This window comes from Hemitrygon akajei, unplaced genomic scaffold, assembly GCF_048418815.1.
Source record: "Hemitrygon akajei unplaced genomic scaffold, sHemAka1.3 Scf000078, whole genome shotgun sequence".
In the NCBI taxonomy this organism is placed as follows: Eukaryota; Metazoa; Chordata; class Chondrichthyes; order Myliobatiformes; family Dasyatidae; genus Hemitrygon; species Hemitrygon akajei.
Window position 1 is genome coordinate 427,855 of NW_027331964.1, and position 144,179 is coordinate 572,033.

General features: G+C 45.8%; 1 protein-coding gene and 2 long non-coding RNA genes across 3 annotated transcripts; 2 read left to right on the forward strand and 1 right to left on the reverse strand.

Moving 5' to 3' along the window:
* Nucleotides 1-2,562: 2,562 nt before the first annotated feature.
* On the reverse strand, nucleotides 2,563-98,126 carry LOC140722479 (uncharacterized). Its single transcript, XR_012097628.1, has 5 exons — nucleotides 97,928-98,126; nucleotides 92,336-92,478; nucleotides 70,678-70,730; nucleotides 2,716-2,840; nucleotides 2,563-2,639 (listed from the first exon to the last, which is right to left on the reverse strand). It is a non-coding gene; the product is annotated as an uncharacterized lncRNA (long non-coding RNA).
* LOC140722487 (NACHT, LRR and PYD domains-containing protein 12-like) lies at nucleotides 72,909-90,391 on the forward strand. Its single transcript, XM_073037211.1, has 3 exons — nucleotides 72,909-74,653; nucleotides 89,930-90,016; nucleotides 90,172-90,391. The coding sequence occupies exons 1-3, from the start codon at nucleotides 72,909-72,911 to the stop codon at nucleotides 90,281-90,283; spliced, it is 1,944 nt and encodes a 647-aa protein (XP_072893312.1). The 3' UTR covers nucleotides 90,284-90,391.
* LOC140722480 (uncharacterized) lies at nucleotides 92,586-96,613 on the forward strand. The gene is made up of 3 exons (XR_012097629.1): nucleotides 92,586-92,750; nucleotides 95,534-95,701; nucleotides 95,866-96,613. It is a non-coding gene; the product is annotated as an uncharacterized lncRNA (long non-coding RNA).
* Nucleotides 98,127-144,179: the final 46,053 nt, after the last annotated feature.

Consider the following 144,179-nt stretch of genomic DNA (forward strand, 5'->3'; position numbering starts at 1 on the left):
AGATTAAATTGCATAATGTTAAAAACACGAAATGCTGGCAGAACTCAGCAGGCCAGACAGCATCTATGGGAGGAGGTAGTGACGACGTTTCGGGCCAAAACCCTTCCATGTTACTTCACTCCTGATAAAGGTTTCGGACCGGAACCTCGTCACTACCTCCTCCCATAGACACTGTCTGGCCTGCTGAGTTCTGCCGGCATTTTGTATTTTTATTTATTTCCAGCATCTTCAGATTCACTCGTGTGCCTTTGCATAATGTTGTTCATTTTGATAGCTCGTCAGGTTTTCTGACGGGTAAGGCCACGGATAACCATTTCTTTCACAATATAAAAGCAGAAAGAATTTGATCTCTAAAACACCTATTAAAAATCCATTCACGAAATGTTAGAAATTGACTTAAGTATTAATATTCACTATAAATCTTTGGCTTTATTCTTTAATGTTTTCCTTGGCCAGTAAATATAAATTTTGTGAAGCCCTACCTGCTGAGCAAAAGCCAGACTATTATGAATCAGATTTTTGCAATGAGGAGTAACAGATATTATCTTTGTCCCGGTAGAACCTAAAACTCATACATGGGGAAAATAAAAACACTACTTCATGAGGGAAATACTGTATTTAAGGTTTATATAGCGGAAATAAAGAGAGTAGTGAATCAGACATTTAAAGTTGAGTCTGCTGGAAAGTTCCTTGTAACATGTTCATTTGTGCATTAAATATTTATTCCTAAATCATGTCAAAAACATGAATTTTGGTCTTCATTAGTGACCTTATGAGATATCTGTGCAAAATGTCAGGCAGAAAGCTGATCGTGAGAGATCATATGCTTACAACTCATCTTGGAAAATTTCCTTTTGATCAATTTAAGTATAGAAAAATAGACAAATTCTAACAGGTGTGAATTTACCTGTTATATTGTCCTTTCATTGTAATACTGTAATAATACTTAAAGGCCAGGCAGTTGACTCCTTAATGAATCCATTGCAGATCTTTTTCTTATTTCATTGAATCATTGGAAGCTAACATGAAAGATACCTGTCCTTGTGTTAATTTTGTCAATTGTCATCTAATGCCTAGGTGTCTGCATCCCTCAAATACTTTCTAAGCAATTGTCACATAAATTTCAAAATGGCCATTTACTTTTCTCCTGAAAACCACCCATCCAAAGGCTGAAACTATAGGCCATCTGGGTGCTGTGACAGCTACCTCACATTTCCGGTGGCCCAGGTTGAACCCTGAAGTCCAGTGCTGTCTGGAGTTTGCATGATTTGCAACTGCTTGACGATTAGCCCGGAATCCATAGCGCTTTGAGCCTCTTGGATGACTCGATGACAGTCGTTGGGTTTCTTAATCACAATTCAAGTTCGAGGAATAAAGCTGTTGAAATAGCAACTTGCTGTCCTTTACAAACTGTAGGATACCAGTTTCCAGTAGAAAACACTAAAGCATGAGCGATATAACTTAACAATTAGTTACATCAGGTGTTGAGCTAACCAGTACTCACAAAAGAAATAGCTTGAGGCTCCTTTTCAGAAAATAAACAAAAGATACTTATTTTGAAGGTTCAGTTTGTATGTTGGAGATCAGATACCTATTCACAAAGGAACCTGGTATGCAAATTGCTATTTTTGTTTACCTCTGTTGCAGAGTTCTGGAAATGAAGTGTATTAACTTTTTCAATAGCCATTACTAGATAGTATGCAGGACCCAGGGATGGGATAAATTAACTTGAGTGCAAAGAAGGATTCTGTGAACAAATAAATGATTATGAGCTTCATCTCCATTCAAAAGGCTGAAGTAAATGCAGAACAACCTATATGTAGGTAGTTGAGCCAAAATGTTGCATTGACACCTAAGTAACTTTTGGTCTGGAAATTGACCATGCATTCAGAGTAGTTTTCTACATTCATCCACCCATTAAAGCAAATAGATTCAGTAAATAAACACAAGTAGAGCTGATATAGATCAGCAACCATAATTTATTTTAATATTTAAACAATACAATTATGAGAAGAGTATTCCTTCTTGTTTGAAGATCGTTGTGGATTATATGGTCTGTGGCTTCTTCTGGTTGACTGGGGTTGTACACTGGAGACTTCATTTACATTTGACCATTTCTCTACATTTGTATGAATGATCATTGGACATCATTGGATCAATAGTCTGTGAGCATTGGACCAATAACAAGGTGTTGGCTTGTTGCTAAAAATCAGTCATGATCAAATGGCAGAGCACACTCGATGGGCTGAATGGCCTAATTCTGCTCCTATGTCTTGTGGTTTTATGGAAAGGCCTGAGCAGCTTTAATCAAATGTGAAGAGCGGGGAGACAATTGATTTCTTAGTTTGCAGGGATTAGGGTAGACTGCTGTTTCACAATGAGTGGGTGGAGAGCAACGTGTGACAACATGGGCACCTAGAATCTTGTGGTGGAACTTAGGATTCCAGTAATGCATCACATCTGAATTTTCATCACTTCACTAAATCATGTGTGACTTCTTCTGGTGCAACCTGCACATCAGAACTAATTTCTAGCAGATATCTGGAATCAGTTTAGTCTCTGCAGACTTGTCATAACCTGGATTAAAGGTCTGATATTGCATTTTTACATTGCCGTCTTGCCTCGAAGCACTGCACCTGCTGAATAATAGATTTGGACTGAGATGGGTTCAGTTCACTCTGGTTTTTCAAACACCACAAAGTTCAGTGCTCTTACCAATGCTCTTTAAAGGACGTGTACTCAAGCTGCTGATGAAATTGCTCAAACTTATCCCGATGAATAGGCTAGCCCTGGTACTGCAGATCAACACCTTCACTTCCATCATCCACCTTGAATGCGAACTGAAATAACACAGAGGAATATTACTGGAAATGAAGACACTGAAAGAGGAACAGTCACTACCACCTTGATAATAGGAATTGAAGACTATTACAACACTTAGGGAGTTTTAAGTGACATCTGGATAGGCAACATGAATGAGCAGAAAATGGAAGGATATGGACATTATGTAGGCAGAAGAGTTTAGTTTATTTATTTAATTACTAATTTAATTGGTTATGCATATCATTGCAGGCCGAAGGGCTTGTTCCTATGCTGTACTGTTCTGCGTTGTATATTCTATGACCCTCTTTAAGCCCTGACGGAATGACGTTTCACTGCATGCAAATTTTCAATGACCACTTGAAGGAAGGTTCCTGGGTCCAGAAACCAGAAAACTCAGGCTGTGAAGTAATCACATCAGTGCTACAGATATCTGCGTTGTCTCTCGTGTACTGCAAAGCCAAGTACTAAACCAGAAATAATCACTCACTACCTATTTGACTTCATAAACTGATGAGCATTTTATTTTAACAGGCTTATTAGGGCATCTTTTGTTCACTTGAAACATGAGATAATGAAAGTGCGCAGAATAACTTATTGCAGTTTGTTTAAGAAGGTTACTCAGTGATATAGCAGTGACTGGAGCAAGGCTTAGGAGGGCCACCAGAGAGGTGGCTGAAGAGGCAGAAAAGTGAGGCTTTTGGCTGTGGCTGAGGAGGAAGGACAGAAATTTGGGGATATTCTAACCCCTTTGAAAGGAGAGGGGGGTGGTAGGGAGATGTAGCTGCCAATGCTCCGCCACCAGGTGATACACCAGGGCTAGGAGAGTGAAGCATCGATGAATGGTGGTCTCCAGCTGATTACCCTGCAGCAGATTTAAGGGCACTGCTGGAGGTGTGGCGGGAAACAACGTCTTATTCAGTTGCTCCTCAGTCACTCCAGCCCAGTTGGAGTCGCAGAAATGCAAGAATCTAAATTATTCCTGCTGTTTTACAGGCAACCAGTATATCAGGATTAGAGCTAAATCACAGGTGGGGGAAATACTCTCTTACTTCAGCATTGCAAATGTGAAAACTAGCAACTATTGAGCAACAATGCCACTGTAACAGAATTTAATCATCTTCTAATTTATGTATGATTAGTTGACAATTTGTTGATGGAAATCACAGGATGAAGGAGTCTGCCTATAATCACAGCAATTATACTTGAAGAAACATTCACAACAAGGAAGTCAAAACAATAGGTTTCATAAATTGGAAAACTCTTCTTATTGGATATGCTGATAAAATTAATTGAGCTGCTATTATTACAGCTATGAAGATGTATGAAGATGCTATGAAGATGCTTCTAGCTAACCAATGGTACTCAAGGAGATTGCTTCATTTTTCACATGGTCCTTTGGTAAAGGGATAATTTCCTAAGAAACAGATTTTCAACACCATGAACTGCTCTCCCGTCAGTCTTGGAAGACAGGATTACTGCGAGGAAAAATAAATTCCCATTTAGCGTTTTCATTTGGAAAAATACCATCTCTAAATTTTCAATAATGTAGTGTTAATTTAGTAAATGATTTATATTTTCAAATAATATGTGTGGTTATAATAAGTAAATAATACTTAACTATTCAATTTTCTTTCCACACTGTTTTAACATTAAGGCAATTATATCAGAGGAATTTGCTGTTGATCACATAAATTAAAATGTTCAGTTTTATAGGCCAAGCATTACTTTTGTCTTTGAACTTTGTGAACTCACAGGATGATCCTGGGCAAGACTCCTTTTAGTTCTCCTCCATACCTCTGATCTTCCCTGGGAGTAGAGTAGGTAATAAAAGAATGAAATTTGATATGCTCTTCTATTTACTTTGAAACAGTTTATTGAATCAGTTCATTTGTAGCTTTTGACCACATCATTTTCTTTCCTCTTTTGCCTCTTGGTAAGAATTATACAAAATGTTGAATGAGTTTGCTTCATTTGCTTTCTTAACCTTATGAAATGCAATTTTCTGTACTTGAATTTGTGTACATTTTAAACATTTAATCAGCTTGTCTTAATAAAACATTCCATTTATTTATTTAACAAAATTATGTGTGGGTTTAACCCTGGCTGTACAGATGACACTAACCTATCTATCTAGTTGTCTTTGGTTTATTTATATTGAAAGAGGAACTGACTTTTTTTCCCCTTAAAATAAAGGATATCAAAGGTTTTTTTTGTCTTCTGAATGAGAAACATTACAATTTTGATCAATATGGCTCAGGAAAAGAGTGGACTGGTCTAACACATGTCGTAAAATTACATCATTTCTTTCCTAGTAAATGATGAGTCTTTGGCTCCTCACCCGACTTCCAAGTGGTTCTCTTCTTACCCCTCTCACGAAAGCACTGATGTTTTCTGAGGACAGCCATCCAATATGCTTCAGACCAGTTTTCTTCTGTGAGCCATGCCAGTGAAAATTGTCAGCTTATTCATTCATGAAGTCTGACCCAATTTATCCTTCTCCTGCTGTGTGCATACACAAACAATTTGACCCACATGGTACAAGTCTAATAGTGATGCAGGAACAGTAAAGTCTGAGGATGTATGTACAGCAATCATTGGAGAAGACTGGACATTTTAAGAAAGCTCTTTAGATAATGGTAATTAAGATCCTTGGTTTTATCAGTAGAATAAAAGTAATAAAGAATGTGCTAAGTTTATAAGCAGGTTGTAGTCTAACCAGTGAGGAAAAAAGCAGCCTTGATTCTAATGTCTATTTTAGTCTAACAATATAAATTCCTGAAATAGTTTTGAAAAATGTTCCCTCAGATTTTAAGAGCAATTTCTTTAAATTTTGTTAACTGATACTTATTCATTTAAGATCACCCTATGTTTTATTAAGATTGTTAAAGTTAATAAAATGAGATAAATGTTGACAAGTAGTTAGAAAAATGTGACCAAATGGCTTCATACTGCTGCCAGTGCAGTTCTTGGCCTTGAATAAATTCACTTCTCATTAATGTTCTATAAATATTTTCCTCTCTGGCTGTGCTGTGCCTGCGAATGCTGTTTTTGACATTACCCATGCCCTGGTCCCCAAAATATTTGTGTATGAGCTATTCATGATTAAATTTAATAACTTTTCAACGGATTGGATAGAAATCCTACGTAGAAAAGATACTTATGAGATTGGCATACTCATAAATTTTTGATTCAAAACGATCTGTAAGTACCCTCACTAAAACTATATTTTACGTTGTTAAATGATACTAAATTTTCTTAATAGTGTGAAACATACTCTATACTATCTATTGTGAATAACCTAATGCTGTATTTTATTTTCAAATCAGGACACAAAAGACTACCAGTTAAAAGCTAACAACATAGTTTAAAATACACCAACAATATTTCTGGAAGAGCTACAAATTAATTATTACGATCAAGGCAGAATGGCACAGATTAGAGAGGGAAAGCGAATGTCAACATAAAGCAGAAGCCTAGCGAGACATGTTACAACAGGAAGTCCTGGAATACCGGGAAAGAGCTGACGCCGTGCGAGAGAGGTTACAACAGGAAGTCCTGGAATACCGGCAAAGAGCTGACGCCGAGCGAGAGAAGTTACAACAGGAAGTCCTAGAATACCGGCAAAGAGCTGACGCCGAGCGAGAGAGGTTACAACAGGAAGTCCTGGAATATCGGCAAAGAGCTGACGCCGAGCGAGAGAGGTTACAACAGGAAGTCCTGGAATACCGGCAAAGAGCTGACGCCGAGCGAGAGAGGTTACAACAGGAAGTCCTGGAATACCGGCAAAGAGCTGACGCCGAGCGAGAGAGGTTACAAAAGGAAGTCCTGGAATACCGGCAAAGAGCTGACGCCGAGCGAGAGAGGTTACAACAGGAAGTCCTGGAATATCGGCAAAGAGCTGACGCCGAGCGAGAGAGGTTACAACAGGAAGTCCTGGAACATCGGCAAAGAGCTGACGCCGAGCGAGAGAGGTTACAACAGGAAGTCCTGGAATATCGGCAAAGAGCTGACGCCGAGCGAGAGAGGTGAGGAGGAGAACACAAACGGCCCCAAAAGGACCAGAAAGCTTCAGAGAAAGAGTTACTGAGTTACAGGGTCAGAGAGGTCCGGGCTTGATGCATATCAACCAGTTTCAGTGAAAGTGAGAGAAATTACTTAAAGAGAAAACAATAACTAATCTGGAGGTCAGTGATGCGCCACCAGCTGACGTGATCGTTCTGTTCACTTTATGTTGACGTGGTGGGTCACTTTGAAGGAGGAAGGCCTGCCAGTGATTTCAGTCATGTTCCAGAAATGCAATAAAATTAATTGTTCATCCTCTCGCTCGATGGTGAAAGTTTGCTTTCGTTCGTGAAATACCCGAATCTATAGAATATTGTTTGCGTGAAGTCGTGGTAACCTGTGCAGTTCAGGAAACTGTCAATATGATCCATTGCAGATGAAGGGAATTCCCTGGCTGACGTCATTAAGATTAAAGTGAAGGGTTTTTTTCCCAACATAACCTGGATATAGAAACGCTGGTGGGAAGTGCTGGTACTGCAGGGGGACGATACGTGCAATCTAAACGTAGAGTAGAAGTTCTAAACGTAGAGAGAGGACACAAAAATAATACTTCCCGTCAATATTCGTCAGGAAAGCGGTCTTTACAGTTGCAGTGTTCACTGCAGGGAAGGGGAAATTCTGCCGCTGTTCTTCATAAATAATGTGGATATTCTCATGTCCGTAAATAAGAACAAATCCCCAGGGCGGACTGAGATCTTATCCCATGGTGTTGTATGGTAGGCTGGGTGGAAGTTTCCAAAGACATGGAGAAACACAGCACAGGAACAGGCCACTCGGCCCGTGTAGTCATGCTGAACTATTCTACCGAGTCCCATCGACTTGCACCATGACCATAGCCCTGCACTCCACTCCCGTCCGAGTACTTATCCAAACTTCTCTGAAATGTTATAATCCATCCTGCGCTCGTCACTTCCACAGACACCCTGTTCCACTCTCACCAAACTCATGTTCCCCTTCATCATTTCACCTTGCACCCTTAACCTATGACCATCAGTCCCACCCAACCTCAGTGGGAAAGATCTGATTGAAACATATAAGATTATTAAGGGTTTGGACACGCTAGAGGCAAGAAACATGTTCCCGATGTCGGGGGAGCCCAGAACCAGAGGCCACAGTTTAAGAATAAGGGGTAGGCCATTTAGAACAGAGTTGAGGAAAACCTTGTTCACCCAGAGAGTGGTGGATATGTGGAATGCACTGCCTCACAAGGCAGTGGAGCCCAGTTCTCTGGATGCTTTCAAGAAAGAGTTAGATGGAGCTCTTAAAAATAGCGGAGTCAAGGAATATGGGGAGAAAGCAGGAACGGGGTAATGATTATGGATGATCAGCCATGATCACACTGAATGGCAGTGCTTGCTCGAAGGGCCGAACGGCCTATCCCTGCACCTATTGCCTATTGTCAATAAAACTGCACCGTCTGGCACCGACAAACATTCCATTCCCAAAATCACTGAGATCACATTTCATCTCCATGGTGATGTTTGTCTGGAGACAGAACGTACCTTGTGCTAAGGAACAGGGCGCGGAGAGAACCGCAGGTAACGCTGTGGGTTTAGTTAATGATTATCACCAGGAGCTGACTGAACATTAACCAGGGTGTGTTCATTATTTACAGAACCCGTAACACAGCCTTACCGGGACAGGGTGGTAACAGAACCTGGAGCCGTTGTGCACGGTAAGAAGCTCTATATACTGAAATATAAACATCATAAAGATAATTAGCCCTGTTATGAGCACTTGGATGGGATTGATAACGTATTGTGTTGATCGACATTAGAACTGTAGCGAATCGCTTTTGAAAGAATTAATAATTCCCTTCAGCTAATTGAACGCATCGACTTCCTGTGCAGGTCCCGCGGGAAACCGAGGCCGTCGATAGTGTTATTGGCATCGCCGCACTTTCAACCCAGCTCCGAATCATCAGCAAAGGCTCGGGAGGTGCGAGCTTCCCGCATCTCGGAACTGTCCCCGGGCTACCGCTTGCAACAGCGGGAAGCCGATCCGTCCACACTCGGGGCTTTACCGATCCCCGACCGAGGGAACTGAGGATTGGCTTTGCTTATTCCTTCACTGGCGGGATCGACACTATCTCTCCATCCTAGACGTCATTGCGGTTCGTGATCAAATGTATGGAACCACCCATACTGGAGATTACAGCCGGGGCGGGGGGTGGTCGTGGGGGAAGGCGGTGTAAGGAGTTGATGGTTCCATTATACAGTCGGTTGGCGAGACCTGTTATGGATCACCGTCTGCAGTGCTGTTTCTCTTCTGTCAGATGCGAGTGGGCAGGTGGGAAATCAAAAGAAGGTTTACCAGACAGATATCTACCCCCGTGAGTTTTTCTATGAGGATTCTGTTGTGATCTTGACTTGTGGTGTGACTTAAAACAGGGGAGACATTACATTTTTTTAAATTAACAATGTACTTGACTGTATCCGCGGAAATTTGGTAAAACGAGTGGGAACTTCGATGAGACATAAAGTATACACGGAGTTTGATAGGGACGTGGACAAAATAGTTCCTGTTGTGTGAGGACCTGAAACCAGGCTCCGTCTGGAGCCCAGAACCAAAGGCCAAAGTTTAAGAATAAGCGGGAGGCCATTTAGAACAGAGTTGAAGAAAAACTTTTTCACCCAGAGAGTAGTGGATCTATGGAACGCTCTGCCTCAGAAGGCAGTGGAGGCCAGTTTCTGGATGCTTTCAAGAAAGAGTTAGATAGAGTTCTTAAAAATAGCGGAGTCAAGGAATATGGGGAGAAAGCAGGAACGGGGTAATGATTGTGAATGATCAGCCATGATCACATTGAATGGCGGTGCCGGCTCGAGGGGCGGAACGGCCTACTCCTGCACCTATTGTCAATTGCCTAGAAAACTGCACCGTCTGGCACCGACAAACATTCCACTCCTAAAATCACTGGGATCACATTTCACCTCCATGGTGATGTTTGTTTGGAGACAGAACGTACCCTGTGCTAAGGAATAGGACACGGAGAGAACCGCTGATAACGCTGTGGGTTTAGTTAATGATTATCACCAGGAGCTGACTGAACATTAACCAGGGTGTGTTCATTACTTACAGAACCCGTAACACAGCCTCACTGGGACAGGGTGGTAACAGAATCTGGAGCCGCGGTACAAGGTAAGAAGCTTTTTTTTACTGAAATATAAACATCACAAAGGCAGTTAGCCACTTAAATGAGACTGAGAACTTATTCAGTTGTTCAACAATTGAACTGCAGCGAATCGCTTTTGAAAGGATTAATAATTCCCTTCAGCTAATTGAATGCATCGACTTCCTGTGCATGTCCCGCGGGAAACCGGTGTAGTTGGAGGTGTTATCGGAAACGCCGCTCTTTCAGCCCAGCTCCGAATCATCAGCAAAGGCTCCGGAGGTGCGAGCTTCCCGCATCTCGGAACTGTCCCCGGGCTACCGCTTGCAACAGCGGGAAGCCGATCCGTCCACACTCGGGGCTTTACCGATCCCCGACCGAGGGAACTGAGGATTTGCTTTGTTCATTCCATCGCAGGCGGGATCGACACTATCTGTCTACCCTTTACGACATTTCGGTAGGTAGCTACTGAGAGAGAGCGAAATTATGAGAACTGCTCACACTGCAGTTTATGGGGGGCGGGGTGGGAGCGGGGAGGTGTGTAAAGATGTGATGGTTCCATTATAGAATCGGTTGCTGAGACTTGTTGTGGATCACCGCCTGCAGTGTTGATACCCTTCTGTCAGAAGTGTGTGGGTAGGTGGGAGATCAAAAGAAGGTTTAACAGAGAGACATCCGCACCGTGTGAGTTGTCCTGTGAGGAAATGTCTGTGATCTTGGCTTTTTTTCAGTGACTGAGAAGAATTCGATATGACCTGAGTTTACAGGGTGGTGTATACATTGCAGTTTTTTTTTAAAATAACAATGTACTTGATTGTATCCGTAGTAGTTTGGTGAAACCAGTGGGATATTTGATGAGAAGTAAAGTATCCTACAGCATCCTGATAGGGACGTCGGCAAATTCTCTCTCTCTCTCTCTCTCCCTGTCCCTCTCCCTCCCTCCCTCCCTTACCATCATCAAGTTCTCTCTTATTGGTTCCTTCACCTGTTACGTACCCCATAACTGGGTGTCTGACCAGCAAAGATAGAAGAATCCGTTGGAGTCTGGTGGTACTATTTTCAAACAGTGTTTATTAGTAAAATATACAAATCAACATCAACAATGCAAATATATAGATAATACACGTTAGCAATTCTAAACCTAAAATTGTGGGTATAATAATAATCAATAATAAACAAGCTCTATCGATATCCAGGGGATAATGAATTGTCATATGCGAATATAAAGTTCAGTTCAGTTCATACGTGCTGAGGTAGTGAGGTAGTTGTTGGTGGTTTTGTTGTAATTGTTAGCAAGGGAGAGAGAGAGAGAGAGAGAGAGAGAGAGAGAGAGAGAGAGAGAGAGAGAGAGAGAGAGAGAGAGAGAGAGAGAGAGTGAGAGAGAGCGAACAGTGACAGCTACAGTGAGTCAAACCTTCCTTTACGATCTTGATCCGTCGATGTGTTGTTGTGGCCTTTCAGGTATGACCCCTCTGTCCTTCAGCTAGACCGTTCTTCTGTGGTGGATTCGTCACTCAGGCAAGGGCGGACACATACACAAGCCCCCACCGGCCCTGTTATAAACACTGTTAAACTGACCGATCCTTTGTTCGGTCTCCGATGCCCCACACCTTCTCGTGGGTTCCAACACTCAAGCAGTGCTCACTAGTGTGTCTCCTGGTGTGTCTGAGGGGTGTCAGACCTCACTTTTATCCCTACTCAGGGGGTCTCAGGTGTCAATCAGTTTTGAATGGCTTAGTCCATCAAACCAGCCCACTCCGGCCTCCACTGAGGAATTTTAATGAACAGAATGGTACCAAGTAAACAGCCCTCTCCGGAGCCGTAAGTCTTACAGGAGTCATAATATGGTGGAACAACAAGTCTCTGTCTCCCGGTGTTATCTCTCCCTTATCTGAAGCAAATGTTCTAGTCCCAGTATGTTTTCCCTTTGTCTCTCTTTCTCTCTCATTAGCACCGTGGTAACAGTAACAGTTAGTGATTCTCCCGGGAGGGGGGGGGGGGCGGAACATGGGCAACTCTGTACCCTTCTGCCCATCAGAGTTGTTCATCCTTCATAGCACCCCCATCCTTCTAGGAATTTTCACCAAAGGGGAAAATTAAATAATACAGCGTCTTACAGAATTACGGAAACTAACAAAATACAGAAATGTTTTAACTGCAAAGCAATACAGATATTCCTTCAACTTAGCATCTAGATAAACAATCAGCGATTAGATTGTCACTTCCTTTAATATGTTGTATCTGAATATCAAACACTTGTAGCATCAGACTCCAATTTAAAGGGTTATGATCTTAGCTTAAGTGTATATTACAAAATGTGAACCAATACATGTGTAATTATATTGTGGTACATTACAGAAGTTTGTGCAAATACCAATCTCTATTTTACTTTTAACCTTAACAGTCAATCTTCCATGGTGTTTTTATCTTTCAAATGCTTTGTCAAATTCCCTCAAAACCAGATCCTGTTATTCAAAGTGGCATTTTGTTAACCTTTGCCCCTTTTCCACTTAACTCTCACGTGGTTAGCTTGCTCACCAGTGTGGAATAGGCTTTCACATACTCCGTTCATAGGAGTTATCTTATCACCAATGTTTTCCAAACTTAGCCCATTTTCTGAACTTCCACACAATTCTTTATTTTTCAGCAAGTCATTAATTTTATCTTCAGGACCCTTCATTCTATTAGTTTTCAGTTTAACATCTGCAAGTGATCCCTCTTTGTCAAAACAACACTTTCGGTTCTGTCGCTCCAAATCACATCTTTGAATAACATCAGCGAATTGTTTACCTTTAAATTCCAAAACAAACTGTAATTGATTCACAGGCATCTTGTTAACAAACCATTATTTCTTCAGCCTGGTTACTGCTTCTAAAACCAATCCAGACTTTAAATTTTCTTTATTCAATAGTCCAGGAACAATACTTTTCCCTTCAATAATATTCACATCACCAGCTTTCATCTCCTCACTAACCTTTAACACACCTTCTAACACAAACAACTGAGAATTTTCACTTTTCACTGGTACCTAGGTTAACCCTTTCTTCACTGAACCAAGTCCATCTGACCCAAAAGTACTGCATTCCTTTTCAACTAAATCAGATAGCTCATCCTTTTCCTGAGTTTCAATACTAGGTTCAGTACCCTGTGCATCCACATCCTGAACACAAGCAAACGGGACATCTGCCTCTTCTAGGCTTCCAAAACCAGTCCCTTTTTCAAATTCTAAGTTCCCCTGATCCTCCCAGTTACTCTCTGGGCAACTCCTATCTCGAGTAAACTCAACCCTGCAGGTTAAAACAACTTCATCTGCTAACCCAGCAGACTCCTTCAAGGTAGCAGCATCCTTTTCATCTAAGACTGCCTTTATATCATCGGGAACACATTGAAATTCTTCAGCTGAAAACAGCTCTGTCAAACCAGACAGATCATCCGTGTCCAACCCTGGATCTTCTAACTGCCTTATTTGTTTCTCATCTTCACTCTGTGCCTTTATAATTTCCTTCCTTGCTAAGGGTAGGTCTTCCTCCTCTCCTTTATTCTCTTTCACCTCCCTATTCTCCGCTTTACCATCCCCTAACCCCTCTTGGTACAGGGTCGGTAAAAACGTCTCAGCCAAATCAACACTGGACTCATTTAAACTGTCCTCTTTCTCAGCCGCTTTTCTCGACATGCTGCGAGTGATCGCGCATGCGGGATAGATCTTAGAGTCTATGGGCGGGTCCTCAGCACTCACAGGCTTACTTGTCAGCTTCACTGCTGAACACACGTCACCACCTGCTACGTCGTTACCAAGAAGGACGTCCACGCCGTCTCTCTGTAATTCTGACCGCACCCCTACTTCGACCGGGCCAGATAACAGGTCACATTTTAAAATGATCTTGTGCAAAGGTACAGCTTCTGTCCCTTTTCCTATACCTCTTAATAACACCTCTCCAGTTTCGGGACCGAAATCTAGCACCTTACTTAGGATCACTGACTGGTCAGCCCCAGTATCCCTCCAGATTCTCACAGGAACTGGGGTTTTTCCTTCTTTCACAGACACTGTCCCTTCCGAAATAAATTTCTCACGGCCCTCTTGTACTCTGTCTTCACTTGCCTCCCTCATCGATCAGCTAATGCAACCTCTCGTGATTGCTGTTTTCCCTTTTCCTGTCTCCTTCTTCGGAGCAAAGCACTTAGATGCAATATGATCAACCTTTCCACAATTATAACAGGTCAAGCCAGGAACCTTCCTGCCAGCCTGCTTGTCCTCCTCCTTATCTTTACCACTAGCTCCCGGCTTATTCTCTACATTAGCCGGTGGACTTTCTCTACGGTCCCTACTGCCTTTCTGGTAACTCTTATTTGGGGTAAACTTTGTCTTGTGGGTTAGGGCATATTCATCTGCGAACCTGGCAAATTCCGATATAGACTTATTCGTCTCGTTCAGATATATCCGGATATTAACCGAAACATAAGCTTTAAATTTCTCAATCAGAATTAACTCTCTGAAACGATGGAACTCCTCCTCCACCCTTTCTGCAGCGCACCAGCGATCCAAGAGCACACCCTTTTCATAGGCAAACTCTGCATACGTCTGATTCCACAGTTTATTTAAATCTCTGAACTTTTGTGTATACGCTTCAGGTACCAACTCTTAGGCCCGAAGGATAGCCTGTTTTACTTCCTCATAATCCTCAGACTCCCCCCCGGACAACGCCGCATATGCCTGTTGAGCTTTCCCTTTTAATACACTTTGTAATAACGCCACCCACTGATCTCTGGGCCACTTCTGATTCACTGCCACCTTTTCAAAATGCAAGAAGTAACTATCAACGTCTGTCTCATCGAACAGAGGTACTAACCTAAACTCTACTAACATTAAACTTCTCAATTGAGCCTTCCCCTCGCTCTTTTCCCTGTTGCTTTAATCTCTCCATGTCCAGCGCATGCTGCCTATCTCTCTCCCTTTCCCTTTCCTCCAACTCCCTTTCGCTGGAGCTCATACTCCCTTTTCTTCTGTTCCGTGTCCAACCTTAATTTGTCTGGTTACTTCTCAGGGAACAGATCCAATACCCCAGCCGAAAACACCTCCACCGATATATAGTGCTGGGCTATGGCCCTCTGTATCTCCCACTTTTTCATTGACGACTTCACCTCTGGGAGATTTAATCGTTTTGCAATAGTCACCAAGTCTGCATTTGTGGCCTCCTCAAGCGCCTTCAAAGTCGGGCTTTCTATAAATTTGTCTATATCCATCAGTGCAGAATTCCCGTCTGGTTACCCACGCAACCAGATCAAATGATGGACTTGTAGCCCGATTCAGTTGCCCCACCCATTTTGTATACAAATCCCGGGCGAGCCCCCAATTTGTTACGTACCCCGTAACTGGGTGTCTTACCAGCAAAGATAGAAGAATCCGTTGGAGTCTGGTGGTACTATTTTCAAACAGTGTTTATTATTAAAATATACAAATAAATATCAACAATTCAAATATGTAGATAATACACGCTAGCAATACTAAGCCTAAAAGTGTGGGTATAATAATAATCAATAATAAACAAGCTCTTTCGATGTCCAGGGGATAATGAACTGTCATATGTGAATATAAACTTCAGTTCAGTTCATACGTTCTGAGTTAGTTGTTGGTGGTTTGGTTGTAATTGTTGGGGGGGGGAGAGAGAGAGAGAGAGAGAGAGAGAGAGAGAGAGAGAGAGAGAGAGAGAGAGAGAGAGAGAGAGAGAGAGAGAGAGAGAGAGAGAGAGAGAGAGAGAGAGAGAGAGAACAGTGACAGCTACAGTGAGTCAAACCTTCCTTTACGATCTTGATCCGTCGATGTGTTGTTGTGGCCTTTCAGGTATGACCCCTCTGTCCTTCAGCTAGACCGTTCTTCTGTGGTGGATTCGTCACCCAGGCAAGGGCGGACACACACACAAGCCCCCACCGGCCCTCCTATAAACACTAAGTTAAACTGACCGATCCTTTGTTCGGTCCCCGATGCCCCACACCTTCTCGTGGGTTCCTACACTCAAGCAGTGCACACTAGTGTGTCTCCTGGTGTGTCTGAGGGGTGTCTCCACAGACCTCTCTTTTATCCCTACTCACGAGGTCTCAGGTGTCAATCAGTTTTGAATGGCTTAGCCCATCAAACCAGCCCACTCCAGCTGTCCACTGAGGAATTTTAATGAACAGAATAGTACCAAGTAAATAGTCCTCTCCGGAGCCATAAGTCTTTCAGGAGTCATAATATGGTGGAACAACAAGTCTCTGTCTCCCGGTGTTATCTCTCCCTTATCTGAAGCAAATGTTCCAGTCCCAGTATGTTTTCCCTTTTTCTCTCTTTCTTCTCATTAGCAGCGTGGTAACAGTAACAATTTGTGATTCTCCCGGGGGGGGGGGGGTGGAACATGGGCAACTCTGTACCCTTCTGCCCAGCAGAGTTGTTCACCCTTCATAACACACCCTATAATTCATTATCTTCCTCACCGGGACAACGTTATCCCTAACATCCCTCAAGAGATCCTTCAACATCGACCGCATCTCCATAGTGCATTTCCCTGCAAAAACATAATCCCAATTCACACCCACAGTTCTAGCCTGATAGACTCATAATTTGCCCATCCCCAATTAATTTTTTTCCTGTCCTCTCTGATTCTATCCTTTTCCATCATAATGCTAAAGGCAGGGAGCGGTGATCACTGTCCCCCAGATGCTCAGCCGCTGAGAGATCTGTGACCTGACCCGGTTCGATACCTAATGCTAGATCTAGTATGGCATTCTCCCTAGTCGGACTGTCAACATACTGCGACATGAATCCGTCCTGGACACACTTAACAAACTCTGACCCATCTAAACCCTTGGAACTAATCAGGTGCCAATCAATATTAGGGGAGTTAAAGTCACCCATGATAACAACCCTATTATTTTTGAACCTTTCCAAAATCTGCCTCCCAATCTGCTGCTCGGTATCTCTGCTGCTACCAGGAGGCCTAAGGAATAACCGCAATAGAGTAACTGCTTCCTTCCTGTTCCTGACATCCATCCGTACTGACTCAAAAGAGGATCCTGCTAGATTACCCACCCTCTCTGTAGCTGTAATCTTATCCCTGACCAGTAATGCTACCCCCCTCCTCCCCTCCCCCACCCCTGTCTATCCCTTTTAAAGCTCTGAAATCCAGGAATATTGAGAATCCATTCCTGTCCTGGTGCCAACCAAATCTCTGTAATGGACACTACATCATAATTCCATGTATGTCTCCCAGCTCTCAGTTAATCACGTTTGTTCCTGATGCTTCTTGCATTGAAGTACAAACAGTTTAGCCCTTCTACTTTACTACCTTTACACCCTTTATTCTGATTCTCTTTCCTGAAAGCCTCTCTATACGTTAGATCTGGCTTTACTCCAAGCACTTCTTCACTGCTCTATCGCTCCGGGCTCCATCACCCCTTGCAATTTAGTTTAAACCCTCCCGAACCATGCTTGCAAACCTACCTGCAAGGATATTGCTCCCCCTTGAGTTCCGGTGCAACCCATCCAATCTGTACAGGTCCCGCTTTCCCCAGAAGAGATCCCAGTGATCCAAAAATCTAAAACCCTGCCCCCTGCACCAACTCCTCAGCCACGCATTCAACTCATCCAATTCTTACCATCACCATCACGTAGCATTGGCAGCAATCCTGAGAACGCCACCCTTGAGGTCCTGTTCTTCAGCCTTCTGCCTAGTTCCCGAAACTCACACTTCAGGACCTCATCCCTCTTCCTGCCTATATCTTTGGTACCAACATGTATCATGACGTGACAGACAGACAGACAGACATACTTTATTGATCTCGAGGGAAATTGGGTTTTGTTACAGTCGCACCAACCAAGAACAGTGTAGAAATATGGCAATATATAACCATAAATAATTAAATAATGATAGTAATTATGCCAAGTGGAAATAATTCCAGGACCAACCTAGTGGCTCAGGGTGTCTGACACTCCGAGGGAGGAGTTGTAAAGTTTGATGGCCACAGGCAGGAATGACTTCCTATGACGCTCAGTGTTGAATCTCGATTGAATGTACTCCTGTGCCTAACCAGTACATTATGGAGTGGATGGGAGTCATTGTCCAAGATGGCATGCAACTTGGACAGCATCCTGTTTTCAGACACACCATCAGAGAGTCCAGTTTGGCCCTCACAACATCACTGGCCTTACGAATGAGTTTGTTGATTCTGTTGGTGTCTGCTACCCTCAGCCTGCTGCCCCAGCACACAACAACAAACATGATAGCACTGGCCACCGCAGACTCGTAGAACATCCTCAGCATCGTCTGGCAGATGTTAAAGGACCTCAGTCTCCTCAGGAAGTAGAGACGGCTCTGACCCTTCTTGTAGACAGCCTCAGTGTTCTTTGATCAGTCCAGTTTATTGTCAATTCGTATCCCCAGGCATTTGTAATCCTCCACCATGTTCACACTGACCCCTTGGGTGGAAACAGGGGTCACTGGTGCCTTAGCCCTCCTCAGGTCCACCACCAGCTCCTTCGTCTTTTTCACATTAAGCTGCAGATGTTTCTATTCACACCATGTGACGAAGTTTCTCACCGTAGCTCTATACTCAGCCTCATCTCCCTTGCTGATGCATCCGACTATGGCAGAGTCATCAGAAAACTTTTGAAGATGGCAAGACTCTGTGCAGTAGTTGAAGTCCGAGGTGTAGATGGTGAAGACAAAGGGATGCAGCATATTGACAGATTGGCATGCATGAGATTGTGGGCGTCACTGAATCGTGGCTGAAAGAATATTTTAGCTGGGAGTTTAACATCCAATGATACACACTGTATCGAAAGGACAGGCAGATCGGCAGAAAGGGTGGCGTGACTCTTGGTGAAAATGAAATCAAATTATTAGAAAGAGGTGACATAGGGTAGGAAGGTTTTGAATCCTTGTGGGTAGAGCTAGGAAACTGCAAGGGTACAAAGACCCTAATGGGGATTATATACAGACCCCCACACAGTAGTAATGACATGGTCTGAAAATTACAACGGGAGATAGAAAATATGTTAAAGGGACAACGTTACGATAGTCATGGGGTATTTTAACATTCTAAAATCGTGCTGTTATGGTGTTTTATTACCCCACTTGTCACGATAGTATTTCTAGAGTTTCCACCAGTTCAATATTGTCCGGAAGATTGCCTGGATTTACGGATGCGTGTTTTTTTTTAATTCTGTGTAATTTTGTGAGCAAAGACGGTGTATATCTGGCAGTGATATTTAAAATATAAAAAATCCATTAGTAAATCTCTCTGGCCGTTGTTAAAATTATGGACGTCTACACTTAGTGGGCAATTCTTATCTACTTCCTGTCCCTAATATTGTGGCACGTTCGGGGTTTACCGCGGCTGTACCCCGTCCAAATCCGATGTTCGGCGTTCAGTGACGCTCTTCTGCACCCTGGCTTTTGGAGCGCATGGCTATTTAAGTTACTGTCACCTTCCTGTCGGATTTAATCAGTCTGGTCAATCTCCTTGATCTCTCCCATTAACGAGGCGTTTTCACCCTCAGAACTGCGGCTCACTGGATTTCCTTTCATTTTGTTTTCGCACCATTCGCTGTAAACCGAGCGAATTGTGCGTGAAAATCCAAGGAGATGATCAGTTTCCGTAATGCTCATGCTACCCTGTCTGGCACCAGATATCATTCCACGGTCAAGGTCACTTAGACCACATTTATTCCAGATTCGGATGTTTCCCCTGAACAACAACTGAACCCCTTGAACATATCTGCATGTTTTATCCTTTGAGTTGCTGCCACGCGATTAACAGATTCCCATTAATGATCGGATGTACAGTTGTAACTAATAACACGGCCATTTAGTGCATTTAGCATTTAGACGGGCCCTCAACTATCTCGAATTTGAATATGGGTGAGATGTGGTGCTGATTTGTGCGACTTTCCTGTGTCCAGCAACAGGTTGTCGCTGACAAGGCGGTTTCGGGTAACCTGGAGAGAGGGACTGTCACTGTTCCTTCTGAGCTGCGCCGGTGTGCGGCTGCGCAGTGATTAAAATGCTCGCGTCACGGAGCCTTTGTTGCAGCGCAGATGGATTATAATGCAGCTAGAAAAAAGTTCACGAAATCTGAGAGATTTTCTTTGTTGCACTATAATTTATCATATCCTTCCATTACTAGATAAAGACAAAAAATATATATTTTTTCTCAGTCCATTCTAAATATTCACAGATGCGCATTACAAAAAGGAACATATGAGAGATTTTAAGATGTCTTGCTTTCTTCAGGCCGTGTGAAAATCTCCGGCTCAGAGCAATGGCTGATCCACGCGGCGGCAAAAATAGTAATTCAGGGGGAATATTGGAGACTGGACCATGTGAGATTCAATGCATATTAATCGCGATTGAATATGATACATTACTGTGCTTCATTATGATTATTTTGGTATCTTATTTTATATTATTAGCTAGCTTGCCTTTATATTTCACCTTTTCTTTGCTTATTCCTTTTTTAATTGCCTTCTTTTGATAATTAAAAGCTGCACGATTCATTAGCTTCAACTATTTTTTCTATCTAGGATTTCATCTTTCAGTATGTAGATAGTCCAACAAAAGCAGGAGATGTCCTGAAACTGATGTTGGGTATTTATGCAAGCTAGATACCCGACCATTTGGTAGGTTAACGGTTAGGGCAGAACTCCTTAAGTTTAAGAGAGATATAGAGAAGGAAAGTGTAGACTTTGCGGGAGAGTAGAGAATTCTATCAGGGTAAATTACTAATTCACTAAGCAAGAACTATGGAAAGTTAATGGGAGACAACTGTTTCTGGCAAGTCCACATCTGACATGTGGAGGGTGTTTACAGTCCATCTGCACAGAGTATAGGACGGGTATTTTCCAGTATGACGAAATGACAAGTTTGGCAGCGTCAGAGAACCTTAAATATCGTGAGAAGTGATGAATTTAGTCAAGCATGAAAAGGAAATGTATGTAAAGCTCAGTTAGGTCGAATCAAACAAAGCCCTCGAGAATGTGTGTGAGGTCCTTAATGAGTAACTTACATCAATATTTACCAAGGAGAAAGACAAGGAGGATAGGGAGACCAGTGCGGAGAGTACAAGTATACACAGGCATTTTGAAGTAAGGGAGGAGACAGTGTTGGGTCTCTTAGAGTGCATTAAGGCGTATAAGTCTCCAGGCCCTGATGGGATATACCACACGTCACAGAGAGAGGCAAGTGAAGAGATTGCTGGGGCCTTGACCAATACACTTGTGACTTGCCTAGCCACAAGCAAACTCCGGGAGAACTGGCGAGTACCACCTGTTGATGCATTATTCAAGACATGATCCAGGGAATAATCCTGATGAGCATTGAAACTGCCCAGATACAGTCGGCTATGCACCAAGTGCTGATAATGGGACCAGTGTAGACAGTGAGTGGATGGTCAGAACAGGTATGGCCGGCCAAAGGCCTGTTCCCGTGCTGTGTGATCCACCACTCCGGACACGCTAAATTAACGATGGTGGCTGCACAAGGCATTGATTTCAAAACTCCACATCCCTCTCCAACATGCAATACACCAGACTGTACCCCTTGTCCCCACTGCGAATATCTGTTTCTGTCAAGGTAACATACAGACTGGACACGTCAGCTAAACAACTGGCAATTGATGAAGTTCCTTTGTCTTCTTCCAATAATATTGCTGCCTTACAGCAAAACTAACCCTCTCACTGTGTCAGAATCGGTGATTAAATCCGGCCCCAAACACTGTGCTTTCATCAGTGCACATTGTAACTTGAACCATCCCACTGTGGGTCTGATGGAGACACAACCCCTGTCCTCAACACATACGATCACATCTCCGCTGCTTCTAACATTTCAAATACCCTCAGAATGGTTTTCTGATTCAGTCTGAAGGTTATGGTACATACAGCTCGTCTTCAGCCCTGACAAACCATGTCTTCCCGCAGCCAGTTCCACCTGTTGGTGTGTCCTCTTTCCTCCACCTCCAGGGAAGCTGCATTTCCATAAGACCATAAGACCTCCTACCAAAAAGGCACTGATTTAACAATGCTAGGATATTTCCTGTAATACCATGAGCTCCTAGCTTGCTTAGCAGCCTCAAGTGTGGCACCTTGTCACAGGCCTTTCGAAAATCCAAGTACCCAACATCAACGTATTCACCTCTCTCTATCCTGCTTGTTCATTCTTCAAATAAAAATAGCCGAACATCCTGCTACTAAGTCAATATGCCAGCAACAACTTCTGACAAATAAGAGACCCCGTGAATTTAATGTTTCGAGTGTTTCCATCACTCACTGATGAAAAACGGTTGCTCTATGTATAAAGTAAATGCGATATCAGGCAAATTCACCAGCAGGAAATGGTCTAAATTTCACATGATGGCGCTGTGATCCTGCAATTTGTTTCCAGTGAGTGAACAATAAACTGAAGGAGAAGGGCATCCATATCTTGCTGTCGACTTTGAACGGTAGTTATCTCTGGGAGATGGTAATCTCGGCACAGCCGCTCCCCATTGCCCATTACCCAAAGGTAACAACAGCGGGCAACTGTTAAAGATGGCTTTTAAATGGGCCAACCTAAAATCAGTGCAGGTCCAGGCTACGGGGGCGCAGTTAAATCTGGAGAAAGGGAATGTCCGCTGATCAAAAGAGAACATTATTCCAAATGCATAATATTCCATCAGAGTGGAGAGCGCACTTCCTTCTGCTGTCTCTGTGCAATAAACCCACAGCGATCTTTGCCCTGAGCTGTCGCTGGAGTTTATAATCTGACAATAAACTGGTCCCAAGGTGAACAATAAGTCAGAGCGACGGCACCAACCGAACGGAACCAGGATGCGGGTTATGATTCCTCTCTGGAGGTGGTAAAATGTCGCGCACTGAAGTATTAATTCTAGTTCGGACCACTAGTTAGAAAGACTCATTCAAGCAAGGTGAGTCTTTGTGTGGTTTAACACAAGCGTTGTGGAACAAGGTGTGGCGTTACATGCTGAATAGACTGAAGTTCAGGTTTATGAGTGTGTTATCAACTGAACATTGCTCAGGGTGTGTTCACTTACTGTTAGGGACATAAAATTCAGATACTCGGATTCCCTGAAACCAGACCCTGGAGTCCTGCATCAGGTAGGAACATGGACTGTATTCGGGAATGTGATGGTGTTTTAATAATCCTACTTTAACGGCAGTGCTTCTAATATTTCTACTATATCAATATATCATTGAAATTGCTCGGTTTTACGGATCTGTGTGCTCGATTATTCTGTACGTGTGTTTTTTTAGAGAAGAATAGGTAGATCTGGCAGTGATCTTTATATTAACAAATAATGTGGTAATTCTCACTGACCGCAGACGGAAATAGCAAATTCTACACTAAGTGGGCTCTTTACTATGTACCTCCTGTAACAAATAATGTGGCCACTGAGTGCATGTCCGGGAGCATCTGCTGCTGTTACCCGTTCTCTTCAATGCTGACCTCTACTCTGTGTTCGCTGGAACTCGATTAAGACGGGGAGCTGATTGTATGCGCTGTTATTTAGATGAAGGTGAGGAGATTTTATCCGCTGGTGTTTAGATAAATGAATAGATCCATTGCAAGGGATAATGAACATCACGCCGACTCTGAACAGGAATCCATGTTTGCTACTGTAGGGGGGGGGGGAGCTGAAGCAAAAGGAGATAGATGAGGTTATTTTTCTGAGCTGGAACTGGTTTATCTCTGAAATTCTCTTCCTCAAAGGAAAAGAGAAGCAGAGCTTTCTTTCAATGCGTTTAATTCCGCTGAACACAGATTCTGGACAGACAAGGGAGTGAAGTGTTGCCGACGGTCACAGGGATGTGTCACTGAGATCACGGTCCAGCTGTGATCATAGGCAATGACGGAACAGGACTGACGGGGCGAATGTCCTGTTACTAATTTACTAATTGGTTAGTAATTTCATTTAGTTTTCACAAGTGAAAAGGATCTTGATCAGGATGAGGTCGAAGTAGAGCTGGGCTGTGTGCGGGACAATGTGGAGATTAAGGAAGAATTTTGTGAGCAAAGTCGGTGTATACTGGCAGTGATATTTAAAATATAAATAAAATCCTGTAGTAAATCTCACTGGCAGTTGTTAAAATTGTGGACGTCTGCACTTAGTGGGCAATTCTTATCTACTTCCCGTACCTAATAATGTGGCCACTGAGTGAACGTTCGGGGTTTACCGCGGCTGTACCCCGTCCAAATCCGATGTTCGGCGTTCAGTGACGCTCTTCTGCACCCTGGCTTTTGAAGCGCATGGCTATTTAAGTTACTGTCACCTTCCTGTCGGATTTAATCAGTCTGGTCAATCTCCTTGATCTCTCCCATTAACAAGGCGTTTTCACCCTCAGAACTGCTGCTCACTGGATTTCCTTTCATTTCGTTTTCGCACCATTCGCTGTAAACCGAGCGAATTGTGCGTGAAAATCCAAGGAGATGATCAGTTTCCGTAATGCTCATGCTACCCTGTCTGGCACCAGATATCATTCCACGGTCAAGGTCACTCAGACCACATTTATTCCAGATTCCGATGTTTCTGAACAACAACTGAACCCCTTGAACATATCTGCATGTTTTATCCTTTGAGTTGCTGCCACGCGATTAACAGATTCCCATTAATGATCGGATGTACAGTTGTAACTAATAACACGGCCATTTAGTGCATTTAGCGTTTAGACTGGCCCTCAACTATCTCGAATTTGAATATGGGTGAGATTTGGTGCTGATTTGTGCGACTTTACCGTTTCCAACAACAGGTTGTCGCTGACAAGGCAGTTTGTGGTAACCTGGAGAGAGAGACTGTCACTGTCCCTTCTGAGCTGCGCCGGTGTGCGGCTGCGCTGTGATTAAAATGCTCGCGTCACGGAGCCTTTGTTGCAGCGCAGATGGATTATAATGCAGCTGGAAAAAAGTTCACGAAATCTGAGAGTTTTTCTTTGTTGCACTACAATTTATCATACCCTTCCATTAACAGATAAAGACAAAAGTATTTATTTTTTTTGTCAGTCCATTCTAAATATAGATAGATAGATAGATAGATAGATACTTCATTCATCCCCATGGGGAAATTCAACATTTTTTCCAATGTCCCATACACTTGTTGTAGCAAAAACTAATTACATACAATACTTAACTCAGTAATAATATGAAATGCATCTAAATCACTAACTCAAAAAAGCATTAATAATAGCTTTAAAAAAAAGTTCTTAAGTCCTGGCAGTTGAATTGTAAAGCCTAATGGCATTGGGGTGTATTGACCTCTTCATCCTGTCTGAGGAGCATTGCATCGATAGTAACCTGTCGCTGAAACTGCTTCTCTGTCTCTGGATGGTGCTATGTAGAGGATGTTCAGGGTTTTCCATAATTGACCGTAGCCTACTCAGCGCCCTTCGCTCAGCTACCGATGTTAAACTCTCCAGTACTTTGCCCACGACAGAGCCCGCCTTCCTTACCAGCTTATTAAGACGTGAGGCGTCCCTCTTCTTAATGCTTCCTCCCCAACACGCCACCACAAAGAAGAGGGCGCTCTCAACAACTGACCTATAGAACATCTTCAGCATCTCACTGCAGACATTGAATGACGCCAACCTTCTAAGGAAGTACAGTCGACTCTGTGCCTTCCTGCACAAGGCATCTGTGTTGGCAGTCCAGTCTAGCTTCTCGTCTAACTGTACTCCCAGATACTTGTAGGTCTTAACCTGCTCCACACATTCTCCATTAATGATCACAGGCTCCATATGAGGCCTAGATCTCCTAAAGTCCACCACCATCTCCTTGGTCTTGGTGATATTGAGACGCAGGTAGTTTGAGTTGCACCATATCACAAAGTCCTGTATCAGTTTCCTGTACTCCTCCTCCTGTCCATTCCTGACACACCCCACTATGGCCGTGTCATCAGCGAACTTCTGCACATGGCAGGACTCCGAGTTATATTGGAAGTCTGATGTGTACAGGGTGAACAGTACCGGAGAGAGTACGGTTCCCTGCGGCGCTCCTGTGCTGCTGACCACCGTGTCAGACCTACAGTCTCCCAACCGCACATACTGAGGTCTATCTGTCAAGTAGTCCACTATCCAATCCACCATGTGAGAGTCTACTCCCATCTCCGTTAGTTTGTGCTTTAAGATCTTGGGCTGGATGGTGTTAAAGGCACTAGAGAAGTCAAGGAATGTAATCCTCACAGCACAACTGACCCCATCCAGGTGAGAGAGTGATTTGTGCAGCAAATACGTGATAGCATCCTCCACTCCCACCTTCTCCTTATACGCAAACTGAAGAGGATCCTGGGTGTGCCTGGTTTGTGGCCTCAGATTCTGTATTATCAGCCGCTCCATGGTCTTCAGCACGTGCGACGTCAAGGCAACAGGTCTGAAGTCATTCAACTCCTTTGGTTGTGGTTTCTTCGGTACCGGGACAATACAGGATGTTTTCCACTGTCTGGGTACTCTTCTCTGATCTAGACTCATGTTGAAGATTCACTGTAGTGGTTCTCCCAGTTCAGTCGCACAGGCCCTCAGTAATCGTGGGGAAATATTCATAGCTGTGCATTACAAAAACACACACATCTAAGATGTCGCGCTTTTTTCAGGCCGAGTGAAAATCTCCGACTCAGAGCAATGGCTGATCCACGCAGCGGCAAAAATAGTAATTTAGTGGGAACGCTGGAGACCGGACCATGTTAGATTCAATGCATATTAATCGCGATTGAATATGATACATTACTGTGATTCATTATGATACTTTATTTTGGTATCTTATTTTATATTATTAGCTAGCTTGCCTTTATATTTCACCTTTTCTCTGCTTATTTCCTTTTTAATTGCCTTCTTTTGATTATTAAAAGCTGCCCGATTCACTGGCTTCAACTATTTTTTCTATCTCGGATTTCATCTTAAATCAGAATGTAGATAGTCCAACAAAAGCAGGAGCGGTACTGAAACTGATGTTGGGTAATTATGCTAGCTAGATACCCGACCATTTGGTGGGTGAATGGTTAGGGCAGAACTCCTTAAGTTTAAGAGAGATATAGAGAAGGAAAGTGTAGACTTTGCGGGAGAGTAAAGAATTGGATCAGGGTAAATTACTAATTCACTAAGCAGGATCTATGTAGAGTTAATGGGAGACAACTGTTTCTGGTGCTACGTACCCCGTAACTGGGTGTCTAACCAGGAGAGAAAGAATCAGCAGAGTATCCGTTGGAGTCTGGTGGGTACTATTTTCAAACAGTTTTTATTAGTAAAATACACAAATCAATATCAAAAATACAAATATATAGATAATACAGGTTAGCAATACTAAACCTAAAAGTGTGGGTGTAATAATAATCAATAATAAACAAGTTCTATCAATGTCTAGTGGATGATGAATTGTCATATGTGAATATAAATTTCAGTTCAGTTCATACGTGCTGAGGTAGATGTTGGTCGTTGTGTCGTAATTGTTCGATAGAGAGAGAGAGAGAGAGAGAGAGAGAGAGAGAGAGAGAGAGAGAGAGAGAGAGAGAGAGAGAGAGAGAGAGAGAGAGAGAGAGAGAGAGAGAGAGAGAGAGAGAGAGAGAGAGAGAGAGAGAGAGGAGAGAGAGAGAGAGAGAGAGAGAGAGAGAGAGAGCAAGATGTAGCAGCTACAGGCAGGCAAACATTCCTTTACGTTCTTGATCCGTCGATGTGTTGTGGCCATTCAGGTATGACCCCTCCGTCCTTCAGCTAGACCGTTCTTCTGTGGTGGACTCGTCACTCTGGCATGAGTGGACACACACACAAGCCCCCACCGGCCTTGCTATAACACTGTGAGTTAAACTGACCGATCCCTTTGTTCGGTTTCCGATGCCCCACAACTTCACGTGGGTTCCAACAATCAAGCAGCGCTCAATAGTGTGTCTCCTGATGTGTCTGAAGGGTGTCTCCCAAGACCTCACTTTTATCCCTACTCACAGGGTCTCAGTTGTCCATCAATTTTGAATGGCTGTGTCCATCAAACCAGCCCACCCCCGCTGTCCACTGAGGAATTTTAATTCTAATGAACAGAATGGTACAAAGTAAACAACCCTCTGAGAAGCCATAAGTCTTTCAGAAGTCATAATATGGTGGATCAACAAGTCTCACTCCCCTGCTTCATCTCTCTCTTATCTGTAGCAGATGTTCCAATTCCAGCATGTTTTATCTTACATCTCTCTCTCTCATTAGCAGCATAGCAACAGCAACGGTTTGTGATTCTCCAAAGGGGGGGGGGGGGGCATGGGACAACTCTGCACCCTTCTGCCCATCAGAGCTGTTCATCCTTCGTAACACCCCCATCCTTCTGAGAATTTTCACTAAGGTGAAAATTAACTAATACAGCGTCTTACAGGATTACAGAGTTTAACAAAAATACAGAATTGTTCTTAACTATGAAGGTAATACAATTATACATTCAACTTAGCATCAACTTTAATATGTTGTATCTCAACATCAAATTCCTGTAGCATCAGACTCCAATCCAACAACCGCCCACCTCCTTTCTTTTCGTCAGCAAAAACAAAATACCAAAGGGCTGTGATCCTAGCCCAAGTGCACACTACAAAATGTGAACCAATGCTTGTGTAACTATACTGTGGTACATTACAGAAGTTTGTGCAAATACCAATCTCCATTTTACTTTCAAACCCAACAGTCAATCTTCCATGGTGTTGTCTTGATTATTCACATGCTTAGTCAAATTCCCTCAAAACCTGATCCTGCCATTCAACGTGGCACCTGGTCAACCTTTGCCCCTTTTCCACTTAACTCTCACATGGTTACCTTGCTCACCAGTGTGGAATAGGCCTTCACATACTCCTTTCATAGGAGGTATCTTATCACCAATGTTTTCCAAACTTAGCCCATTTTCTGAACTTCCACACAATTCTTTATTTTTGAGCAAGTCATTAATTTTAACTTCAGGACCTTTCATCCTATTAGTTTTCAGTTTAACATCCCTCTTTGTCAGAACAACACTTTTGGTTCTGTCTCTCCAAATCACGTCCTTGAATAACATCAGCCAGTTGTTTACCTTTAAATTCCAAAATAAACTGTAATTCATTTACAGGCACCTTGTTATCAAGCCAGTTTTCCTACAGCCTGGTTACTGCTTCTAAAACGAATCCAGACTTTAAATTTTCTTTATTCAATTTAGGAACAACACCTTTCCCTTCTCCTTCAATAATATTCACATCACCAGTTTTCATCTCCTCATTAACTTTTAACACACCTTTTAATACAAACAACTGAGAATTCTCACTTTCCACTGGTACCAAGGTTAACCCTTTCTTCACTAAACCAAGTCCATCTGAACCAAAAGGACTGCATTCCTTTTCAACTAAATCAGATACCTCAGACTTTTTCTGAGCTTCAACACTAGATTCACTATCCTGTGACTCCACAGGTACTTCAACAACCTGAACTCAAGCAAACGGGACAGCTGCCTCTTCTATGCTTCCAATACCATTCCCCTTTTCAAATTCTAAGTTCCCCTGATCCTCCCAGTTACTCTCTGGGCAACTCCCATCCGCAGTAATCTCAACCCTGCCGGTTAAAACAACCTCATCTGCCAACCCAGCACACTCCTTCAAGGTAATGGCATCCTTTTCATCTAGGACTGCCCTTACATCATTATCGGGAACACATTTAAATTTTTCAACTTCTTCAAACAGTTCTGTCAAGCCAGACAGATCATCCGTGTCCAATCCTGGACCTTCTAACTGCCTCATCTGTTTCTCATCCTTACTCTGTGCCTCTATATATTCCCTCTTGGCTAAGGGTAAATCTACCTCCTCTCTTTTACCTTCTTTCACCTGCCTATTCTCAGCTTTACCATCCCCTAACCCCTCTAGCTACAGGGTCGGTAAAAACGTCTCAGCCTAATCAACAGTGGACTCATTTAAACTGTCTTCTTTCTCAGCCGCCTTTCTCGACATGCTGCGAGTGATTGCGCATGCGGGATAGATCTTAGAATCTAGGGGCGGGTCCTCAGCACTCACAGGCTTGCTTGTCAGCTTCACTGCTGAACACACGTCACCACCTGCTAAATCATTACCAAGAAGGACGTCCACGCCGTCTCTCGGTAATTCTGACCGCACCCCTACTTCAACAGGTCCAGATACCAGGTCACATTTTAAAATGATCCTGTGCAAAGGTACAGGTTCTGTCCCTTTTCCTATGCCTCTTAATACCACCTCTCCAGTTTCAGGACCGAAATCTAGCACCTTACTTAGGATCAATGACTGGTCATCCCCAGTATCCCTCCAGATTCTCACTGGAACTGGGGTTTCTCCTTCTTTCACAGACACCGTCCTTTCTGAAATAAATTTTTGACGGCCCTCTCGTAGTCTATCTACCTTTGCCTTCCTCGTTGATCTGCTGATCGACTGAACGCAACCTCTCTGGATCGCTGTTTTCCCTTTTCCTGTCTCCTTCTTCGGAGCAAAACACTTAGATGCAATATGACCAACCTTTCCACAATTATAGCAGGTCAAGCAAGGAACCTTCCTGCCAGCCTGCTTGTCTTCCTCCTTACCTTTACCACTAGCTCCCGGCTTATTCTCTACCTTAGCCGGTGGACTTTCTCTACGGTCACTACTGCCTTTCTGGTAACCCTTATTTGGGGGAAACTTTGTCTTGTGGGTTAGGGTATGTTCATCTGCTAACCTGGCAAATTCCGTTATAGACTTATTCGACTTCCCGTTCAGATACGTCCGGATATTATCCGAAACACAACCTTTAAATTCTTCAATCAGAATTAAATCTCTTAAACGATAGAAATCCTCCTCCACCCTTTCTGCAGCGCACGAGCGATCCAACAGCACACACTTCGCATAGACAAACTCTGTATACGTCTGATTCCACTGTTTCTTTAAATCTCTGAACTTTTGTCTATACGCTTCCGGTACCAACTCTTAGGCCCAAAGGATAGCCTGTTTTACTTCCTCATAATCCTCAGACTCTTCCATGGAGAATGCCGCATATGCCCGTTGAGCCTTTCCTTTTAATACACTTTGTAACAACGCCACCCACTGATCTCTGGGCCACTTCCGATTCACGGCCACCTTTTCAAAATGCAAGAAGTAACTATCAACGTCGGTCTCCTCGAACGGATGTACTAACCTAAACTCGCCACTAACATTAAACTTCTCCGCTCGGTCTGCCCCGCTACCCACGTATTGCCATCTCTCCCTCTCGAACGGCCGTTGTTTCTCTTCCTCCTCCATCCTCCTTTCAGCTTCCTCTTTCCTCCTTTCAGCTTTCCTTTCTTCCTCCTCTGCTTCCAGCTGCCTCATCTGAAGTTCATGCTGCCTCTGCTTCTCCTTCTCAACCAACTCAGCTCTTTCGTTCTCCCTTTTCGCCTCCAACTCCTTTAGCAGGATCTCCATACTCCATTTCCTCTTCTCCATCTCCAATCGTATTTTTTCCATCTCTAACTGAGGCGCCCCATCGACTGGTTTCTTCTCAGAGAACAGGTTGAATGCATCAAGCGCGAACACAGCCTTGGATATATAATGCTGGGCTATGGCCCTCTGTAACCCCCACTTTCTCATGGACGATTTCACCGCCGAGAGATTTAATCGTCTCGCAACACTCACCAATTCCACCTTCCTGGCATTCTCCAATGCCCCCAAAGTCGGGTTCTTTATAAATTTGTCTATTTCCATTTCTTCTGGATCCAGTCTGGTTAACCACGCAACCAGATCAGATAATGGACTTATAGCCCAATTCACTGGACACCCATTTATATAATCAAATCCCGGACGAGCCCCCAATTTTTTACGTACCCCGTAACTGGGTGTCTAACCAGCAGAGAAAGAAGTATCCGTTGGAGTCTGGTGGTACTATTTTCAAACAGTGTTTATTGGTAAAATGCACAAATCAATATCAATAATCGAAATATATATATATATAATACACGTTAGCAATACTGCACCTAAAAGTGTGGGTATAATAATAATCAATAATAAACAAGCTCTATCAATGTCTAGTGGATAATGAATTGTCATATGTGAATATAAAATTCAGTTCAGTTCATACGTGCTGAGGTAGATGTTGGTCGTTGTGTTGTAATTTTTGGAGAGAGAGGGAGAGCGAGCAAGATGTAACAGCTACAGGCAGGCAAACCTTCCTTTACGTTCTTGATCCGTCGATGTGTTGTGGCCATTCATGTATGACCCCTCTGTCCTTCAGCTAGACCGTTCTTCTGTGGTGAACTCGTCACCCACACAAGCCCCCACCGGCCCTGTTATAACACTGTGAGTTAAACCGACCGATCTCTTTGTTCGGTCTCCGATGCCCCACACCTTCACGTGGGTTCCAACACTCAAGCAGTGCTCGATAGTGTGTCCCCGGGTGTGTCTGAAGGGTGTCTCCGCAGACGTCACTTTTATCCCTACTCAAGGGGTTTCAGTTGTCCATCAATTTTGAATGGCTGTGTCCATCAAACCAGCCCACTCCAGCTGTCCACTGAGGAATTTTAATGAACAGAATGGTACAAGATAAACAACCCTCTCAGAAGCCATAAGTCTTTCAGAAGTCATAATATGGTGGATCAACAGGTCTCACTCCCCTGCTTTATCTCTCTCTTATCTGCAGCAGATATTCCAATTCCGGCATGTTTTCTCTTACATCTTTCTCTCTCATTAGCAGCATAGCAACAGTAACGGTTCGTGATTCTACAAAGGTGGGGGGGGACATAGGCAACTCTGCTCCCTTCAGCCCATCAGAGCTGTTCATCCTTCGTAACACCCCCACCATTCTGAGAATTTTCAATAATCTGAAAATTAACTAATACAGCGTCTTACAGGATTACAGAGTTTAACAAAAATACAGAAGTGTTCTCAACTACAAATGTAATACAATTATACATTCAACTTAGCATCAACTTTAATATGTTGTATCTCAGCATCAAATTCCTGTAGCATCAGACTCCAATCCAACAACCGCCCACCTCCTTTCTTTCCGTCAGCAAAAACAAAATACCAAAGGGCTGTGATCCTAGCCCAAGTGCACACTACAAAATGTGAACCAATGCATGTGTAACTATACTGTGGTACATTACAGAAGTTTGTGCAAATACCAATCTCCATTTTACTTTCAAACCCAACAGTCAATCATCCATGGTGTTGTCTTGATTATTCACATGCTTTGTCAAATTCCCTCAAAACCAGATCCTGCCATTCAACGTGGCACCTGGTCAACCTTTGCCCCTTTTCCACTTAACTCTCACATGGTTAGCTTGCTCACCAGTGTGGAATAGGCCTTCACATACTCCTTTCAAAAGAGTTATCTTATCACCAATGTTTTCCAAACTTAGCCCATTCTCTGAACTTCCACGCACTTCTTTATTTTTGAGCAAGTCATTTATTCTATTTCAGGACCCTTCATTCTATTAGTTTTCAGTTTAACATCTGCAAGTGATCCCTCGTTGTCAAAACAACACTTTTGGTTCCGTCTCTCCAAATCACCTCCTTGAATAACATCAGGCAGTTGTTTACCTTTATATTCCAAAACAAACTGTAATTGATTCACAGGCACCTTGTTAACAAGCCATTTTTCCTTCAACCTGGTTACTGCTTCTAAAACCAATCCAGACTTTAAATTTTCTTTATTCAATTTAGGAAAACACCATTCCCTTCTCCTTCAATAATATTCACATCACCAGCTTTCATCTCCTCACTAACTTGTAACACACCTTTTAATACAAACAACTGAGAATTCTCACTTTCCACTGGTACCAAGATTAACCCTTTCTTCACTAAACCAAGTCCATCTGACCCAAAAGGACTGCATTCCTTTTCAACTAAATCAGATACCTCAGACTTTTTCTGAGCTTCAACACTAGGTCCAGTATCCTGTGACTCCACAGGTACTTCAACAACCTGAACACAAGCAAACGGGACATCTGCCTCTTCTAGGCTTCCAATACCAGTCCCCTTTACAAATTCCAAGTTCCCCTGATCCTCCCAGTTACTCTCTGGGCAACTCTCCTTCGGAGTAAACTCAAACTTGCGGTTTAAAACAATCTCGTCTGCTAACCCAGCAGACTCCTTCAAGGTAATGGTATCCTTTTCATCTAGGACTGCCCTTACATCATTATCGGGAAAACATTTAAATTTTTCAACTTCTTCAAACAGTTCTGTCCAGCCAGACAGATCATCCGTGTCCAACCCTGGACCTTCTAACTGCCTCATCTGTTTCTCATCCTTACTCTGTGCCTCTATAAATTCCCTCTTGGCTAAGGGTAAATCTACCTCCTCTCCTTTACCTTCTTTCACCTCCCTATTCTCGCTTTACCATCCCCTAACCCCTCTTGGTACAGGGTCGGTAAAAACGTCTCAGCCAAATCAACAGTGGACTCATTTAAACTATCTTCTTTCTCAGCCGCCTTTCTCTGCATGCTGCGAGTGATTGCGCATGCGGGATAGATCTGAGAATCTAGGGGCGGGTCCTCAGCACTCACAGGCTTACTTGTCAGCTTCACTGCTGAACACACGTCACCACCTGCTAAATTGTTACCAAGAAAGACGTCCACGCCGTCTCTCGGTAATTCTTACCGCACCCCTACTTCAACAGGTCCAGATACCAGGTCAAATTTTAAAATGATCCTGTGCAAAGGTACAGCTTCTGTCCCTTTTCCCATGGCTCTTAATACCACCTCTCCAGTTTCAGGACTGAAATGTAGCACCTTACTTCGGATCAATGACTGGTCAGCCCCAGTATCCCTCCAGATTCTCACTAGAACTGGGGTTTCTCCTTCTTTCACAGACACCGCCCCTTCCGAAATAAATTTCTGACGGCCCTCTCCTACTCTATCCACCTTGACCTCCCTCATCGATCTGCTGATCGACTCAATGCAACCTGTAGGGATTGCTGTTTTCCCTTTTCCTCTCTCCTTCTTCGGAGCAAAGCACTTAGATGTGATATGACCAACCTTTCCACAATTATAACAGGTCAATCCAGGAACCTTCCTGCCAGCCTGCTTGTCCTCCTCCTTATCTTTACCACTAGCTCCCAGCTTATTCTCTACCTTAGCCGGTGGACTTTCTCTACCGTCTCTACTGCCTTTCTGGTAACTCTTATTTGGGGGAAACTTTGACTTGTGGGTTAGGGCATATTCATCTGCTAACCTGGCAAATTCCGTTATCGACTTACTCGACGTCTTGTTCAGATACGTCCGGTTATTATCTGAAACACAACCTTTAAATTCTTCAATCAGAATTAACTCTCTTAAATGATAGAAATCCTCCCCCACCCTTTCTGCAGCGCACCAGCGATCCAAGAGCACACCCTTCTCATTGGCAAACTCTGTATACGTCTGATTCCACTGTTTCTTTAAATCTCTGATTTGTAGGCCCGAAGGATAGCCTGTTTTACTTCCTCATAATCCTCAGACTCTTCCATGGACAATGCCGCATATTCCCGTTGAGCCTTTCCTTTTAATACACTTTGTAACAACGCCACCCACTGATCTCTGGACCACTTCTGATTCACGGCCACCTTTTCAAAATGCAAGAAATAACTATCAACGTCCGTCTCCTCGAACGGAGGTATTAACCTAAACTCCCTACTAACATTAAACTTCTCCGATCGGTCTGCCCCGCTACCCACATGTTGCCATCTCTCCCTCTCGAACTGCCGTTGTTTCTCTTCCTCCTCCATCCTCCTTTCAGCTTCCTCTTTCCTCCTTTCAGCTTTCCTTTCTTCCTCCTCTGTTTCCAGCTGCCTCATCTGAAGTTCATGCTGCCTCTGCTTCTCCTTCTCAACCAACTGAGCTCTTTCTTTCTCCCTTTTCGCCTCCAACTCCTTTAGCTGGATAACATTCTCCATTTTCCTCTTCATCTCCAACCTTATTTTTTCCATCTCTAACTGAGCCGCCCCATCAACTGGTTTCTTCTCCGGGAACAGATTCAATGTATCAAGCGCGAACACAGCCTTAGATATATAATGCTGGGCTATGGCCCTCTGTATCTCCCACTTTCTCATCGACGATTTCACCGCCGAGAGATTTAATCGTCTCGCCACACTCACAAATTCCAACTTCCTGGCATTCTCCAATGCCCCCAAAGTCGGGTTCTTTATAAATTTGTCTATTGCCATTTCCTCTGTTTCCAGTCTGGTTACCCACGCAACCAGATCAGATAATGGACTTATAGCCCAATTCATTGGACCCTCAATTTGTTTTAATCAAATCCCGGACGAGCCCCCAATTTGTTTCGTACCCCGTAACTGGGTGTCTAACCAGCAGAGAAAGAAGTATCCGTTGGAGTCTGGTGGTACTATTTTCAAACAGTGTTTATTAGTAAAATACACAAATCAATATCAATAATTGAAATATATATATAATACACGTTAGCAATACTGAACCAAAAAGTGTGGGTATAATAATAATCAATAATAAACAAGCTCTATCAATATCTAGTGGATAATGAATTGTCATATGTGAATATAAAGTTCAGTTCAGTTCATACGTGCTGAGGTAGATGTTGGTCGTTGTGTTGTAATTATTGGAGCGAGAGAGAGAGAGAGAGAGAGAGAGAGAGAGAGAGAGAGAGAGAGAGAGAGAGAGAGAGAGAGAGAGAGAGAGAGAGAGAGCAAGATGTAACAGCTACAGGCAGGCAAACCTTCCTTTACGTTCTTGATCCGTCGATGTGTTGTGGCCATTCAGGTATGACCCCTCTGTCCTTCAGCTAGACCGTTCATCTGTGGTGGACTCGTCACTCTGGCATGAGAGGACACACACACAAGCCCCCACCGGCCCTGCTATAACACCGTGAGTTAAACTGACCGATCCCTTTGTTCGGTCTCCAATGCCCCACACCTTCACGTGGGTTCCAACACTCAAGCAGTGCTCAATAGTGTGCCTCCTGGTGTGTCTGAAAGGGTGTTTCCCCAGACCTCACTATTATCCCTCCTCACAGGGTTTCAGTTGTTCATCAATTTTGAATGGCTGTGTCCATCAAACCAGCCCACTCCAGCTGTCCACTGAGGAATTTTAATGAACAGAATGGTACAAGGTGAACAACCCTCTCAGAAGCCATAAGTCTTTCAGAAGTCATAATATGGTGGATCAACAAGTCTCACTCCCCTGCTTTATCTCTCTCTTATCTGTAGCAGATGTTCCAATTCCAGCATGTTTTCTCTTACATCTCTCTCTCTCATTAGCAGCATAGCAACAGTAACGGTTTGTGATTCTCCAAAGGGAGGGGGGGAAATGGGCAAATCTGCACCCTTCTGCCCATCAGAGCTGTTCATCCTTCGTAACACAGGCGTCCACAACTGACATGTGGAGGGTGTTTAAAGTCCATCTGCACGGAGTATAGGACGCGTATATTCCAGTATGATGAAATGACAAGATCGGCAGCGTCAGAGAACCTTAAATATCGTGAGAAGTGATGAATTTTGTCAAGGAGGAAACGGAAAAGTATGTAAAGCTCAGTAAGGTCGAATCAAACAGAGCCCTCGAGAATGTGTGTGAGGTCCTTAATGAGTAACTTACATCAGTAGTTACCAAGGAGAAAGACAAGGAGGATTGGGAGACCAGTGCGGAGAGTACAAGGATACACAGGCATTTTGAGTAAGGGAGGAGACAGTGTTGGGTCTCTTAGAGTGCATTAAGGCGTAAAAGTCTCCAGGCCCTGATGGGATATACCACACGTTATAGAGAGAGGCAAGTGAAGAGATTGCTGGGGCCTTGACCAATATACTTGTGACCAGCCTAGCCACAAGCAAACTCCGAGAGAACTGGCTAGTACCTCATATTGATCCGTCATTCAAGACGTGATCCAGGGAATAATCCTGATGAGCATTGAAACTGCCGAGAGACAGTCGGATATGAACCAAGTGCTGATAAATGGGACCAGTGTAGACAGTGAATGGATGGTTAGAACAGGTAAGGCCTGCCAAAGGCTGTTCCCGTGCTGTGTGATCCACCACTCCGAACACGCTGAATTAAAGATACTGGCACCGCAAGGCATTGATTTCAAAACTCCACATCCCTCTCCAATTTGAAATAAACCGGACTGAACCCCTTTGTCACCACTGCGAATATCCGTTTCTGTCAAGCTAACATACAGATTGGACACTTCAGCTAAACAACTGGCAATTGTTGAAGTTCCTTAGCCTTCTTCGATTAATGTTGCTTCCTTACAGCAAAGCTATCACTCTCATTGTGTCAGAATCAGTGATTTAAACCTGCTCCAAACACTATGCTTTCATCTGCACATTTCCCTGCACATTGTAACTTGAACCATCTCACTGAGGGTCTGATGGAGACACAACCCCTGCCCCCAACACATGTGATCACATCTCCCCTGCTTCTGACATTTCCAATTCCCTCAGAATGGATTTCTGATTCAGTCTAAAGGTTATGGCACATTCACCTAGTTCTCAGAGCTGACAAACCATGTCTTCCAACTGGCTCTTCCACCTCTTTCCTCCACCTCCAGCCCTGACAAACCATGTCTTCCCACTGGCTCTTCCACCTCTTTCCTCCACCTCCAGCCCTGACAAACCATGTCTTCCCACTGCCTCTTCCACCTCTTTCCTCCACCTCCAGGGAAGCTGCATTTCCATAAGACCATATGACCTCCTTCTAATCAGGCACTGATTTATCAATGCTGGAATCTTTCCTGTAATACCATGGGCTCCTAGCTTGCTTAGCAGCTTCAAGGGTGGCACCTTGTCACAGGCCTTTCGAAAATCCAAGCACCCAACATCAACGTATTCACCTCTCTCTATCCTGCTTGTTCTTTCTTCAAATAAAAATAGCGTAATATCCTGCTGCTAATTCAATATGCCAGCAACAACCTCCGACAAATAAGAGACCCCCTGAATTTAATGTTTCGAGTTTTTCCATCGCTCACTGATTGAAAACGATTGACGTACGTGCAAAGTAAATGCGATATCAGGCAAATTCACCGGCGGGAAATGGTCTAAAATGCAAATGATGGCGCTGTGATCCTGCAATTTGCTTCCAGTAAGTGAAAAATACACTGAAGGAGAAGGGCATCCTTACCTTGCTGTCGACTTTGACCGGTTGTTATCTCTGGGAGATAGCAATCTCGCTACAGCCGCTCCCCTTTGCCCATTACCCGAAGTTTACAACTGCGGACAACTGTTAAAGATGGCTTTTAAATGGGCCAACTTAAAATCAGTGCAAGCCCAGGCTAAGGGGGCCCAATTAAATCTGGAGAAAGGGAATGTCCGCTGATTAAAAGAGAACATTATTCCAAATGCATAATATTTCATCAGAGTTGAGAGCGCCCTTGCTTCTGCTCACTCTGTGCAATAAACCCACAGCGATCTTTGCCCTGAGCTGTCGCTGGAGTTTATAATCTGACAATAAACTGGGCCCAAGGTGAACAATAACTCAAAGCGACGGCACCAACCGAACGGAACCAGGATGCGGATTATGATTCCTCTCTGGAGGTGGTAAAATGTCGCGCACTGAAGTATTAATTCTAGTTCGGACCACAAGTTAGAAAGACTCATTCAAGCAAGGTGAGTCTTTGTGTGGTTTAACACAAGCGTTGTGGAACAAGGTGTGGCGTTACATGCTGAATAGACTGAAGTTCTGGTTTATGAGGGTGTTATCAACTGAACATTGCTCAGGGTGTGTTCAGTTACTGGTAGGGACATAAAATTCAAATACTCGGATTCACTGAAACTAGAGCTAGGAGTCCTGCATCAGGTAGGAACATGGACTGTATTCGGGAATGTTATGGTGTTTTAATAAGCCTACTTCTAACGGCAGTATTTCTAATATTTATACCATATCAATATTACCATTGAAACCGCGCGGCTTCACGGTTCTGCGCGCTCAATTATTCTGTTTGTGTTTTTTCAGCGAAGACGAGGTAGATTTGACAGTGATATTTATATTAACAAATAATGTGATAATTCTCACTAACCGTAGACAAAAATAGCAAATTCTACACTCAGTGGGCGCTTTACTGTGTACCTACTGTACCTAATAATGTGGCCACTGAGTGCATGTCCGGGAGCATCTGCTGCTGTTACCCGTTCGCTTCAATGCTGACCTCTACTCTGTGTTCGCTGGAACTCGATAAAGACGGGGAGTTGATTGTATTCGCTGTCATTTAGATGAAGCTGAGGAGATTTTATCCGCTGGTGGTTACACAAATGAATTAAGCTTATGCTGGAGACATCGAACATCACCTGGATTCCGAACAGGAATGTGGGGAACATGTTTGCTGCTGTTAGGGGAAACAGTTTTTTTTTCCACTGAGGTGGAACTAGTGCCTCTTTTCCTCAAAGGGAAAGAGAAGAAGAGTTTTCTTTCAATGTGGTTAATTCGGCAGCGCACAGATCCTCGACAGGCAACGGAGTGAAGTGTTGCAGCCGGCCGCAGGGATGTGTCACTGAGATCACGGTCCAGCTGTGATCATAGAGAATGGCGGAACAGGACTGAGGGGACGAATGTCCTGTTACTAATTCAATAGGCCAGTAGCACACTCTGACAAATAAGAGACCCGGTTTATTTAACATTTGAAGTTTTTCCTTCGATCTCAGACGAGGAACGGTAGATGTATTTGTAAAATAAGTGCAATGCCTGCCAAATTGGCCAGCGGGACATGGTCATAATTTTATCTGATTCTAGGTTGACATGGTAACTTGTTTCCAGTAAGTGAGCAATAATCTGAAGGGGAAGGGCGTTCTTATCTCGCTGTTGACTTTGACCGGTTGGTATCTCTGGGAGATGGTTATCTCGGCACAGTTGCTCCACAATCGGCCCATTATTGTAATGGACCAACTGCGGACTTCTTGTAAAAATGGTTCTTTCTGAACAGGCTGACAATCAAGTCAGCTCCAGGCAGCCGGGGCAGACTCAGGGAATGCCCAGTGTTCAAAAGGAAAAATATATATATAAATGACTCCAAATGCATAATATTTTACAATCACCCTTCCTTCTGCTCTCTCTGTGCAATAAACCCACAGCGATCTTCGTCCTGAGCTGTACCTGGAGTTTATAATCCGGCAATAAACTGGTCCCAAGGCGAATAATAAATCAAAGGGACGACACCAACAGAACCGAACCAGGATACGGGTTGTGCTCCCTCCCTGGAGCAGATCAAATTTTCGAGAGAAAGGTAATTATTGCATCGGGCAGTGAAGTCGAACTTTTGACTCGAACCACAGGTTAGAAACGAGTTTTTGCGTTTTTCACTACAAGCGTTGTGGAACAAGGGGTGAATAGACTGAAGCTCAGGTTTATGATCTGAACATTGCTCAGGGTGTGTTCACTTACTGTTAGGGACATAAAATTCAGATGCTCCGATTCACTGAAACCAGACTCAGGAGTCCAGCACCAGGTAAGAACAAGGACTGTACTGGGATGTGTTATGGTGTTTCAATAAGCCCACTTGTCACGGCAAGTATTTCTAGTTTTTCTACCGTATCAATACTATCAGTTGCTGTTCCAGGGGAAGCTGAAACAGGTGAAGATAGATGAGGTTATTGTTATGAGGTGGAACTTTTTTCAAAGGAAATGAGAACCGGGGTTTGGTTTTTTCAATGTTTTATATTCCGCAGGACACAGATTCTGGACAGGCAAGGGAGTGAAGTGTTGCAGGCGGTCGCAGGGAGGTGTCTCTGAGTTCTCAGTCCAGCTGTGATCATAGAGAATGGCGGAACAGGACTGAGGGGGTGAATGATCTGTTACTAATTCCACACTCTATGTGGTGGAACTTGTGTATGTTTGGAATTCTCTTCCTCAAAGGAAATGAGAAGCAGGGATTATTTTCAGTGAGTTTAATTCCGCAGCGGAGAGACTTTTGACAGACAAGGGAGTGAATTGGTCTCGGCGGTGGCAGGGATGGGTCACTGAGATCACAGTCCCCAGTGATCACAGAGAATAACGGAACAGGGCTGAGGGGGCGAATGTCCTGTTACTAATTCAACATACCAGCAGCACACTCTGACAGAGAAGAAACGCAGTGAAATTAATGTTTTTACCCATCGTTCTCTGACGAGGAACGGTACAAGTTCTTGTGGATGTATGTGTGAAGTGAACGGGTTGTCAGGCAAATTCGCCAACGGGATATGATGTTAATTTCATATGATTGCTACTCTGATGTGGTAACTTGTTTCCAGTATGTGAGCAATAAGCTGAAGGAGAAGGGTGTCCATATCTTGCTGTCGACTTTGACCGGTAGTTATCTCTGGGAGATGGTTATCTCGAGACAGCTGCTCTCCAGTCGGCCCATTACTGCAATGGTCCAACTGCGGACTACTGTTTAGGATGGCTCATTATAAACGGGGTGACCTTGAAGTCTGCTCCAGGCAGAGGGGTCACAGTTAAATCTGGAGAAAAGGAATGTCTCCTGTTCAAAAGAGAACATTATTCCAAATACATAATTTTCCATCAGAGTTGAGAGCGCCCTTCCTTCTGCTGTCTCTGTGCAATAAACCCACAGCGATCTTTGCCCTGAGCTGTCGCTGGAGTTTATAATCTGACAATAAACTGGCCCTAACTGGTACAATAAATTGAAGTGACGACGCCAACCCCACCGGACCAGGATGCGGGTTGTGATTCCTCTCCAGAGCAGATCAAGTATTCTGGAGAGAGGAAATTACTGCACCGCTTGCACTGTAGTATTAAGTCTGGTTCAGACCACTTGAACGAGTGACGTTCATGCAAATTAAGCTTTTATGTGGTTTAACACAAGCGTTGTAGAACAAGGGGTGGCGTTACATGCTGAATAGACTGAAGTTCAGGTTTATGAGCGTGTTATCAACTGAACATTGCTCAGGGTGTGTTCACTTACTGGTAGGGACATAAAATTCAGATGCTCGGATTCGCTGGAAACAGAATCAGGAGCCCAGCACCAGGTAAGGACAGGGTCATAGGGGAAATGCTATGGTGCTTTATTACGCCCACTGGTCACCCTAGTAATGCTATTGTTTCTATCAGTTCAATATTGTCCTTGGGGTTGCGTGGATTAACGAATATGTGTATTTATTCTGCTTGTATTTTTTTAACAAATACTTTATATATCTGGCAATGATATTTAGGATAAAAATTCCTGTAATAAATCTCACTGACAGTTGATAAAAGTATGGAAGTCTACACTCAGTGGGCACGTTTTATGTACCCCTGTACCTAATGATGTGACACTGAGTGAATGCTCGGGGTTTACTGCGGCTGCACCCCGTCCACATTCTATGTTAGGTGCTCAGTGACGCTCTCTTGCACTCCGCTGTTGGAGTGCATGGTTATTTGAGTTCCTGCCGCTTTCCTGTCGGATTTAATCAGTCTGCCCAATCTCACTGATTTCTCTCATTAATGGGGCCTTTAGAACCGCTGTTCACTGGATTTTCCTTTGGTTTGATTCCGGACTGTTACGTATTCAGGCAACAATAAATATATATGAGTTAGGCAAGGGTTTTTATAACAAATAACACGTTTATTAAACACTGAAAACAAACCCCCCAAAAGTAAACAAACACTAGCGTAACCGGAAAACAGCTGCTGTGCGGCAGATTCACAGTTCTTAATAGCGTTGCAGTTCAAACAGTTCTTAAAGCGGTATTGAAAAAAAAAAACAGTTCTTTAAAGTGGTATGCCGAAAGTTCAAAAGCTCACAGTCCATTTAAAAGGAGAGACTTTTTAAGGCGATTTAAATTCTCTTCCACGTCGTTGTCCTTCGATCCCCGGCGTCGAATTCTTCCCACGTCGAATTTTTATGAAACGTAATGGTTTAATGGCACTAACCTCTTCTTCCACACTCTGTCCTCAATCTCCCGCTATCCCAGCGGAGATTAACACGAGAACAGTCAACGAAATCCTTCCGAATGAGGATCAAATAAGGTCGAAATCAATCCACCGTCGAAAATCGATTCTGCTCAACAGAGAAGCAGTTTCAGCGACAGGTTACTATTGATGCAATGCTCCTCAGACAGGATGAAGAGGTCAATACTCCCCAATGCCATTAGGCTTTACAATTCTACCGCCAGGACTTAAGAACTTTTTAAAAGCTATTATTAATGCTTTTTGAGATAGTGATTTAGATGCATATCATATTTTTTACTGAGTTAAGTACTGTGTGTAATTAGTTTTGCTACAACAAGTGTATGGGACATTGGAAAAATGTTGAATTTCCCCATGGGGATGAATAAAGTATCTATCTATCTATCTATCTTCCAAATTCTTATCTTCACTCTCCACCAGCAAAGAAACTGCTGGCAATGACCTTTTAAACTTTAGGCATTATATAAAACTTCATTTTTCAACTAAACTGCGTCATCACATTAAATCACGCAGTGACATGAAGTCAGCTTGGCAAATCCAGCCACGAACTACCCCACCCCACAGAGTGGGTCTTCCTTTTATAACCTGTAAAAAACAACCTGTCACATGACCTCTACTGACGGGAAAATGACGTCACTCCACCATCACAAGACCATTACCTCAAGTCCAGTATAGCTTCAACCCCAGTCACGTGACAAGGGTACCACTGTCACGTGTCACGGGTACGTAACAGGACCATTCTCAGTAAACCGAGAGATTTATACTTGAGAATCCAAGCTGCTGATCAGTTTCCGTAACACTCAGACCACCCGGTCTGGCACCAGCCATCACTCCACGGTCAACGTCACTTACATCACATTTATTTCCTCTTCAGATGTTTGGCCTGAATAACAAGTGAACTCGTTGACCATATCTGCATGTGTTTGCGCTTTGAGTTGCAGGCACATGATTAACAGATTCGTATTAATGAGCTGATATATAGTTGTACCTAACAAAGAGGCCATTTAGTGCATTTCCCATTTAGGCAAACCCTCACCCATCTCGAATATGAACACCGATGAGATCTGGGCCTGATTGTTGACGATTTGCATGTTTGTAACAACAGCCTGTCGCTGTCAAGGCAGTGGACAAAACACTGTTATAAGGTGGGGATAATCTGGAGAGAGAGACCCGTCACTGTTCCCTCTAAACTGCGCGTCTGCGGAACCAAAATGCTCCCACGAACGGAGCCTTTGTTGCAGCGCAGATGGAATTAAACACTGTCGGATAAACGTTTATGAAACCTGAACATTTTTTTTTGTTGTACTGCATTTTTATCCTATACTTTATTTAGTAATTAAAATCAAAAGAATGCTTGTTTTTTCTCTTGTTTGTCTTCATCCTAAAATATTCATGGATGCATTTTACAAAAGAGGACACATCTACGATGTTGTGCTTTTTTCAGGCTGTGTGAAAATTTCCGGCTCAGAGCAATGGTTGATCCATGTAGCTGCAAAAATAGTAATTAGAGGGAACATTGGAGACGAACCATGTTACATGCTATGCATATTAATCACGATTGAATATGGTACATTATCGTGCTTCCTGTTATAGAGGAAATGTTAAAAAAAAATAGAGTGGACAGAACAGTTTCACCGGGAGCCTCTCTGGTATCCAGGAAATAGTAATAAATAATGCAAGAAAAATTAATAATAATTTCGCCTTGTCCGTGAGAGCGTACTGTGAGGCAATGAGGCTCAAGTGCTTAACAATACAGAGCTAACGTTGAGCAGCGAATACATAGAAGGTCCATTTACTATAAATTCAAGAGCTTTTCGTTTTCGTTTCTCGAAAGATCACTATTAATGCCCCGATAATCACTTTTACTATATTTTCAGAACACTGTGTGTAGTACCTGCCCCATTATAGGTATGAGCAAGGATGAGATCTGGGCCAAATTGCGCAATTAAGCGTTCAGCATATCACGCATCATCCTGGATAATCCCAGTTCTGATACTGGGTCTTCCACAGTGTCTTTTTCCACAGATGCAATCTGCTGTACCGAGTTTCCAGCACTTTATAAGAGGACGCAGGAAAATGGCTTTGGGGCGAAAAAAAAATCAACCATGATTGAATGATGGAGGAGACTCGATGGACTGAATCACTTCATTCTGCTCTGATATCATATCATGACTGAATGTTGATTCCTTCGTATCCCGTATGAGGATTTGTGACCTGTGAGGGACAATTACAGATTTGTTCAATGAGATTCTTTTATTTGTCTTCAGCGTTTAAATTTCAGTGAGATTCGCTTTTGAAAAAATTGAGCAGAAATATTTTTTTCTCCTTTGTATTGTTAATGTGCTTCATTATCTCTCTGGTTAAAGTTAGACCTGCGGTGAGAGATTTATTGGAAGAAAAGCCCACAGCTGGAAAGAAGCCACGAATGAGAACGAGGGAACAGCGACAAGCGAACAAGCCCGAGGACTGAGAGTACCAACTGAAGAGAACCCTCTGACTCAGAGTTTTCATTGATTCGTTCAGGAGAAAGTTTGGTGAGTCTCACTCACTCGAACACTGGTCCTGTAAACATTACATATCTTTACAAAGGAAGGTACGAAATAGGTGGAATGCCTCGGTCAGTCCCAGTTGCAATCACTCCAGATCTGGCAATGTGCTTTCAGAAGCCCAGCTCTTTACAGTCAATCACATTCTCTGAGTGTTTGCTCATTTGAAGGTCCTGCATCATCTGAAGAAGCTTTTGGTTAGTTCTGATGTTTCCTTGTTACGTTATAATCATCTTAAAATGCGTTGACAATTTCCTCCCTTTATAAGAAGCCCCAAGTGTGTCGTGTTGTAGTGATTGTAGAAATGTGGAATTACCATGAACTGCAGCAACATGCCCTTGATCCCATTGGCTATTGCAATCTGCAGTGGTATACTTACCCTCGAATATATCGTCGCGTAGGCCTCTGCTGAGAACAGACCATTTATAAAGCAAAATATCCCAACTCTGCATTTTATTCAGTCCTCACTAGCACATGGCAACCCATAATTTACATTGACATACCTTGGCCTCATAAAGTACTTTTCTGCTAATTACATTATCAGAACCTGTGAACGTGACATTAAGCAGAGGTGGGAATTCAAAGTTATGTTCCCATGGATGTTGTGCATGGGACTTCAGCAAAGCCTTTGACAAGGTGTCACATGGCAGCTTGGTCTCGATGATCAGGTCCCATGCTGTCCGGAGAGAGCAAATTGGATGTATTCTAAATTAGCTTCAAGGTAGCAAGCAAAGAGTGCTGGTTGAAGGTTTCTCCTCGCAATGGAGGCGAGTAATTAGCGGTGTGCCATGAGGCTACAAGTTGGGACCTTTGATATTCGTTATTTTATTGCAATGATTTGGATGCGGTTGCACAAGGATTACTTAACAGGTAAGTTCGCAGAATGCACAACATTAGTAGTTGCTGTTCACAGAGAAGATTATCGTAGCATCTAGGGGATCTAAATGGACAGGGGCTGGTAAAGAGATTGCAAAGCCAATCTGATCAGCAGCGGATTCATGCAGATGTTGGGGATCATGTGGAGGAAACAGCCAGAGGAAGTGGATGAGACACGTGCAGTTGCATAATTCAAAAAGCAGTTGGGGTGTGTAGATGGAGTGAAGAGGCCAGAAGGGAGATGGCCCCATCACAGGAAATTGTGACCATCACAGTGGGCACTGTGGTTGGCATTGTCTCGTTGGGCTGAACGCTCTGAATTTGGATTTTATTGCTCTGTGACTCTGTCAGTAGATGCGCCAGGTATCAGTGGACAGATATGGTGTGGAAGTGGTTACTAACAGGGAATGTTTGGTCCCCATGCCAAAAGCTGCAGGGGATGGAAATACTGTCATATTTGCAAAGTAGTCGTACTCTCTGACTCACTGTCTGCTTGTTGTGAAATTTAGAGCCTCACCAGCAGGTGGAGCTGTCCTGCAGAGCGACCAAAGTGTAAACAAGACGACGACAATCAACAATCGCCAGTCAGAATCAGAATGGACAAAGGTATGATCACAGGGATCTTTGAATTAAACTTTTGTCGCGTTTGTACACAATAGTTCAGATGAAAAAAAACTGACAGAGGTGTTAACAGGGCATAGAAAAGTTTCATCAAGCAGTGTCATTTATCCCACTGGTAAAGCGGCCTTGAGTAATTGATCAACCCAACAGTTCCAGCGCAGGGACCTGACACCAGTAATGGTCGAATCACTGCGCTCATCATACAAAGCTTCAGCTGAGTGAAAGGAGCAGGGGCTCCTGAATCAGGTGGTCGTGAGTGAAACACAGACAGGAATGTGACAGCGAACTTGTCGTTTATGTGAATGTTCAGGGTCAGGGTCCATTTCACCTCCAGACAGGCCCTGATGTGTAAGACATCCTCAACTTTCATTTATAAAATTCAGGGGCAGATGATAGGAGCATTTCCGGGATTTCAGAGATTCTATGATAACACAGCATTTCAGGTTTTGGAAGGAAAGCTACCAACTCCCCCCTGGTTTTTCTTGCCTGCTACGCAAAGGAGGAGGGGTGTCACCGAAATCTGTTTTCTGTAGCGGAGCGGAGATCATTGCCGGTGCTGGGAATGGCTGAGGAACAGGAGGCAGCTCATTGTAGATACATTTGTGATCTGCTTCGGAGTTTTAACACCCCAGTGAATGTCTGGGCTGTGGAGAAATGCTGAACCTGTGTTTCTAAATATTTCCCTCTTGATATGATCTTCTACCTGAATTTAAATTCCCAGGATCTTGGCTGGGAAACCCGGCATAACCAATGACCAAATGTCTCTGTCACCTGTAGACATTGTGATTGTGCTCAAATCTGAGATTCCAGCTGGAATAAAAACGATGCTCCAGCCTGGAAACGGGTCCTTCGGCCCATATAATTCATGCTGATCTAAATGTCTCATTTTCCTGCAGTTTTCCCAAATTTCCCTAGTATACTTCTTTTCCCCTTTTTCCTGCCCACATGCTCTCAATTTTGTAATTTTATTTGTGTTTGCGGCCTCCTCTGGATGCATGTAATTTATACCCATCAGCCACCACGTGAAAAATGCCCCTTTGGTCCCTTTTAAATCTCTGCCCTCGAGTCTCAGACTCCCCTACACGGGGAAAAAGACTGTGACCATCTACCCTATCTGCACCCCTGATTACTGTGTGTGTGTGTGTGTGTGTGTGTGTGTGTGTGTGTGTGTGTGTGTGTGTGTGTGTGTGTGTGTGTGTGTGTGTGTGTGTGTGTGTGTGTGTAAGGTCACCCTTCAAGCTCCTGAGCTCCAGGGCAAGCTGTCCCAGCCCAACCATATAACATAAAAAACAACACCCTAGTCCAGTACCGTAGTGTTCATTCTTCACTTCATACTTTCCAGCCTCATCACCTCCATCCTATAGATTAGCAACTGCAACTACACACAAAGCTCTATAACCAAGACTTTGCCAATGACATGCATAGTTGTTACATGACGATCAGCAGGTGGGGGAGAAGATGGGAACCAGGGGAGAGGTCAGCATAGATCTCAAGGGAATGTTCAGCCTGCGACCCAGGGGACCAGACAATGTGCATCTCAAGGGAATGGTCAATTGGTGACCAAGGGGACTGGAGAAAGCAACTCCAGTCCCCTTGTCCAGTCTCTAGCCCCTCGTGTGACAAAGCAACTGGAGAATGTGTGATCCAGCAGACTGGACCATGTGTAATCCCGTTGCTGGTCTTTGTGTGACACAGACTACTGGACAGTTAGTGACCGAGGGAGATTTTAGCTTGTGGAAGATAATCACAGTGATATTTCCCGGTATCACCGGACACCGGTGCATTATGATCCCGTGGTCATCCGTGCGTTCAACTGCTGTGATTAGTATTACTGTGCCTATCCTGCAATTTTACTGGGAGTAAATGTGTCCAGTCACCGGCTTATCGGGATGGTCACCTGACAGGATGTACGGTTCACATTAACCAGCATAGCTTCACTCCAAATCTGGTCAGCCAGAGTCTCGGCTCCATTGCAATCTGAATCAGTTTTGCTCAGATCTAAATCATACTTGTATAACCTGCAATTCATCACTTCTTTCAGGTGGGAAATTGAAACGAGCAGCGAAAAGACTGAAGAGGATTTTACCAGGCGGATCATCGAGGGAAGATGATCTGGACACGGGAAGCAAGGTACAAAAGCAGGGTCAAATTGAGAGCGATGTCCCAATGGAATGCGGTCCGGCCGCAGAGGAGGAGGAGCAAATTCAGCCCAGAGACAGTGACGTCAGAGACACTGATCTGGACCCTGGAACCGGCACAAGTGAGGCGACTGTCTGTCAGCTCGGAAGCTCATTGAACACAGAACTGTCAAGTCCCCAAGAAGGAGCGGGTGAGTGAAATATGAGGGTGATGTGCTCAGAGAATGCGGCAGGGTGGAGGGTAAAGGTGAGGCCTTGTTGGAGGGTTGGTCAGAGGAGAGGGAAAATGTGTGGGTGTGGTACATGTGGTGCACTGGGCAGCCGTTACCCCACTACAGGAAATGTACTACCTGCTCTGAGGATTTCCAGGATGTGAATTGGAGGAAATGCAGCTGTCCAGATGAGGAGAGTGTTTCCGGGATGTGTATCGGGGAAATGTATTCGCCAGGATGGAGAGAGTATCTCTGGGAAGCGAATATTACCAACAGTCCCAACATTTATGCCCATCCAAATTTAAATAGGTGAATGGGTCGGATGGGGGATGGACTGGTTTATATTAAATGTGGTCCTTCTATTATGTAATGCCTAGAACATTGTTGGGTAGGCTTTAAGGCAAGTGTTAGATTCAAGTCAAGTCAAGTCACTTTTTTATTGCCATTTCGACCATAACTGCTGATACAGTACATAGTAAAAATGAGTCGTTTTTCAGGACCATAGTGTTACATGACACATTACAGAAACTAGACTGAACTACGTAAAAAACAACAGAGGAAAAGAAAAAAAACACACAACAACTACACTAATCTACACACCTATCTAGGACTGCATAAAGTGCACAAAACAGTGCAGACGTTACAATAAATAATATACGTGACAATAGGGCAGTAAGGTGTCAGGCCAGGCTCTTGGGTATTGAGGAGTCTGATAGCTTGGGGGAAGAAACTGTTACATAGTCTGGCCGTGAGACCCCGAATGCTTCGGTGCATTTTCCCAGATGGCAGGAGGGAGAAGAGATTGTATGAGGGGTGCATGGATCCTTTATAATGCTGCTGGCTTTACCGATGCAACGTGTGGTGTAAATGTCCGTAATGACGGGAAGAGAGACCCCGATGGTCTTCTCAGCTGACCTCACTATACGCTGCAGGGTCTTGCGATCTGAGATGGTGCAATTTCCGAACCAGGCAGTGGTGCAGCTGCTCAGGATGCTCTCAATACAACCACCTTAGAATGTGATGAGGATGGGGGGTGGGAGATGGACTTTTCTCAGCCTTCGCAGAAAGTGGAGACGCTGCTGGGCTTTCTTTGCTATGCAGCTGGTGTTGAGGGACCAGGTGAGATTCTCCGCTAGATGAACACCAAGAAATTTGTTTTGTTCACATTCAGAGACAGGCTGCTGGCTCTGCACCAGTCCGTTAGCTGCTGCACCTCCTCTCTGTAAGCTGACTCGTCGTTCTTGCTGTGTGTTGCAGCACAGTCGTGGGTCAGCAGAGTGAACAGCAGTGGTCTGTGAACACAGCCGTAGGGGGACTCCGTGCTCAGTGTGATGGTGTTGGAGATGGAGAAATAATCCAATTTTGTATCTGGAGGCAGGTTCAAGACACGTTTTTTTGTTGAGTTGGGTGCGAGCGGTGGAGACGAGGGATATCTGAGTTCAAGCCAACATTTTCCTTTTTATATTCACAGAGCCAGAGTTTACAATCTCCGACCTCCTGGCACAGGGGGAGGAATATCGACTGTACCAACTGACAAAGTTCTACAGAGACAGACTCAAACAAGCAATTGAAGAAAAAGTTGAGAGACTGGGTTTGAAGTTGACAGAGGAGGGACATTTCAGTCGACAAGAAAATGAGGTGAGTGCAGTTCGTGTATTGTCACTGATCTGCTGGTATCAGAGGGAATAGTGATCAACATTAATCTCCTGTTCGTTTTAGGAGATCGACTTGGGAATGGAGACTTTGATCTCTGACTTGTCTCTCGCAGATCTGGTTTCAGTTTTTAAGGTGGGGAGCACTGGGAACTGCAGGTTTAGCATCACCTTTTCTTGTATCACCTGCTGTATTTATCAGTGTGAAGTAAGAGCAGTGGCTGCATATCTGGACTTCCAAAAGGCATTCGGTCTGAAACTAATTTCAAATCTTGGCTGAACCGTCGGGTAGCTTCACCTCATCTCATTAATCCAGGATGAGTTTTAAACTGTCAATTGGGCCAACCGGCTTCACTGCGGTACCTGAGGGAGGGAAACCAGCTAACCACAGCTTGTCTTGGTTCCGTGAGTTCCCAAACAATGTGTGGCTGACTTGCCATAGTCACAGCAAAGCACAGTACAGAAACAGTCCTTTTGGCCCATCTATTCCATGCCAGACTACAGAATCTACTTATTCCCATTGACCTGCACCGGGCCATGGCGCTCTATACGCTCATTACGCAAGCATCTGTTCAGAATTCTCAACCACTTGCACTACTTGCCCTGCTAGCTAGTTTCACACTCTCACCACCCTCTGAGTAAACAGGTTTCATCTTTGAACCCTTTGAACTTTTCACCTTTCACCCTTTAGTGATAACCTCTTGTTGGAGTACCTCTTTACCTCAGTACAAAATGCCTGCTTGCATTTATCCTATCTATATCCCAATGTAATTGCGTACACTTCTATCAGATCTCCGCTCAATCTTTCATGTTCCAATGAATAAAGTCCTAATCAGTTCACTCTTTTCATATAACTTATTTCTTCCAGTCCGGGTAACATCCTTGCAATGTTTTTTCTGTAATCTTTCAAACTTATTTCCATCTGTCCAGCAGGTAGGTGTGCAGAACTGCACATAATATTCAAATTAGGCCTCTCCAACGTCTTATACAACATCATATCGTACACGATATTTTCATTTACCAAGGTTAATGCGCTAAGAAACTTTCTTTCAGAGCCTATCAACATTTGCTGCCACTTTCAATGGCTTATGTACCTGTATTCCCAGATCACTTTGCTCTACCGGTCTCTCTGTAAGATCTACCCTGATTGGTCCATCCAAAGTGCTACATCTTCCACCTGTCTGCATTAAATTGCATCGGCCCCTTTAAAACCCATTCTCCAATTGGTCCAGATCTCACTGCAAGCTCGTGTATTCTTCCTCTTTGTCCACTGCACCTTCCCAATGTTGGAGTCATCAACAAATTTGCTGATGCTGTTAACCGTAATTTCATCCAGATCATTGATATAGATGATAAACAACAACAGGCACAGCACCGATCCCCGTGACACTGCACGATATACAGGCGCCAAACAGAAATGCAACAGTCTATAGTGACACACCGGATTCATTCAAAAAAGTTACTGTCAAATCCAGTTTACTATTTTATCTTGAATGCTAAGCAACTGAATCTTCTAGACCAACCTCCTATACAGGACCTTGTCAAATACCGTGCTGAAGTCCATGTAGACAATATCCAGAACCTTGCCTTCATCAACTTTCCTGGTAACTTCCTCGAAAAACTCTGAGATTGATTAGATGTGAAAGATCACGCACAAAGCTGATATCTTATGACCACAAACATCAATAGTTTGATCTAAAAGGGCAGAAGAAAGCACAAAACATAAAATAAATCTGGTGACTAGCTGATATCTCACGATCCCAAAAAATCAACAGGTTGTCCTGAAAGGGAAGGAGATCAATAGGTTTTCCTGAAAGGGAAGGGACAAACCAAAAAAAATCTGCTAACTTGCTGAATATCTGACTAATGAGAGACAGGGACACACCATTTCAGGTCCCTCTCCTTGGAGCTCACAAACAGAGATGGTCTTGTCCTAGATCTGACCTATTCAGCCATGAGTGGTATTAGAAAATCAAGTGCGTTACACCCGTCAGTGACTCTGTTCTCTTTGGGATTCATTGGCGTTATATGTAATGAATCACACAGGCATTATCCAAAGGCAAGAGGTAATCTGTAAATATTTTGCTCATCTATAAATTCATCATCTGGGGACGTCTGTTTTACTGGTTAAATTTCTTTCACAACTGTAACTCCTCAGACCTGATAGCAGTGAAACTGATGGATTATTTTACAGTGCAGTGGACCATCAGGGAATTATGCTGATTTATTCCATAATTGTTGTCCATTATTCGTGTTATGGAAAAGCTTTCCAATTCCCTGCTGGTAACTGTTCTAGGAGATCAATCATTCAGATCCAGAACATAGAATAGTACAGCACAGTACTGGCCCTTCAGCCCACAATGTTGTGCCGACCCTTAAACGCTGCCTCTCTTATTTCTCAGAGCGATGTCCTAAGCCCATCCATATTCAGTTACCTTAATTCCATCATAGGTGTGTGTTGCTTGAAGACTATTCAATGTTTAATTCATAATTCCTCAGTTACTCAGGAAACCCATGCCTGCATTCAGGAAGTCATTACCATTTTACGGTATGAGTGCCAGGCAGTAACCATCTCCATTATAAGATAGCCGCACTGACATTCCTTAATCTTCTTTTGTCTTTACACATCATAAGACCATAAAGCATCAGAGCACAATTGGCCATTAGGCCCATCGATTCTGCTCCACCATTACATCATGGGTGGTTTACTACACCTCTCAACCCCATTCTCCTGCCTTCGCCCAGTGAACTTTGCTGACCAGACTAGTCAAGAAGGTACCAACCTCTGTTTTGAATATACCCAATGACCTGGTCTCCGCAGCTGTCAGTGCTAATGAATTCTACAGATTCACTACTCCTTGGCTAAATAATCACCTCATTTCTGTTCTAAATGGACGTCCCTCTAATCTGAGGCTGTTCCGTCTGGTTCTAGACTCCCCCACTTAGAAACATCATCTCCATCTCCTCTCAATGCCTTTCGATATTCCACAGGTTACAATTAGATTCCCCCTCATCCTTCCACACTCCAGCCAGTACAGGTGCATCCAGGAACCATTCCCATCAAAATATGGTTTAATGTCACTGGTTCTGTTCGTTTAGATGCCTCTCTGGATTTTTCACAACGCCATCACATATTTTCTCTGATCAGGGGATCAAAATATGCGAGTGTGGTCTGGCCAGTGCTTGTTCTTATCTTCTGATCCTCTCAAAATGAATGCTGGCATTGTATTTGCCTTTCCGAACACAGACTCAAACTGCACGGAATCCTGCACCAGGTCTCCAGAGACTCTTTACAACTCCGATTTCTGAATTTTCTCCTAGATTCAAAAATAGTCTACGTCTTCATTATTTCTGCTAAAGTATATGGCCACGTACCTCACTATACTACATTCCAATTGCCACTGATGTGTCCATTTTTTCATAGGTCCATGTCCTCCCGCGAAATCCCTGCTTCCTCAACACTTCCCGTCCCTCCCCATATCTTCGTAACGCCCACAATAATGGCCATAAAGCCTACAATTCATTGACATAACGGAAAAAGAAACTGTCCCAAAACCAACCACTGCAGAACACCTCTGGTCACCAACATTCGACCAGAGAAAGCCCTATTTGTTCCCACTCTGTGCTTCCTGGCAGTCAGACAAATCTGTCTGGAGAAAATCTTGGATCCTCTATCCATGCCAGTGACTTTCTTGTCCTACTGTCGGCCCTTGTTAAACGGCGTCATGTGGGACACCTGGTCAAAGGTCCTCGGGAAGTCCAAGTAAACAACTTGCACTGACTCTCCGTTGTCGACCCAGCATGCTGTTCTCTGAAAAAATTCCAACAGTTCTGTCAGGCAAGATTCCCTTCCATGGATGTTGGCCTTTTCCTTATCATGTGCGTTCAAATACCCCGAAACCTTATCCTCAATTGTCGACTGCTGACATCATCCCAAACGCTGATCAGACTAACTGGCCTATAGTTTAAAATGATCAGTCCTCCGGAACCATTCCAAAATCTAGTGATACTTGAGCGATCATTACTAATGTCTCCACAATCTCTTCAGCCTCCTCCTTCAGAAGCAATCGGGTGAGTTGATCTGGACTCATCTATCTTCAGAACTTTCAGCTTACCAAGCGCCTTCTCCGCAATAATTGCAAATACACTCACTTCTGCCACCGGACATTCTCAAATATCTGGCACGTTCTAGTGTTTTTACAGTGAGGACTGACGCAAAATGCCGACCAATACCTTCCGGCATTTCCTTGTCCCCTGACAGTACCTCTCCACTGTCATTTTCCGGTGGTCCAATATCCACTCTCCTCTCTTTCAATCTTCATATATCAGACGGACGTTTTGGTAAGCTATTTTACATTATTCTCTAGCCTACTTTCATATTTCATATTTTCTCTATTTACGGCTTTTTAATTGCCTACTGTTGGTTTGTAGAAACATCCCAGTCCTCCAGCTTTCTACTATATTTTGTAATACTCTGTGCCCTCTCCTTTGCTTTTCTGCTGCTTTGACTACCTCGTCAGCCACGGTTGATCATCCTCCCTTTAGAATAATTCTTCATCATTGTGATTGTTTTTCCTCCGAGAAACTTCAGCCATTCCTGCTCTGCCATTGCCCCTGTTAGTGTCATTTTCGAATTTATTATTGCCCAGCTCCTCTCTCATGCCGAGGTAATTCCTTTATTCTACTGTAGCACTGATACCTCTAACTTTTCTTTCTCCCTTTCAACCTGCTGGCTGAGTTCTGCTATTTTATGATCACTGCCTCTTAAGGGTTTCTTTAGCTGAAGCTCCCTAATCAAATCTGGTTCAATACACAACACAGAATCCAGATCTGCCTTTCCTATAGTGGGCTCAACCATAGGCTTCTCTCAAAAGCCATCTCATAGGCATTCTATAAATTCCCTCACTTGGGATTCAGCACCGACCTGATTTTCCAAAGCTACCTGGATATTGAAACTCCCCGTGTCAATTTTAGCATTGACCTTTTTCCATGCCTCTCCTCTCCCCCGTTGTAATTTGTAGCCCACATCCTGGCTACTGTTAACATGCCTGTATATAATTTCCATCAGGGTCATTTTACCTAAGCAGTTTCTTAACATCCACATCGTCTAATCCGACATCACCTCTTTCTCAGGACTTTTCATTTTTAATGACAGCAGTTTCGACACAACACTTTCACCTACCTGCGTATCCTTTCGATTCAATATTTATCCTTGGATTTAAGCACCCAACTATAAACTTTTGTCAGCCACGATTCAGTGATGCCCGCCATCCATTTATTTTTGCTCTCTCTCTCCACTCTCTTCCGTTCTTGTTGTCACATCTTGTTGATGTAATGCTGCACATTGACAGATCGAGGAAATTAATCACATTGTATCTACTGCAGGGTGTCAGTAAATCCTTATTCTTACACACTATTGATTTAGAATTTCCTTCAGTGACTGTTTCTCTGTTAATGACTGAACCCAGAGAGGATCAGGCAACAGCCCAGTGACTGCATCTGTTCTGAAGCTACTGGGGCCATGAACAGATACTTTCCTGCACATTCTCCATGTCTGTCTGTCTGCTCCACAATAAGTCCATTGTTTCCTTTTGTAGAAAGTCACTGAGCTGACAGAGAAGGGAAACCGGACAGAGAGTTCCAGACTCTTCCTCAGCTTGGTGAATGGCAAAGGCTCCCAGGTCCGGAGGGCGATGTGGGAATCCTTTCTGATGTGGAGGACTGAGTTACCGAAGTTGGACAGAATACTGAGGGAAATACAGGAACTCGGTATGTTAAAACCACGCACTGAACACAAAGGCACATTGAGATAAACATTATAGTTATTTTAATTATTTTAGCTCTGTTTCCATGGATTTCTTTTATATTTAAACAGGTCCTGATCCACAGGAATACATGAACATCGGCCAAGGTTTATCTGAATTACCCACTCAGCTGATCGGTGAGTGATCAAATGCACAGTTCAAACCACATCTCAAGTGTTAGTCTGTGACTTGGCAAAGCCTGGGAATCAAAATTCGCCATTAATCATTTGCTGATCTCTGGATTCAAGGAACAATTCAAAGAATCTCCCTTTGCAGCCTGAATATTCTACATTGTATTTTTCTATTAATCCAGCTGTTGGTTCTGATGAAGCCTTCACTCCAGGTCCTAACGCTCTGGGAATCCCAACACACCCTAGGCAGACTCCTGATACACTCTATGACCCAGTCCAGGTGACTTTTCTATCTTCAGACCTTTCATCTTCCAAGCCCCTTTTCCTTTGTAATAGCACTACACGCAATTCTGTTCGCTGATGATCTTTACCTTTTGGAATTCTGCCAGTGACTTGCACAGAGTTTGTCTGGCATTTCCTTTTCACCCGTTACTGCAACTACAACAGCAGTTTCTAGTGCTCCGATATTGACCCTTTCCTTTTTTTTCACTCTTTATATATCCGGGAAAGAAAAAAAAAGAACTTTGGTATCCTTTCTTATATTATTGACCATTTCCTTGCATTTCCTGCACATTCATGTATAACTCGGAGCATCTATAACATAGTTCCCTCCGACATGACCCTAGTCACTAGAATACTACAGCACAGTACAGGCTCTTCCGCCCTGGATGTTGTGCCGACCCATGTATTCCTTTAAAAAGAGTACTAAACCCACACTACCCCGTGACCCTCTATTTTTCTTTCATCCATGTGCCTGTCCAAGAGGTTCTTAAATACCCTTAATGTTTTAGCCTCCACCACCATCCCTGGCAAGTTGTTCCAGGCACCCACAACCCTTTGTAAAAAACTTACCCCTGATGTCTCCGCTAAACTTCCCTCCCTTAACTTTGTACATATGTCCTCTAGTGTTTGCTATTGGTGCCCTGGGAAACAGGTTCTAGCAATCCACCCTATCCATGCCTCTCATAATTTTTTAGACCTCTATCAAGTGCCCTCTCATCCCTCTACGCTTCAAAGAGAAAAGTCCCAGCTCTGCTAACCTTGCTTCACATGACTTGTTTTCCAAACCAGGCAACAACCTGGTAAATCTCCTCTGCACCCTCTCCATAGCTTCCACATCCTTCCTATAATGAGGTGACCAGAATTGAACACAATACTCTAAGTGTGGTCTCACCAGAGATTTGAAGATTTTTAACTTGGCCTCTCTACTCTTGAACTCAATCCCCCTATTAATTAAGCCTAGCATCCCATAGGAGTTCTTAACTATCCTATCAACCCATGCAGCGACCTTAAGGGATGTATGGATTTGAACCCAAAGGTCCCTCTGTTCATTCACACTCTTAAGTAACCAACGATTAAACTTGTACTCAGCATTCTGGTTTGTCCTTCCAATATGCATCACCTCACAATTATCCGGATTGAACCCCATCTGCCACTTTTCTGCCCAAATCTGCACCCTGTCTATATCCTCTTGTAACCTTCGACAACCTACAGCCCCATCCACAACTCCTCCAATCTTCATGTCATCCACAAATTCACTCACACATTCTTCCACCTCTACATCCACGTCATTTATAAAAATCACAAATAGCAGGGGTCCCAGGACAGATCCCTGCGGCGCTCCACTAGTCACCGACCTCCAGGCAGAATACTTTCCTTCCACTACTACCCTCTGCTTTCTTCCTGTAAGCAAATTATTTATCCAAACAGCCAAGGTTCCACTTATCCCATGCCTCATGATTTTCTGGATGAGTCTCTCGTAAGGGACCTTGTCAAATGCCTTGCTAAAATCCATGGAGACCACATCTACTACCGTACCTTCATCAATTGCCTTATGTTACCTCTTCAAAAAACTCAATTAGCCTCGTGAGGCACGACCTTCCCTTCACAAAGCCATGTTGACTCAGACAGTAAATTCCAGGCACCCACAACTGTGTTAAAAAACTACCCACAATTGCTGTAAATTTACCCCATCTCACCTTAACCAAATGCCCTCTGGTATTAGACACCAGTCATATGTAAAAAATAAACAAAATACAGGCTGTCGACCCAGACTCATATCTCTCAAACTTGTACACCTCAGTCAGATCTCTATTCTAACTCCAGAATAAACAAACCAGGTTTATCAAACCTCTACTTGTCGCACATGTCACCGAATCCAGGCAACATCCTGATGAACCTGTTCTGCACCCTCTCCAATCCTTCCAAGAGCTGGACAATCAGAAGTGAACACAATACTCCAGATGCTCCTTAAAACCATAAGACCTAGTAGCAGAATTAAGCCATTCGGCTCAGTGAATTTGCTCTTCAATTCCTCTCTACCCCATTATCCCAGTAAACGTCGACGCTCTTCCTAATCAGGAACATATCAACCTGCATTTTAAATATATCCAATGAAGTGACTTCCTCAGCCGTCTATGACAATAATTTCACAGATTCACCACCCGCCAGCCAAGAAATTTCTCCCAGTTTGCGTCCCCGGTTGCCAGGACAGTTCCCCACAGTTCTCAAGCATGTTAATATTCTGTATGAGCCTCGCATGTCGGACCTTATCAAACACTCTACCAATATACAAGTAGACAATATCCATGTGTAACTGCATCCATCACCTTTGTCACCTCCTGGAGAAACTCAATCAAGCTGGCAAGACACAAACCCGAACCAAAGCCTTGCTACAGAACCCCAAACCACCTCATACATCCTCTCTGTCATACTCCCATGGGGCAGAACATATAAAAGGCTGAAGGTATGTACCACCAGTCTCAATGACAGCTTTATTCTGCATTTATTAGACTACTAAATGGTCACCTACTATGTTATTATTGGCTCTTAATAATAATAAGACAACTTTATATCTAAAATTACAGCATCGTACATCTCGTAACTAATAACAACTCAGATAACAAGTTAGATAACCACAATATACTCACAGGAGAGCAGACAGAATACCGTTCGGGTTTGAACAACAGATAACAGATGATGTAATTCTATTTCAAACCATGTGGAAAGCAGAAAACTTTCAGTGTTACATTGTCAATCAAAAAAAAACATCTGATTCTGTTCCTCGTGTGTTTTAGAGAAGTTCCAAATATATATAAAATTCATACAATACTTGTGAAATTTCTACAACTGATGAAGCATTCGCGTAAAATAATCGTCCTATTAACAACCACAGAGGAACAACGACCATTATCAAAATAAATGGAGGGATTTTCCAGAGCGACTCACTAAGCCCACTGTGGTTTTGTCTAGCTTTAAGCCCACTCATAATTTACTGAAACAGATAAAAATCAGGTATCTAATCAGAAAAAATATGAATTATACCTTGACACACCTATACATTGAGGATTTGATATTATTTGCTCTTGCATCAGTAAAGCTGAAACAAATAATTCAAATATTGGAACTAATTTCCAAATATATAAGCATGAACTTTAGACTAGGAAAGTACAGAACATGATTAAACATAAAGAAAGGTGCAATAGAGCCGGTAGAATATCAAACAGAGCATCGGGATGCAATGCAACAGAATTTGAAACGTATATTTAGGATATCAATAAGCAAACAAATTAGATAATAGTGTGATAAAGGAAAACCTTCCAACAAAATTTACTTGAAGGCTGAAGAAAATCTGAATTTACTGCAAGGCTGACCAAACTTTGAATTTACATCAAGGATCAAGAAAATCTGCCAAACAGAGCTGAACAGTAAAAATATAACGAAGGTAGTAAACACTCAATGCGCCCATATTGACGTATAATTTTGGTAAAATGTCCTGGTCTGAAACAGATCTGGAAAATATGCAAAAAAATAAGAACTTAAATCGCAATTTCTGGAAAACCCCATGTGCACTGGAGCGCACTTGGATTGATATGAAGGACAGTTTGAGGATGATGAATAATAGATCTAAAAAAAATGAGACAACAGCCAGATAAAAATTTTCAGGATCAGGGTTAATATCATGGACACATGTTGTGAAAATTGTTTTTCTGCGCCAGCAGCACGATTACAGTAAAGTGTGTGAAGTGAGTCAGTATTTATGTATACAATTGTGGAAATAGAATTGTATCAGCGTGAATTAATCAGTCTGATGGCCTGGTGGAAGAAGCTGTCACGGAGCCTGTTTGTCCTGGCTTTTAAACTGCGGTACCATTTCCCAGATGGTAGCAGCTGGTACAGTTTGTGCTTGGTGAGACTTGGGTCCAGAATGATCCTTCGGGCACTTTTTACCCCCTATCTCTGAAATGACCTGAGTAGTAGGAAGTTCACACCTACAGATGCGCTGGGCTGTCCGCACCACTCTCTGCAGAGTCCTGCGATTGAGAGAAGTACAGTTCCCATACCAGGCAGTGATGCAGCCAGTCAGGATGCACAAAATTGTGCCCCTATAGAAAATCGTTAGCATTTATGGGGCCCATCCCAAACGTCCTCAACCATCTCAACCATCTGTTTTTCTGTTTTTCTTTTTTTTTTTGTTCAGACTAGAGAATTTGCCAGGCAGGATGTCGGAATGCTCCTCTTGCAGGATGTGGGAAGTCAGGGAGACATCCGGTGTCCCTGACAACGATCCCTGCAAAAAGTGTATCCAGCTGCAGCTCGTAACAGACCGGATTAGGGAACTGGAGCAGGAGCTGGATGACCTCCGGATCATTCGGAAGACTGAGCAGATTATAGATAGTAGCTTCCGGGAGGTAGTTACATCTAAGGAATAGGGCACAGGTAATTGGGTTACCATCAGGCGAGCGAAGGAGAAAGGGCAGTTAATGCAGGGTTCTTCTGTGGCCATTCCCCTCCAAAATAGGTATACCAATTTGGATACTGTTGGGGGGGGGGAGGATGGCTTACCTGGGACAAGCTGCGGCAGCCGGATCTCTGGCTCTGAGTCTGGTTCTGCAGTGCAGAACGGAGGGAGGAGGAAGAGGAGAGCGGTAGTGATAGGGGACTCCATAGTCAGGGGTTCAGACAGGAGATACTGTGGTTGTGACAGAGACTCCCGGATGGTTTGTTGCCTCCCGGGTGCCATGGTCAGGGATGTCTCTGATCGCCTGCACAGCATTCTGAGGTGGGAGGGTGATCAGCCAGATGTCGTGGTATACATCGGTACCAATGACATAGGTAGAAAGAGTCAGGATGTCCTGAAGAGTGAGTACAGAGAGCTTGGTAGGAAGTTGAAAAACAGGACACAGAGGGTAGTAATCTCCGGATTGCTGCCTGTGCCACGTGCCAGTGAGGGTAAGAGTGCGATGCTCTGGCAGATGAACTCGTGGCTGAGAAACTGGTGTAGGGGCAGGGTTTCAGATTTCTAGATCATCGGGACCTCTTCAGGGGCAGGTGGGACCTGTACAAGAGAGACAGGTTACACCTGAACTACAAGGGGACCAATATACTTGCAGGGAGGTTTGCTAGTGTTATTGGGGAGGGTTTAAACTAGATGGGAACCAGAGTGCCAGAGTAGATAGTGGAACGGGGGTAAAAATAAATGATGTTGGTAATTCATGCAAAGTCACAAATAGCAAGGTTGTGTGTGGTGGTAATAATCTTCTGAGGTGTGTATATTTCAAAGCGTGGAGTATTGTGGGAAAGGCAGACGAGCTGAGGGCCTGGATTGAGATGTGGAATTAGGACACCATAGCCATTACTGAAACTTCGCTACAGGAGGGGCAGGACTGGCAGCTCAGTGTTCCAGGGTTCCAATGTTTCAGACGTGATAGAGACAGAGGGATGAAGGGTGGGTGGTGGCTTTGCTAGTCAGGGAAAATCTAATATTGCTTCGGCAGGACAGATTAGATGGCTTGTCTACTGAGGCCATATGGGTGGAGCTGAGAAACAGGAAGGTATGACCACATTAATAGGGTTGTATTACGGATTACCCAATAGTCAGCGAGAATTGGAGGAGCAAATCTGCAAAGAGATAACAGACAACTGCAGGAGACAGAAATTTGTGATTGTAGAGGATTTTAATTTTCCACACATTGATTGGGACTCCCATACTTTTAAACGTCTAGATGGGTTAGAGTTTGTAAAATGTGTTCAGGAAAGTTTTCTAAATCAATATATAGATGTACCAACTAGGGAGGATGCAATATTAGATCTCCTATTAGGAAATGAGTTAGGGCAGGTGACGGAAGTGTGTGTAGGGGATCACTTTGGTTCCAGTGATCATAACATCATTAGTTTCAACTTGATCATGGATAAAGATAGATCTGGTCCTCGGGTTGACGTTCTAAACCTGAAAAGGGCCAAATTTGAAGAAATGAGAAGGGATCTAAAAATCGTAGATTGGGACAGGTTGTTCTCTGGCAAGGATGTGATTGGTAAGTGGGAAACCTTCAAAGGAGAAATTTTGAGAGTGCAGAGTTTGTAAGTTCCTGTCAGGGTTGAAGGCAAAATGAATAAGAATAAGGAGCCTTGGCTATTGAGAGATATTGGAACTCTGATAAAGAAGAAGAGAGAGATGTATAACATGTATAGCAACAGGGAGGAAATAAGATGCTTGAGGAGTATAAAAAGAGTAAGAAAATACTTAAGAAAGAAATCAGGAGGGCTAAAAGAAGACATGAGGTTGCTTTGGCAGTCAGGGTGAACGATAATTTTAAGAGTTTCTACAGGTATGTTAAGAGCAAAATGATAGTAAGGGATAAAATTGGTCCTCTTGAAGATCAGAGTGGTCGGCTATGTATGGAACCAAAAGAAATGGGGGAGATCTTAAATGGGTTTTTTGCATCTGTATTTACTAGAGAAACTGGAAACAAGGCAAACAAGTAGGGAGGTCTTGGAACTTATACTGATTAAAGAGGAGGAGGTGCTTGCTGTCTTGAGGCAAATCAGAGTAGATAAATCCCCGGGACCTGACAGGGTATTCCCTCGGACCTTGAAGGAGACTAATGTTGAAATTGCAGTGGCCCTGGCATAAATATTATGTCGATATCCACGGATCGGGTGCCAGAGGATTGGAGAATAGCTCATGTAGTTCCGTTGTTTAAAAAAGGCTCAAAAAGTAAGTCGTGAAATTATAGGCCGGTAAGTTTGACATCGGTAGTAGGTAAATTATTGGAAGGAATACTAAGCGATAGGATCTCCAGGTATTTGGATAGACAGGGACTTATTAGAAAAAGTCAATATGGCTTTGTGCGTGGTAGGTCATGTTTAACCAATCTATTAGAGTTTAGACCTCAGTATGTGCGGTTGGGAGACTGTAGGTCTGACACGGTGGTAAGCAGGGAACCGCAGGGAACCGTACTCTCTCCGGTCCTGTTCACCCTGTACACATCAGACTTCCAATATAACTCGGAGTCCTGCCATGTGCAAAAGTTCGCTGATGACACGGCCATAGTGGGGTGTGTCAGGAATGGACAGGAGGAGGAGTATAGGAAACTGATACAGGACTTTGTGATATGGTGCAACTCAAACTACCTGCGTCTCAATATCACCAAGACCAAGGAGATGGTGGTGGACTTTAGGAGATCTAGGCCTCATATGGAGCCAGTGATCATTAATGGAGAATGTGTGGAGCAGGTTAAGACCTACAAGTATCTGGGAGTACAGTTAGACGAGAAGCTAGACTGGACTGCCAACACAGATGCCTTGTGCAGGAAGGCACAGAGTCGACTGTACTTCCTAAGAAGGTTGGCGTCATTCAATGTCTGTAGTGAGATGCTGAAGATGTTCTATAGGTCAGTTGTGGAGAGCGCCCTCTTCTTTGTGGTGGCGTGTTGGGGAGGAAGCATTAAGAAGAGGGATGCCTCACGTCTTAATAAGCTGGTAAGGAAGGCGGGCTCTGTCGTGGGCAAAGTACTGGAGAGTTAAAACATCGGTAGCTGAGCGAAGGGCGCTGAGTAGGCTACGGTCAATTATGGATAACTCTGAACATCCTCTACATAGCACCATCCAGAGACAGAGAAGCAGTTTCAGCGACAGGTTACTATCGATGCAATGCTCCTCAGACAGGATGAAGAGGTCAATACTCCCCAATGCCATTAGGCTTTACAATTCAACCGCCAGGACTTAAGAACTTTTTAAAAGCTATTATTAATGCTTTTTGAGAGAGTGATTTAGATGCATATCATATTTTTTTACTGAGTTAAGTATTGTATGTAATTAGTTTTGCTACAACAAGTGTATGGGACATTGGAAAAAAAGTTGAATTTCCCCATGGGGATGAATAAAGTATCTATCTATCTATCTATCTATCTATCTATCTATCTATCTATCTATCTATCTATCTATCGAGGAAGTTACCAGGAAAGTGGATGAAGGGAAGGCAGTGGATGTTGTATACATGGACTTCAGTAAGGCCTTTGACAAGGTCTCACATGGGAGGTTAGTTAGGAAGATTCAGTCGCTAGGTATACATGGAGAGGTAGTAAATTGGATTAGAGATTGGCTCAATGGAAGAAGCCAGAGAGTGGTAGTGGAGGATTGCTACTCTGAGTGGAGGCCTGTGACTAGTGATGTGCCACGGGGATCAGTGCTGGGTCCATTGTTATTTGTCATCTATCTCAATGATCTGGATGAGAATGTGGTAAATTGGATCAGCAAATTTGCTGATGATACAAAGATTGGAGGTGTAGTGGACAGTGAGGAAGGTTTTCAAAGCTTGCAGAGGGATTTGGACCAGTTGGAGGAATGGGCTGAAAAATGGCAGATAGAGTTCAATGCGGACACGTGTGAGGTATTTCACTTCGGAAGGTCAAACCAAGTTAGAACCTACAAGGTAAATGGTAGGACACTGAGGAGGGCAGTAGAACAGAGGGATCTGGGAGTATAGATACATAATTCCCTAAAAGTGGCGTCACAAGTAGATAGGGTCGTAAAGAGAGCTTTTGGTACATTGGCCTTTATAAATCAAAGTACTGAGTATAAGAGTTGGAATGTAATGGTGAGGTTGTATAAGACATTGGTGAGACCGAATTTGGAGTATTGTATGCAGTTTTGGTCACCTAATTACAGGAAGGATATTAATAAGGTTGAAAGAGTGCAGAGAAGGTTTACAAAGATGTTGCCGGGACTTGAGAAACTGAGTTACAGGGGAAGTTTGAATAGGTTAGGACTTTATTCCCTGGCATGTAGGAGAATGAGAGGTGATTTGATAGAGGTGTATAAAATTATGATGGGTATAGATAGAGGGAATGCAAGCAGTCGTTTTCCACTGAGGCAAGGGGAGAAAAAAAAACAGGTCATGGGTTAAGGGTGAAGGGGGAAAAGTTTAAAGGGAACATTGGGGAAGGTGCTTCTTCACGCAGAGAGTGGTGGGAGTGTGGAATGAGCTGCCAGATGAAGTGGTGTATGCGGTCTCACTTTTGACATTTAAGAAAAACTTGGACAGGTACATGGATGAGAGGGGTTTGGAGGGATATGGGCCAGGTGCAGGTCAGTGGGACTAAGCAGAAAAATGGTTAGGCACAGCCAAGAAGGGCCAAAAGGCCTGTTTCTGTGCTGTAATGTTCTCTGGTTCTATCTGAGGTGAAAGAGGTGCTGTTGTCCCTTTTTTCACCACACAATTGATGTGTACAGACCACGTGAGGTCCTCAGTGATGTGAATGCCGAGGAACTTAAAGCTGTTCACTCTCTCAACCCCAGATCCATTGATGTCAATAGGGGTTAGCCTGTCTCCATTCCTCTTGTCTTTGCGACATTGCATCCAGCTCCTTTGTTTTTACGACATTGATGAGAAGTTGTTTTCTTGTCACCACTGTGTCTGGGTGGTGACTTCTTCTGTGTAGGCTGCCTCGTTATTATTTGAGATTTGGACAATAAATATAGTAACCTCAGCAAATTTAACTAGCAGATTGGAGTTGTGGGTAGCGACACAGTCATGCGCATACAGAGAGTAAAGGAGGGAGCTTAGGACACAGCCCTGAGGGGCTCCTGCGTTGAGGGTCAGAGGGGCAGAGGTGAGGGAGCCCACTCTTACCACTTGCTGGTGATCTGACAGGAAATCCAGTACCCAGCTGCACAAGGCAGGGTGAAGGCCGAGGTCTCTGAGCTTCTTGTCGAGCCCGGAGGGTATGATGGTATTGAATGCTGAACTGTAGTCTAATAACATCATTCTCACATAAGCATCCCTCTTCTCAAGATGTTTAAGAAGGTGTGCAGAGCAGTGGCTATTGTGTCATCTGTTGATGGGTTGTGTCGGTAGGTGAATTGTAGGGGGTCCAGTGTGGGTGGTAACAAGCTGCAGATGCAGTCCTTGACCAGTCTCTCAAAGCATTTGCTTATTATTAAGGTGAGTGCGACAGGACGCCAGACTTTCAGGCATGTTGCCTTAGTCGTTTTAGGTACAGGAACAATGGTGGATGATTTGAAGCAGGAGGGAACTCTACACTGGGAGAGGGTGAGATTAAAAATATCCGTAAATACACCTGCCAGTTGTGCCGCGCGCATCCTGAGTACCCGCCCTGGGACGCCGTCCGGTCCCGCAGGCTTGAGACTGTCCACTCGTTGGAAACACCTGCGAACTTCAGCCTCAGAGATGACCAATGTGCAGGTCGCTTTGTCGGCTCTCCTCGGGGTCTCAGTGTTGGCGATATCGAACCGAGCGTAAAGAGACTTAGATCCTCTGGGAGACAGGCAGCGATGTTGGCAGCACCACTGCACTTAGCTCTGAAGTCTGCATTGGGGTGCAGAGCTTGCCATAAGCTGTGTGTGTTGTTGGTGGAGAGCTGTGCCTGAATACGATCTCTGTATTGTCGTTTCGCTGCCTGGATGACTTTGCACAGATCGGAGCGGAAAGTTTTACACAGCAGCACCAGGTACTCCAGATCCGGGGAACAAAAGGGTTTGAGGGCATGGACATTCCGGGGTTCCACCAAGCATTAATGATCATGAAACATACCCTAAATCCTGTTCTCTTCCCAAATAGGTGTGTGTGTGTGTGTGTGTGTGTGTGTGTGTGTGTGTGTGTGTGTGTGTGTGTGTGTGTGTGTGTGTGTGTGTGTGTCTGTGAGGGGGGTGGTGGTACTGGAGAATGACACGATTGTTGGTGACGGTAGGGGCCGATTCTAGATCTGTGGACTCGGGAGCAGTTGGGACAGAGGGACAGCTGGGATGCAGGCACTTGGGTAGTTGGATCCTTCTTGCATCCCCTCTTCTTTTCAGCAGTCGCTCTTCGGGGTTCCTCAAAATTCTTGGCTTTTCCGTGGATCAGCGGCTGCCACTCGTTGACCTCCATATTTACCTGAGCAAGCCTCTGCTTAATTTGGTCCTTGTACCTCCTGCGCGGGGCACCACGATCTCTCTCGCCCTGAGAGAGTTCTCCGTAGAGTACTGCCTTCGGTAACCTGGAGTTATCCATGCGAGACATGTGGCCTGTCAGACGGTGGATCTGGCTGAGCAGCGAAGTGGCTTCAGGACCTGGAAGTTGAACATATATAGCTGTGCATGTCTGTGTGATTATATGAAATATTAAACTAAATAAGCAGTGCAGAAATAGAAATTTAAAAATAGATTAGTGAGACAGTATCGATGGGTTCAATGTCCATTCGGAAACTACATGGTAGAGGAGAAGTTGCTCCTGAATCGTTGAGTGTGCGCCTTACTCCGTTCCTCGTGAACCAGACGGTGATGCAGCCAGTTCCAATGCTCTGCAAGTCACACCTGTAGAAATATTCAAGTGATGCTGGAAACTCGTGATGAAATATAGCCACTGTAGTGCCTTCCCTGTAGTTGCATCGATATATTGGGTACAGGTTAGATACTCGGAGATACTGACAGCCAGGAATTTGGAATTGCTCACTCTTTCCACATGAGATCCCTCTATGAGGACTGGTGTGTCGTGTTCCCTCAGCTTGCCTTTTCTGAAATCCACAATTAGCTCTATTGACACACTGTCATAACGCAAGCAGGATTCAGCACTCCATACACGCATATGCAACTCCGATAAGGGGTACACATCACTGAACGTAAATGAAAGCATAACCCATAAAAATGAAGAAACTATCATAATAGTAGAAAACGTTAACCAATGGAAGAGTCTGACTCCCCACGGAGGACATCGACACGATCTGAGCCGATTAGATGTCGACAAGGAAGCGTCGAGCTCCTGTCTCAGAGTTGGAGACCTCTTCCCAGAAACAGAAGGGATCATTGTAGCAATACAGGACAAGGTTGTTGACACATGTAGTTATCAATAATACGGAATAAACGACTAATAGGTCCAAGACGATATATGCTGAAAATTATAAGAGAAACTACAAACAACCCGACTTTACAAGATTCTGCAGTAGTTCAACTGAATCTCATGACTTGCACAAGCACAATAAAATGGCGGACAACATTCACAAAAACATTGCTTAAACTACAACTGATGAAAAACACCATAATTTACTAAACGTACAAGACTCTTCCACTTTTAGAGTTAGAGTCCTTCATATCATACTGCATCCGATCATTATTTCGGATAGGATAATACATGATCTGCGTTCGGATGTAATTTTACAGGATAAACAAGCAAAAGCAACTTTTTAAATATATATAGTCATTCCAAACACACATAACTTACAGAAATGAATTAGTAAAAAAATACCAGAAATATGTTGAATTGAAAAGGCAAAATGAAAGACTATGGAACACGAACAGGGTATTATTTATCCCAATCGTAATATCAATAACTGGTATCATCCTAAAGGCTTTACAGAATAGTATTAATAAATTAGGCCCACACGGCGATACTTGTGTAAATCTTCGAAAACCCATAACACTATACACCACGAGAATAGTCTGAAATCTCCTATCAATTGAGACATGAGTGTGCTTGGCTATGCCTGTACCTCAGGTTTTACCAGTTTAGGCTAAGATACTAATGATGATGATAATAATAATAATAATAATAATAATAATAATAATAATAATAATAATAATAATAATAATAATAACAACAACAATAACAATAATAATAATAATGACTTATTTATAAAGCACCTTTCATCCAGACGATGCCGTTCAAACCACATCACAACGGGATAAAGTGCAAACTAGAAAATAAAAGACAAAATGTGTCAGTCCTAATATACACCTCAGACTTCTGCACAGTACTGTAGTTTAATGTGTTGAATTCTACAGTTTAGGAACACAGTGCCAAAAAAACTCAACGCTGACCTCCCAATGATCCTTTTGGCCTTCTACCTTATCGTCTGCCTGCACTGCATTTTCTTGGCAACTGAAACACTGTTTCCCTGAACTATACTGTTCCATTTTTCCTTGTACAACCTCATTGCACCGATGTGATGTAATGATCTATTTGGATCGCATGCAGAAACGTTTTCCATTTTACAGTGGTGCATGTCACAATAATAAACCAATTTACCGATTCATTGTCAATAATACAGCGCCCCTTGGTTGCTTAAGATTGTTATAACCGGGGGGTAGGGGGGGGGGGTGACAGTGCGGATGAGCTGCCACGACCTATTAAATGCTCCCAGTGGCGAGTAGCCTCTGTCCAGCTCTTGGTCTTCACGTGCGGTTTAGCCACTAATCCCGGTGGAAGCGTTTCTTCCCACAGGAGAAGGGGCAGAGGTGAGTTACTGGTGCCTTACAACCAGTCGCTTTGGGCAGATGGGGCTGTGATTGGCAGCTCACCCAGGAACAAGAAAACTCTGATCTCAAAACTCCACTGCCTTGTAACTGTAACCCCTCATGGGGAAGAGTTTGGGTGTAAACCCAATGGGAAAAGCCTGGAGCTGGAGTCCCTCCGGTGCCAAGCTGTGTCAGTCTCTGCCGTTTCTTTGTGTACATCAGATGCATGGAGAGTGGGAGCTTGCTACATCGGCAGAAGCTTCCTCTCCATATCGGAGTGTCCCGGCTTGCAGGGGCGGGACATCCATGGTCGACTCTGACAGACGGAGGCCTCATTAGACAGCGCCCCATACCCCCACAGCAAGACTGATGAGTAGCAGTTGCCAAGACTTCACCACCCTCTCCCACAGACACAATGTACATCACTGAGACAGACGCTTGTGGCTTCTTCCATTAACACAGATTCCATCTTTCCACCAATCCTCCATCACTGCGATTGAAAACTACCCATTTTCATTCCTGTCATTCCGATGGGTTATCGATCCGCAACTTCACAGTAATTCTCCCCCAGACGCTGCCCGACTTGAGTATTTCCCGCGTATTCTGCTCCAGTTTTGTTGCAAGAGCAGTGGACACCTGTGACTCCCCAGTGTGCAGATTGGCCAAAATGCACAGTGTCCTGCTCTCCATAATTCCACACCAGATCAACATTAACATCCTCTGTTAATGAGGCAAACAATGCTTTAAGTATAGTGAAATGTTGTTGTAACGGGAGTGCAGTCAGGACTGCAATAGGATATTCAAGAATCAAAAACTTTATTGTCATTCCAACCGTACATCAGCTCTGCAGGGCAGAATGAGACAGCGTTTCCCAGGAGCAGAGCAACCATAACATAACAAACGCAACACTAAATAATAAACACAACAATAAATAATAAAACACAACAGCCACATATCGCTTTAAATCAAGTTGTAAGTGTCCGGTCCAAGTTAAATGTGTCCAAAGCAGAGTCAGGTAGAGCAGCTATTTAGCAGTCTGACTGCCTGTGGGAGGAAGCTGTTTAGTAGCCTTGTGGTTTTAGTTTTGATGCTCCTGTAACGTTTACCTGATGGCAGAAGAACAAACAGTTCATGGAGAGGGTGTGAGAGTTTGTTAATGATGTACAGTGTCTTCTGGAGGCATCGACTCTGAAAGAGGTCTTGGACAGAAGGTAGGGAGACCCCAATAACCTTCTCTGCTCCCCTAACCACCCCCCTGCAAGGCTTTTTTGTCAGCAGCACTGCAGCTGGAGTACCAGGTTGTGATGCAAAAGGTCAGCACACTCTCAACCACGCCTCTGCAGAATGTAGTTAAGATGTTAGTGGGGAGCGATGCTTGCTTAAGCTTCCTCAGAAAGTGCAATGAGGAAAATGTTCACCTTCAGAAATAACTAGAACCAGAAGATGAGGATTGGACATTTTCAGGGACATCCATTGCTGTCAATTCCGTGTCTGTGAACAGAATTTTACTTTCTGTCCTAATATCCATGGAAGCATTGAATTTATTCATGTAATCTCAAACACTGAATGCTGAAATACCGTTATAAAGTTCTTTGTCAGATGAGCCGTTTAATGTTTTGAATATGTTCTCTGTTCCCATGGAAGATGTTCAACAGAAACACAAGGAGACTCTGCGGGCACAAACTGGAACACTGAGAGTGAACACGATCCTGATGACGGAGAAGGTGAAGGTTTTCCAGCTGGCTGATCGATACGCTGAGCTCACGGTCATTTCTACTGTTCGAGATCGGACACTGGTGGAACATGAGCTGCTGGCAAGAGGCAAAGAACACGAGGATTATAGAGAGAAACAACTCCGCAGACAGCTGGAAAAAATCCGTACTGATCAGTTATTCCAGAGCAGCTTTTCCCGGAGTAAATCCAAATCTGGGAGTTCAGCAGCAGTGGCCGGAGTCCCGGGGATCGGGAAAACAACGATGGTACAAAAGATTGTTTATGACTGGGCCATGGGGAAAATATACCAACAATTCCAGTTTGTCTTCAGTTTCAAATTCCGAGAATTAAACACCATTAATTGTAGAATAAACCTGAGGGAACTGATTCTGGATCAGTATCCTTACTTTGGGAATTTCCTGAGAGAAGTCTGGAAGAACGCAGAGGGATTACTGTTTATATTCGATGGTTTGGATGAATTCAAACACAAAATCGATTTTGCGGACAGTCGGAGAGATACAGAACCCAAGCACCAGTGCCCAGATCCCGAGTGGTGGTGTGAAGTGTCTGACATTGTGTACAGTTTAATCCAGGGCAAGCTGCTCCCAGGGTGTTCAGTGCTGGTGACCACCCGTCCCACTGCGTTACATTTATTGGAAAAGGCAGAGATCAGTGTCTGGGCTGAAATCCTGGGATTTGTTGATGAGGAACGGAAGGAATATTTCATCAGACATTTTGAAGATCAGACGGTGGCGGAAGCTGTTTTCAAACACGTTAAAGAGAACGAGTTCCTGTACACCATGAGCTACAACCCCTCCTACTGCTGGATCCTCGCTCTGGCACTGGGCCCCTTCTTCACACAAAGAGTCAGGGACCCACAGCGAGTTCCCAAGACCATCACCCAACTGTACTCCTACTATATTTATAACATCCTGAAAAACCACGGCCGTGAGATTGAGAACCCCCGTGATGTGTTACTCAGGGTTGGTCAGATGGCCTTCAGAGGAGTGTCCAAGAAGAAGATTCTGTTTACAGATGGAGATTTGATCAAGTACAATCTTCAGCCTTCCCAGTTCCTGTCCGGGTTCCTGATGGAGCTTTTGGAGGGAGAGGATTCTGCCCAGAGTGTGGTGTACACATTCCCGCACCTCACCATCCAAGAGTTTGTAGCTGCAGTCGCACAATTCCTGAATCCACATCCCGGGGATATCCTGAAATTCCTCACTGAAACTCACAACACGACAGATGGCCGATTTGAGGTATTTCTCCGTTTTGTTGCTGGTCTCTCCTCCCCAATGACAGCTCGGGGCCTGGTGGAGTTTCTGGGTCCATTTCCTCATGAAACAACCTGCTGGGTGATTGACTGGGTCAAGGAGGAGGTTAAACGTCAGAGTGGAAACACATGGAGTGAGGCTGGTAAAAGGAGCCTCCTGAACACATTGCACTACCTGTTTGAGTCTCAGAATCGTGGACTGGCTCAGGCCACGCTGGGATCTGTGGAAACACTTTCATTCAGTAGAATGACACTGACCCCGATTGACTGCGCGGTCCTGTCTCATGTCATCGGACTCGGTGATACAATAAAACACCTCGACCTGGAGGGCTGCCACATTGAGTGTGAAGGAATCCAGCGGCTGGGACCCGGGCTGCACAAGTGCCAGGAGTTGAGGTAACTTGATTTAACTCTCACTCTGAACTGTGAAACTGTTCTATTGTGTCATTTCAATGTATAAGATTTGGGTTAAACTGTTATAAATCAGATTGTGAAGAATTGTGACAAATGCCCAGGGGATCGGTCAGTAATTCCCCAAGGACGGGAGGGTTCTGTGGTTCCTTGTGAAGGGATGTTGGAGACTTCATCAGATCAGTGAACAACGACCATTGGTTTAATGGTAGTAAATCACAGGAATGGCCGTGTTTCTCGCTGCCAGTGACACGTCCATTGACAATGTTCCTTCTCACTGTTACTGACACCCAGACCGATACTGACTGCAGCAGGTGGGTCAGAGATTCACACCCCCTTCCCGGTGAGGGACAAGAGACTGTCAGCAGACTGTCACAGTGAGAAGGAAAGAAATACCATTGTGAGATTGTCCTCCCCTGCCCTTGATAGTGTGTGACTTTGCTCACTACCAGATACACAGAGAGCGAGGCTGCATCTCCTCTGGGTCTCTGTTCAGACCCAACACACACGTACAAAAATTTTCTGCATCCTCTCGTCTTGCAGGATTATTGTTTACCTTTGGAATCCTCCTGTGGGACTTTTTATCCCAATTCCCCTTCGATTCTTAGGGATCTCGTCCCCATCCCCATTCCTCCTGTGGACTCTCTATTACCCTTTTCTCATCCTCCAGTGGAATGTCTTTTCCCCACCCCACTTCCTACGGGATCTTTCTTCCCCATGCCCCTTCTTCCTGTGGGATCTATCTTCCCCATTCCTCTTTCTCCTGTGGGATCTCTCTTCCCCATCCCCCTTCCTCCTGTGGGTTCTTTCTTCCCCATTCCCGTCCCTCCAGTGGTATCCCTTCCCATCCCCCTTCCTCCTGTCAGACCTCTTTTCCCCATCCCCCATCTGCCTATGGGATCTCTCTTCGCAAATCCCCTTCATCCTGTCGGATCTCTCTTCCCCATCCCCCTTCCTCCTGTGGGATCTCACTTCCACATCCGCCTTCCGCTTGTGGGATCGCACTTCCCCTTCCCTCTCCCTCCTGTTGGATATCTCCTCCCCATTCCCCTTCCTCCAGTCGGATCTCTCTACCCCATCCCCCTTCCATCTGTGGGATCTCTCTTCCCCATCCCCCTTCTTCCTGTGGGAATTGACCTCCCCATATTCCTTCATAGAATCGTAAAATCATAGAAAACAAGCCATTCGGCCCTTCTGCTCTGTGCCAAAACTTTATTCCGCTAGTCCCATTGACCTGCACCCAGTCCATAACCCTCCAGACCTCTCCCATCCATGCATCTATCAGATTTATTCTTAAATCTTCAGAGTGTGTCCGCATTTTCCACATCAGATGGCAGCTTGATCCACACTCTCACAACTCTCTGAGTGAGGACGTTCCCCCTAAACCTTTCCCCTTTCACACTGAAGCAAAGTCCTTTTGTAATTTATCTCTCCTAATCCGTGTGGAAAGAGCCCATTCGCATCTACCCTGTCTATACCCCTCATAATTGTGTAAACTTCTATCAAATCTCCCCTCATTCTTCTGCGCTCCAAGGAATAAAGTCCTAACCTGTTCAATCTTTCCTTGTAACTCAACTCCTGAAGAGCCGGCAACATCCTCGCAGATCTTTTCTGCACGCTTTCAGTCTTACTGATATCCGTCCTATAGTTCAGTGACCAGAATTGCACTCAGTACTCCAAATTTGGCCTCACCAATGTCTTATACAACCTCACCATAACATTCCAACTCCCATACTCAACTTTGATTTATGAATGCCAGGATGCCAAAAGCCTTCTTTACAACCCTGTCTCCCTGTGACGCCACTTTCCGGGAATTATGTATCTGAACTCCCAGATCCCTTTTTTCCTGCGCACTCCTCAGTGCCCTACCATTTACTGTGTATGCCCTACCTTGATTTGTCCTTCCAAAATGCGACACCTCACACTTGTCTGCATTAAATTCCATCTGCCATTTTCTGGCCCATGTTGCCAGTTGGTCCAGATCCCTCTGCAAGCTTTGAAAGCCTTCCTCGCTGTCCACAACGCCTCCAATCTTAGTGTCATCAGCAAACTTGCTGATCCAATTTATCACACTATCATCTAGATCATTGACATAGACAACAAATAACAATGGTCCCAGCACAGATCCCTGAGACACACCACTAGTCAAAGGCCTCCAGTCTGAGAAGCAATGATCCACTACCACTCTCTGTCTTCTCACACACAGCCAATTTCGAATCCAATCTACAAACTCTCCATGGATACCTACTGTCTGAACCTTCTGAACTAACCTCCCATGTGGAACCTTGTCAAAAGCCTTACTAAAGTTCATGTAGACAACATCCACAGCCTTTCCTTCATGTGCATTCTTGGTAACCTCCTCGAAAAACACTACAGGATACATTAAACACGATCGACCATGAACAAAGCCATGCTGACTATCTTTAATCAGCCCTTGGTTGTCCAAATCCTTGTATATCCGGTCTCTCAGAACACCTTCCAATAATTTACCTAATACCGATGTCAGGCTCACTGGCCAGTAATTACCTGGTGTACTTTTGGAGCCTTTTTCAAACAACGGAACAACATGAGCTACCCTCCAATCCTCTGGCACCGCACTTGTGGCGAAGGACATTTTAAATATTTCTGCCAGGACCCCTGCAATTTCTACACTAGTCTCTCTCAAGGTCCGAGAAAATATCATGTCAGGCCTGGGGGATTTATTTACCTTTATTTGCTGTAAGGCAGTAAGAACCTCCTCCGCTTTAATCACTATATGTTCCATAAAACATAGAATAGTACAGCACATTACAGGCCCTTCGGCCCACAATGTTGTGACGACCCTCAAACCCTGCCTGCCATATAACCCCCCACCTTAAATTCCTCCATATGCCTGTCTAGTAGTCTCTTAAACTTCACTAGTGTATCTGCCTCCACCACTGACTCAGGCAGTGCATTCCACGCAAAAACCACTCTCTGAGTGAAAAACCTTCCTCTAATATCCCCCTTGAACTTCCCTCCCCTTACCTTAAAGCCATGTCCTCTTGTACTGAACAGTGTTGCTCTGGGGAAGAGGCGCTGGCTGTCCACTCTGTCTATTCCTCTTAATATCTTGTCCACCTCTATCATGTCTCCTCTCATCCTCCTTCTTTCCAAAGAGTAAAGCCCTAGCTCCCTTCATCTCTGATCATAATCCATACTCTCTAAACCAGGCAGAATCCTGGTAAATCTCCTCTGTACCCTTTCCAATGCTTCCACATCCTTCCTATAGTGAGGTGACCAGAACTGGACACAGTACTCCAAGTGTGGCCTAACTAGAGTTTTATAGAGCTGCATCATTACATCGCGTCTCTTAAACTCTGTCCCTTGACTTATGAAAGCTAACACTCCATAAGCTTTCTTAACTACCCTATCTACCTGTGAGGCAACTTTCAGGAATCTGTGGACATGTATCCCCTGATCCCTCTGCTCCTCCACACTACCAACTATCCTGCCATTTACTTTGTACTTTGCCTTGGAGTTTGTCCTTCCGAAGTGTACCACCTCACACTTCTCCGGGTTGAACTCCATCTGCCACTTCTCAGCCCACTTCTGCATCCTATCAATGTCTCTCTGCAATCTTCGACAATCCTCTACACTGTCTACAACACCACCAACCTTTGTGTCGTCTGCAAACTTGCCAACCCACCCTTCTACCCCCACATCCATGTCGTTAATAAAAATCACAAAAAGAAGAGGTCCCAGAACAGATCCTTGCGGGACACCACTAGGCACAACCCTCCAATCTGAATGTTCTACCTCCACCATGACCATCTGCCTTCTGCAGGCAAGCCAATTCTGAATCCACCTGGCCAAACTTCCCTGGATCCTATGCCTTCTGACTTTCTGAGTAAGCCTACCATGTGGAACCTTGTCAAATGCCTTACTAAAATCCTTGTAGATCACATCCACTGCACTACCCTCATCTATATGCCTGGTCACCTCCTCAGAGAACTCTATCAGGCTTGTTAGGCACGATCTGCCCTTCACAAAGCCATGCTGACTGCCCCTGATCAGACCATGATTCTTTAAATGCCCATAGATCCTATCTCTAAGAATCTTTTCCAACAGCTTTCCCACCACAGATGTAAGGCTCACTGGCCTATAATTACCTGGACTAGCCCTACTACCCTTTTTGAACAAGGGGACAGCATTCGCCTCCCTCCAATCCTCCCGTACCATTCCCGTGGAAAACGAGAACATAAAGATCCTAGCCAGAGGTTCAGCAATCTCTTCCCTTGCCTCGTGGAGCAGCCTGGGGAATATTCCGACAGCCCCAGGGACTTATCCATCCTAACAACTCCAACACCTCCTCTCCCTTAATATCAACATGCTCCAGAACATCAACCTCACTCATATTGTCCTCACCGTCATCAAGTTCCCTCTCATTGGTGAATACTGAAGAGAAGTATTCATTGAGGACCTCAATCACTTCCACAGCCTCCAGGCACATCTTCCCACCTTTATCTCTAATCGGTCCTACCATCATTCCTGTCATCCTATTGTTCCTCACATAATTGAAGGATGCCTTGGGGTTTTCCTTTACCCTACTCGCCAAGGCCTTCTCATGCCCCCTTCTTGCTCTTCTCAGCCCCTTCTTAAGCTCCTTTCTTGCTACCCTATATTCCTCAATAGACCCATCTATAGACACCAAGGAGATGGTGGTGGACTTTAGGAGATCTAGGCCCCATATGGAGCCAGTGATCATTAATGGAGAACGTGTGGAGCAGGTTAAGACCTACAAGTATCTGGGAGTACAGTTAGACGAGAAGCTTGACTGGACTGCCAACACAGATGCCTTGTGCAGGAAGGCACAGAGTCGAATGTACTTCCTAAGAAGGTTGGCGTCTTTCAATGTCTGTAGTGAGATGCTGAAGATGTTCTATAGGTCAGTTGTGGAGAGCGCCCTCTTCTTTGTGGTGGCGTGTTGGGGAGGAAGCATAAAGAAGAGGGACGCCTCACGTCTTAATAAGCTGGTAAGGAAGGCGGGCTCTGTCGTGGGCAAAGTACTGGAGAGTTTAACATCAGTAGCTGAGCGAAGGGCGCTGAGTAGGCTACGGTCAATTATGGATAACTCTGAACATCCTCTACATAGCACCATCCAGAGACAGAGAAGCAGTTTCAGCGACAGGTTACTATCGATGCAATGCTCCTCAGACAGGATGAAGAGGTCAATACTCCCCAATGCCATTAGGCTTTACAATTCTACCGCCAGGACTTAAGAACTTTTTAAAAGCTATTATTAATGCTTTTTGAGACGGTGATTTAGATGCATATCATATTTTTTTTACTGAGTTAAGTATTGTATGTAATTAGTTTTGCTACAACAAGTGTATGGGACATTGGAAAAAAAGTTGAATTTCCCCATGGGGATGAATAAAGTATCTATCTATCTATCTATCTATCATCTGATCCTTGCTTCCGAAACCTCGTGTATGCTGCCTTCTTCCACCTGACTAGATTTTCCACTTCTCTTGTCACCCATGGTTCCTTCACCCTACCATTCTTTATCTTCCTCAGCGGGACAAACTAATCCCTGACATCCTACAAGAGATCCCTAAACATCGACCACATGTCCATAGTACATTTCCCTGCAAAAACAACATCCCAATTCACACCCGCAAGTTCTAGTCTTATAGCCTCATAATTTGCCCTTCCCCAATTAAAAATTTTCCTGTCCTCTCTGACTCTATCCTTTTCCATGATAATGCTAAAGGCCAGGGAGAGGTGATCACTGTCCCCCAGATGCTCAGCCACTGACAGATCTGTGACCTTACCCGGTTCGTTACCTAATACTAGATCTAGTATGGCATTCCCCCTCGTCGGCCTGTCAACATACTGAGACAGGAATCCATCCAGGACACAATTAACAAACTCTGTCCCATCTAAACCCTTGGAACTAATCAAGTGCCAATCAATATTAGGGAAGTTAAAGTCACCCATGATAACAACTCTGTTATTTTTGCACCTTTCCAAAATCTGCCTCCCAATCTGCTCCTCGATATCTCTGCTGCAACCAGGGGGCCTATAGAATATTCCCTGTAGAGTAACTGCTCCCTTCCTGTTCCTGACCTCCACCCATACTGACTCAAAAGAGAATCCTGCTACATTACCCACCCTTTCTGTAGCTGTAATAGTATCCCTGACCAGTAATGCAACCCCTCCTCCCCCCCCATGCCTTTTAAAGCACTGAAATCCAGGAATATTGAGAATCCATTCCTGTCCTGGTGCCAGCCAAGTCTCTGTAATGGCGACCACATCATAATTACATGTATGTATCCAAGCTCTCATTTCATCACCTTTGCTCCTGATGCTTCTTGTATTGAAGTACACACACTTTAGCCCTTCTACCTTACTACCTTTACACCCTTTATTCTGCTTCTCTTTCCTCAAAGCCTCTCTATCTGTTAGATCTGGCTTTACTCCATGCACTTCTTTCACTGCTCTATTGCTCTGGGTCCCATCCCCCTTACAAATTAGTTTGAACCCTCCCGAACCATGCTAGCAAACCTACCAGCAAGGATATTGCTCCCCCTCGAGTTCAGGTGCAGCCCATCCAATCTGTACAGGTCCCACCTTCCCCAGAAGAGATCCCAATGATCCAAAAATCTTAAACCCTGCCCCTTGCACCAACTCCTCAGCCACGCATTCAACTGCCATCTCCTCCAATTCTTACCATCACTATCACATAGCACTGGCAGCAATCCTGAGAACACCACCCTTGAGGTCCTATTCTTCAGCCTTCTGCCTAGTTCCCGAAACTCACCCTTCAGGACCTCATCCCTCTTCCTGCCTATGTCGTTGGTACCAATATGTATCACGACTTCTGGTTGCTTTCCCTCTCGTACCAGGATGTCATGTACCCGGTCAGACACATCCCGGACCCTGGCACCCGGGAGGCAACAAACCTTGCGGGTTTCCTTCTCATGTCCACAAAATCTCCTGTCTGCTCCCCTGACTATAGAGTCTCCAATGACGACAGCTCTCCTCCTCTCCGTCCCACCCTTCTGCATCACAGGTTCAGACTCAGTGCCAGAGGCCCTGCCACCGTGGCTCACACCTGGTCGGTCGTCCTCACCAACAGCATCCAGCACGGTAAACATTATTCAGGGGAATGGCTACAGGGGTGCTCTGCACCTCCTGTCTACCTTCCTTCGCTTTCCCCCCTCGGACTGTCACCCAACGACCTGCTTCCTGCAGCCTAGGTGTGACTACCTCCCTGTAGCTCTCATCTACGTCTGTCTCATTCTCCCTTCTGAGTCGAAGGTCATCCAGCTGCTGCTGCAGATTCCTCACACGGTCTTCCAGATCGCCCAGCCGCAAGCACTTCTGGCAGATGTGACTCTGCGGGAGAGGGGAATTCCCCCAAGACTGCCACATCTCACAGGAGAGGCACATCACCGTCTCAGGAGGCATTGTAAAGACCTGTCAAAGCCTCAAATCTCCACCCACTCACTGGCCGCTTTCCACAGGCTGCTCAGCTTGAGCTACCCCTCTATTTATTTGTTTGAGCTTTTCAAACTGCTTGGTCAATCAGCTGCGTTCTGCTGAGTCTGAGCTTTTCAAATCTTGGTTGTCTTGATTTGCACAGCCCAACTGCCAAAACTGCCAGAATCTCTCGAGTCAAAGCCTCAAATCTCCACTCTTTCACTGGCCCACTCACTCACTGGCAGCGTTCCATGACACTACTGTTTGTTTCCTTTAATTCCATATCCACTATGCCAGTTTCCTGAGTAGACACTGACGCAAAAAAACTGTTTAAGATCTTCCCCATCTCATGATGCTCCACACATAGACAACCACTCTGATCTTCTAGTGGACCAATTTTGTCCTTTACTATCCTTTTACTCTTAATATACTCGTAGAAACCCTTCGGGTTTACCTTCACATTATCTGCCAACACAACCTCATGTCTTCTTTTTGCCTTCCTGATTTCCTTCTTTAGTATTCCCTTACATTCTCTATCCTCTTCAAGTATCTCATTTGTTCCTCGTTGCCTGCATCTGCTAAACACCTACTTAACCAGATCGCCAATATCCCTTGAAAAACAAGGTTCCCTATCCCTGTTAACTTTGCCTTTAATCCTGGCAGGAACATGCAAACTCCGGATGTAAGCGCAGTTCAGTAGCTCCACTTACTGAATACATCATTGCCAGAAAACAACTTATCCCAATCCACTCTTCCCAGATCCTCTCTCATTTCCACAAAATTGGCCCTTCTCCAGTTCAGAACCTTAACTGGTGGACCAGTCCTATCCTTATCCATAATTATCTTGAAACTAATGACATTATGGTCACTGGACCCAAAATGTTCGCTTACACATACTTCTGTCACCTGATCTGTCTGATTCCCTAATAGGAGATCAGGTACTGCCCCCTCTCTCGTTGGTACCTCAATATATAGATTTAGAAAACTTTCCTGGACACATTTGACAAACTCCACGCCATCTAACCCTTTCACAGAGTGGGAGTCCAGGTCAATATGTGGGAAGTTAAAATCCCCTATGATTACAACTTTCTGTTTCTTACATTGGTGTGCTAACTCTCTAGAGATTTGCTCCCCCAATTCTCTCTGACTATTGGGCCGTATATAATAATACCCTATTCGTGTGGTCACTCCTTTCCCGTTCCTCAGCTCCACCCTTACGGCCTCAGTAGACGAGCCCTCCGGGCAGTCCCGTCTACGCACAGCTGTGAGATTCTCCCTGACTAGTAATGCCACTCCTCCCCCTTTCATCCCTCCCACTCTATCACGTCTGAAACAACGTAACCTCGGAACATGAAGCTGCCAGTCCTGCCCCTCCTGCAAACCAAGTCTTACTAATAGCAATAATGTCGAAATCATCATTTGCCAATCCACGCCCTATACTCATCTGCCTTACCTACAATACTCCTTGCATTGAAATAGATGCACCTGAGAACATTTCTATCACGTACAAACCATTGATATCTGTCTATACAGGCAGTCCTCGCATGACCATTATCCCCTCCACATCACTATCTGCTCTAACACTCTGCCCCTTCGCCCTGCAACCTTGTTTAAAACCCCCGGAGTAGAACTTGCTAACCTACCGGCAAGGATGCTAGTCCCCCTCCAGTTCAGGTGCAAACTGCCCAATTCGAACGGGTCCCACCTCCCCTGGAAGAAAGCCCAATTGTCCAGAAACATGAACCCTTCCCTCAGGCACCATCCCCTCATCCACGTATTTAGCTGCATTATTTCTAGCCTCACTAGCACATGGCACGGGTAGCAATCCACCTGTGGGATCTCACTTTCCCATCCCCCATTCATCCTCAGGGCTCTCTGTTCCCACTCCCCCTACCTGCTGTTGGATCTCTCCTCAGCATCCACCTTCCTCCTGTGGGATCTCTCTTCCCCATCCCCCTTCCTCCTGTGGGATCTCTCTCCCCCATCCCCCTTCCACTTGTGGGATCTCTCTCCCCCATCCCCCTTCCTCCTGTGTGATCTCTCTCCCCCATCCCCCTTCCTCCTGCGGGATCTCTCTCCCCCAACCGCTTCCTCCTGTGGGATCTGTCTTCCCCATTCCCCTTCCTCCTGTGGGTTCCCTCTCCCCGATCCGCTTCCTCCTGTGGGATCTCTCTCCCCCATCCCCCTTCCTCCTGTGTGATCTCTCTCCCCCATCCCCCTTCCTCCTGTGGGTTCTCTCTCCCCCATCCCCCTTCCTCCTGTGGGTTCTCTCTCCCCCATCCCCCTTCTTCCTGCGGGATCTCTCTCCCCATCCCCCTTCCCCCTGCAGGAGCTCTCCCCCCCATCCCCCTTCCTCGTGCGGCACCTCTCCACCCCATCCCCCTTCCTCCTGCGGCACCTCTCTCCCCCATCCCCCTTCATCCTGTGGGATCTCTCTCCCCCATCCCCCTTCCTCCTGCGGGATCTCTCTACTCCATCCCCCTTCCTCCTGCGGCACCTCTCTCCCCCATACCCCTTCCTCCTGCGGCACCTCTCTCCCCCATCCCCCTTCCTCCTGCGGCACCTCTGCCCCATCCCCCTTCTTCCTGCGGCACCTCTCTCCACCATCCCCCTTCCTCCTGCGGCACCACTCTCCCCCATCCCCCTTCCTCCTGCGGCACATCTCTCCCCCCTCCCGCTTCCTCCTGCGGCACATCTCTCCCCCCATCCCACTTCCTCCTGCGGGATCTCTCTCCCCCATCTCCGTTCCTCCTGCGGCACCTCTCTCCCCCCATCCCCGTTCCTCCAATGGGATCTCTCTCCCCCATCCCCCTTCCTCCTGCGGCACCTCTCTACCCCCATCCCCCTTCATCCTGCGGCACATCTCCCCCATCTCCCTTCCTCCTGCGGCATCTCTGCCCCATCCCCCTTCCTCCGCGGGATCTCTCTCCCCCATCCCCCATCCTACTGTGTGATCTCTCTCCCCCATCCCCCTTCCTCCAGTGGGATCTCCCCCCCCATCCCCCTTCCTCCTGTGGGATGCTTCTTCCCCATCCCCCTTCCTCCTGTGTGATTTCTCTGCCCCATCCTCTTGCGGGATCTCTCTGCCCCATCCCCCTTCCTCTTGCGGGAGCTCTCCCCCCCCCATCCCCCTTCCTCCTGTGGGATCCCTCTCCCGAATCCCCCTTCCTCCTGCGGGATCTCTCTCCCCCAACCGCTTCCTCCTGTGGGATCTGTCTTCCCCATTCCCCTTCCTCCTGTGTGATCTCTCTCCCCCATCCCCCTTCCTCCTGTGGGATCTCTCTCCCCCATCCCCCTTCCTCCTGTGGGATCTCTCTCCCCCATCCCCCTTCCTCCTGTGTGATCTCTCTCCCCCATCCCCCTTCCTCCTGCGGGATCTCTCTCCCCCAACTGCTTCCTCCTGTGGGATCTGTCTTCCCCATTCCCCTTCCTCCTGTGGGTTCCCTCTCCCCCATCCGCTTCCTCCTGTGGGATCTCTCTCCCCCATCCCCCTTCCTCCTGTGTGATCTCTCTCCCCCATCCCCCTTCCTCCTGTGGGATCTCTCTACCCCATCCCCCTTCCTCCTGTGGGATCTCTCTCCCTCATCCCCCTTCCTCCTGTGTGATCTCTCTCCGCCATCCCCCTTCCTCCTGTGGGAAGTCTCTCCCCCATCCCCCTTCCTCCTGCGGGAGCACTCTCCCCCAACCCCTTTCCTCCTGTGGGATCCCTCTCCCCCATCCCCCTTCTTCCTGTGGGATCTCTCTCCCCCTTCCTCCTGTGGGATCTCTCTCCCCCATCCCCCTTCCTCCTGTGGGATCTCTCTCCCCCATCCCCCTACCACCTGTGGGATCTCTCTCCCCCATCCCCTTTCCTCCTGTGGGATCTCTCTCCCCCCGTCCCCCTTCCTCCTGTGGGATCTCTCTCCCCCGTCCCCCTTCCTCCTGTGGGATCTCTCTCCCCCTTCCTCCTGTGGGATCTCTCTCCCCCATCCCCCTTCCTCCTGTGGGTTCTGTCTCCCCTATCCCCCTTCTTACTGCGGGATCTCTCTCCCCCATCACCCTTCCTCCTGTGGGACCTCTCTCCCCCATCCCCCTTCCTCCTGTGGGTTCTCTCTCCCCCATCCCCCTTCTTCCTGCGGGATCTCTCTCCCCATCCCCCTTCCTCTTGCGCCAACTCTCACCCCCATCCCCCCTTCCTCCTGCGGCACCTCTCCCCAATCCCCCTTCCTCCTGCGGCACCTCTCTCCCCCATCCCCCTTCATCCTGTGGGATCTCTCTCCCCCCATCCCCCTTCCTCCTGCGGGATCTCTCTACTCCATCCCCTTCCTCCTGCGGCACCTCTCTCCCCCATCCCCCTTCCTCCTGCGGCACCTCCCTTCTCCATCCCCCTTCCTCCTGCGGCATCTCTGCCCCATCCCCCTTCCTCCTGCGGGATCTCTCTCCCCCATCCCCCCTCCTACTGTGTGATCTCTCTCCCCCATCCCCCTTCCTCCAGTAGGATCTCTCTCCCCCATCCCACTTCCTCTTGCGGGAGCTCACCCCCCCCATCCCCCTTCCTCCTGTGGGATCTCTCTCCCCCGTCCCCCTTCCTCCTGTGGGATCTCTCTCCCCCGTCCCCCTTCCTCCTGTGGGATCTCTCTCCCCCTTCCTCCTGTGGGATCTCTCTCCCCCATCCCCCTTCCTCCTGTGGGTTCTGTCTCCCCTATCCCCCTTCTTACTGCGGGATCTCTCTCCCCCATCACCCTTCCTCCTGTGGGACCTCTCTCCCCCATCCCCCTTCCTCCTGTGGGTTCTCTCTCCCCCATCCCCCTTCTTCCTGCGGGATCTCTCTCCCCATCCCCCTTCCTCTTGCGCCAACTCTCACCCCCATCCCCCTTCCTCCTGCGGCACCTCTCCCCAATCCCCCTTCCTCCTGCGGCACCTCTCTCCCCCATCCCCCTTCCTCCTGCGGCACCTCCCTTCTCCATCCCCCTTCCTCCTGCGGCATCTCTGCCCCATCCCCCTTCCTCCTGCGGGATCTCTCTCCCCCATCCCCCCTCCTACTGTGTGATTTCTCTCCCCAATCCCCCTTCCTCCAGTAGGATCTCTCTCCCCCATCCCACTTCCTCTTGCGGGAGCTCACCCCCCCCCCATCCCCCTTCCTCCTGTGGGATGTCTCTTCCCCATCCCCCTTCCTCCTGTGTGATCTCTCTGCCCCATCCCCCTTCCTCTTGCGGGATCTCTCTGCCCCATCCCCCTTCCTCCTGCGGGAGCTCTCCCCCCCATCCCCCTTCCTCCTGTGGGATCCCTCTCCCGAATCCCCCTTCCTCCTGCGGGATCTCTCTCCCCCATCCGCTTCCTCCTGTGGGATCTGTCTTCCCCATTCCCCTTCCTCCTGTGGGTTCCCTCTCCCCCATCCCCCTTCCTCCTGCGGGAGCTCTCTCCCCCATCCGCTTCCTCCTGTGGGATCTCTCTCCCCAATCCCTCTTCCTCCTGTGGTATCTCTCTTCCCCATCCCTCTTCCTCCTGTGGGATCTCTCTCCCCCATCCCTCTTGCTCCTTTGGGATCTCTCTCCCCCATCCCTCTTGCTCCTGTGGAATCTCTAACCCGCATCCCCCTTCCTCCTGTGTCATCTCTCTCCCCCATCCCCCTTCCTCCTGTCTGATCCCTCTCCCCCACCCCCCTTCCTCCTGCGGGATCCCTCTCCCCCATCCCCCTTCCTCCTGTGGGAGCTCTCCCCCCCATCCCCCTTCTTCCTGCGGGATCTCTCTCCCCCTTCCTCCTCTGGGATCCCTCTCCCCCCATCCCCCTCCCTCCTTTGGGATCTCTCTCCCCATCCCCCTTCCTCCTGTGGGATCTCTCTCCCCCATCCCCCTTCCTCCTGTGGGATCTTTCTCCCCCATCCCCCTTCCTACTGTGGGATCTCTCTCCCCCATCCCCCTTCCTCTTGCGGGTGCTCTCCCCCGTCCCCCTTCCACCTGTGGGATCTCTCTCCCCCATCCCCCTTCCTCCTGCAGGAGATCTCCCCCGTCCCCCTTCCTCCTGTGGGATCTCTCTCCCCCGTCCCCCTTCCTCCTGTGGGATCTCTCTCCCCCATCCCCCTTCCTCCTGTGGGATCTCTCTCCCCCATCCCCCTTCCTCCTGTGGGATCTCTCCCCCGTCCCCCTTCCTCCTGCAGGAGCTCTCCCCCGTCCCCCTTCCTCCTGTGGGATCTCTCCCCCCCCATCCCCCTTCCTCCTGTGGGATCTCTCCCCCCCCATCCCCATTCCTCCTGTGGGAGCTCTCTCCCCCATCCCACTTCCTCCTGTGGGAACCCTCTCCCCCATCCCCCTTCCTCCTGCCGGAGCTCTCCCCCCCATCCCCCTTCCTCCTGTGGGATCTCTCTCCCCCTTCCTCCTGTGGGATCCCTCTCCCCCATCCCCCTTCCTCCTGTGGGATCACTCCCCCGTCCCCCTTCCTCCTGCGGGAGCTCTCACCCCCATCCCCCTTCCTCCTGTGGGAGCTCTCTCCCGTCCCCCTTCCTCCTGTGGGATCTCTCCCCCCCCATCCCCCTTCCTCCTGTGGGATCTCTCCCCCCCCATCCCCATTCCTCCTGTGGGAGCTCTCTCCCCCATCCCCCTTCCTCCTGTGGGATCTCTCTCCCCCTTCCTCCTGTGGGATCCCTCTCCCCCAATCCCCTTCCTCCTGCAGGATCTCTCCCCCACCCCCCCTTCCTCCTGCGGGAGCTCTCTCCCCCATTCCCCTTCCTCCTGTGGGATCTCTCTCCCCCCATCCCCATCCCCCTTCCTCCTGTGGGATCCCTCCCCCCCCCCGTCCCCCTTCCTCCTGTGGGATCTCTCCCCCCCCCCCATCCCCCTTCCTCCTGTGGGATCTCTCCCCCCCAATCCCCATTCCTCCTGTGGGATCACTCTCCCCCATCCCCCTTCCTCCTGTGGGATCTCTCTCCCCCATCCCCATTCCTCCTGTGGAAGCTCTCTCCCCCGTCCCCCTTCCTCCTGTGGGATCTCTCTCCCCCTTCCTCCTGTGGGAACCCTCTCCCCCATCCCCCTTCCTCCTGCCGGAGCTCTCCCCCCCATCCCCCTTCCTCCTGTGGGATCTCTCTCCCCCTTCCTCCTGTGGGATCCCTCTCCCCCAATCCCCTTCCTCCTGCAGGATCTCTCCCCCGCCCCCCTTCCTCCTGCGGGAGCTCTCTCCCCCATTCCCCTTCCTCCTGTGGGATCTCTCTCCCCCCATCCCCCTTCCTCTTGTGGGATCTCTCTCCCCCATCCCCCTTCCTCTTGTGGGATCCCTCTTCCCCATCCCCCTTCCTCCTGTGGGATCTCTCTTCCACATCTCCCTTCCCCTTGTGGGATCTCTCTTGCACATCCACTTCCTTCTGTGGGATCTCTCTCCCCCATCCCCCTTCCTCCTGTGGGATCTCTCTTCCACAGCTCTGTTCCCCTTGTGGGATCTGTCTTCCACATCCGCTTCCATCTGTGTCTTTCCATCCTTTACCTTAGGTGATGTCTCTTCCTCCATGTCCCGTCGACATTCCCCGATTCTCAAATCTTCTTCACTGTTTGACTTTCTCCCCTTCACCCCTGCCCTTTCCGACTGTCTCACGTCAGGAACACTTTTCTAACCATCAGGGAATGAGAGAGAATATGTGGAGTCTACATGGTCACACCGACAGACGAAATTACTGACATTCGGTGAATTCATTGGAGCTGGGCAGTCAGGGACATTGACAGTGATGGGAACTACGATCAGTGAATTAATAAACGGTTTAATGTTTGCTGAAATATTCGCGTGAGAGAAATTGCCTCAGACCCACGGTTTTAGTCACTGTGTTCATCAATCTATCTGTTTGTGTTTAGACTGAACAATAATAAACTGGGAAATTCAGGAGTGAAACTGGTGTCTGCGGCTCTGAGGAACCCAGAGTGTAAAATACAGAAACTGGAGTAAGTACCAGACTGTGGGAGATTGTGTTTACAGTCACTGGGTGTCTGACCCTGAACATTAATGTGATCAGTAATTGTGTTACTGATAAACACTGGGGATTTGTGCCATCTCCTGTCTCTCTGTGCTCTTCACCCTCACTCTCTCTCATCTCCAGGCTGAACAGTGTCGGTCTCACAGATTCTGGTGCCGAGGATCTCGTCTCCGCTCTCAGTACAAACCCATCACTGACGGGGCTGGACCTGATATCAAACTCGCTGACAGACTAGCCTTATAATCTTCCAGATTCATATCATTACCCAGTTTTTGAACCGTTTGGAAACTCTGCTTTTCTTCTTCACTAGATTTACAACGGCCTTTGTGCACCACGGATCTTGTACCCCACCATCCTTTCCATGTCTCATTGGAACAATTCTACTCAGAACCCCACGCAAATATCCCCTGAACATTTTCTACATTTCTTTGGTCCGTTTCCCTGAGGACATCAATTTCCAATTAATGCTTACAAGTTCCTGCCTGATAGGCTCATAGTTCTCCTTACTCCAGTTAGAGGTTTCCCTAACTTGCCTGTTCCTATCCCTCTCTAATGCTATGGTAAAAGAGATAGAATTGTGATCACTATCTCCAAAATGCTCTCCCACTGAGAGACCTGACACCTGGCCAGGTTCATTTCCCAATACCGGATCAAGTGCAGCCTCTCCTCTTGTAGGCTTATCTACATATTGTGTCAGGAAACCTTCCTGAACACACCTCAAAAACTCCACCCCGTCAAAACCCTTCACTCTAGGGAGATGCCAATCAATATTTGGGAAATTAAAATCTCCCACTTCAACGACCCTGTTATTGTTACTCCTTTCCAGAATCTGTCTCCCTATCTGCTCCTCGATGTCCCTGTTACTGTTGGGTGCTCTATACAAAACACCCAGTCGAGTTATTGACCCCTTCCTGTTCCTAACCTCCACCCACAGAGACTCCACAGACAATCCCTCCATGACGTCCTCCTTTTCTGCAGCCGTGACACTATCTCTGATCAACAGTGCCATGCCCCCACCTCTGTGGCCTCCCTCCCTGTCCTTTCTGAAACATCTAAAGCCGGGCACTCGAAATAAACATTCCTGTCCCTGCACCATCCGAGTCTCTGTAATGGCCACCACATCATATCTCCAAGTACTGATCCATGCTCTAAGCTCATCTGCTTTGTTCACAACACTCCTTGCATTAAAATAGACACACCTCAAACCATCGGTCTGAGAGCGTCCCTTCTCTATCACCTGCCTATCCTCCCTCTCGCCCTGTCTCCAAATTTTCTCTATTTGTGAGCCAACCTACCTTTCCGCCATCACTTCATTTCAGTTCCCACCCCCTCCCAGCAATTCGAGTTTAAATTCTCCCCAGTAGCCTTAGCAAACCTGGATATCGGATTCCCTGGCGTTCAAGTGCAACCCGTCCTTTTTGTGCAGGTCACAGCTGCTCCAAAGGAGGTCCCAGTGCTCCAGAAATCTGAATCCCTGCCTCCTGCTCCAATCCCTCAGCCACGCATTCATCCGCCACCTCATTCTATTCCTGTACTCACTGTCGCGTGGCACAGGCAGTAATCCCGAGATTACTACCTTTGCCGGTCCTGCTTCTCAACTTCCTTCCTAACTCCCTGTACTCTGTTTTCAGGACCTCTTCCCTTTTCCTACCTATGTCACTGGTACCAATATGTACCACGACCTCTGGCTGTTCTCCCTCCCACTGCAGGATATCTTGGACGTGTTCTGAAACATCCCGGACCCTGGCACCTGGGAGGCAAATGACCATCCGCGTTTCTTTCCTGCGTCCACAGAATCGTCTCTCTGGTCCTCAAACGACAGAGTCACCTATCACTACTGTCTTCCTCTTCCTTTCCCTGTCCTTCTGAGCCACAGGGCCACTGTTGCCTCCACCAGGTAGGCTGTCCCCACCCCTCTCCAGCAGTACTTGAACAGGGGTACTTATTGTCAAGGGGAATAGCCACAGGGGTACTCTCTAGTACCTGCTTCTTGCCCTTCCCTCTCCTGACTGTGACCCACTTCTTCAGTCTCCCGTGGCCCCGGTGTGACCACCTGCCTGTAACTCCTCTCTATCACCTCCTCGCTCTCCCTGACCAGACGAAGGTCATCGAGCTGCATCTCCAGTTCCCTAACTCGGTCCCTAAGGAGCTGCAGCTCGACACACCGGGTGCAGATGTTGCCGTCCAGGAGGCTGGGAGTCTCCAGGATCTCCCACATCTGACACCGAGCACAGAAAACCAGCCTCACACACATACTCTCTGTCTGTATTGTAAACAGATAACCTACCTCGCCTCGACCCTTTATCGCCGAAGCCCCGTTGAGCCAAAGCCTTCCTACTCCGTTTCCCGCTCCTCTGACGCTCGCTCTGTAAATCTGTCTTCCTTTTAAACTCTTCTCGCTGTTCTCGCTGGCCGACTTGCGCAGTCGTGCTGAAGGAAAAAATCAGTAATTGTGTTACTGATAAACACTGGGGATTTGTACCGTCTCCTGTCTCTCTGTGTCCTTCACCCTCACTCTCTCTCATCTCCAGGCTGAACAGTGTCGGTCTCACAGATTCTGGTGCCGAGGATCTCGCCTCCGCTCTCTGTACAAACCCATCACTGACGGAGCTGGACCTGAGTAATAATAAACTGATAGATTCAGGAGTGAAACTGGTGTCTGCGGCTCTGAGGAACCCGGAGTGTAAAATACAGAGACTGGTGTAAGTACCAGACTGTGGGAGATTGTGTTTACAGTCACTGGGTGTCTGACACTGAACATTAATGTGATCAGTAATTGTGTTACTGATAAACACTGGGGATTTGTACCGTCTCCTGTCTCTCTGTGTCCTTCACCCTCACTCTCTCTCATCTCCAGGCTGAGGGATGTCGGTCTCACAGATTGAAGGATGAAGAGGTCAATACTCCCCAATGCCATTAGGCTTTACAATTCAACCGCCAGGACTTAAGAACTTTTTAAAAGCTATTATTAATGCTTTTTGAGATAGTGATTTAGATGCATATCATATTTTTTACTGAGTTAAGTATTGTATGTAATTAGTTTTGCTACAACAAGTGTATGGGACATTGGAAAAAAGTTGAATTTCCCCATGGGGATGAATAAAGTATCTATCTATCTATCTATCTGGTGCCGAGGATCTCGTCTCTGCTCTCAGTACAAACCCATCACTGTCGGGGCTGAACCTGATATCAAACTCGCTGACAGACTAGCCTTATAATCTCTCAGATTCATACCATTACCTAGTTTTTGAACCTTTTGGAAGCTCTTCTTTTCTTCTTCACTAGATTTACAACGGCCTTTGTGCACCACGGATCTTGTACCCTCCCATCCTTTCCATGTCTCATTGGAACGTATCTACTCAGAAACCCACACAAATATCCCTTGAACATTTTCTACATTTCTTTGGTCCGTTAAACTTTGCTTACAAGTTCCAGCCTGATATGCTCATAGTTCTCCTTACTCCAATTAGAGGTTTCCCTAACTTACCTGTTCCTATCCCTCTCTAATGCTATGGTAAAAGAGATAGAATTGTGATCACTGTCTCCAAAATGCTCTCCCACTGAGAGACCTGACACCTGGCCAGGTTCATTTCCCAATACCGGATCAAGTGCAGCCTCTCCTCTTGTAGGCTTATCTACATATTGTGTCAGGAAACCTTCCTGAACACACCTCAAAAACTCCACCCCGTCAAAACCCTTCACTCTAGGGAGATGCCAATCAATATTTGGGAAATTAAAATCTCCCACTTCAACGACCCTGTTATTGTTACTCCTTTCCAGAATCTGTCTCCCTATCTGCTCCTCGATGTCCCTGTTACTGTTGGGTGGTCTATACAAAACACCCAGTCGAGTTATTGACCCCTTCCTGTTCCTAACCTCCACCCACAGAGACTCCACAGACAATCCCTCCATGACGTCCTCCTTTTCTGCAGCCGTGACACTATCTCTGATCAACAGTGCCATGCCCCCACCTCTGTGGCCTCCCTCCCTGTCCTTTCTGAAACATCTAAAGCCGGGCACTCGAAATAAACATTCTTGTCCCTGCACCATCCGAGTCTCTGTAATGGCCACCACATCATATCTCTGAGTACTGATCCACGCTCTAAGCTCATCTGCTTTGTTCACAACACTCCTTGCATTAAAATAGACACACCTCAAACCATCGGTCTGAGAGCGTCCCTTCTCTATCACCTGCCTATCCTCCCTCTCGCCCTGTCTCCAAATTTTCTCTATTTGTGAGCCAACCTCCCTTTCCGCCATCACTTCATTTCAGTTCCCACCCCCTCCCAGCAATTCGAGTTTAAATTCTCCCCAGTAGCCTTAGCAAACCTGGATATCGGTTTCCCTGGCGTTCAAGTGCAACCCGTCCTTTTTGTGCAGGTCACAGCTGCTCCAAAGGAGGTCCCAGTGATCCAGAAATCTGAATCCCTGCCTCCTGCTCCAATCCCTCAGCCACGCATTCATCCTCCACCTCATTCTATTCCTGTACTCACTGTCGCGTGGCACAGGCAGTAATCCCGAGATTACTACCTTTGCCGGTCCTGCTTCTCAACTTCCTTCCTAACTCCCTGTACTCTGTTTTCAGGACCTCTTCCCTTTTCCTACCTATGTCACTGGTACCAATATGTACCACGACCTCTGGCTGTTCTCCCTCCCACTGCAGGATATCTTGGACGTGTTCTGAAACATCCCGGACCCTGGCACCTGGGAGGCAAATGACCATCCGTGTTTCTTTCCTGCGTCCACAGAATCGTCTCTCTGGTCCTCAAATGACAGAGTCACCTATCACTACTGTCTTCCTCTTCCTTTCCCTGTCCTTCTGAGCCACAGGGCCACTGTTGCCTCCACCAGGTAGGCTGTCCCCACCCCTCTCCAGCAGTACTTGAACAGGGGTACTTATTGTCAAGGGGAATAGCCACAGGGGTACTCTCTAGTACCTGCTTCTTGCCCTTCCTTCTCCTGACTGTGAGCCACTTCTTCAGTCTCCCGTGGCCCCGGTGTGACCACCTGCCTGTAACTCCTCTCTATCACCTCCTCGCTCTCCCTGACCAGACGAAGGTCATCGAGCTGCATCTCCAGTTCCCTAACTCGGTCCCTAAGGAGCTGCAGCTCGACTCACCGGGTGCAGATGTTGCCGTCCAGGAGGCTGGGAGTCTCCAGGATCTCCCACATCTGACACCGAGCACAGAAAACCAGCCTCACACACATACTCTCTGCCGGTATTGTAAACAGATAACCTACCTCGCCTCGACCCTTTATCGCCGAAGTCCCGTTGATCCAAAGCCTTCCTACTCTGTCTCCCACTCCTCTGACGCTCGCTCCGTAAATCTGTCTTCCTTTTAAACTCTTCTCGCTCTTCTCACTGGCCGACTTGTGCAGTCGTGCTGAAGGAAAAAATCAGTAATTGTGTTACTGATAAACACTGGGGATTTGTGCTGTCTCCTGTCTCTCTGTGTCCTTCACCCTCACTCTCTCTCATCTCCAGGCTGAGGGATGTCGGTCTCACAGATTCTGGTGCCGAGGATCTCGTCTCCGCTCTCACTACAAACCCATCACTGACGGATCTGAACCTGGGATACAACTCTCTGACAGACCGATCTGTCCCCGCTCTCCGCCGCCTCATACTGACCCTCCCGAGTCTGAAGTGGATCGGGTGAGTGTTTGTGTTAATGTTCAATGTGATAAAATGTCAGCGGATCCGCGGGTTTTCTGGTGATATTTGTCTGTGAGTGTTGTTGAAACATTAACCCCGGTCCCCTGTCACTGACACTGTTGTGTAATCTGTTTATTTCATCATTATTCTCCCATCTGTTTCAGGTTGAAGGGGAATCGGTTCAGTCGGACCGGGAACAAGGAACTGAGATCTCTGCGGGAACCCAGACCCGGACTGAGAGTGCGGATCTGAATGTGTGAACATCCCCGCCCGCGGGATGGGGACATTTGGCCGACTCCCCGCCCTCCCCTTTAACTCCCGCCCTTACCTTTAACGGCCGCGCGCCGGGGCCGATTCCCAACGGTTTTAACGGAACCGGCTCGGGGCCTCGCGCTGTGTGCGTCGCTCGGAGCGGTCCCGCCGTGACGTGTTTCCGCCTGTTGTCCGGCGGGGCAGCTTCCGCCGGATGTGCGTGATCGAGACTCCCCACGTGACACCCCGGGGAATTACCCGGACAGGAAGAGCCCGGGGGTCCGGGGCTCAGTCTGGGACACCGGTGTCCCGGGGTGGGGGGGATGATCCCGGGGGAGAATCCTTTTGCTCCCTTTGCTGAGGACGGTGCATTCGGCAGCCTGGCCGATATAATGATGTTAAATGGACAAATCCCTCGGCAGTGACCCTGGATCTGCAGCGATCCCGGACACGGCCCTGAAGTGTGATTTTATAATCATCGGTTCCCCGATGCAGAGTGACGGTGAGAAACGGGACTGATTATTCAACCGGTCACTCGTTGTCGCCGCTCAGTTAATTGTGTGTGACTGTGAGCAGATTATTTATTCCCGCCCGTCAGCAGCTCACACATTGTTTCATTTATATTTCTCATAAAAAATCAATAAACCACTGTATCTTCCTGACTTGTGTCGGACTCGAGTTTTATTTGAGGTTTCTGCTGCCCTCCACACCCTGTGCACTGCAACAGTGGGTCGGAGCTCCTCACACTGACACAGTAGCGTCTCAGCTCCAGGCTGAGGGAGGTCGGACAAGCAGAGTCTAGGAGCCCAGGATCTCATCTCCACCAGATAGATAGATAGATACTTTATTCATCCCCATGGGGAAATTCAACATTTTTTCCAATGACCCATACACTTATTGTAGCAAAAATAATTACATACAATACTTAACTCAGTAAAAATATGATATGCATCTAAATCACTATCTCAAAAAGCATTAATAATAGCTTTTAAAAAGTTCTTAAGTAGTTTACTTAATACATTGAGTCCTAACCCCGGCACTTTAACATATCCTACTCCTGGCGGTTGAATTGTAAAGCCGAATGGCATTGGGGAGTATTGATCTCTTCATCCTGTCTGAGGAGCATTGCATCGATAGTAACCTGTCGCTGAAACTGCTTCTCTGTCTCTGGATGGTGCTATGCAGAGAATGTTCAGGGTTTTCCATGATTGACCGTAGCCTACTCAGCGCCCTTCGCTCTGCTACCGATGTTATACTCTCCAGTTCTGTGCCCACGACAGAGCCCGCCTTCCTTAGCAGCTTATTAAGACGTGAGGCGTCCCTCTTCTTAATGCTGCCTCCCCAACACGCCACCACAAAGAAGAGGGCGCTCTCCACAACTGACCTATAGAACATCTTCAGCATCTCACTACAAACATTGAATGACGCCAACCTTCTAAGGAAGTACAGTCGACTCTGTGCCCTCCTGCACAAGGCATCTGTGTTGGCAGTCCAGTCTAGCTTCTCGTCTAACTGCACTCCCAGATACTTGTAGTCTTAACCTGCTCCACAAATTCTCCATTAATGATCACTGGCTCCATATGAGGCCTAGATCTCCTAAAGTCCACCACCATCTCCTTGGTCTTGGTGATATTGAGACGCAGGTAGTTTGAGTTGCACCATATCACAAAGTCCTGTATCAGCTTCCTATACTCTTCCTCCTGTCCATTCCTGACACACCCCACTATGGCCGTGTCATCAGCGAACTTCTGCACATGGCAGGACTCCGAGTTATATTGGAAGTCTGATGTGTACAGGGTGAACAGGACCGGAGAGAGCACGGTCCCCTGCGGCGCCCCTGTGCTGCTGACCACCGTGTCAGACCTACAGTCTCCCAACCGCACATACTGAGGTCTATCTGTCAAGTAGTCCATGTTAATGGGTTTCACGGCCTCACATCAGACCTCCCCGCTCCGGACCTGCTTCAATACTCACCGAAAGGAAAATCTTGGTGTCGCCCCGCAGAGAATGATCCGTCCCGGGCTCCCCGCCCCAAGGGGCGAGGGTGAGGACCCCCTCCCGATCCCGCTTCAACAAAGAACGAAAAACAACACCGACCTTCCCGGACTGAGCATGCGCGATGTCGTCAGCGCGTCACCGGGTAAGTGGGCGGGGCCTCGGAACGAAGCTGCAGATCCATGGCTGCCCTGTGCTTTCAACCCCAGTGTTACCCCCCCCCCCCCCACCCCGCCATCCCCAACTCAATTTGACAGAATTAGAGAAAATGTATCAATTTTGATTCCTTTCAATGAGGCTGGTGACATGACTTCTATTATTCTTTATGTAAATAAGTGCCATTGGGCATCACCCCTGAATGGACTTGTTCCACCATCCACGTGTTCAGACTCTTCCATCTGAGTAGCTCGCCCACCTCTTCCATTGTCAAACACATCACCCTGAAAGTCTTCTGTATACAAAGGAATCAATGTTCCACTCTACGAAACTAGTCCTTGGAATGTAACAGTTGGTCCAGATGTGATCTGATTCAAACAGATTATCATTTTGTTTGCTCAATCCTCTTAACCTCTGTTACTGAAATCTAACTTGCTTACTCTGTTTCATAGTTTTGACAAAGGACATGGACATTAACTCCAATTCTCCTTGCAACACGGAAAATGCTGGAGGAATTCAGTGGGTCAATTAACATCATAGAGGGAAACAGACAGTCGATGCTTCAGGTCGAGACCCTTCAGCCTTTAAATTTCTGCAGCACTAAGGATGCTTTACAGAATACCTTTCTAGGCAAAATTAATGTTTATCTGGATAGTCAGCTTACCCTGTGATTTCCTCATCTCCTATGTAGCTAAAGCACGACTCCCATGCTGAATGCTGCTTACATCAGTGGTCACATTGTTAACCCTCAGCTCTTGCCCCAGTGACTTCCGACCATAAGCGTTTTCACCAAGTCCTCCAGTGACATCGTCTCTGCCTGTAAAGAAAATCACATTGCTCAGATAAGAAAAAAAAGCAGCAACCTGCTTTCTACTGATCCTTGCCATTAAAATTATAGTTGTGCCAAATTGAGACGTACAATACAGCACTCGAAAATTATTCAATTGAACATTAACCTTATGGCTTGTAAATCAATCCCACTACCATTCTGGGAGAGAAAAGTATATCTGCACACATTGGAGTATGTTTTTTTCCCTAAGAAAGGGATACTCATTGCTGGCACCAGAAACTGATGACTATCTGTCAAACTGCTTTCTAAAAGGAACTATCCTTAACAAAGAAGCTTCTGCTATAAACAATTAAAAAAAATACCAGATTTTTAATTCTTCTTTCAGGCCTTCAAGCAAATACTGTTACCTCTTGAATTGAAAGTATTGGAACATAGATCAATACAGCACAGTACAGGCCACAATGTTACGCAATCCTTTTAACCCAATCCAAGATCAATCTACCCTTCTTTCTCACATAGCACTCCAGTTTTCTTTTATCCATGTGCCTATGCACGTGAATGTCTTAAATGTCCTGAATGTATCAGCCTCCATCATCATCCTCAGCACTGTGTTCTGTGCACTGAGCACCGTGTCAAATTAAAAAAGGCGCTGGCTGTCCACTATCTATGCCCTTTATCTTACACACCTATCAAATTGCATTTCATCCTCCTTCGCCCCATTCAGAAAAGCCTTAGCTCACCAAACCTTTCCTCATTAGACATGCTCCAATCCAGGCAGCATCCTGGTAAATCTCCTCTGCATCCTCCCTTAAGGCTTCCACATCCTTCTGTTGGGGTTAATTCGAGACTGCCATTACAGGTCAGGAGTGGCTCACGTAACACACAATGTTAGGAGGCCGGAATGCGAGGGAGGGGGGAGCGAAACTGGGGACCCCGCTACACCGATACTATTAGTGTCACGCAATTCAGTAAACAAAAGAAACAGGTAACTCGTGAGCATATGGCTGCGGGCCAATAAGATGGTCACAAGTGCCCGATATTACCTAATATGTAGCGGGGTTGTGCTGGGGGAAAAGGGGTATAAATAAGAGCAGATTGTAAGGGGAAAACAGAACGCCTTCTCCAGCGACTCCGTGGATTCGCTGTGCCAGTTACGAATTCTGCAATAAAGCCACGTTTTGCTATATTCCGGTGTTAGTTGTCTCTCTTCCTAAAAGAACACAGGGCAGAATTTCAAGCCCAACACTTCTAATGATAAGGTGACGGGTGTGAACACAATACTCCAAGTGAAGTCTAAATAGTTTTACAGAGCTGCAGCGTCACGGCTCTTGAACTCAAATCACCCGGCTGATGAAGGCCAACACACCATATGCCTCCTTATTAACCTCATCAACTTGTGTGGCAACTTGAAGGGATCTATAGATGCGGACCACAAGATCCTTCTTTCCTCTACGCTGTCAAGAATCCTGGTAATACAAATTCAACTTTGTATCACTTCACACTTGGCAAGGATGAATTCCAGCTTCAATTCCACCTGCCATCTCTCAGCCCATCTGTACATCCTATCAGTGCCCATTGTACTTTATGACGAGCTTCTACACCATCTACAACATTATCAGCCCTTGTTATCAAACTTACTAACCCACCCTTCAACTTTGACATCCAAGTTATTTATAAAAATTACAAAAGAGCTGGGGTCCCAGAATAGATCCCTGTGGAAGGCCTCTAGTCACAGACCTCCAGGCAGAATACACTCCGTGTATTACCATCCTCTGTCTTCCATGGGCAAGCTAATTCTGCATACATGCAAAGCTTCCCTGGATCCCATGCCTACTGATTTTCTGACCTAACATTGGAAAGCTTATTGAATGCCTTACTGAAATCCATATGCACAATTACTGCCCCATCTTCAGTTTGTAACTTCCACAAAGCAGTAAATCAAGCTCGTGATTTCCAACCTGCTTCACTCAAAACTATGCTGATTATCCCTAATCAGCCTGTCCTCCTCCAAATGCTCACAAATCCTGTCTCTAAGAATCCTCCCCCCATTATTTTGCCCAGTACTGACGCAAGTCTCACTGGTCTGCAATTCCCAGGGTAATCCTTATTACCTTTCCTGAAGAAAAGGAAACATTTGCCACCCTCTGGTACAACTTCTAGTACTACGCCAGTGGCCGAGGATGCAAAGATCACTGCCAGTGATATGAATCTCCTCTTTCACTCCCATAGTAACTTGTGGTACAATCTATCCAGCCCCAGAGACTTACCTACCCTTTTATATATTTTTTTAAAGTTCCAAGACATCTTCTTTCTTAACCTTCATATGTTCCAGCACATTGAACTGTTCCTCACTGACTTCACATTTATCAAGATTCCCCTCACTGAAGCAAAATACTTAATGACCTCCCCCAACTCCTCTGACTCCAGGCTGATCCTTTTATTTCTCCCCTACTCAGCCCCACTCCCCAGCCTTCTCCCCATAACCTTTGATGCCTTGTACACCCAACAACCTGGCCTCCACAGCTGCTTGTGGTAATAAGTTCCACAAATTCACCACCCTCTGGCTAAAGAAATTTCTCTGAATCTCGGTTTTAAATGGATCCCCAGCTATCCTGAGGCTGCGTCCTCTTGTCCTTGACTTCATCATTGTAAACATCCTTTCCACATCTACTCTGTCAAGGTCTTTCAACATTCAATGAGATCTCCCCCCCCCCCCACCCTTCTAAATTCCAGCAAGTACAGACCCAGAGCCATTAAAAGTTCCTTGTACAATAACCCCTTCATTCCTGGAATCACCTTTGTGAACCTCCTCTGAACTTCTCTAATCCCAGTACATCTTTTCTTAAATGAGCCCGGAACTGTTCATATTACTCAAGATAAGGCCTCACAAGTGCCTTATAAAGCTTCAGCATCACATCCCTGCTCTTGTTCTAGACCTATTGAAATGAATGCTAACATTGCATTTGCCTTTCTCACCACCGACTACCTGCAAGTTAACCTTTAGGGTGCTCTGTACAAGGACTCCCAAATCCCTTTGCATCTCAGATGGTTGGATTTTCTCCCCATTTAGAAAACACTCTGCACATTTATTTCCTCTACCAAAGTGCATGACCAGGTGCAACCCGTCACTTTTGTACAGGTCATACCTCCCCCAGAATAGATCCCAATGATCCAAGAATCTTAACCCTGCCCCCTGAACCAGCTTCTCAGCCATGAATTTATCTGGCAAATCATCCAGTTTCTATGCTCGCTGGCACGTGGCACAGGCAGCAATTCAGAAATTACTACCCTGGAAGTCCTGCCTCTCAGCTTTTCACCTAGCTCTCTAAATTCTCTTTTCAGGACCTCTTTGCTTTTCCTTCCTATGTCATTGGTACCTATAAATACCGAGACATCTGGCTGCTCTCCCTCCCTTTCCAAATGACACAATGTGAGTCATCCCTGACTCTGGCACCTGGGAGGCAATGTACCATTACGGTGTCCCGTTCACGCTCAGAGAATCCCTTGCCTATTCTCCTGACTACTGACACTCTCCCACGTCACCACCACTCCTCTCTTCTCCCTCTTTCCCTTCTGCACCACAGATCTATGCTCAGTGCTAGCAGTCTGGTTTCTGTGGCATTCCCCTTGGAGGTCATACCCCGCAACAGTATCCAAAGTGTGTTACTCATTGAGAGGAATGGCCACAGGGGTGCTCGGCGCTAACTGCCTATTCACTTTTCCATTTCTCCTGATAGTCACCCAACTACTTGCCTTCTGCAACTTTGGAATGACTACTTCCCTGCAAATCTGATCGATTATCTTCTCACTCTCCCATACAAGCAAGTCATCCAGCTGCTGTTCCAGATCCCTAGCATGGTCTTCAAGGAGCTGCAGCTGGATGCACTTCCTGCAGAAGTAGCTCCTTGGGAGATCGAGTCTCTCAGGACTCCAACACCTAACAGGAACACACAACAGCCGTTTACTACACTATGTACAGTGAGGGGAAAAAAGGGAACCTTAACAGAAGCTTACCCAGAGCCAACGCCTCTTTCGAGCTGAAGTCTTTCCTTAATCCTAAGCCTTCAAGTCCCCTCCTAGCACTGTTAAATCACTTCTTGAGCTCTTTCTTAGCTACCTTAGCTGATCTTTGTTTTCTAAACCTCAAGTACTCTTCCTTCTTCCTTGACTAAATGCTCCATTTCTCTTGTCAACCATGATTCTTTCATCTTATCATCCTTTACCTGCCTCATAAGGACAAACCTATCTAGAACCCTACGCAAGTGCTCCCTAAAAAATATTCAGATTTTCAATATACATTTGCTTGAGAACAGCTGTTCTCAATTTATGCTCTCAAGTACCTGCTTAATACCATTGTAATCAACCCTCCCCCATGAAATACTTTCCCATACTGTCTGCTCCTATTCTTGTCCAAGGCCAGCTAAAGGTCATAGAGCTGTGATCACTCCTGAAATCCTCACCCATCAAGAGAGTCGTCACCTGACCAGGTTCACTGCCTAGTCTAGATCCAGTATGGCCTCTCCTCTAGTTGGCCTGCCCACATATCACAACACTTTCCTGGGCATACCCAACAAATTCTGCCCCTCCTACATCTCTTACAACAGAAGTGCCAATCAAAATGAGGGAATCTGATTTCTCCCACGACTTTTCCCTGTTAATTTTATATCTTTCTAAAATTTGCCTACCAACCTGCTCCTTAGTGTCTACTGGGGGACCTATGGAACACTTGCAAAAGGATGATTGCTCCATTCCTGGTTCTGTTACCCACACAGACTCTGAAGATGATGCCTCGTGTCACTCTCCCTTTATGTAGCTATGATATTTTCCCTCATTAGAAGTGTTCTCCCCAACTTCAATTCCCTCCCCCCCTGTCCTTTTTGACCCCAGAAAACACTCAGAAAAAGTGTTCTGAGAGGTTGGTGACCAAACATACCAATCGCTGCCTGAGCAGTGACTTAGATCCATTCTAATTTACCTTTCACCACCACAGGTCCATAGCAGAAGTCATTTCATTAGCTCTTCACTTACTACAGTTTTGCATTCAATACTATTAACCCCTCAAAACAAATCAATTTGCTTCAAGACCTAGGCCTCAACACCTACTTGTGCAACTGTTTATTATTTACTGTAATGCCAGTACTGTTTTTGTGCACTTTATGCAGTCCAGTGTAGGTCTGTAGTCTAGTATAGCTTTCTCTGTGTTTTTTTTTATTTACGTAGTTCAGTCTAGTTTTTTGTACTGTGTCATGTAAACCATGGTCCTGAAAAACATTGTCTCATTTTTACTATGCACTGTACCAGCAGTTATGGTTGAAATGACAATAAAAGTTGACTTGACTTGAATCGAATCCTCAATTTCCTCACATGCAGACCCTAGTCAGTTCAGATTGGCAACATCTCCTCCACAATCACCATCAACACTGGTGCACCTCAAGGCTGTATGATTAGTTCCCTGCCCTACTCACTTTATACTGGGAGGCCAAGCAAAGCTTCAATGCCAGATTTAAGTTTGCTGATGACACCACTGTCCTTGGGCAAAGCAGCATATAGGAGGGAGATTAGACACAGCTGACTGGTGCCCACAACAACAACTCTCATTCAACGTCAGCAAGACCAGGGAGCTGAGGAAACCGATGTCCAAGAGCCTGTCCTCATTGGAGGATCAGAGGTGAAGAGGGTCAGCAACTTCAAATTCCTTAGTGTTATCATTTCAGAGGATCTGTTCTGGGTCCAGCATAGCATGCAGTGCCATTACAAAGTACAAAGAAATGCCTCCACTTCCTTAGAAGTTTGCAAAGATTTGGTATCTAAAACTTTGAAAAACTCCAATAGATGTGAGGTGAAGAGTATATTGACTGGTTGCATCAAGACCTAGAATGGAAACACCAATGTACAGAAAAAGCCTACCAGAAGTAGTGGATACCTTGAACCTGCCTGTCCAGGTAGACCCATTGTCTCAGATTGCTCCTGCCCCACAGAACTCATTTCTGCATACCTTGATACCTTGAACCTGCCTGTCCAGGTGTACCCATTGTCTCAGATTGCTCCTGCCCCACAGAACTCACTACTGCATACCTTGATACCTTGAACCTGCCTGTCCAGGTGGACCCATTGTCTCAGATTGCTCCTGCCCCACAGAACTCATTTCTGCATACCTTGATACCTTGAACCTGCCTGTCCAGGTAGACCCATTGTCTGAGATTGCTCCTGCCCCACCGAGCATGCGCGTCACCAGGTAAGTGGGCGGATATATATCCACCGAACTCATTTCTGCATACCTTGATACTGTCTTATCCCCCCTTGTTCAATCCCTTCCCACCTGTGTTCGTGACACTTCTCACGCTTTGAATATTTTCAATGATTTTAAGTTCCCTCGCCCCCACCGCCTTATTTTCTCCATGGACGTCCAGTCCCTATATACCTCCACCCCCGACCAGGAACGTCTCAAAGCTCTCCGCTTCTTTTTGGATTCTAGTCCTAAACAATTCCCCTCTACAACCACTCTCCTCCATCTAGCGGAATTAGTTCTTACTCTCAATAATTTATCCTTTGTCTCCTCCCACTTCCTCCAAACCAAGGGGGTAGCCATGGGCACCCGCATGGGTCCCAGTTATGCCTGCCTTTTTGTTGGTTATGTGGAACAGTCCATGTTCCAAGTCTATACGGGTTTCCGTGTCCCTCTTTTCCTTCGCTACATCGACAACTGCATTGGGTCTGCCTCCTGCACGCATGCTGAGCTCGTTGACTTCATTAACTTTCACCCTGCCCTCAAATTTACCTGGTCCATTTCCGACACCTCCCTCCCCTTTCTTGATCTTTCTGTCTCCATCTCTGGAGACGGTTTATCTACTGATATCTACTATAAGCCGACAGACTCTCACAGCTACCTGGACTATTATTCTTCCCACCCTGTCTCTTGCAAAAATGCTGTCCCCTTCTCACAATTCCTCCGTCTCCACCGCATCTGCTCTCAGGATGAGGCTTTTCATTCCAGGACGAAGGAGATGTCTTCCTTTTTTAAACAAAGGGGCTCTGACGGTGGTGTCGGAAAAGAGGATGCTGTCCAAGTTGCATGCCATCTTGGACAATGACTCCCATCCACTCCATAATGTATTGGTTAGGCACAGGATTACATTCAGCCAGAGACTCATTCCACCGAGATGTAACACTGAGCGTCATAGGAAGTCATTCCTACCTGTGGCCATCAAACTTTACAACTCCTCCCTCCGAGTGTCAGACACCCTGAGCCAATAAGCGGGCCCTGGACTTATTTCAACTTGGCATGATGAACTTATTATTATTTAATTATTTATGGTTTTATATTGCAATATTTCTTCACTATTCTTGGTGGTGCGTCTGTAACGAAACCCAGTTTCCCTCGGGGTCAATAAAGTATGTCTGTCTGTCATCACCTCTGCTCTGAAACGCATCTCTCCCATTTCCCGCACATCTGCCCTCACCCCATCTGCCCACCACCCGACTCGGGACAGGATTCCCCTTGTCCTCTCCTACCACCCCACCAGCCTCCGGGTCCAACGTATAATTCTCCGTAACTTCCGCCACCTCCGACGGGATCCCACTACCAAGCACATCTTTCCCTCCACATTCCCTTTCTGTTTTCCGCAGGGATCGCTCCCTATGCGACTCCCTTGTCCCCCCATCCCTCCCCACCGATCTCCCTCCTGGCACTTATCCTTGTAAGCAGAACAAGTGCTACACCTGCCCTTACACTTCCTTCCTCACCACCATTCAGTGCCTCAGAAAGTCCTTCCAGGTGAGGCGACACTTCACCTGTGAGTCGGCTGGAGTGGTATACTGCGTCCGGTGCTCCCGGTGTGGCCTTTGGTGAGACCCGACGCAGACTGGGAGACCATTTCGCTGAACACCTACGCCCGGTCTGCCAGGGAAAGCAGGATCTCCCAGAGGCCTCACATTTTAATTCCACGTGCCATTCCCATTCTGATATGTCTATCCATGGCCTCCTCTACTGTCAAGATGAAGCCACACTCAGGTTGGAGGAACAATAACATATACCGGCTGGGTAGCCTCCAACCTGATGGCATGAACATTGACTTCTCTAACTTCCGTTAATGACCCTCCTCCCCTTCTTACCCCATCCCTGATATATTTAGTTTTTTTTCCACCCTCCTCCAGGTACAATCCCAACAAAACACAAATAATTGTCTCTCTGCCCGGACCATCGGCCCCCATACAGGGCAACAGTCTGCCGGTGTTTGCCCCCCAAGGTGGTGAATCCCTCCGCTCGACACCACCGTGGGCTCAGACATTTCCACAGATGAGCCCCTCCTGTCCCCCCCGGGACAAACATCCTGTCCGCCCCCTCTCTCACCATCTTCATCCTTTCAATAAAATCCCTCCCTCCCCGGGGAACCGGCATCACACCGACGGGCCGAGCGGTCTCCTCCTACCTCTCGGCGACACATCGGACTCCGGCCGCGGGAGACGCTTCACAAACGCCCCAACTTCCCTCGGAGGGAAATGGAAATAAATCAGAAAGCGGACATTTACTTTGAGCTTTTCTCCGAGCGGGAGACGGACTCAGCGGGGTAACGCCCACTCGGCCTGTCCGCCTCCGCGACTGGTTGTAACCGGTGATTGACATCACCTCGCACCAATGGGAATAGCGCAGCTCCTGACTCCTCTGTCGACAGCGGTGCGGGAGGGCCTGGTCACATGATTATTAGCCCAGCCGTTCAACCGATAAAGCTCGAGCGCAGCAGCGCGTGGGTGACGTGAGACACCGCGCACGTGAGGGCAGATCCCGGTGTGGGGAGCCGGTGTGTGACGTCAGGCGCGTGGGGGGGGGGAGGAGCTGTGTGACGTCACCTGTGGGAGAGGGCTGGCACCTTAATGGACCTTTCAGTGGGACAACAACATTAATCACGGGTTTCATCACTGAATCCAGTGTTGTGAGATGTAAAGTCCCCCGTTATGTGTCCGGCTGTGCCGTGTTGTTGGTGGAGTGGGCAGCGTGGTGTTTGTCTCGATTCGGGTCACAACACCAGAATTGCCAGCGGGGTCCCCACACAGTGTATTAGTCAACAGAAAACCTCTCGTCCCTGCAGTCTTTGTCTCCTGGTAAACTCAACACCCTGACAGTGTGGACCATAGATACCCCTTCCTCTCAGAGTCAGGGGATCACTCAGACAGCTGATCGCTGAGAGGAATTATACTTATTGGTCATTAAAGTTCACCCAGATTCGTTTGGACGGATTTGATGTGGAGTTCGGGGTGTCACAGTGAAAGGGCCGGACAGCCGAACTCTCTCCGTTGTCCAACCATCCTTCCAGGTGAGGCGACACTTCACCTGTGAATCTTCCGGGGTCGCCTGTTGTGTCCGCTGCTCCCGTTGCGGCCGCCTCTACACTCGTGACACCGGCTCCTCCGCAGTTATGCGGGGTAGGGTTGTTTTTTTTTGCGGGGGGCATCAATATTATAGTTCCCTTTTGTCTGGAGGGGTGGGTTTGGGGGTTGATGATCAGGATGACGTTCTGTTTTATGCGGGGGGTGGGGTGGGAGTTTGATTTTTCTCCCTGAGCGACTTTCATGCTCTTTCTTTGTTTCGTGGTTCTCCGGAGAAGAACAAAAAAACTCAGAGTTGTTTATAGATACCTGCTTTATAATAAATTAAACTTTGAACTATCCGCTCCGAGCGGGAGTTCCCGGTGTCCAAACATTTTCATTCCGATTCCCATTCTCGTTCCGACGTGTCAACCCATCGCCTCCTCTTGTGCCAAAATGAGGCTACCTTCAGGGTCCAGGATCAGCACCTCATATTCCGTCTATGTACCTCCACCCCCACAACCTGATGGCATGAATATCGATTTCTCTTTCCGGTGAACAAATTTCCCTCACACCCCTCCCTCCCACTCCCTCTCTTCCTCTCTGACTTTTCACGTCCTCTCACCTGCGTATCACTTCTCTCTGGGTCCACTGCTCCATATCTTTCTCCTATTCTCCACTCCCGTCTCCTATTAGACTCTATTTTCTTCTGCTCTTGAGTTTTCCCACCAACCTGGCTTCACTTATCACCTTCCAGCGAGACATTTCCTGACCCGCTCCGATTTTATTCAGATATTTCTCCCATCCCATCTGTCCTGAAGGAGGGTTCAACTGAAACTCTTTTCGATAGACGCTGCCCGGCCTGCTGAGTTCCGCCAGCATTTTGTTTGTGTTGCTCTGAATTTCCAGCATCTGCAGACTTTGTGGTGTTTGTGATTTACCTCTCCGTTGTCCCTCCCGCCTCCAGCCACTAGTGGCGCTGTATGGACCTCCAGAGACTGGTGGCGCTGCATGGACCTCCAGCGACTGGTGGCGCTGTATGGACCTCCAGAGACTGGGGGCGCTGCATGGACCTCCAGAGACTGGTGGCGCTGTATGGACCTCCAGAGACTGGTGGCGCTGCATGGACCTCCAGAGACTGGTGGCGCTGCATGGACCTCCAGAGACTGGGGGCGCTGCATGGACCTCCAGCGACTGGTGGCGCTGTATGGACCTCCAGAGACTGGGGGCGCTGCATGGACCTCCAGAGACTGGTGGCGCTGTATGGACCTCCAGAGACTGGTGGCGCTGTATGGACCTCCAGAGACTGGTGGCGCTGTATGGACCTCCAGAGACTGGTGGCGCTGCATGGACCTCCAGAGACTGGTGGCGCTGTATGGACCTCCAGAGACTGGTGGCGCTGCATGGACCTCCGGCCACAGGTGGCGCTGTGAGGGACCTCCGGCCACAGGTGGCGCTGCGGAGAAACGTCTGCTATACGCATGCGCAGTGCTCTCTGCCGCTGTTGGCGGTTTTCCGATTCGAGCGGGGGTGAGTCGGGGCTGATCCCGAAATTGTGTAAATGTGGGTCGGTTGCATCATTGGGAAAGGGCCAGGCCCGGGCTCTGCCGGACGGCTGGAGCAGGGGTGCAGTGGCAATTTTTTAGGTGCCGGAGCTGTACCGGGGGCGTGGGGGGGGGGGGTTGGGTGGTGGTTGATAAGTTCGTGGCCTAAGTTAGAAGGCTTAAAGTTATCCAACTCTCGGTACCTGCACGTGGTTCAACTCTTTGAGTGATTATGCATAAAGTTTTGTCAGAAACGAGCCACGCTCCCGAATAATGGCTTCAAGACAAATTCAAGGAAACAAAGTTTGTTAACAGTTCTGCAGAGCTGGGTTCCCTCAGAGAAGGGAACCCCGAACCTTACAGGGCAACAGGTTTTATCCTTCTTCATTACTCCTCCCCTCCCTGACTCGGGAGGTACATAGTCTTATCCCATTCCATATTTGGAGTTGTTTTTTTACACATTTCTGTAAAACAATAGTCCATATCTCAGGACTTCAATGATTCCACAAGCAATTAATCTCGTCAGGGCTTCTGCATTCCTGCTTATCAGACATAATTAAATCACATTTGTTTACTGCACCGACTCCCTCAACCTCTTTCAGAAACGCACATCTTAATTTATGGCTTCAGCTCTCACAGTTTGAAATTAATAACTTTTGCGGTATTTCTGTTTCAGATAATTCAAAATTGCTCGGTTTTGTAAAATTGACTCGTTCCACCTTAGGCCACGAAGTTATCAATCACCTCTGATGTGTGACACCCAATTTGTCTACCTGTTCATTTCATGTACTGGGCAACTTCCTTGCCCCATTCGTGTAATGAGCAGGTACACAAATTGGGTGTGACATATATAGGGCTTCTTATAATGTCAAGCTGTAAACCAAGATGAAAGAAATATGTGAATTCCAGAGCTCCACAGAAATATAGTGATAGCTAAGACATTAACAAGATTACAGCCTCTCACTACATTTCAGTGTATAACTGGTACAATTAAACATATAATACTTAATTTAATAATATGACAAAGTATTGCACGGTTGCACTTAACTGATTATCATAAAATATAATTATCAAGCAAGTAAAATAACTTTGTTTGCTTAGAAGCCAAAGGGTTGTTAGTGAGAAAAATTTACTTTAGGATTAGCGAGTAATCCACGGACCACCACAGATGCAGCCTTACTAATACGAGTGAGTCGGAGCAGACGGCAGGGCCCGCAGCGCTTAGCAGTGTTCCTCAGAGGTATAAAAATAACAGAAATAAAGCCATTCATTTTTTTTACACTTTTAGCCACCTAAATTGGAACCAAGTAATCAAGTATGAAAAAAGAACGTCTGACAAACTATTGCTAAAGCCAGGAATATTGCTGAATATTAGTCTCAAAGGTGGTAGGTTGGCAACTCTGCCTCGTACCGTTTCTCTCACAGAAATGGTTGGACGGGAAGTGTACCTGTGAGTGTCGATACTCACAATATTCTCACACGTCGGGTGTTACGTGGTTCGATCTTTACAGATTCTGTTTAGTCTTTAAATATATAAAAAATTAAAGAAGCTTGAATCTTTACATGAATTATTATCGCATTTATACAAATAGAAAATATTGTAGTTTGCAGGTGACAAATGTTAACGGGAGGACAGCAACCATTTGGGAGTTTTGGAAATGCATTTCATCTCGTTCATTGCCTCACTAAATTACTCTTTTTCCTATCAACACAAAGAGAAAAAGAGCCTCTTTCCCATCATCTACAGTTGGTGGAGCGAGGCCAAGGGGTTGATTCGCTATTAATGATAGTTGAAATGACGTAAAACTAGCTTATAGCCCAGAAATGCTTTTTTTCCATTTAGCTTGTAAAACAAAACTAAATTTATCCAGGTGTAGAAGAGGATTTTGGATGATTAGCTTGTGTATTTGATCAAAATCAGGAAGAAGATGAGTGAGCAGTGAAATTTTCTTTCATTGTTTTTGACTTTTAAACTTGGGTTTCTATGTTCATTCCTTGCTTAATCTAGCTCCTTCCTGGTATCCAATGGTACCCATTGGAAAGAACGGAAAAATGCTCGCACTTCTGTGCAGGTATTTCCCAGCTTCCTAGGACAACGGGTCGAGCGAGAAGGAATTTCACAAATACCTAAATAAAAAACAGTCACAGCTCCAGGATTTCACCAAAAACAATCAAATATCCTAATGTTATTAGTGGTATTTGTCCCCACCAGCCAACACCCCCTCTTCCCAACCCCCGCTTCGGTAAAATTCCCTCTTTTTAATATGCGGCCGCTGTTAAATTCCGTGCTTGTTTATTTTGACTTTTTTACAGAGGTGTCGGAGCGGCTCTCCGGTGAGCTCTGGTAGCACTGCAGCCCTGAATGTATGAGACAGTACAGTGTTAAATGCAAAACCCTGAACAGTGTCGATGATCAGAGGGATCTTAGACTCCAAGTTCATCGCTCCCTGAAAGAGACTGCACAGATTGATCGGGTGGTTAAGAAGGCAAATGGCGTGGTTGTCTTTATTAGTTGAATTAGTTCAAAAGTCATGAAGTTGTGTTGCAGCTTTGTAAAACTTGTTAGCCCTCATCTGGAGTGTTTCATACAGTTCTGGTCACCCCCATTCTCGGAAGGATGTCGGGGCTTTGGAGAGGGCGCAGAAGAGGTTTACCAGAACCCTGCCTGGATTAGAGGGCATGAGCTATAACGAGAGACTGGACAAACTTGTGTTGTTTTCTCCAGAGCGGCGCAGGCTGGGGTGAGACTGGACGGACGTTTACAAGATTACGAGAGGAATAGGTAGAGTGGACAGACGTTATGTTTTACCTGGGGTTTGAAATGTCGGACACATTTAAGGTGAGAGGAGATGTGAGGGGCAAGTTTGTTTATTTCCACAGAGTGCTGGGAAGCTGGAGACTATGCCTGGGGTGTTAGACCCCACCGGTCACGTGATCCCATTTGTCCCTCCCATTTAACCGCAGATGTAACGATCTCTTTGTGGATGTTCACAATCTCCAGATTGGTGGTCATGCATCCTCCATGTTGTGTTGGGAAATCTGATGTTGGCCACGGAGTCCCGTTAACGTCCCCCAACTCGCCTCGCTTCCTGAGGCTCCTCACATTTGTCCTGAAGCTTTATGGCTGTTGTGTCTTCTCCCGGACTGGGGTGGGTGAGAAAGGAGAACGTCCCAGGTTGTGGGGATCTTTGATTTCACTGCCTGCTTTACCGAGGGACTGGGAAGTCTAGCGGGGAGGATCGTTTCTGTGATGTGCTGATCTGGATCCAAAGGTCTCTGCAGTTCCTCGCAGTCACAGGCAGAGCAGTTACCATGCAAAGCGTGAAGTGTCCGGATGGGAAACTTTCTATGTTGTGTTGATAAAAGTTTTGGTGAGGGTCAAAGTATATCTGGCAAAGTTCTTGTTATTTTTGCTAATTCTGACATTTTAGAATCTTTTGTACAATAGTATGTACTATTCATTCAGTACCTATGTGTTGCTGGAGGACCATCAGTGATCGTCCTTGATCCCTTCTCCCACCTGGTTCCATCTGCTCATCTTGTTCAACCTCTGTCCAGTCTCCTCACACCGTTTCAGTGATATACATCAACCATCTGGGTCATCCTCAGTCCGCCTTGTATCCCACCTCCTCAATGTTATCTATCAGCAAACTTTCTTCCAACCCTTGTCTTCATTGTGAAGTGTTCTTTTGTACCTTTGGCCTCACTGAGTCATTTCCAGAATCGGTTATTGTTAGTTGGAATGCCGGAGGGTCATCAGGTCCCAGTTCTGTTGTGCATTGGTGTGGAGGTGCTGGTTTATGAACAGTGACGGGCTGACACACTGCAGCATTTTACTGGCAGCAAAGAGTACTGGGAGAGTTGGTGCTTGGGCTCTAATCCTGTGATCGGCATTCCAGGCAAATGGAACTATTGGTGTTTTGGCTTTGACTTTGGTTTGAGTTTCTACAGATGGGGCTGTAAGATACAGATCCTGCAATGAAGCAGAAATTTTGAGCAGCTGGACATTGGTTGTGGTGAAATCTTAGATTGCACTACCCAGTGTGAGATGTGGGGACGATGTGTGAGACTCTTAGGGTCGGTGAGTGGCAGATTCAGCTGTGTGAGTCTGTGAGGTTGGGTCCTGGGAGATCACGGTTTTTGATCCAGGTAAAGTGGACCCGGGATTGAGCTGTTTGGGCTTGTGAGGTGTTGATCGAGTATTTCTGGTCTGGGATCAGATGTTTGTTTCTGGAGTTCCTTTGGAAGCAATGACTGCCAATCTGAGGAGAGGATGAGTTCCCATTTCATCCTCACAGGGAGAGGCTGTGAGTAAATGGGCTGTTCCGTGTTTACAACAGTAGAAATAGACCCTGAGTCTGGTGTTCAAACTGTGTTTGGAAATCCCCCCCCCCCCCCCCCCCACTGTCACATAGTGGAAATCAGGCAGCTGTGCTGGAGATCTGCACTAAAAACTGAAAATGTTTGAACTCAATCTGATGAAATGTTATTAATTGAATTGTATTGTAAGCTGTTCCTTACCTGCTGAGTGTTTCTGGTAATTCCAGTTTCTTTTTATTTCTTGGTTTATATTTCCTGAAATGGACCTATTTTAACCTGGAAATGAAAATGGCTATGATAGTTTGTAGGCCTCTGTTAGAGTCTCTGCAAGTCTCCCCTCTCCACGCCAGCGATGTTGTCCAAGGGAAGGGCATTAGGACCCATACAGCTTGGCACTGGTGTCGTCGCTCAAGGACACACACGCAGCCTCTGCCAAGGCTCGAACTAGGAACCTTCAGATCACTAGACCAACGCCTTAACCACTTGGCCAGGCGCCAGCACATGTGATAGTAGAACAGTAAAGAAAGCACAACGTTTCCCTTTAAATTATCCTGGTACCAATTTGTCTGTTTTTCCTGGAAATGTGTTCAGTACAGTTGTTGCTAACAAGGTGTACATGAATAATCTCAGGAATGATCGGCGTTATGTATGAGGAGCATTTGATGGTTCTGGACCTGTGCTCGATGGAGTTCAGCGGGACTGTGGGGGTGGTGGAGGGATGTATGGTTAAGTAAACTTACCGAATGCTGAAAATCCTGGATACAGTGGACATGGAGAGGATGTTTCCATTAGACAGAGTCTGTGATCTGACAGCACAGTCTCAGAATAAAGATGCTTCCTGTTAAAATTCAGTTGAGAATTTTTTTTTTGCCAAAATATGTCTGATCTATGGAATTTGTTGCCGCGGAGTCTGATTGAGGCTGCCATTTGGGTATATTTATGACAGAGATTAATATATTCATGATTGCTAAGTAGCTTCAGGGTTACAGGAGGAAGGCAGGAATATGGTGTTGAAATAAAAATCAGCCCTGGTTGAGTGGTGTGGCAGACCAGATGGATCGAATCATCTAATTCTGTTCCTTTGTCTTATGTCTTACCATGACTGAATGATGGCTCCTTCTTATCCCATATCGTTTTGTGACATATGAGGGACAATAAAAGATTGTTCACTGAGATCATTATATTTGCCTTCAACGTTTAAATTTCAGTGAGTTTTGTTCCTAGTAACATTAAGCAGAAATGTTTGGTCCTCCTTTGTAATGTTAATGTGCTTCATTATCTTTCATGTTAAAGTTAGACCTGCAGTGAGAGATTTATTGGAATAAAAACCACGACTGAAGGCGAGGGAACAGCAACAAGTGAACCAGCCCGAGGACTGAGAGCACCAACTGGAGAGAACCCATCTGACTCAGGGTTTCCATTGATCCAGTCAGGAGAAAGTTTGGTGAGTCTCGTTTACTCAAACACTGGTCCTTTAGACATTACATACCTGCACAAAGGAAGGTAGGGAATAGTTGGGAGTGAGACAGAATGTGCCCAGAAGAACCAGTTATGCCTCTGTCAGAACCAGTTGTGAAGAAGCCCCCCCCCCCAATGTTCCCTTTAAACTTTTTGCCCTTCACCCTTAACCCGTGTCCTCTGGTTTTTTTCTCCCCTAGCCTCAGTGGATAAAGCCTGCTTGCATTCACTCTATCTATACCCATCATAATTTTATATACCTCTATGAAGTCTCCGCTCATTCTTCTACGCTCCAAGGAATAAAATCCTAAACTATTCAACCTTTCTCTGTAACTCAGTTTCTCAAGTCCCGGCAACATCCTCGTAAACCTTCTCTGCACTCTTTCAATCTTATTAATATCCTTCCTGTAATTCGGTGACCAGAGCTGCACATGATACTCCAAATTCAGCCTCACCAATGCCTTATACAACCTCACCATAACATTCCAATTCTTATACTCAATACTTTGATTCATAAAGGCCAATGTACCAAAAGCTCTCTTTACTACCCTATCTACCCGTGATGCCACTTTTAGGGAATTTTGTATCAGTATTCCTAGATCGCTCTTCTATTGCACTCCTCAGTGCCCCACCATTTACCTTATCTGTTCTACATTGGTTTTTCCTTCTGAAGTGCAATACCTCACACTTGTCTGTATTAAACTCCATTTGCCATTTTTCAGCCCATTTTTCTAGCTGGTCCAGATCCCTTTGCAAGCTTTGAAAACCTTCCTCACTGTCCACTGTACCTCCGATCTTTGTAACATCAGCAAATTTGCTGATCCAATTTACCAAATTATTATCCAGATCATTGATATAGATGACACATAACAATGGACCCAGCACTGATCCCTGTGGCACATCACTAGTCACAGGCCTCCACTCAGAGAAACAATCCTCCACTACCAATCTCTGGCTTCTCCCATTGAGCCAATGTCTAGTCCAATTTACTACCTTACCATCTATACCTAGTGACTGAATCTTCCTAACTGACCTCCCATGCGGGACTTTGTCAAAGGCCTTACTGAAGTCCATGTAGACAACATCCACTGCCTTGCTTTCATCCACTTTCCTTGTAACCTCCTCAAAACACTCTAATATATTTGTTAAACATGACCTACCACACACAAAGCCATGTTGACTCTCCCTAATAAGACCCTGTCTATCTAAATAATTGTCAATCCTGTCTCTTAGTACTCCTCCAATATTTTACCCACTGCCGACATCAAACTTACCAGCCTATAATTTCGAGAATTACTTTTACAGCCTGCTTTAAACAACGGAACAACATGAGCTATCCTCCAAATCTCTGGCACCTCACCCGTAGATAACCCCATTTAAATATAACTGCCAGGGCCCCTGCAATTTCAACACTAGTCTCCTTCAAGGTCTGAGGGAATACCCTGTCAGGTCCTGGATATTTATCTACTCGCCTCAAGATAGCAAGCACCTCCTCCTCTTCTATCTGTATAGGTTCCATGACCTCAATACTTGTTTGCCTTATTTCCATTGACTCCATGCCAGTTTCCTTAGTAAATACAGACGCAAAAAAAACATTTAAGATCTCCCCCATTTCTTTCGGTTCCATACATAGCCGACCACTCTGATCTTCAAGAGGACCAATTTTATCCCTTACTATCCTTTTGCTCTTAACATCCCTGATGTAGCTCTTTGGATTATCGTTCACCCTGACTGCCAAAGCAACCTCATGTCTTCTTTTAGCCCTCCTGATTTCTTTCTTAAGTATTTTCTTACTCTTTTTATACTCCTCTAGTACCTTATTTGCTCCCTGCTTCTTATACATGTCATACATCTCTCTTTTTCTTTATCAGAGTTCCCTGGAGAACCAAGGTTCCTTATTCTTATTCATTTAGCCTTTAATCCTGAGACTTTGTTCCCAGGGTGTCCTCATGGGCCGTCCAGAAATGATTTCAGCTGGTGACAACCCTGTTTTCCCCTGTGGGGTAACCCTCATGTGGAATCGGGCTAATGGTCGGACCTTCAACCAAGTGAGTCCAGTCTCCGCTGTTAGTCTGGCCAGTTTACTCTTCAGAGTTGCATTGGCTCTTTCCACCATACCGGTGGCCCGTGAGTGGTGTACACAGTGGAATTGTTGCTTGATAGCTAGTTCGTTACGTACCCCTTCGTTTACTTTCACCACAAAGTGTGGGCCATTGTCAGAGCTCAGCATCTCTGGCAGGCCGTACCTGGGAATTATTTCCCGTAATAATACCTTCACAACAGTCAGCAGTATTAATGGTCGTTGGAAAAGCTTCAACCCATCTACTAAACACGTCTATAATAACTAAGCAGTATCTATAGCAATGTACTCGAGGCAATTCAATGAAATCAACTTGTAGACACGAAAAAGTTTCACCTGTCTAGGGAGTCGTACCCGGTGTGCAGGGTACAGGTTACCAACCATTCCCTCCTTTTCCAAGTGTGTACAGTTATGTACATAATTGACCAATGTTAGTAAAGACTGTGTAGGAACACAAACCTGTCCCACTGGGTGATCCAAAAACCTAGGTCGGGGTCTTTCTGGCATCCCATCTGGGACCACAGTTTGCGCTCATCCTCAGAGACGTCCCCCTGAAAAGTACGCACCTCCCGCATGTCTGGCAAACCCGTCCTGCTTGAGTCATGGAGGATTGCTTGACGGGAACCCGAGCGGACTACAACTACCGAGGATTGTGCCGCACTTTTCGCTGTCTCATCTGCTAAAGCATTGCCCGTAGTGACCAGGTTAGACATGCGGACGTGGGCTGCACACTTAATAATAGCCGAAACTCGAGGTAGCTGTAGAGCGGTGAGTAAGTTGTTTACAAAGGTGGCATTACTAATGGGGTGGCCAGAGGAAGTCAGGAATCCCCGTGTTCCCAGAGAGCCCCGTAGTCATGTACCATTCCAAACGCATAACGGGAGTCTGTGTGAACGTTCCCATTTCTGTCTGTTGCTGGGAAACAGACACGAGTCAGAGCAAACAGCTCAGCCTTCTGGGCGGAGACAGCTGCTTCAAAAGAGGCCTGCTCAATTACTTCACTGTCCGTCACTATCGCATAGTCAGAATGTCGTTTTCCTGATGGATCCACAAAAGAGCTTCCATCCTCGTAAAAAGTTGCCTCAGGCTTGAGGGGGTATTGCAGAATGGATGGGAGAGTCTGTCCTTCTTTCACTGTGATCCAGACAGGGGGCAGTTGGTGCGGCCGACTTCATGGCCTGAAATTGCCCAGAGATGTGGTGCAACATCTTGGGTTTTGTCGATATTAAAAGAGAGTTTTACTAGATGTCCCGTCTTCACTTCCGACTCCTTTCACCGCGCACGTGAGGGCAGATCCCGGTTTTGGGAGCCCATGTGTGACGTCAGGCGTGTGGGGAGAGGAGCTGTATGACGTCACCTGTGGGAGAGCGCTGGCATTTAATGGACCTTTCAGTGGGACAACAACATTAATGACGGGTTTCATCACTGAATCCAGTGTTGTGGGATGTAAAGTCTCCTGTTATGTGTCCGGCTGTGCCGTGTTGTTGGTGGAGTGGGCAGCGTGGTGTTTGTCTCGATTCGGGTCACAACACCAGAATTGCCAGCGGGGTCCCCACACAGTGTATTAGTCAACAGAAAACCTCTCGTCCCTGCAGTCTTTGTCTCCTGGTAAACTCAACACCCTGACAGTGTGGACCATAGATACCCCTTCCTCTCACAGTCAGGGAATCACTCAGACAGCTGATCGCTGAGAGGAATTATATTTATTGGTCATTAAAGTTCACCCAGATTCGTTTGGACGGATTTGATGTGGAGTTCGGGGTGTCACAGTGAAAGGGCCGGACGGCCGAACTCTCTCCGTTGTCCAAACATCCTTCCAGGTGAGGCGACACTTCACCTGTGAATCTTCCGGGGTCGCCTGTTGTGTCCGCTGCTCCCGATGCAGCCGCCTCGACACTGGTGACACCGGCTACTCCGCAGTTATGCGGGGTAGGGTTGTTTTTTTGCGGGGGGCATCAATATTATAGTTCCCTTTTGTCTGCAGGGGTGGGTTTGGGGGTTGATGATCAGGATGATGTTCTGTTTTATGCGGGGGGTGGGGTGGGAGTTTGATTGTTCTCCCTGAGCGACTTTCATGCTCTTTCTTTGTTTCGTGGTTCTCCGGAGAAGAACAAAAAAACTCAGAGTTGTTTATGGATACCTGCTTTATAATAAATTAAACTTCGAACTATCCGCTCCAAGCGGGAGTTCCCGGTGTCCAAACATTTTCATTCCGATTCCCATTCTCGTTCCGACGTGTCAACCCATCGCCTCCTCTTGTGCCAAGATGAAGCTACCTTCAGGGTCCAGGATCAGCACCTCCTATTCCGTGTATGTACCCCCACCCCCACAACCTGATGGCATGAATATCGATTTCTCCTTCCCGTGAACAAATTTCCCTCACACCCCTCCCTCCCACTCCCTCTCTTCCTCTCTGACTTTTCACGTCCTCTCACCTGCGTATCACTTCTCTCTGGGTCCACTGCTCCATATCTTTCTCCTATTCTCCACTCCCCTCTCCTATTAGACTCTATTTTCTTCTGCTCTTGAGCTTTCCCACCAACCTGGCTTCACTTATCACCTTCCAGCGAGACATTTCCTGACCCGCTCCGATTTTATTCAGATATTTCTCCCATCCCATCTCAGTCCTGAAGGAGGGTTCAACTGAAACTCTTTTCGATAGATGCTGCCCGGCCTGCTGAGTTCCACCAGCATTTTGTTTGTGTTGCTCTGAATTTCCAGCATCTGCAGACTTTGTGGTGTTTGAGATTTACCTCTCCGTTGTCCCTCCCGCCTCCAGCCACTAGTGGCGCTGCATGGACCTCCAGAGACTGGTGGCGCTGCATGGACCTCCGGCCACAGGTGGCGCTGTGCGGGCCTCCAGCCACTAGTGGCGCTGCATGGACCTCCAGAGACTGTTGGCGCTGCATGGACCTCCGGCCACAGGTGGCGCTGTGCGGGCCTCCGGCCACAGGTGGCGCTGCATGGACCTCCAGAGACTGGTGGCGCTGCATGGACCTCCGGCCACAGGTGGCGCTGTGCGGGCCTCCGGCCACAGGTGGCGCTGTGCGGGCCTCCGGCCACAGGTGGCGCTGCATGGACCTCCAGAGACTGGTGGCGCTGCATGGACCTCCGGCCACAGGTGGCGCTGTGCGGGCCTCCGGCCACGGGTGGCGCTGCGGAGAAACGTCTGCTATACGCATGCGCAGTGCTCTCTGCAGCTGTTGGCGGTTCTCCGATTCGAGCGGAGGTGAGTCGGGGCTGATCCCGAAATTGTGTAAATGTGGGTCGGTTGCATTGGGAAAGGGCCGGGCCCGAGCTCTGCCGGACGGCTGGAGCAGGGGTGCAGTGGCAATTTTTTAGGTGCCGGAGCTGTACGGGGGGGGTTGGTTGATAAGTTCGCGGCCTAAGTTAGCAGGCTTAACGTTATACAACTCTCGGTACCTGCACGTGGTTCAACTCTTTGAGTGATTATGCATAAAGTTTGAAATTAATAACTTTTGCGCTATTTCTGTTTCAGATAATTGAAAATTACTCGGTTGTGTAAAATTGACTCGTTCCACCTTAGGCCACGAAGTTATCAATCAACTCTGGTGTGTGACACCCAATTTGTCTACCTGTTCATTTCATGTACTGGGCAACTTCCTTGCCCCATTCGTGTAATGAGCAGGTACACAAATTGGGTGTGACATATATAGGGCTTCTTATAATGTCAAGCAGTAAACCAACATGAAAGAAATATGTGAATTCCAGAGCTCCACAGAAATATAGTGATAGCTGAGACATTAACAAGATTACAGCCTCTCACTACATTTCAGTGTATAACTGGTACAATTAAACATATAATACTTAATTTAATAATATGACAAAGTATTGCACGGTTGCACTTAACTGATTATCATAAAATATAATTATCAAGCAAGTAAAATAACTTTGTTTGCTTAGAAGCCAAAGGGTTGTTAGTGAGAAAAATTTACTTTAGGATTAGCGAGTAATCCACGGACCACCACAGATGTAGCCTTACTAATACGACTGAGTCGGAGCAGACGGCAGGGCCCGCAGCGCTTAGCAGTGTTCCTCAGAGGTATAAAAATAACAGAAATAAAGCAATTCATTTTTTTTACACTTTTAGCCACCTAAATTGGAACCAAGTAATCAAGTATGAAAAAAGAACGTCTGACGAACTATTGCTAAAGCCAGGAATATTGCTGAATATTAGTCTCAAAAGTGGTAGGTTGGCAACTCTGCCTCGTACCGTTTCTCTCACAGAAATGGTTGGACGGGAAGTGTACCTGTGAGTGTCGATACTCACAATATTCTCACACGTCGGGTGTTACGTGGTTCGATCTTTACAGATTCTGTTTAGTCTTTAAATATATAAAAAGTTAAAGAAGCTTGAATCTTTACATGAATTATTATCGCATTTATACAAATAGAAAATATCGTAGTTTGCAAGTGACAAATGTTAACAGGGGAGTACAGCAACCATTTGGGAGTTTTGGAAATGCATGTCATCTCGTTCATTGCCTCACTAAATTACTCTTTTTCCTATCAACACAAAGAGAAAAAGAGCCTCTTTCCCATCAGCTACAATTGGTGGAGCGAGGCCAAGGGGTTGATCCGCTATTAATGATAGTTGAAATGACGTAAAACTAGCTTATAGCCCAGAAATGCTTTTTTTCCATTTAGCTTGTAAAACAAAACTAAATTTATCCGGGTGTAGAAGAGGATTTTGGATGATTAGCTTGTGTATTTGATCAAAATCAGGAAGAAGATGAGCGAGCAGTGAATTTTTCTTTCATTGTTTTCAACTTTTAAACTTGGGTTTCTGTGTTCATTCCTTGCTTAATATAGCTCCTTCCTGGAATCCAATGGTACCCATTGGAAAGAGCGGAAAAATGCTTGCACTTGTGTGCAGGTATTTCCCAGCTTCCTAGGACAACGGGTCGAGCGAGAAGGAATTTCACAAATTCCTAAATAAAAAACAGTCACAGCTCCAGGATTTCACCAAAAACGATCAAATATCCTAATGTTATTAGTGGTATTTTTCCCCACCAGCCAACACCCCCTCTTCCCAACCCCCGCTTCGGTAAAATTCCCTCTTTTTAATATGCGGCCGCTGTTAAATTCCGTGCTTGTTTATTTTGACTTTTTTACAGAGGTGTCGGAGCGGCTCTCCGGTGAGCTCTGGTAGCACTGCAGCCCTGAATGTATGAGACAGTACAGTGTTAAATGCAAAACCCTGAACAGTGTCGATGATCAGAGGGATCTTAGACTCCAAGTTCATCGCTCCCTGAAAGAGACTGCACAGATTGATCGGGTGGTTAAGAAGGCAAATGGCGTGGTTGTCTTTATTAGTTGAATTAGTTCAAAAGTCATGAAGTTGTGTTGCAGCTTTGTAAAACTAGTTAATCCACATCTGGAGCGTTTCATACAGTTCTGGTCGCCCCCATTCTCGGAAGGATGTCGGGGCTTTGGAGAGGGCGCAGAAGAGGTTTACCAGGACACCGCTTGCATTAGAGGGCATGAGCTATAACGAGAGGCTGGACAAACTTGTGTTGTTTTCTCCAGAGCGGCGCAGGCCGGGGTGAGACTGGACGGACGTTTACAAGATTACGAGAGGAATAGGTAGAGTGGACAGACGTTATGTTTTACCTGGGGTTTGAAATGTCTGACACATTTAAGGTGAGAGGAGATGTGAGGGGCAAGTTTGTTTATTTCCACAGAGTGCTGGGAAGCTGGATACTATGCCTGGGGTGTTAGACCCCACCGGTCACGTGATCCCATTTGTCCCTCCCATTTAACCGCAGATGTAACGATCTCTTTGTGCATGTTCACAATCTCCAGATTGGTGGTCATGCATCCTCCATGTTGTGTTGGGAAATCTGATGTTGGCCACTGAGTCCCGTTAACTTCCCCCAACTCTCCTTGCTTCCTGAGGCTCCTCACATTTGTCCTGGAGCTTTATGGCTGTTGTGTCTTCTCCCGGACTGGGGTGGGTGAGAAAGGAGAACGTCCCAGGTTGTGGGGATCTTTGATTTCACTGCCTGCTTTACCGAGGGACTGGGAAGTCTAGGGGGGGAGAATGGTTTCTGTGATGTGCTGATCTGGATCCAAAGGTCTCTGCAGTTCCTCGCAGTCACAGGCAGAGCAGTTACCATGCGAAACGTGAAGTGTCCGGATGGGAAACTTTCTATGTTGTGTTGATAAAAGTTTTGGTGAGGGTCAAAGTATATCTGGCAAAGTTCTTGTTATTTTTGCTAATTCTGTCATTTTAGAATCTTTTGTACAATAGTATGTACTATTCATTCAGTACCTATGTGTTGCTGGAGGACCATCAGTGATCGTCCTTGATCCCTTCTCCCACCTGGTTCCATCTGCTCATCTTGTTCAACCTCTGTCCAGTCTCCTCACACCGTTTCAGTGATATACATCAACCATCTGGGTCATCCTCAGTCCGCCTTGTATCCCACCTCCTCAATGTTATATATCAGCAAACTTTCTTCCAACCCTTGTCTTCATTGTGAAGTGTTCTTTTGTACCTTTGGCCTCGCTGAGTCATTTCCAGAATCGGTTATTGTTAGTTGGAATGTCGGAGGGTCATCAGGTCCCAGTTCTGTTGTGCATTGGTGTGGAGGTGCTAGTTTATGAACAGTGACGGGCTGACACACTGCAGCATTTTACTGGCAGCAAAGAGTACTGGGAGAGTTGGTGCTTGGGCTCTAATCCTGTGATCGGCAATCCAGGCAAATGGAACTATTGGTGTTTTGGCTTTGACTTTGGTTTGAGCTTCTACAGATGGGGCTGTAAGATACAGATCCTGCAATGAAGCAGAAATTTTGAGCAGCTGGACATTGGTTGTGGTGAAATCTTAGATTGCACTACCCAGTGTGAGATGTGGGGACGATGTGTGAGACTCTTAGGGTCGGTGAGTGGCAGATTCAGCTGTGTGAGTCTGTGAGGTTGGGTCCTGGGAGATCACGGTTTTTGATCCAGGTAAAGTGGACCCGGGATTGAGCTGTTTGGGCTTGTGAGGTGTTGATCGAGTATTTCTGGTCTGGGATCAGATGTTTGTTTCTGGAGTTCCTTTGGAAGCAATGACTGCCAATCTGAGGAGAGGATGAGTTCCCATTTCATCCTCACAGGGAGAGGCTGTGAGTAAATGGGCTGTTCCGTGTTTACAACAGTAGAAATAGACCCTGAGTCTGGTGTTCAAACTGTGTTTGGAAATCCCCCCCCCCCCCCCCACTGTCACATAGTGGAAATCAGGCAGCTGTGCTGGAGATCTGCTCTAAAAACTGAAAATGTTTGAACTCAATCTGATGAAATGTTATTAATTGAATTGTATTGTAAGCTGTTCCTTACCTGCTGAGTGTTTCTGGTAATTCCAGTTTCTTTTTATTTCTTGGTTTATATTTCATGAAATGGACCTGTTTTAACCTGGAAATGAAAATGGCTGTGATAGTTTGTAGGCCTCCGTTAGAGTCTCTGCAAGTCTCCCCTCTCCACGCCAGCGATGTTGTCCAAGGGAAGAGCATTAGGACCCATACAGCTTGGCACTGGTGTCGTCGCTCAAGGACACACAGGCAGCCTCTGCCAAGGCTCGAACTAGCAACCTTCAGATCACTAGACCAACGCCTTAACCACTTGGCCACGCGCCAGCACATGTGATTGTAGAACACTGAAGAAAGCACGACGTTTCCCTTTAAATTATCCTGGTACCAATTTGTCTGTTATTCCTGGAAATGTGTTCAGTACAGTTGTTGCTAACAAGGTTTACATGAATAATCTCAGGAATGATCGGCGTTATGTATGAGGAGGATTTGATGGTTCTGGACCTGTGCTCGATGGAGTTCAGCGGGACTGCGGGGGTGGTGGAGGGATGTATGGTTAAGTAAACTTACCGAATGCTGAAAAGCCTGGATACAGTGGACATGGAGAGGATGTTTCCATTAGACAGAGTCTGTGATCTGACAGCACAGTTTTAGAATAAAGATGCTTCCTGTTAAAATTCAGTTGAGAAATTTTTTTTTGCCAAAATATGTCTGATCTATGGAATTTGTTGCCACGGAGTCTGATTGAGGCTGCCATTTGGGTATATTTATGACAGAGATTAATATATTCATGATTGCTAAGTAGCTTCAGGGTTACAGGAGGAAGGCAGGAATATGGTGTTGGAATAAAAATCAGCCCTGGTTGAGTGGTGTGGCAGACCAGATGGATCGAATCATCTAATTCTGTTCCTTTGTCTTATGTCTTACCATGACTGAATGATGGCTCCTTCTTATCCCATATCGTTTTGTGACATATGAGGGACAATAAAAGATTGTTCACTGAGATCATTATATTTGCCTTCAACGTTTAAATTTCAGTGAGTTTTGTTCCTAGTAACATTAAGCAGAAATGGTTGGTCCTCCTTTGTAATGTTAATGTGCTTCATTATCTTTCATGTTAAAGTTAGACCTGCAGTGAGAGATTTATTGGAAGAAAAACCACGACTGAAGATGAGGGAATAGCAACAAGTGAACCAGCCCGAGGACTGAGAGCACCAACTGGAGAGAACCCATCTGACTCAGGGTTTCCATTGATTCAGTCAGGAGAAAGTTTGGTGAGTCTCGTTTACTCAAACACTGGTCCTTTAGACATTACGTACCTGCACAAAGGAAGGTAGGGAATAGTTGGGAGTGAGACAGAATGTGCCCAGAAGAACCAGTTATGCCTCTGTCAGAACCAGTTGTGAAGAAGCCCCCCCCCCCAATGTTCCCTTTAAACTTTTTGCCCTTCACCCTTAACCCGTGTCCTCTGGTTTTTTTCTCCCCTAGCCTCAGTGGATAAAGCCTGCTTGCATTCACTCTATCTATACCCATCATAATTTTATATACCTCTATGAAGTCTCCGCTCATTCTTCTACGCTCCAAGGAATAAAGTCCTAAACTATTCAACCTTTCTCTGTAACTCAGTTTCTCAAGTCCCGGCAACATCCTCGTAAACCTTCTCTGCACTCTTTCAACCTTATTAATATCCTTCCTGTAATTCGGTGACCAGAGCTGCACATGATACTCCAAATTCAGCCTCACCAATGTCTTATACAACCTCACCATAACATTTCAATTCTTATACTCAGTACTTTGATTCATAAAGGCCAATGTACCAAAAGCTCTCTTTACTACCCTATCGACCCGTGACGCCACTTTTAGGGAATTTTGTATCAGTATTCCTAGATCCCTCTTCTACTGCACTCCTCAGTGCCCCACCATTTACCTTATCTGTTCTACATTGGTTTTTCCTTCTGAAGTGCAATACCTCACACTTGTCTGTATTAAACTCCATTTGCCATTTTTCAGCCCATTTTTCCAGCTGGTCCAGATCCCTTTGCAAGCTTTGAAAACCTTCCTCACTGTCCACTATACCTCCGATCTTTGTATCATCAGAAAATTTGCTGATCCAATTTACCAAATTATTATCCAGATCATTGATATAGATGACAAATAACAATGGACCCAGCACTGATCCCCGTGGCACATCACTAGTCACAGGCCTCCACTCAGAGAAACAATCCTCCACTACCAATCTCTGGCTTCTCCCATTGAGTCAATGTCTAATCCAATTTACTACCTTACCATCTATACCTAGCGACTGAATATTCCTAACTAACCTCCCATGCGGAACTTTGTCAAAGGCCTTACTGAAGTCCATGTAGACAACATCCACTGCCTTGCTTTCATCCACTTTCCTTGTAACCTCCTCAAAACACTCTAATATATTTGTTAAACATGACCTACCACACACAAAGCCATGTTGACTCTCCCTAATAAGACCCTGTCTATCTAAATAATTGTCGATCCTGTCTCTTAGTACTCCTCCAATATTTTACCCACTACCGACATCAAACTTACCAGCCTATAATTTCGAGAATTACTTTTAGAGCCTGCTTTAAACAACGGAACAACATGAGCTATCCTCCAAATCTCTGGCACCTCACCCGTAGATAACGACATTTAAATATATCTGCCAGGGCCCCTGCAATTTCAACACTAGTCTCCTTCAAGGTCTGAGGGAGTACCCTGTCAGGTCCTGGATATTTATCTACTCGCCTCAAGATAGCAAGCACCTCCTCCTCTTCTATCTGTATAGGTTCCATGACCTCAATACTTGTTTGCCTTATTTCCATTGACTCCATGCCAGTTTCCTTAATAAATACAGACGCAAAAAAAACATTTAAGATCTCCCCCATTTCTTTCGGTTCTATACATAGCCGACCACTCTGATCTTCAAGAGGACCAATTTTATCCCTTACTATCCTTGTGCTCTTAACATACCTGATGTAGCTCTTTGGATTATCCTTCACCCTGACTGCCAAAGCAACCTCATGTCTTCTTTTAGCCCTCCTGATTTCTTTCTTAAGTATTTTCTTACTCTTTTTATACTCCTCTAGTACCTTATTTGCTCCCTGTTTCTTATACATGTCATACATCTCTCTTTTTCTTTATCAGAGTTCCCTGGAGAACCAAGGTTCCTTATTCTTATTCATTTAGCCTTTAATCCTGAGACTTTGTTCCCAGGGTGTCCTCATGGGGCGTCGAGAAATGATTTCAGCTGGTGACAGCCCTGTTTTCCCCTGTAGGGTAACCCTCATGTGGAATCGGGCTAATGGTCGGACCTTCAACCAAGTGAGTCCAGTCTCCGCTGTTAGTCTGGCCAGTTTACTCTTCAGAGTTGCATTGGCTCTTTCCACCATACCGGTGGTCCGTGGGTGGTGTACACAGTGGAATTGTTGCTTGATAGCTAGTTCGTTACGTACCCCTTCGTTTGCTTTCACCACAAAGTGTGGGCCATTGTCAGAGCTCAGCATCTCTGGCAGGCCGTACCTGGGAATTATTTCCCGTAATAATACCTTCACAACAGTCAGCAGTATTAATGGTCGTTGGAAAAGCTTCAACCCATCTACTAAACACGTCTATAATAACTAAGCAGTATCTATAGCAATGTACTCGAGGCAATTCAATGAAATCAACTTGTAGACACGAAAAAGTTTCACCTGTCTAGGGAGTCGTACCCGGTGTGCAGGGTACAGGTTACCAACCATTCCCTCCTTTTCCAAGTGTGTACAGTTATGTACATAATTGACCAATGTTAGTAAAGACTGTGTAGGAACACAAACCTGTCCCACTGGGTGATCCAAAAACCTAGGTCGGGGTCTTTCTGGCATCCCATCTGGGACCACAGTTTGCGCTCATCCTCAGAGACGTCCCCCTGAAAAGTACGCACCTCCCGCATGTCTGGCAAACCCGTCCTGCTTGAGTCATGGAGGATTGCTTGACGGGAACCCGAGCGGACTACAACTACCGAGGATTGTGCCGCACTTTTCGCTGTCTCATCTGCTAAAGCATTGCCCGTAGTGACCAGGTTAGACATGCGGACGTGGGCTGCACACTTAATAATAGCCGAAACTCGAGGTAGCTGTAGAGCGGTGAGTAAGTTGTTTACAAAGGTGGCATTACTAATGGGGTGGCCAGAGGAAGTCAGGAATCCCCATGTTCCCAGAGAGCCCCGTAGTCATGTACCATTCCAAACGCATAACGGGAGTCTGTGTGAACGTTCCCATTTCTGTCTGTTGCTGGGAAACAGACACGAGTCAGAGCAAACAGCTCAGCCTTCTGGGCGGAGACAGCTGCTTCAAAAGAGGCCTGCTCAATTACTTCACTGTCCGTCACTATCGCATAGTCAGAATGTCGTTTTCCTGATGGATCCACAAAAGAGCTTCCATCCTCGTAAAAAGTTGCCTCAGGCTTGAGGGGGTATTGCAGAATGGATGGGAGAGTCTGTCCTTCTTTCACTGTGATCCAGACAGGGGGCAGTTGGTGCGGCCGACTTCATGGCCTGAAATTGCCCAGAGATGTGGTGCAACATCTTGGGTTTTGTCGATATTAAAAGAGAGTTTTACTAGATGTCCCGTCTTCACTTCCGACTCCTTTCACCGCGCACGTGAGGGCAGATCCCGGTTTTGGGAGCCCATGTGTGACGTCAGGCGTGTGGGGAGAGGAGCTGTATGACGTCACCTGTGGGAGAGCGCTGGCATTTAATGGACCTTTCAGTGGGACAACAACATTAATGACGGGTTTCATCACTGAATCCAGTGTTGTGGGATGTAAAGTCTCCTGTTATGTGTCCGGCTGTGCCGTGTTGTTGGTGGAGTGGGCAGCGTGGTGTTTGTCTCGATTCGGGTCACAACACCAGAATTGCCAGCGGGGTCCCCACACAGTGTATTAGTCAACAGAAAACCTCTCGTCCCTGCAGTCTTTGTCTCCTGGTAAACTCAACACCCTGACAGTGTGGACCATAGATACCCCTTCCTCTCAGAGTCAGGGAATCACTCAGACAGCTGATCGCTGAGAGGAATTATATTTATTGGTCATTAAAGTTCACCCAGATTCGTTTGGACGGATTTGATGTGGAGTTCGGGGTGTCACAGTGAAAGGGCCGGACGGCCGAACTCTCTCCGTTGTCCAAACATCCTTCCAGGTGAGGCGACACTTCACCTGTGAATCTTCCGGGGTCGCCTGTTGTGTCCGCTGCTCCCGATGCAGCCGCCTCGACACTGGTGACACCGGCTACTCCGCAGTTATGCGGGGTAGGGTTGTTTTTTTGCGGGGGGCATCAATATTATAGTTCCCTTTTGTCTGCAGGGGTGGGTTTGGGGGTTGATGATCAGGATGATGTTCTGTTTTATGCGGGGGGTGGGGTGGGAGTTTGATTGTTCTCCCTGAGCGACTTTCATGCTCTTTCTTTGTTTCGTGGTTCTCCGGAGAAGAACAAAAAAACTCAGAGTTGTTTATGGATACCTGCTTTATAATAAATTAAACTTCGAACTATCCGCTCCAAGCGGGAGTTCCCGGTGTCCAAACATTTTCATTCCGATTCCCATTCTCGTTCCGACGTGTCAACCCATCGCCTCCTCTTGTGCCAAGATGAAGCTACCTTCAGGGTCCAGGATCAGCACCTCATATTCCGTGTATGTACCCCCACCCCCACAACCTGATGGCATGAATATCGATTTCTCCTTCCCGTGAACAAATTTCCCTCACACCCCTCCCTCCCACTCCCTCTCTTCCTCTCTGACTTTTCACGTCCTCTCACCTGCGTATCACTTCTCTCTGGGTCCACTGCTCCATATCTTTCTCCTATTCTCCACTCCCCTCTCCTATTAGACTCTATTTTCTTCTGCTCTTGAGCTTTCCCACCAACCTGGCTTCACTTATCACCTTCCAGCGAGACATTTCCTGACCCGCTCCGATTTTATTCAGATATTTCTCCCATCCCATCTCAGTCCTGAAGGAGGGTTCAACTGAAACTCTTTTCGATAGATGCTGCCCGGCCTGCTGAGTTCCACCAGCATTTTGTTTGTGTTGCTCTGAATTTCCAGCATCTGCAGACTTTGTGGTGTTTGAGATTTACCTCTCCGTTGTCCCTCCCGCCTCCAGCCACTAGTGGCGCTGCATGGACCTCCAGAGACTGGTGGCGCTGCATGGACCTCCGGCCACAGGTGGCGCTGTGCGGGCCTCCAGCCACTAGTGGCGCTGCATGGACCTCCAGAGACTGTTGGCGCTGCATGGACCTCCGGCCACAGGTGGCGCTGTGCGGGCCTCCGGCCACAGGTGGCGCTGCATGGACCTCCAGAGACTGGTGGCGCTGCATGGACCTCCGGCCACAGGTGGCGCTGTGCGGGCCTCCGGCCACGGGTGGCGCTGCGGAGAAACGTCTGCTATACGCATGCGCAGTGCTCTCTGCAGCTGTTGGCGGTTCTCCGATTCGAGCGGAGGTGAGTCGGGGCTGATCCCGAAATTGTGTAAATGTGGGTCGGTTGCATTGGGAAAGGGCCGGGCCCGAGCTCTGCCGGACGGCTGGAGCAGGGGTGCAGTGGCAATTTTTTAGGTGCCGGAGCTGTACGGGGGGGGTTGGTTGATAAGTTCGCGGCCTAAGTTAGCAGGCTTAACGTTATACAACTCTCGGTACCTGCACGTGGTTCAACTCTTTGAGTGATTATGCATAAAGTTTGAAATTAATAACTTTTGCGCTATTTCTGTTTCAGATAATTGAAAATTACTCGGTTGTGTAAAATTGACTCGTTCCACCTTAGGCCACGAAGTTATCAATCAACTCTGGTGTGTGACACCCAATTTGTCTACCTGTTCATTTCATGTACTGGGCAACTTCCTTGCCCCATTCGTGTAATGAGCAGGTACACAAATTGGGTGTGACATATATAGGGCTTCTTATAATGTCAAGCAGTAAACCAACATGAAAGAAATATGTGAATTCCAGAGCTCCACAGAAATATAGTGATAGCTAAGACATTAACAAGATTACAGCCTCTCACTACATTTCAGTGTATAACTGGTACAATTAAACATATAATACTTAATTTAATAATATGACAAAGTATTGCACGGTTGCACTTAACTGATTATCATAAAATATAATTATCAAGCAAGTAAAATAACTTTGTTTGCTTAGAAGCCAAAGGGTTGTTAGTGAGAAAAATTTACTTTAGGATTAGCGAGTAATCCACGGACCACCACAGATGTAGCCTTACTAATACGACTGAGTCGGAGCAGACGGCAGGGCCCGCAGCGCTTAGCAGTGTTCCTCAGAGGTATAAAAATAACAGAAATAAAGCAATTCATTTTTTTTACACTTTTAGCCACCTAAATTGGAACCAAGTAATCAAGTATGAAAAAAGAACGTCTGACGAACTATTGCTAAAGCCAGGAATATTGCTGAATATTAGTCTCAAAAGTGGTAGGTTGGCAACTCTGCCTCGTACCATTTCTCTCACAGAAATGGTTGGACGGGAAGTGTACCTGTGAGTGTCGATACTCACAATATTCTCACACGTCGGGTGTTACGTGGTTCGATCTTTACAGATTCTGTTTAGTCTTTAAATATATAAAAAGTTAAAGAAGCTTGAATCTTTACATGAATTATTATCGCATTTATACAAATAGAAAATATCGTAGTTTGCAAGTGACAAATGTTAACAGGGGAGTACAGCAACCATTTGGGAGTTTTGGAAATGCATGTCATCTCGTTCATTGCCTCACTAAATTACTCTTTTTCCTATCAACACAAAGAGAAAAAGAGCCTCTTTCCCATCAGCTACAATTGGTGGAGCGAGGCCAAGGGGTTGATCCGCTATTAATGATAGTTGAAATGACGTAAAACTAGCTTATAGCCCAGAAATGCTTTTTTTCCATTTAGCTTGTAAAACAAAACTAAATTTATCCGGGTGTAGAAGAGGATTTTGGATGATTAGCTTGTGTATTTGATCAAAATCAGGAAGAAGATGAGCGAGCAGTGAATTTTTCTTTCATTGTTTTCAACTTTTAAACTTGGGTTTCTGTGTTCATTCCTTGCTTAATATAGCTCCTTCCTGGAATCCAATGGTACCCATTGGAAAGAGCGGAAAAATGCTTGCACTTGTGTGCAGGTATTTCCCAGCTTCCTAGGACAACGGGTCGAGCGAGAAGGAATTTCACAAATTCCTAAATAAAAAACAGTCACAGCTCCAGGATTTCACCAAAAACGATCAAATATCCTAATGTTATTAGTGGTATTTTTCCCCACCAGCCAACACCCCCTCTTCCCAACCCCCGCTTCGGTAAAATTCCCTCTTTTTAATATGCGGCCGCTGTTAAATTCCGTGCTTGTTTATTTTGACTTTTTTACAGAGGTGTCGGAGCGGCTCTCCGGTGAGCTCTGGTAGCACTGCAGCCCTGAATGTATGAGACAGTACAGTGTTAAATGCAAAACCCTGAACAGTGTCGATGATCAGAGGGATCTTAGACTCCAAGTTCATCGCTCCCTGAAAGAGACTGCACAGATTGATCGGGTGGTTAAGAAGGCAAATGGCGTGGTTGTCTTTATTAGTTGAATTAGTTCAAAAGTCATGAAGTTGTGTTGCAGCTTTGTAAAACTAGTTAATCCACATCTGGAGCGTTTCATACAGTTCTGGTCGCCCCCATTCTCGGAAGGATGTCGGGGCTTTGGAGAGGGCGCAGAAGAGGTTTACCAGGACACCGCTTGCATTAGAGGGCATGAGCTATAACGAGAGGCTGGACAAACTTGTGTTGTTTTCTCCAGAGCGGCGCAGGCCGGGGTGAGACTGGACGGACGTTTACAAGATTACGAGAGGAATAGGTAGAGTGGACAGACGTTATGTTTTACCTGGGGTTTGAAATGTCTGACACATTTAAGGTGAGAGGAGATGTGAGGGGCAAGTTTGTTTATTTCCACAGAGTGCTGGGAAGCTGGATACTATGCCTGGGGTGTTAGACCCCACCGGTCACGTGATCCCATTTGTCCCTCCCATTTAACCGCAGATGTAACGATCTCTTTGTGCATGTTCACAATCTCCAGATTGGTGGTCATGCATCCTCCATGTTGTGTTGGGAAATCTGATGTTGGCCACTGAGTCCCGTTAACTTCCCCCAACTCTCCTTGCTTCCTGAGGCTCCTCACATTTGTCCTGGAGCTTTATGGCTGTTGTGTCTTCTCCCGGACTGGGGTGGGTGAGAAAGGAGAACGTCCCAGGTTGTGGGGATCTTTGATTTCACTGCCTGCTTTACCGAGGGACTGGGAAGTCTAGGGGGGGAGAATGGTTTCTGTGATGTGCTGATCTGGATCCAAAGGTCTCTGCAGTTCCTCGCAGTCACAGGCAGAGCAGTTACCATGCGAAACGTGAAGTGTCCGGATGGGAAACTTTCTATGTTGTGTTGATAAAAGTTTTGGTGAGGGTCAAAGTATATCTGGCAAAGTTCTTGTTATTTTTGCTAATTCTGTCATTTTAGAATCTTTTGTACAATAGTATGTACTATTCATTCAGTACCTATGTGTTGCTGGAGGACCATCAGTGATCGTCCTTGATCCCTTCTCCCACCTGGTTCCATCTGCTCATCTTGTTCAACCTCTGTCCAGTCTCCTCACACCGTTTCAGTGATATACATCAACCATCTGGGTCATCCTCAGTCCGCCTTGTATCCCACCTCCTCAATGTTATATATCAGCAAACTTTCTTCCAACCCTTGTCTTCATTGTGAAGTGTTCTTTTGTACCTTTGGCCTCGCTGAGTCATTTCCAGAATCGGTTATTGTTAGTTGGAATGTCGGAGGGTCATCAGGTCCCAGTTCTGTTGTGCATTGGTGTGGAGGTGCTAGTTTATGAACAGTGACGGGCTGACACACTGCAGCATTTTACTGGCAGCAAAGAGTACTGGGAGAGTTGGTGCTTGGGCTCTAATCCTGTGATCGGCAATCCAGGCAAATGGAACTATTGGTGTTTTGGCTTTGACTTTGGTTTGAGCTTCTACAGATGGGGCTGTAAGATACAGATCCTGCAATGAAGCAGAAATTTTGAGCAGCTGGACATTGGTTGTGGTGAAATCTTAGATTGCACTACCCAGTGTGAGATGTGGGGACGATGTGTGAGACTCTTAGGGTCGGTGAGTGGCAGATTCAGCTGTGTGAGTCTGTGAGGTTGGGTCCTGGGAGATCACGGTTTTTGATCCAGGTAAAGTGGACCCGGGATTGAGCTGTTTGGGCTTGTGAGGTGTTGATCGAGTATTTCTGGTCTGGGATCAGATGTTTGTTTCTGGAGTTCCTTTGGAAGCAATGACTGCCAATCTGAGGAGAGGATGAGTTCCCATTTCATCCTCACAGGGAGAGGCTGTGAGTAAATGGGCTGTTCCGTGTTTACAACAGTAGAAATAGACCCTGAGTCTGGTGTTCAAACTGTGTTTGGAAATCCCCCCCCCCCCCCCCACTGTCACATAGTGGAAATCAGGCAGCTGTGCTGGAGATCTGCTCTAAAAACTGAAAATGTTTGAACTCAATCTGATGAAATGTTATTAATTGAATTGTATTGTAAGCTGTTCCTTACCTGCTGAGTGTTTCTGGTAATTCCAGTTTCTTTTTATTTCTTGGTTTATATTTCATGAAATGGACCTGTTTTAACCTGGAAATGAAAATGGCTGTGATAGTTTGTAGGCCTCCGTTAGAGTCTCTGCAAGTCTCCCCTCTCCACGCCAGCGATGTTGTCCAAGGGAAGAGCATTAGGACCCATACAGCTTGGCACTGGTGTCGTCGCTCAAGGACACACAGGCAGCCTCTGCCAAGGCTCGAACTAGCAACCTTCAGATCACTAGACCAACGCCTTAACCACTTGGCCACGCGCCAGCACATGTGATTGTAGAACACTGAAGAAAGCACGACGTTTCCCTTTAAATTATCCTGGTACCAATTTGTCTGTTATTCCTGGAAATGTGTTCAGTACAGTTGTTGCTAACAAGGTTTACATGAATAATCTCAGGAATGATCGGCGTTATGTATGAGGAGGATTTGATGGTTCTGGACCTGTGCTCGATGGAGTTCAGCGGGACTGCGGGGGTGGTGGAGGGATGTATGGTTAAGTAAACTTACCGAATGCTGAAAAGCCTGGATACAGTGGACATGGAGAGGATGTTTCCATTAGACAGAGTCTGTGATCTGACAGCACAGTTTTAGAATAAAGATGCTTCCTGTTAAAATTCAGTTGAGAAATTTTTTTTTGCCAAAATATGTCTGATCTATGGAATTTGTTGCCACGGAGTCTGATTGAGGCTGCCATTTGGGTATATTTATGACAGAGATTAATATATTCATGATTGCTAAGTAGCTTCAGGGTTACAGGAGGAAGGCAGGAATATGGTGTTGGAATAAAAATCAGCCCTGGTTGAGTGGTGTGGCAGACCAGATGGATCGAATCATCTAATTCTGTTCCTTTGTCTTATGTCTTACCATGACTGAATGATGGCTCCTTCTTATCCCATATCGTTTTGTGACATATGAGGGACAATAAAAGATTGTTCACTGAGATCATTATATTTGCCTTCAACGTTTAAATTTCAGTGAGTTTTGTTCCTAGTAACATTAAGCAGAAATGGTTGGTCCTCCTTTGTAATGTTAATGTGCTTCATTATCTTTCATGTTAAAGTTAGACCTGCAGTGAGAGATTTATTGGAAGAAAAACCACGACTGAAGATGAGGGAATAGCAACAAGTGAACCAGCCCGAGGACTGAGAGCACCAACTGGAGAGAACCCATCTGACTCAGGGTTTCCATTGATTCAGTCAGGAGAAAGTTTGGTGAGTCTCGTTTACTCAAACACTGGTCCTTTAGACATTACGTACCTGCACAAAGGAAGGTAGGGAATAGTTGGGAGTGAGACAGAATGTGCCCAGAAGAACCAGTTATGCCTCTGTCAGAACCAGTTGTGAAGAAGCCCCCCCCCCCAATGTTCCCTTTAAACTTTTTGCCCTTCACCCTTAACCCGTGTCCTCTGGTTTTTTTCTCCCCTAGCCTCAGTGGATAAAGCCTGCTTGCATTCACTCTATCTATACCCATCATAATTTTATATACCTCTATGAAGTCTCCGCTCATTCTTCTACGCTCCAAGGAATAAAGTCCTAAACTATTCAACCTTTCTCTGTAACTCAGTTTCTCAAGTCCCGGCAACATCCTCGTAAACCTTCTCTGCACTCTTTCAACCTTATTAATATCCTTCCTGTAATTCGGTGACCAGAGCTGCACATGATACTCCAAATTCAGCCTCACCAATGTCTTATACAACCTCACCATAACATTTCAATTCTTATACTCAGTACTTTGATTCATAAAGGCCAATGTACCAAAAGCTCTCTTTACTACCCTATCGACCCGTGACGCCACTTTTAGGGAATTTTGTATCAGTATTCCTAGATCCCTCTTCTACTGCACTCCTCAGTGCCCCACCATTTACCTTATCTGTTCTACATTGGTTTTTCCTTCTGAAGTGCAATACCTCACACTTGTCTGTATTAAACTCCATTTGCCATTTTTCAGCCCATTTTTCCAGCTGGTCCAGATCCCTTTGCAAGCTTTGAAAACCTTCCTCACTGTCCACTATACCTCCGATCTTTGTATCATCAGAAAATTTGCTGATCCAATTTACCAAATTATTATCCAGATCATTGATATAGATGACAAATAACAATGGACCCAGCACTGATCCCCGTGGCACATCACTAGTCACAGGCCTCCACTCAGAGAAACAATCCTCCACTACCAATCTCTGGCTTCTCCCATTGAGTCAATGTCTAATCCAATTTACTACCTTACCATCTATACCTAGCGACTGAATATTCCTAACTAACCTCCCATGCGGAACTTTGTCAAAGGCCTTACTGAAGTCCATGTAGACAACATCCACTGCCTTGCTTTCATCCACTTTCCTTGTAACCTCCTCAAAACACTCTAATATATTTGTTAAACATGACCTACCACACACAAAGCCATTTTGACTCTCCCTAATAAGACCCTGTATAAATAATTGTCGATCCTGTCTCTTAGTACTCCTCCAATATTTTACCCACTACCGACATCAAACTTACCAGCCTATAATTTCGAGAATTACTTTTAGAGCCTGCTTTAAACAACGGAACAACATGAGCTATCCTCCAAATCTCTGGCACCTCACCCGTAGATAACGACATTTAAATATATCTGCCAGGGCCCCTGCAATTTCAACACTAGTCTCCTTCAAGGTCTGAGGGAGTACCCTGTCAGGTCCTGGATATTTATCTACTCGCCTCAAGATAGCAAGCACCTCCTCCTCTTCTATCTGTATAGGTTCCATGACCTCAATACTTGTTTGCCTTATTTCCATTGACTCCATGCCAGTTTCCTTAATAAATACAGACGCAAAAAAAACATTTAAGATCTCCCCCATTTCTTTCGGTTCCATACATAGCCGACCACTCTGATCTTCAAGAGGACCAATTTTATCCCTTACTATCCTTGTGCTCTTAACATACCTGATGTAGCTCTTTGGATTATCCTTCACCCTGACTGCCAAAGCAACCTCATGTCTTCTTTTAGCCCTCCTGATTTCTTTCTTAAGTATTTTCTTACTCTTTTTATACTCCTCTAGTACCTTATTTGCTCCCTGTTTCTTATACATGTCATACATCTCTCTTTTTCTTTATCAGAGTTCCCTGGAGAACCAAGGTTCCTTATTCTTATTCATTTAGCCTTTAATCCTGAGACTTTGTTCCCAGGGTGTCCTCATGGGGCGTCGAGAAATGATTTCAGCTGGTGACAGCCCTGTTTTCCCCTGTAGGGTAACCCTCATGTGGAATCGGGCTAATGGTCGGACCTTCAACCAAGTGAGTCCAGTCTCCGCTGTTAGTCTGGCCAGTTTACTCTTCAGAGTTGCATTGGCTCTTTCCACCATACCGGTGGTCCGTGGGTGGTGTACACAGTGGAATTGTTGCTTGATAGCTAGTTCGTTACGTACCCCTTCGTTTGCTTTCACCACAAAGTGTGGGCCATTGTCAGAGCTCAGCATCTCCGGCAGGCCGTACCTGGGAATTATTTCCCGTAATAATACCTTCACAACAGTCAGCAGTATTAATGGTAGTTGGAAAAGCTTCAACCCATCTACTAAACACGTCTATAATAACTAAGCAGTATCTATAGCAATGTACTCGAGGGAATTCAATGAAATCAACTTGTAGACACGAAAAAGTTTCACCTGTCAAGGGAGTCGTACCCGGTGTGCAGGGTACAGGTTACCAACCATTCCCTCCTTTTCCAAGTGTGTACAGTTATGTACATAATTGACCAATGTTGGTAAAAACTGTGTAAGAACACAAACCTGTCCCACTGGGTGATCCAAAAACCTAGGTCGGGGTCTTTCTGGCATCCCATCTGGGACCACAGTTTGCGCTCATCCTCAGAGACGTCCCCCTGGAAAGTACGTACCTCCCGCATGTCTGGCAAACCCGTCCTGCTTGAGTCATGGAGGATTGCTTGACGGGAACCCGAGCGGACTACAACTACCGAGGATTGTGCCGCACTTTTCGCTGTCTCATCTGCTAAAGCATTGCCCGTAGTGACCAGGTTAGACATGCGGACGTGGGCTGCACACTTAATAATAGCCGAAACTCGAGGTAGCTGTAGAGCGGTGAGTAAGTTGTTTACAAAGGTGGCATTACTAATGGGGTGGCCAGAGGAAGTCAGGAATCCCCGTGTTCCCAGAGAGCCCCGTAGTCATGTACCATTCCAAACGCATAACGGGAGTCTGTGTGAACGTTCCCATTTCTGTCTGTTGCTGGGATACAGACACGAGTCAGAGCAAACAGCTCAGCCTTCTGGGCGGAGACAGCTGCTTCAAAAGAGTCCTGCTCAATTACTTCACTGTCCGTCACTATCGCATAGTCAGAATGTCGTTTTCCTGCTCGATCCACAAAAGAGCTTCCATCCTCGTAAAAAGTTGCCTCAGGCTTGAGGGGGTATTGCAGAATGGATGGGAGAGTCTGTCCTTCTTTCACTGTGATCCAGACAGGGGGCAGTTGGTGCGGCCGACTTCATGGCCTGAAATTGCCCAGAGATGTGGTGCAACATCTTGGGTTTTGTCAATATTAAAAGAGAGTTTTACTAGATGTCCCGTCTTCACTTCCGACTCCTTCCAGTATCGGAGTTGGCCCACAGGAAATCTCGCCAGTCTCCTTTCGTGCTGGAGGCTTGTTTTGTCAGGGTGTAGGCAGGGAACCCAGGGCAAACCCTGATGCTGGTATGGGCAGCCACCAGTCCTGTCTGTCGCCAAAGGGAATCCAGAACTTCAGACAATAATGAACTGCCCTCTCTTCCTTTAACCTGTCCAGTCACCGTGAATGGGAACTTCTGTCCCTCGAGGGCTGCATAAATATGGCTTTCCTCAGTTGAGCACCCCGTAGGGTCAAAGTACAGAGTCACATGAGAGTCGGCCGCTGGCAGAAGGGGTTCAAACTCAGTGGAGTCCGGATTAAGTGCCCACCACTGGGGGGGGTTTCAGAATTTGGGGAAGCTGTCGGTTGTTCGCTAGTTGCAGGGTGATACCATTGTCTCTGCATAGGATCTCGACTTCCAACAGACAGAGCAAGTCTCTCCCTGCTAGATTACACCCCCGACTGGTGGTGACTGTGAATGAAACCTCACACTGGTTCCCCTGGAATTCCACCTGCAGTGGCTGGTTATGTGAATACGTACATCCTATGCCCTCAAAGCCAGACACAGTGATTGTAGCGTCTGATAGCTGGAATCCCTTTTCTGATACTGTTTCCTGATCGAGAGTGGTTGTGGTTGCCCCCATATCAATCAGAAACGGAATTGGAATTCCAGCAACTTGCAATATTACATTGGGCTCTTCCTGAGGGGCGGAAATCACAGTAGGAAGCGTCCTTGCTTGTCCACTTCTAAACGGGTTGTTTTCCCCACCTGTCCCGTGGCAGCTTTCTGTTCTTCTGTTCCCATTTCTGATCCCCAGATATAGCTCACTCGCATCCTTCTTTCCACTGAACATATTCTCCTTTAATATTAGTTCCCTTCAGGGTCGATCGGGATTCGAAAGTCGGGTCGCAATGATATGTCAAAGCTCAACGTATTCCATTTTGGTCATTGTCAGGCCAATCCATATTATTTTTAATCCTGTTGGCTATCTATATTGGTAAACGATAGAACAGTAGGGCATTAAACTGGGGGGACAGATTCCCATTATTAAAGGCTTGGTGTCCTGCGAAAGTGCCATAGCAGGCCACAAATCACTCCCAATAGTCTGGTCCCGATTCCCCAGGGTTAGGTTTGCATTCAACTACTTTAGTGATGTTTACAGGTTGCTGGGGAGCCCTTTCCAAGGCTTGAATAATCTGGTCTGTCTGTTCATTCTCATTATGTTTTCCCGCCTGTAACTCCTGATAGGTTTGGTATCTCAAATCTGCCTTCCATTTCTTCCCCTCAGCAGCTGAGAGAATCATGCAGCAGAGATCGAATAAATCTTGTGGAGTTGCATTAAACATTTTTGTATTGCGGACACACTGCTGGGTTTTCTTTTCTATCTGGGGCCTGATTCATGATCATTATCGTTTCTTGAGGCTTCCAGGGTGCAGACACAGGAATCACTGAGGGCTGTCCCTCCTCCTGCTCGTGGATTGGGCAGCATTCAGGTGGGAATTGTCTTTGTGGAGCCATTAACTGGGGTTTTATTGGATTCTTCCCTCCCTGTCTCGGAATAAACCTCTGTATTCCCTTTCAGGATCACATGGTAAAGTGACACCCCCCCGTCCCGCTGTTTTACCCGAGCGGCCACCGTTGGGGTTTGGGATCACTGGGTGAACTTGGCCCCTGGTAAGGTAGGAGAGGTACGGTGGCTTCCCACTCCTCATCACGGTCACTGTCCTCAAACAGGGTGGGTATGACAGACATGGGTTTGGGATCCCTTGTTTCCCTATCAGTATGTAACGAAACCCAGTTTCCCTTGGGGTCAATAAAGTATGTCTGTCTGACGTTCCTGCCCTTCTCTCCTGTCTGGGCCGGCCTTGGTTTGCTTACGTTGTTCTTCCTGCTCTCATTTTCGGCATCCATCCACCCATTCACACTTCACTTTTAGCATCTCCCAACCTTTGCATTACATACCTCTATCCTGTTGTCACATGCATTATTCCTCCAACTTGCTAATAATATACTGTTCCACTTCATATCTGCTTTTCCTTCCATTCCCTTTTCAACAATTTCCACTTCTATCCACAGTTCTTTTTCCATATCAAAATTACTGCTTGTTCTCATGATGTAATATCCCAGGCTCCTGCACCCTCCCCCGTCCGTGGCTACATTTTGATCCCCAATTTCTTATTCAGCGCTGCACTCTGCATTTGAAAATCTTTTTCCTTGTCTGGAAAACTCTCAATCGACTGCAATTGACCCATGTTCTCTTTGTCATTTACCCGGCACAAAGTCTCCTGCTCAATTATCGATCAGGTAACTTTACCCGGCTGGCACCTCCTGCTCAATTAATGAAATTACCTGGCATGTAAGCCTCCTGCCCACTTAGTAAAATTTACCTGGTACCGCCTCCTGCCCACTTAGCAAAATTGTGCCTTATACGAGCCTCTCGACAGATTCTTTCCTGATCCCGTCAAGCTAAGCAATCAGCCTTGGGCGAGGGACCGTACCTCCAAATGAACTAACGGAGAGTGACAAAAGGTAAAATACCTACTGGGCACCCGGTCACTCTCCGCAGTCCCCAGAGTGGTCCAGCCACTTGCTCAGCCCGTCTGCTTGGCACTCCCTGTATTGGGATCGTGTTCGTGGTGACAAATGTTAAAAGTTGAATCCAATTAAAACTCGGGAGTCCAGTTTCTTATCATCACCACAGTTTATTGCGCATTCTCCTGCAGGAGTTTGAGACCCAGTTGTCAAAGGGAAGGCATGTAAGCACTGCCACCATCTGACAAGTGGACTGACTTAGTCAGGTTACAGCCATATACCTGTACATAGTAAGCCCATACATTACAATTACAATATGTTGTTTGAACTGGTACACCCAAGTCTGTTGGTGCAAAGCTTAATTACTTAGAATTGAGAGTTCACTAAATCAAGGTTTTAATTACAGATGGATGTACAGTCCAGTCCTTGTCAGTTATTCCCCTTGCAAGGCCCTGATTTAATTACAAACAGAAGTTCATTCCTGTCCTTATCAGTGAGTCCTCCTCCACTTCCTCAAACAAGAGTACAGTGTATAATGTTATCAGCTAATGAGAGTACAATGTATAATGTCATCAGCTCTCAGTGTGTCTCTCTGCAAGCCACAGAGAACTGGTTATGAGCCTGTCTTAGCTAAATGCTGAAAACGGAGTTCACTTCAGTTCAAAATTCCTATTCAGTCCCAATTATTCTTTTAGCCAGAGGTTACATAGGTTCAAAATGATTTTTTTATATATCCTCAATTCCTCAGGTGGGTTCAGGGGAAATATTTATGTCCAATATAGAAACTGCTGTTACCTGTGTGTATTGTGGCGATGCAAAAGTTGCTGGAGAATTTGCAAGTGGGAAGAAGTGGAGTGATATTTGGAAATCTGACTTTTTAAAGCGTAGTTTAGCAAGCAAACCACATATGGACAATGTACAAAAGCTCTGGTGAGAAAATCCTTCATTACCCGTTACAGGCCTGCTACATAGGTTGTGTGAGAGTGCAGATGAACTCGATCACGTATAATGTGTAAAATGTCCTTGTTTATGTTAAGAGCTTTTTTAGTTGTATAAGATGATGAGGGGCATTGATCGTGTGCATAGCCAGAGGTTATTTTCCCAGGGCTGAAATGGCTAACACACGAGAGCAGAGTTTTAAGGTGCTTGAAAATTGATACTGAGGGGATGTCAGGGGTAACTTTTTTTACACAGAGGATGGTGGGTGCATGGAATGCACTGCTGGCTTTTTGTGTGAGAGTGTTTCAGTTACTGTGGGAACAGGAAAACATGCAGCTCAGTGGGAACAGGGAATAATACCAATGGAGAGAGTCAAACTGAGCCAAGTCACAGATTGGAGATGGCAGAAATGCCCCATTCTTACAGACACAGGAAGAGCATCAGAGAGTTTGAGGGTCATTCCAGATGCCAGCACTGTGCCCAGTTAGAAGATGATTTCTCTCTCCAACTTGGGTTGAACTTCACTGTAACAGTGTGTTGCCAGATCACACCTTGACAACTCAAGTGATCT

Coding starts and splice junctions, on each gene's coding strand:
- LOC140722487 (XM_073037211.1), top strand. CDS start 72,909: ATGGAAGATGTTCAACAGAAACACAAGGAGACTCTGCGGGCACAAACT. Junction 74,654..89,929: donor CACAAGTGCCAGGAGTTGAG/GTAACTTGATTT, acceptor GTTTGTGTTTAG/ACTGAACAATAATAAACTGG. Junction 90,017..90,171: donor TGTAAAATACAGAAACTGGA/GTAAGTACCAGA, acceptor TCTCATCTCCAG/GCTGAACAGTGTCGGTCTCA.